Source organism: Solea solea, chromosome 11, assembly GCF_958295425.1.
Source record: "Solea solea chromosome 11, fSolSol10.1, whole genome shotgun sequence".
Lineage (NCBI taxonomy): Eukaryota > Metazoa > Chordata > Actinopteri > Pleuronectiformes > Soleidae > Solea > Solea solea.
In genome coordinates, this window is record NC_081144.1 from 2,808,522 (window position 1) to 2,936,238 (window position 127,717).

A 127,717-nucleotide genomic window follows, 5' to 3' on the forward strand; every position below is an offset into this window, starting at 1 on the left:
ACTGAAATATAAAAAAAAAATCAAAGGAGCGATCAATTAGAAGGCGGGGCTAATGACATAAGTGAAGGAATAATGGGAAAAAATAGTAAAGGGTGATTTGATTATTACATTCATAAAAACGATGTTTTTTTAATGTTATATTTCACTTCAGTCTGCTCAAAGTGATCAAAGACTCAGACTGTTTAGTCAAGTACAATAATACTAAAAGTGAAATATTTACACATCAAAGTAATCTTAAGAGAGTAAAAATAGACGAAAAGGCAAGAAAAGAAATATACAATCAAAACAACATACATCAAAAGTAGTGGATGATTAAATCCAGAAGGAGGCGATATTGCGGTAACTGCCAGCAAGCACCAGGACTGGCCGCTAGGGGGGAGTGACGCGACACAAAACTGCACAGCTGTTGTAAAAAAAAGATCTCAGAAGAAGAAGTCGACCGTGCCAGAAGCAAAGGAGGAAGGAAGGGGAACACTGATACTAGGCCGCGACCTGACACTGCCGAAAGAAACGTTACATAACTTCGACTTTTTTATTTATTTAATCCTAGGATTGTTCAATCTTCTGACACGACTACGCTGAAAAGAGTCTCCGCGGCGCCTCCTCGGTGGTATTTTGACTAGGGAACGGGATTTCATCCATTTCACACGGTAACTACGATGTTTGCTAATGTTGCTAGCTCGTTGCCGCCATATTGGCACTTAGCTGTTAGATTAGCACCCGTTTGCCAAGTCAACGCTGTTTATGTTTGTGTACACGATTGTGGATGAATTTTGGTTACATTAACGGTTCCCTGGTTTACAGGTGTATTAGTTGTTGTATTGTGAATTGAGTCAAATGCGGTAGTTGAGGAGTGCGATGAGTCAATGCTGTAAGCTAACGGTGAAATGACCGTATTTAGCTATTAGCCGAGCGTCGAGTGCAACGCATGTTTACCCCATTTATACACCGTACGACAATAACGCGATGGACTTTAAAGTCGGTTTAAATTGTTATATTATGTTAATTATTTACATTTTTTACACTTGGTGATTTTGATGTGTTCAGGTTGATTTTAAACCACTCAATTTTTTTTTTTACCAAGGAAGTTATTTACATGAGTTCCATGTGGTTCGAACGACGGCACTGTACTCTATATTAAGAACACCCTACTGACCCTACTGGTCAGTAGTTAATCATTAAACGTTAAATACATAACACATGTTATTTAAACGTCTAGATGAAGCACATTTTTTAATTGTTTCTGCGTCAGATATATGCACAACATATGTAAATGTCGAGTAAGGATGTACCCAGGAAGTCGAATTAAAATGAGAAGCTGGGACGTTTTCCAAGTATGTAAAATGTATAATTAATCGACACATTATTAAAAATAACAGGGCTGTAACTTTATCCAAATGACTCAATAACAATGTGCTGGTGATGTATTGTCATTACTTTGAGGCTCTGTAATTTAACCTTTTCTCTTGGGAACAGAGCCAGTGATGGCGTTTTGACTTAAATATTTGCCGTGCCTGGATCTTGTACTTCGGCTCCAGTGTGTTCTAGTACTAACCATCTGAATCCTTTGTAGTACACTACATTAAATGGCTGCACATATTTGACTATACATTAACAGATAATACGTTGCAACTCTAGCCTATGTTTTAATTTTATGAGTTGTACAAACTACCTCATATTCATGCTGTTATTGCTTGAAGATGTAGGTAACTCCCGAATGGTTTTGCAGTCAACACTCTTGTTTTATCCATCGGGTTAAATGCTTTTAAATATATTTTAATTTTTCCAGGTTACTCGTTAACTCTGAACTAATCTTGTCAAGCCTTTACGTTAATGGATGCAATTTCCCTTGTATGTTAATTTTGATAATGCAGGAAGTGCAAAATATGTCAATTCATAACTAACAAGTATTAGCTAGTACTCGTTTGGTCTGTAACATGTCAGAAAATGTTGATAAAAGTTGTTCAGTGTTTACCAAACCTGGAAATAATGATATTCTAAAATGTCTTTTCTCCGCAGTTCAAAATTGTTCAGTTGTAATGATTTCTTTGTTATATCAAGAAACCAGAATCAGAAGCTGAATAATCAGAACACTTGTTTTCATTATTGAAAACTGATTGAAAGATTCTCAAAATAGTTGAAGATTAATCAAGTAGTTATTGTAATCACAACGTCCTTAATTCAAACACCCGTTTACACAAATGCAATTTTATGTAATGAACTCATTAATTAGCAAGAGTAGATGGTAACATGTGAAAGAAAGCATGTGACCAGCTCCATTTAAGCTCATTATCCATTTTCTCGCTTCAGTGGGATTACTTGCCTTTCTTGTATGGTAATCACTGTTGCCTCCTTTTCACAGGGTCATCATGGCTGATGATTTTGACGTTGAGGCCATGCTGGAGGCTCCATACAGAAAGGTGGGTTCAGCATTACAGAGATGAGGCCTGTTTCACTGTTATGCTTTACTCTTTGAGTCCTATTTAATAGTTGCTACTGTGTCAAAGTTTACTTGAATGTTGTGTGGTGTGTGATTGAGTTTTTAAAACGCAATACAGAATTATAAATAAATCCACATCTATCTCTCTTTATAGACTTCCCTAATGATATCTCACCTCTACTCCCATGAATTCATCTTTGATTCCACTGTGAACTGTGAAAAAAAGGAAGGTAGTTATTGTGCATATACTGATGTACTGTGGTTCACCTTAGGACTAAAAGAGATTCAACCTAGAACATCCAGCCCCTATTCGGTTGCAAAAAGGTGAATGCCAGTGGTTGATAAGCCCATCCTTACCTGTCCAGCAAAGGAGGCGGTATTCAAATTTACAATGTGCATGATTTTTTCACTGTCTCTTCATGTGCAGTTATTTACAGGTTTAAAAGTTTGCTCAAAAAAAACAACTGGTTGTTCTGTGACCTTCAAAGAATTCAACTCTAAATCTTGCTCTAAAAAGTTTACTGTATTGCGTTTGTCAGACTGATGCTGTTTTAATTTTCAAAAGCAGTAGTTTGACAATAATATGTTTGACAATGTAGATTAATGCTGATTTTTCTCTAATCGTGTATTCAAGGCATGTTATGATTTGGTGGCTAAAACAGGTAAATAATATTCCCTTGCTTGTAAATATGAATACTGCCTCTTTGCCTTAGCCAACTGTAATGTAAATCAGCATCTTGATTATTATTTTGCATGCTACACAACACCACAGTTATTGATATATTACTAGAATTACTTTAAAATAGAAGTATCTTAACATTGTATTATTAAGTCAGTAACATTTCAGTAGTTAATAACTCTTAAGTCACAAGGTTATTATTTGATGATTCAAACAAAGTATAATGGTAGTTTAACAAGTGGCTGAATTTATGGATTTTTATTCTTTTTTTTTTATTTATTCATTTATTTTCTTGGGCGTCAATATTACTAAGAAGTGTGAATCCCTGTTTGCTTCAGGGCAAGATGTGTGACAGAGGTGGCATCGAGCTCTTACAGTCCAAGAACGAAAATGGGTGAAGATCACTGGACTGACATCAACCTCACAGGAACTCTTTTAGTGGCCGTGGGCCATACGTGGTCACGTGATTAGGCAAATAGTGGCATTGGTACAGTCTACGAGAAGGGGCATGGTGGAGATGACCTGACAATTGTCAAAGCTTCCTGAACTCAGCTAAAATGTTGGACACCCTCCCTTATCTTTTCTTTGTTGCATAAAGTGCTAAGCAGCCTTGTTTAGAAAAAAACAGGACTGGGATGGGAAGATAATGGGGTGGTGGAAGGACACTGTCCAGAAATGACAGTAAGAAGTTTGAAGTATTATTATTATTAATTAAATATATTCTGCATTTTCTCTTGTCTCACCCCACCCCCTTTACCTTGACGACTTGAAATGTTTCATCTACGTCCTCATGATGTTCTTCTATCAACCTTGCTTAGGATGAGAACAAGTCCTCTCATGCTAATGGACATGAAGACCAGAACAAGAAGTAAGTTTTGCACACGTGTTGTGCTCATTTTGTTTCACAGACACACTCAAATATCCATTTGATGTAAATGTGTTTGCGTGCACCACGGTTGCATGTTTTAAACGTGTTTGTTTTAAAGGAAAAGGAGGAGTCGAAGCAAGAGCCGGAGCCCTGGCTCAAAGAAGAGAAGAAGCAGAAGCAAAGACAAAAAGAAGGGCAAGAAGAGGAGTAGGAGCCGGGAAAAAAAACGAAGCCGCAGCAGAGAGCGCCATCGCAGCCGCTCCCGCAGCAAGGAGAGATCTGGGCGGTACAGAGCCCGAAAAAGCCCGGTGTATGTGCGCTTTTCAACTCGATAGTGACAGTCTAGTGTCGTGCTTATCAGGACAGTCTGTAAACTCTAACACAGTCCGTTTAAACTTCTAAACAAATAATTATATAAATAAATATAAATAATTTGACAGCATTTTCAGACCCATGCATAAACTGTTACAGCTATTGGAATGCTGTCTTGACATTAACACCACTGAAAATCAGCAAGTAGAGTCTAAAAATAGAGCATCTTAGAACATCTCGTCACCTGAGCTGACATAAGTTCTGGATAGAACGATGAATAGATGATCAGATGCAAATAATTTAAGGTTTCAGATGTTTGAAAAGGTCACATGTACCATTTTCTGTGTGCTGCAGTGATTTTTATTAACTACTTTTCTCCTTTACAAAATCAAGAAACTGTCTAATAAGTCCATGTAAAAGTAAGTTTCCACAGCAGCGTGGAATTTCTTTATAATAAATGGCCAAGAACGATTAACTTGGATCACTCTTGTATATAAATAGATTAGTTAAATAAACTTTTCGGTGGAGCCAGTTTTATCTTTCGCAGTTAATCCTGTTGCAGTACACGTCAGAGTTTAATTGGATTAAGTTAATTCATTTTTTTGTTGCACGTTGGTCACAGAAATCATTTTTCTGCTTTCTTCTTTCAGCCGGAAACGTTCCAAAAGTCGGAGTCCCTTCAAAGGAAAGGAGAGGAGTCCCATCAGGTTGGTTTTTACGAGCGCATGATGTTTTCAAATACTTTCAAATCAGATTGACACAGCAAAGATTCCTCTTTGTTAAATATGATAAGGAAACAAACTGAAGCAAATATTCATTGTTTGCTTCATTATATTCTTGTAATATATGTAATATGTTCTATAGCGTCTGTTTGCTATGTTTTATTTCACACGTGTAGTTTGCTTTTCTTATATTTAAGTTTTATAAAGGGTAAATGCTAAATGCCAGAAACCATGCAGTTGATACACAATTTCCCACATCTATCTATTTTAGGGTTTTACTTAACAGCAGTCATGTGGTGCAATATGAGGATGCTGTTTGTCACCGGGTGTGCCAGCAAAGCTTCTTGAAACATTGTTTGCGTTGGTGCAGTTAGAACTTTATAAACGACTGTTGACATGTAGCATGTTCAAACTCATTGTGACGAGCAACAGACGTGTTTACAAATGAGGGCGCTTATGTTGTGACGACAGCGCACCAAGATGGAAAATAAAAGTCAACTGTTTCAGATGCAGCGAGCGCTATTTTAGGGGCGATTTTGAGGCAGGTCGTTGTACACTTGAGGTAATGTTTTTGAGTATATCAAACTGGCCCACTCAAGTCAACATTGAATCTTCCATCATCCTGACAGTGTTATTTTATTCAGTGAGGCAGCTGTAGCTTCAGTCTTATGTTCCACATTTTCAAGATAATCAAAGCACAGATGGCAGTTTGTGCTATTTAATGTTTTAGAAGCCTTGTTTTATTTATAACGAGTTGTGTTTTGGGTTTTTTTTTTTTTTTTTTTTTTAGACAACCAATTGACAATCTAACCCCAGAGGAGAGGGATGCCCGCACAGTCTTCTGCATGCAGCTTGCTGCCAGAATCAGAGCTCGGGACCTGGAAGATTTCTTCTCAGCTGTTGGAAAGGTCCGTTAATATCCTTGTTGATATTTTTATTTCATATCATGTTGAAATTCTATTTTAAATAATCACTGTGTGTCTCTGAAGGTCAGAGACGTGAGAATCATCTCAGACAGAAACTCGAGGAGGTCAAAAGGTATCGCTTACATCGAGTTTGTGGAGGCGTCCTCTGTGCCGCTGGCGATTGGCCTGACGGGCCAGAGGCTTTTAGGCGTCCCCATCATCGTCCAGGCCTCTCAGGTCAGTGTCTTCACCTCGATTGTTGGCATAATCACAAAAATATGAAATGGTAGATATACTGAATTAACACACACTGTGTTTTCTAACTCCAGGCTGAGAAAAACAGAGCTGCAGCTGCTGCTAATAATCTACAGAAGGGCAGCTCGGGTCCGATGCGACTATACGTGGGCTCACTACATTTCAACATTACTGAGGAAATGCTTCGTGGGATCTTTGAGCCTTTTGGAAAGGTTTGAAAGAGTTTTACTAATGATGTGAATTTGATCTTTTTGTACAGACACATTGATAAACATCTTAAACTACTGCTTGTTTTTCACAGATTGAGGGAATCCAGCTGATGATGGACAGTGAGACCGGCCGATCCAAAGGATACGGCTTCATTTCGGTAACCAAAGCCTCAACGATGTCTTGAAAGTGTTGTCGTGTTTGAAGGTCGTTTGATCCTAAACATTTTTTCCCCACCATTGAAGTTTGCAGATGCAGAATGTGCAAAGAAGGCCTTGGAGCAACTGAACGGCTTTGAGTTGGCCGGACGTCCGATGAAGGTCGGTCATGTGACGGAGCGCTCGGACTCGTCAACGGCCAGCTCGTTTCTGGACAACGACGAGTTGGAGCGGACCGGCATCGACCTCGGAACCACGGGCCGCTTACAGCTCATGGCTCGACTAGCTGAAGGTTTGTCGTGACGCATGTTTTTAACGTAATTTACTTTAAACTGAGTGAACACATAGACACTTAAACTTCACTGTTAGATATTCAAAGCTTGCTTCTCACTACTCTGTTCACTAACACCTTTGGTGAGGTGGTTGCTGTTATTCATCAACAAACAGCCTGAGCTCAAAAGCAACAAGGACTGCCTCTTTGTGGAGTTCTGGCTCCTGATTTGATAAAGTGTTGAGATGCTGGAAAAGTTTCTCCTAAATTGACTATAAAAGAGACTCATGACACGTATTTCACCAGACTTTGCTTCCGTAGACTGAAGCCAACTGAATGTTTGTTTGTTGTGAATTTAGATACAGGTGCGATTCGACCAAATTGTCATTTTACACAAGATAATTATCTTTGCTGATATCTTTTCATGGTAAGTGTAGTAGTTTTTATTCAATTAGATCCAAGATCTTTAAATGTTTCTGGGCACAGCAGCCATTTCGACACGTTTAAGGCTCGGTTCAGTTCTTGGTTAGTCAGGAAAGTGAAAGACCACACACCATGACACTGAGGAAGTTTAATGGAACTAATCAAATCAATGATGACTGACTGGGACCTGTCAAAAAGGCCCATTCACTAAACTAAATTAATGGGACTTTGTTTATTAAAATGCAAATTATGTACATGACATTTATACACAGTATTATACAAGGCAATCGTGTTCATTCTCGATTTCTTTGTAAAATAGCTACACAAACTCCTTGCACAGAGGCTATCATTATTATTATTATTATTATTATTATTATTATTATTATTAGGGTTGTGTTTTGTAAAATCAAGTTTTCTCTTCTGTGTGACCACAGGAACTGGTCTGAAGATTCCTCCTGCTGCTCAGCAGGCGCTGCAGATGACCGGCTCCATACCTTTTGGAAACATCTCTGCTCCACCATGTAAGCGTTTGAAGACCGGGGGAAACCTACTTTACATGTTCCTTTGTCTTTTAATTGGAGAAATCTAGAGACAAACAATTCCTCTTTGTTTTTCAGCTGTTTCAACTCCAGCTCCAAGCCAAGCCTTGAACCTCCCATCACAGCCTCTGGCCACACACTGTCTGCAGCTGTCCAACCTGTTCAATCCACAAGCGTAAGGACGTTATTGTGATTTACATGTGCTTGTCTTTTCTTTTTAATGCATAATGTAGGTCTGCAACTAATGATGGTCTTTATTATCAATTATGTTGTTTGATACAAAGTTTTTCAGTTTACGGCCACAGGAACTGAATTGATTTTGAAAATTATAGTATTCAGTCAAATGTTGGAGACAAAAACTTGATTTAAGCTTCAAAAGTAATTTAAACCTCAACGTCTTTGTCTTACTATATTAAAAAAAAAAAGAAGAGTCAGTTTAAACCTTGCTTTTGAAATTCATCCCCTTTGTTTCAGGAATCATAAGTGAATAGTTATTGGTTGTCAGTGGCAACAGGGTCAATGACATGACTTTGTCTTGCAGGGAAAATGATCCGAGCTGGGCCATTGAGATCCAAGATGATGTGATCGAGGAGTGCAACAAACACGGAGGAATAGTTCACATTTACGTGGATAAGAACTCTGCTCAAGTAAGTTTGAAATTGAAATCACAAAAACAAGGTCCACGTCATTTTAAGTGTCCCAGTGTTTGAAACACCGTAAATAAGTTAATAATCATGAGGCCGCATGGCATCTTACATTAGTGCGTTAGTAGCAAATCTGTATTCCTTCATAAGCATCAGATTCTTCGTAAGTGAATTAAAGACTTTACAGAGGGAGAACAGGGCTGTTATTTTGCATCAACAATCGTCTTAAAAGTAAAGCTACAAATCACTGTGTGAATGTTAAACTTGTTAAAAATGTTCTTCAGTGTTAGAACATTCATCAAACTTGTTTTGTTCGTTCAGCTGTTGAAGTTATACTTCTCCAGTACAAATGATTTGACTGAAACACTTAAAAAATTACCTTTTTATGTAACATCTGTTTTCATGTGAACTGTGTTTGTTCCTACATTAGGCCTTGTGGTTTTTTTGTCTAGTTCTGAAATGATTCATAATTCTGGTCTTATGAATTTGAAGTGAAATAGATTAAATTCTATTTTTGATTTGATTCAAATTAATATTTATTTTTGTGTTTGATTATGAAAGATTTTTACTGAAGTAATGCTCTAAATTGTCCAATATTTGGCTCTCTAATCCATGCATTAATGTTAATCATACACGTGAATGAACACAGTTACTGCAAATATCCTGCCCATAAACAGACATTTTAAAGTAACTACTTTGTCCAGCAGGGGGTGTTGTGAGCACAGCTTGGCCTGCATGTCTGTCCTCTTTACTCCTCAGAAGACCGATAAGTTATTTTGAGATGAAAAACTAAATCGTCCTCCCAAGTGGACAATCACAACACCAAGTCTCGTAATATTTGTGCAGAGGATACAAGAAATAGCATAAATCATTTTAATGAATCGAAATTGGATCTTAGAAGTGAATCTGAGTTTGAAAATCTTTGTTTGTAACCATGGCGATCTCTTGTTCACACAGGGTAATGTTTATGTGAAGTGTCCCTCTATACCTGCAGCCATGGCTACTGTCAATGCACTTCATGGACGCTGGTTTGCAGGTAGGTGACGACGCCATCCATGTGGTTTTGAATCCAACATAAAATAATCAAAATCTGTTATAAAGCGTGTGTGTGTGTCCTTGTTTCCTGACAGGCAAAATGATAACCGCTGCCTACGTTCCCTTACCCACCTACCACAACCTTTTCCCCGACTCCGTTACAGCGAAGCAACTTCTAATGCCGGCGCGTCGATAGTGAGACGTGACGTGATGGAAGGTGGTGTAAATACATTGGTTTGCATTCATGGAGCTGTCATTGAAAACAGACACATTAAAATTAGTTGGCTGTGCGTTATTATAAAACCTCACAAGTTCAACAGTGAAAAAATTAGCAAGGATTCTTTTGTTTTTTTCTTTTTAGTTGCTCTTCAAAGTTTGTGGGTTTGTGTTGTAAACTATCACAGCAGTAATCTGCAGGTATCTATTGGTCTGTATGTTTTTAAATATTACTGTCATCTGCTTGTTTAAATCCAGTTTTAGATTTAAAAATTGCAGAGTCTCATGTGTTGGGTTAAATAGGCCTTAAATGCCAAAAGTATATTGTCAACAATAATCCTTTGTACCTTTTTACAGCCATTATTTCATTTTTTGTATGAAGGCTCCCAATAAACTTTGGCAAATTTGACGTTTCATTCTACATTTGTGTCCTTTTTTTGAGAGTTTGTCAATCGCAAGGTCAAATAAAAACTTTGATTAAAAAAGACATTTTTTGCAATAAATGTCTGTTAAAACAAGGCAATCGGAGATGGCCGACTTCACCCCTTTCACGCAAAAAGTATGTCTGGCTCCAGATCAGAAGGTTGTGTTTCAAATTTTAACAATCTTGTAGGGACACAGAAGCTGCTGCCTCATTAGGTACATTTCTGGAACAAAGGGTAATACTGTCAAAAGACAGCAGTGTATCAAAAATCCTTGTTAGTGAAGTAAAATCGTTGATTTTCTCTATGGAGAAAGTCTACTTGACCGGTGAGAAAAAGGCACATAACATACTGTAGACTTTGGCCAAAGACTAACTTAATGTCATCTATACCTGTAACTTGTGTTTTTAATTCGGTCCCTGCTGGCAGCCATATTCTCCATGAGAGCGAAGCATTGCCAATTCTGTCCGTACCTCATAAAACCAGTTTAGAGTACAGTGGGTTGCATAAATATCTGCACCCCTTTAACTTTTCAACATTTTGCCATGCTAGGACCAGAAACAAATGTATTCAATTGAAATTTTATGTGAAAGACACACACGGTAACAATCGTGAAGTGAAATTAAATTTATTCATTTATTAATTTTTTTTTAAGAATGGCTTTCTTCCAGCCACTCTTCCATAAATGCCAGATTTGTGCAGTGTATGACCAATAGTTGACCTGTGGACAGGTTCCCCCACCTGAGCTGTGGCTCTCTGCAGTTCATCCAAGGTCATCATGGGCTTCTTGGTTACAGCTCTGATCAGTCCTCTCCTTGTTCAGCCAGTATGTTTAGTAGGACAGCCCTCTCTTGGTAGGTTTGCAGTGATGCCATACTCTTTCCATTTCCAAGCTTTGGAAATCTTATAGCCTAAACCAGCTTTATACTTATCCCGGACCTGTCTGGTGTGTTCGTTGGACTTCATGATGCTGTCTGCTCCCCAATATTCTCTTAACAGACCTCTGAGAGTCATTAGGTCAACATGCGATCATTCAGAAATCATCAGGCAACTTCTGAAGGCAATTGGTTGCACAGAGGAAAGGGGGTAGATACTTTTGCAAACCCCACTTTTCAGTTTTTTATTCATAGAAAAAGTTCAAAATCATGTATCAATTTCATTTCACTTCATGATGGTGTGTTCCTTAATGTGTGTCTTTCACATGAAATTTCAATTAAATATATTTATGTTTGTGGTCCCAGCATGGCAAAATGTCAAAAAGTTGAAGGGGTGCAGATATTTACGGAACCCACTGTAGATGTCAACATGTGTTTAACAAAATGACAAAAAAAGACGGATTTAATGCATATACTGTAGACTTTTATCTGCTAACAAAAGATATAGCAACAACAAAATGTAATAATTTCACAAATCTCTTCAGCCTTAATTTAAGTCACACATCACATTTCTCTTCTTAACTTTTTTGTTCCTCAGAGTTGTTTAAATCTGGAAAAAAAAATGACATGGGTTAAGTGACATTTTACCCTCCTGCGACACAATAGAACAATAGAATTGAGCGCTCAAAAGGTAATGAATAGAGCTGTCAATCTTTTAGTAATATTTTCTCGTGCAAAATGTTGACTTATTATGGCTGTATTTCAACAGAACATGTGCAGCTGCTCTGCTTTTAGGTCAGCGACTACACTGAGGAAGCAGCTCTATCGTAGTTACCCTCTGTAAGTCTGTCACTTAGTTTTCACATGTCTCATTTTGCCCACAAAAATGACTAGCCTTCAGTGATTACTTTTTGTTACACACAGCAAAGATAATATTCACATTTTCAGAAGCTAGAAAAATCTAATAAATTATCAAAATAGTTGACAATGGTGAGGGTAATTGTCTCAAACCATGTTGTCCAAAATTTGACAAGAAAGTCATACATCACTGTCGTCCAAAATGTGACAAAAAAGTCATACTTGAGTATGTCGTCCAAAATCTGACAAAAAAGTCATACTTTACTATGTCGTCCACAATTTGACAAAAAGTCATACTTTAGTATGTTATCCAAAATGTGACAAAAAAGTCATAGTATAATATGTCGTCCAAAATTTGACAAAAACGTCATAGTTTAGTATGTCTTCCAAAATTTGACAAAAAAAGTCATAGTATAGTATGTCGTCCGAATTTGACTAAAAGTCATACTTTGCTATGTCGTCCAAAATTTGACAAAAAAGTCATAGTATGGTATGTAGTCCAAAATTTGACAAAAAAGTCATAGTATAGTATGTCCTCCAAAATTTGACTAAAAGTCATACTTTGTCGTCCAAAATTTGGCAAAAACGTCATAGTTAAGTATGTCGTCCAAAATTTGACCTCAAAATCATACATTACTATGTCGTCCAAAATTTGACAAGTCATAGTATGTCGTCCAAAATTTGACAAAAGTCATACTTTACTATGTCGTCCAAAATTTGACAAAAAAAGTCATAGTATAGTATGTCGTCCAAATTTGACTAAAAGTCATAGTATAGTATGTCGTCCAAAATTTGACAAAAAAGTCATAGTATAGTATGTCGTCCAAAATTTGACAAAAAGTCATACTTTACTATGTCGTCAAAAAATGCACAAAAAGTCATAGTATAGTATGTCGTCCGAAATTTGAATAAAAAGTCATACTTAACTGTCTTCCAAAATTTGACAAAAGTCATAGTATAGTATGTCGTCCAAAATTTGACAAAAAAGTCATACTTTGCTTTGTCGCCCAAAATTTGACTAAAAGTCATACATTTCTGTCGTCAAAAATTTGACAAAAACGTCATAGTATGTTGTCCAAAATTTGACTAAGTCATACTTTACTATGTCGTCCAGAATTTGACAAAAACGTCATAGTTTAGTATGTCGTCCAAAATTTGACAAAAAAGTCATACTTTACTATGTCGTCAAAAATTGCACAAAAAGTCATAGTATAGTATGTCGTCCAAAATTTGACAAAAAAAGTCATAGTATAGTATGTCGTCCAAATTTGACTAAAAGTCATAGTATAGTATGTCGTCCAAAATTTGACAAAAAAGTCATAGTATAGTATGTCGTCCAAAATTTGACAAAAAGTCATACTTTACTATGTCGTCAAAAATTGCACAAAAAGTCATAGTATAGTATGTCGTCCGAAATTTGAATAAAAAGTCATACTTAACTGTCTTCCAAAATTTGACAAAAGTCTTAGTATAGTATGTCGTCCAAAATTTGACAAAAAAGTCATAGTATAGTATGTCGTCCAAAATTTGACAAAAAAGTCATAGTATATTATGTCGTCCAAAATTTGACAAAAAAGTCATAGTATAGTATGTCGTCCAAAATTTGGCAAAAACGTCATAGTTTAGTATGTTGTCCAAAATTTGACCTCAAAATCATACTTTACTATGTCGTCAAAAATTGCACAAAAAGTCATAGTATGTCGTCCGAAATTTGAATAAAGTCATACTTTACTATGTCGTCCAAAATTTGACAAAAACGTCATAGTATAGTATGTCGTCCAAAATTTGACTAAAAGTCATACTTTACTATGTCGTCCAAAATTTGACAAAAAAAGTCATACTTTACTGTCGTCAAAAATTGCACAAAAAGTCATAGTATAGCATGTCGTCCAAAATTTGACTAAAAGTCATACTTTACTATGTCGTCCAAAATTTGACAGAAAGTCATACTTTACTATGTCGTCCAAAATTTGACAAAAAAGTCATAGTATAGTATGTCGTCCAAAATTTGACTAAAAGTCATACTTTACTATGTCGTCCAAAATTTGACAAAAAAAGTCATACTTTACTATGTCGTCAAAAATTGCACAAAAAGTCATAGTATAGCATGTCGTCCGAAATTTGAATAAAAAGTCATACTTAACTGACGTCCAAAATTTGACAAAAGTCATAGTATAGTATGTCGTCCAAAATTTGACAAAAAAGTCATACTTTGCTTTGTCGCCCAAAATTTGACAAAAAAGTCATACTTTACTATGTCGTCCAAAATTTGACAAAAACGTCATACTTTACTATGTCGTCCAAAATTTGACAAAAACGTCATAGTATAGTATGACGTTTTTGTCAAGTCATAGTATAGTATGTCGTCCAAAATTTGACTAAAAGTCATACTTTACTATGTCGTCCAAAATTTGACAAAAAGTCATAGTATAGTATGTCGTCCAAAATTTGACTAAAAGTCATACTTTACTATGTCGTCCAAAATTTGACAAAAAAAGTCATACTTTACTATGTCGTCAAAAATTGCACAAAAAGTCATAGTATAGCATGTCGTCCGAAATTTGAATAAAAAGTCATACTTAACTGTCGTCCAAAATTTGACAAAAAAGTCAAAGTATAGTGTGTCCTCCAAAATTTGACTAAAAGTCATACTTTACTATGTCGTCCAAAATTTGACAAAAACGTCATAGTATAGTATGTCGTCCAAAATTTGGCAAAAACGTCATAGTATAGTATGTCGTCCAAAATTTGACAAAAAAATCATAGTATAGTATGTCGTCCAAAATTTGGCAAAAACGTCATAGTTTAGTATGGCGTCCAAAATTTGACCTCAAAATCATACTTTACTATGTCGTCAAAAATTGCACAAAAAGTCATAGTATAGTATGTCGTCCGAAATTTGGATAAAAAGTCATACTTTACTATGTCGTCCAAAATTTTACAAAAACGTCATAGTTTAGTATGTCGTCCAAAATTTGACAAAAAAGTCATAGTATAGTATGTTGTCCAAAATTTGACTAAAAGTCATAATTTAGTATGTCGTCCAAAATTTGACAAAAAAGTCATAGTATAGTATGTCGTCCAAAATTTGACAAAAAAGTCATAGTATATTATGTCGTCCAAAATTTGACAAAAAAGTCATAGTATAGTATGTCGTCCAAAATTTGGCAAAAACGTCATAGTTTAGTATGTTGTCCAAAATTTGACCTCAAAATCATACTTTACTATGTCGTCAAAAATTGCACAAAAAGTCATAGTATGTCGTCCGAAATTTGAATAAAAAGTCATACTTTACTATGTCGTCCAAAATTTGACAAAAACGTCATAGTATAGTATGTCGTCCAAAATTTGACTAAAAGTCATACTTTACTATGTCGTCCAAAATTTGACAAAAAAAGTCATACTTTACTATGTCGTCAAAAATTGCACAAAAAGTCATAGTATAGCATGTCGTCCAAAATATGACTAAAAGTCATACTTTACTATGTCGTCCAAAATTTGACAAAAAGTCATAGTATAGTATGTCGTCCAAAATTTGACTAAAAGTCATACTTTACTATGTCGTCAAAAATTGCACAAAAAGTCATAGTATAGCATGTCGTCCGAAATTTGAATAAAAAGTCATACTTAACTGTCGTCCAAAATTTGACAAAAAAGTCAAAGTATAGTGTGTCCTCCAAAATTTGACTAAAAGTCATACTTTACTATGTCGTCCAAAATTTGACAAAAACGTCATAGTATAGTATGTCGTCCAAAATTTGACAAAAAAGTCATAGTATAGTATGTCGTCCAAAATTTGGCAAAAACGTCATAGTTTAGTATGTCGTCCAAAATTTGACCTCAAAATCATACTTTACTATGTCGTCAAAAATTGCACAAAAAGTCATAGTATAGTATGTCGTCCGAAATTTGGATAAAAAGTCATACTTTACTATGTCGTCCAAAATTTTACAAAAACGTCATAGTTTAGTATGTCGTCCAAAATTTGACAAAAAAGTCATAGTATAGTATGTTGTCCAAAATTTGACTAAAAGTCATAATTTAGTATGTCGTCCAAAATTTGACAAAAAAGTCATAGTATAGTATGTCGTCCAAAATTTGACAAAAAAGTCATAGTATATTATGTCGTCCAAAATTTGACAAAAAAGTCATAGTATAGTATGTCGTCCAAAATTTGGCAAAAACGTCATAGTTTAGTATGTTGTCCAAAATTTGACCTCAAAATCATACTTTACTATGTCGTCAAAAATTGCACAAAAAGTCATAGTATGTCGTCCGAAATTTGAATAAAAAGTCATACTTTACTATGTCGTCCAAAATTTGACAAAAACGTCATAGTATAGTATGTCGTCCAAAATTTGACAAAAAAAGTCATACTTTACTATGTCGTCAAAAATTGCACAAAAAGTCATAGTATAGCATGTCGTCCAAAATATGACTAAAAGTCATACTTTACTATGTCGTCCAAAATTTGACAAAAAGTCATAGTATAGTATGTCGTCCAAAATTTGACTAAAAGTCATACTTTACTATGTCGTCCAAAATTTGACAAAAAAGTCATAGTATAGTATGTCGTCCAAAATTTGACTAAAAGTCATACTTTACTATGTCGTCCAAAATTTGACGAAAAAGTCATACTTTACTATGTCGTCAAAAAGTCATAGTATAGCATGTCGTCCGAAATTTGAATAAAAAGTCATACTTAACTGACGTCCAAAATTTGACAAAAGTCATACTTTACTATGTCGTCCAAAATTTGACAGAAACGTCATAGTATAGTATGTCGTCCAAAATTTGGCAAAAACGTCATAGTATAGTATGTCGTCCAAAATTTGACAAAAAAATCATAGTATAGTATGTCGTCCAAAATTTGGCAAAACGTCATAGTTTAGTATGTCGTCCAAAATTTGACTAAAAGTCATAATTTAGTATGTCGTCCAAAATTGCACAAAAAGTCATAGTATAGTATGTCGTCCAAAATTTTACAAAAACGTCATAGTTTAGTATGTCGTCCAAAATTTGACAAAAAAGTCATAGTATAGTATGTCGTCCAAAATTTGACTAAAAGTCATAATTTAGTATGTCGTCCAAAATTTGACAAAAAAGTCATAGTATAGTATGTCGTCCAAAATTTGACAAAAAAGTCATAGTATAGTATGTCCTCCAAAATTTGACAAAAAAGTCATACTTTGCTTTGTCGCCCAAAAATTGCACAAAAAGTCATAGTATAGCATGTCGTCCGAAATTTGAATAAAAAGTCATACTTAACTGTCGTCCAAAATTTGACAAAAGTCATAGTATAGTATGTTGTCCAAAATTTGACAAAAAAGTCATACTTTGCTTTGTCGCCCAAAATTTGACAAAAAAGTCATAGTATAGTATGTCGTCCAAAATTTGGCAAAAAGTCATAGTTTAGTATGTCGTCCAAAATTTGACCTCAAAATCATACTTTACTATGTCGTCAAAAATTGCACAAAAAGTCATAGTATGTCGTCCGAAATTTGAATAAAAAGTCATACTTTACTATGTCGTCCAAAATTTGACAAAAACGTCATAGTATAGTATGTCGTCCAAAATTTGACAAAAACGTCATAGTATAGTATGTCGTCCAAAATTTGACTAAAAGTCATAGTTTAGTATGTCGTCCAAAATTTGACAAAAAAGTCATAGTATAGTATGTCATCCAAAATTTGACTAAAAGTCATAGTTTAGTATGTCGTCCAAAATTTGACAAAAAAGTCATAGTATAGTATGTCGTCCAAAATTTGACTAAAAGTCATACTTTACTATGTCGTCAAAAATTGCACAAAAAGTCATAGTATAGTATGTTGTCCAAAATTTGACTAAAAGTCATACTTTACTATGTCGTCCAAAATTTGACAAAAAAGTCATAGTATAGTATGTCGTCCAAAATTTGACTAAAAGTCATACTTTACTATGTCGTCCAAAATTTGACAAAAAAGTCATACTTTACTATGTCGTCAAAAATTGCACAAAAAGTCATAGTATAGTATGTCGTCCGAAATTTGAATAAAAAGTCATACTTAACTGACGTCCAAAATTTGACAAAAGTCATAGTATAGTATGTCGTCCAAAATTTGACAAAAAAGTCATACTTTGCTTTGTCGCCCAAAATTTGACAAAAAAGTCATAGTATAGTATGTCCTCCAAAATTTGACTAAAAGTCATACTTTACTATGTCGTCCAAAATTTGACAAAAACGTCATAGTATAGTATGTCGTCCAAAATTTGGCAAAAACGTCATAGTATAGTATGTCGTCCAAAATTTGACAAAAAAATCATAGTATAGTATGTCGTCCAAAATTTGGCAAAAACGTCATAGTTTAGTATGTCGTCCAAAATTTGACCTCAAAATCATACTTTACTATGTCGTCAAAAATTGCACAAAAAATCATAGTATAGTATGTCGTCCAAAATTTTACAAAAACGTCATAGTTTAGTATGTCGTCCAAAATTTGACAAAAAAGTCATAGTATAGTATGTCGTCCAAAATTTGACTAAAAGTCATAATTTAGTATGTCGTCCAAAATTTGACAAAAAAGTCATAGTATAGTATGTCGTCCAAAATTTGACAAAAAAGTCATAGTATAGTATGTCCTCCAAAATTTGACAAAAAAGTCATACTTTGCTTTGTCGCCCAAAATTTGACAAAAACGTCATAGTATATTATGTCGTCCAAAATTTGACAAAAAAATCATAGTATAGTATGTCATCCAAAATTTGGCAAAAACGTCATAGTTTAGTATGTCGTCCAAAATTTGACCTCAAAATCATACTTTACTATGTCGTCAAAAATTGCACAAAAAGTCATAGTATAGTATGTCGTCCGAAATTTGACTAAAAGTCATAGTTTAGTATGTCGTCCAAAATTTGACAAAAAAGTCATAGTATAGTATGTCGTCCAAAATTTGACTAAAAGTCATACTTTACTATGTCGTCCAAAATTTGACAAAAAAAGTCATACTTTACTATGTCGTCAAAAATTGCACAAAAAGTCATAGTATAGCATGTCGTCCGAAATTTGAATAAAAAGTCATACTTAACTGTCGTCCAAAATTTGACAAAAGTCATAGTATAGTATGTCGTCCAAAATTTGACAAAAAAGTCATACTTTGCTTTGTCGCCCAAAATTTGACAAAAAAGTCATAGTATAGTATGTCGTCCAAAATTTGGTAAAAAAAATCATAGTATAGTTTGTCGTCCAAAATTTGGCAAAAACGTCATAGTATATTTTGTCGTCCAAAATTTGACAAAAAAGTCATAGTATAGTATGTCGTCCAAAATTTGGCAAAAACGTCATAGTTTAGTATGTCGTCCAAAATTTGACCTCAAAATCATACTTTACTATGTCGTCAAAAATTGCACAAAAAGTCATAGTATGTCGTCCGAAATTTGAATAAAAAGTCATACTTTACTATGTCGTCCAAAATTTGACAAAAACGTCATAGTATAGTATGTCGTCCAAAATTTGACAAAAACGTCATAGTATAGTATGTCGTCCAAAATTTGACTAAAAGTCATAGTTTAGTATGTCGTCCAAAATTTGACAAAAAAGTCATAGTATAGTATGTCATCCAAAATTTGACTAAAAGTCATAGTTTAGTATGTCGTCCAAAATTTGACAAAAAAGTCATAGTATAGTATGTCGTCCAAAATTTGACTAAAAGTCATACTTTACTATGTCGTCAAAAATTGCACAAAAAGTCATAGTATAGTATGTCGTCCAAAATTTGACAAAAAAGTCATACTTTGCTTTGTCGCCCAAAATTTGACAAAAAAGTCATAGTATAGTATGTCGTCCAAAATTTGACTAAAAGTCATACTTTACTATGTCGTCCAAAATTTGACAAGTCATAGTATGTCGTCCAAAATTTGACAAATGTCATAATTTAGTATGTCGTCCAAAATTTGACAAACAAAGTCATAGTATAGTATGTCGTCCAAAATTTGACTAAAAGTCATACTTTACTATGTCGTCCAAAATTTGACAAAAAAAGTCATACTTTACTATGTCGTCAAAAATTGCACAAAAAGTCATAGTATAGCATGTCGTCCGAAATTTGAATAAAAAGTCATACTTAACTGTCGTCCAAAATTTGACAAAAGTCATAGTATAGTATGTCGTCCAAAATTTGACAAAAAAGTCATACTTTGCTTTGTCGCCCAAAATTTGACAAAAAAGTCATAGTATAGTATGTCGTCCAAAATTTGGTAAAAAAAATCATAGTATAGTTTGTCGTCCAAAATTTGGCAAAAACGTCATAGTATATTTTGTCGTCCAAAATTTGACAAAAAAGTCATAGTATAGTATGTCGTCCAAAATTTGGCAAAAACGTCATAGTTTAGTATGTCGTCCAAAATTTGACCTCAAAATCATACTTTACTATGTCGTCAAAAATTGCACAAAAAGTCATAGTATGTCGTCCGAAATTTGAATAAAAAGTCATACTTTACTATGTCGTCCAAAATTTGACAAAAACGTCATAGTATAGTATGTCGTCCAAAATTTGACAAAAACGTCATAGTATAGTATGTCGTCCAAAATTTGACTAAAAGTCATAGTTTAGTATGTCGTCCAAAATTTGACAAAAAAGTCATAGTATAGTATGTCATCCAAAATTTGACTAAAAGTCATAGTTTAGTATGTCGTCCAAAATTTGACAAAAAAGTCATAGTATAGTATGTCGTCCAAAATTTGACTAAAAGTCATACTTTACTATGTCGTCAAAAATTGCACAAAAAGTCATAGTATAGTATGTCGTCCAAAATTTGACAAAAAAGTCATACTTTGCTTTGTCGCCCAAAATTTGACAAAAAAGTCATAGTATAGTATGTCGTCCAAAATTTGACTAAAAGTCATACTTTACTATGTCGTCCAAAATTTGACAAAAAAGTCATAGTATGGTATGTAGTCCAAAATTTGACAAAAAAGTCATACTTTACTATGTCGTCCAAAATTTGACAAGTCATAGTATGTCGTCCAAAATTTGACAAATGTCATAATTTAGTATGTCGTCCAAAATTTGACAAACAAAGTCATAGTATAGTATGTCGTCCAAATTTGACTAAAAGTCATAGTTTAGTATGTCGTCCAAAATTTGACAAAAAAGTCATAGTATAGTATGTCGTCCAAAATTTGACTAAAAGTCAAAGTTTAGTATGTTGTCCAAAATTTGACAAAAAAGTCATAGTATAGTATGTCCTCCAAAATTTGACTAAAAGTCATAGTTTAGTATGTCGTCAAAAATTTGACAAAAAAGTCATAGTATAGTATGTCGTCCAAAATTTGACTAAAAGTCATAGTATAGTATGTCGTCCAAAATTTGACAAAAAAGTCATAGTATAGTATGTCGTCCAAAATTTGACAAAAAGTCATACTTTACTATGTCGTCAAAAATTGCACAAAAGTCATAGTATAGTATGTCGTCCAAAATTTGACAAAAAAGTCATACTTTGCTTTGTCGCCCAAAATTTGACAAAAAAGTCATAGTATAGTATGTCGTCCAAAATTTGACAAAAACGTCATAGTATAGTATGTCGTCCAAAATTTGACAAAAAAGTCATAGTATGTCGTCCAAAATTTGACTAAAAGTCATACTTTACTATGTCGTCCAAAATTTGACAAAAAAGTCATAGTATAGTATGTCGTCCAAAATTTGACTAAAAGTCATACTTTACTATGTCGTCCAAAATTTGACAAAAACGTCATAGTATAGTATGTCGTCCAAAATTTGATAAAAAAGTCATAGTATGTCGTCTGAAATTTGACTAAGTCATACTTTACTATGTCGTCCAAAATTTGACAAACACGTCATAGTTTAGTATGTCGTCCAAAATTTGACAAAAAAGTCATACTTTACTATGTCGTCAAAAATTGCACAAAAAGTCATAGTATAGTATGTTGTCCGAAGTTTGAATAAAAAGTCATACTTAACTGTCGTCCAAAATTTGACAAAAGTCATAGTATAGCATGTCGTCCGAAATTTGAATAAAAAGTCATACTTAACTGTCGTCCAAAATTTGACAAAAGTCATAGTATAGTATGTCGTCCAAAATTTGACAAAAAAGTCATACTTTGCTTTGTCGCCCAAAATTTGACAAAAAAGTCATAGTATAGTATGTCGTCCAAAATTTGGTAAAAAAAATCATAGTATAGTTTGTCGTCCAAAATTTGGCAAAAACGTCATAGTATATTTTGTCGTCCAAAATTTGACAAAAAAGTCATAGTATAGTATGTCGTCCAAAATTTGGCAAAAACGTCATAGTTTAGTATGTCGTCCAAAATTTGACCTCAAAATCATACTTTACTATGTCGTCAAAAATTGCACAAAAAGTCATAGTATGTCGTCCGAAATTTGAATAAAAAGTCATACTTTACTATGTCGTCCAAAATTTGACAAAAACGTCATAGTATAGTATGTCGTCCAAAATTTGACAAAAACGTCATAGTATAGTATGTCGTCCAAAATTTGACTAAAAGTCATAGTTTAGTATGTCGTCCAAAATTTGACAAAAAAGTCATAGTATAGTATGTCATCCAAAATTTGACTAAAAGTCATAGTTTAGTATGTCGTCCAAAATTTGACAAAAAAGTCATAGTATAGTATGTCGTCCAAAATTTGACTAAAAGTCATACTTTACTATGTCGTCAAAAATTGCACAAAAAGTCATAGTATAGTATGTCGTCCAAAATTTGACAAAAAAGTCATACTTTGCTTTGTCGCCCAAAATTTGACAAAAAAGTCATAGTATAGTATGTCGTCCAAAATTTGACTAAAAGTCATACTTTACTATGTCGTCCAAAATTTGACAAAAAAGTCATAGTATGGTATGTAGTCCAAAATTTGACAAAAAAGTCATACTTTACTATGTCGTCCAAAATTTGACAAGTCATAGTATGTCGTCCAAAATTTGACAAATGTCATAATTTAGTATGTCGTCCAAAATTTGACAAACAAAGTCATAGTATAGTATGTCGTCCAAATTTGACTAAAAGTCATAGTTTAGTATGTCGTCCAAAATTTGACAAAAAAGTCATAGTATAGTATGTCGTCCAAAATTTGACTAAAAGTCATAGTTTAGTATGTCGTCCAAAATTTGACAAAAAAGTCATAGTATAGTATGTCCTCCAAAATTTGACTAAAAGTCATAGTTTAGTATGTCGTCAAAAATTTGACAAAAAAGTCATAGTATAGTATGTCGTCCAAAATTTGACTAAAAGTCATAGTATAGTATGTCGTCCAAAATTTGACAAAAGTCATAGTATAGTATGTCGTCCAAAATTTGACAAAAAGTCATACTTTACTATGTCGTCAAAAATTGCACAAAAGTCATAGTATAGTATGTCGTCCAAAATTTGACAAAAAAGTCATACTTTGCTTTGTCGCCCAAAATTTGACAAAAAAGTCATAGTATAGTATGTCGTCCAAAATTTGACAAAAACGTCATAGTATAGTATGTCGTCCAAAATTTGACAAAAAAGTCATAGTATGTCGTCCAAAATTTGACTAAAAGTCATACTTTACTATGTCGTCCAAAATTTGACAAAAAAGTCATAGTATAGTATGTCGTCCAAAATTTGACTAAAAGTCATACTTTACTATGTCGTCCAAAATTTGACAAAAACGTCATAGTATAGTATGTCGTCCAAAATTTGACAAAAAAGTCATAGTATGTCGTCTGAAATTTGACTAAAAGTCATACTTTACTATGTCCTCCAAAATTTGACAAACACGTCATAGTTTAGTATGTCGTCCAAAATTTGACAAAAAAGTCATACTTTGCTTTGTCGCCCAAAATTTGACAAAAAAGTCATAGTATAGTATGTCGTCCAAAATTTGACAAAAACGTCATAGTATAGTATGTCGTCCAAAATTTGACAAAAAAGTCATAGTATGTCGTCCAAAATTTGACTAAAAGTCATACTTTACTATGTCGTCCAAAATTTGACAAAAAAGTCATAGTATAGTATGTCGTCCAAAATTTGACTAAAAGTCATACTTTACTATGTCGTCCAAAATTTGACAAAAACGTCATAGTATAGTATGTCGTCCAAAATTTGACAAAAAAGTCATAGTATGTCGTCTGAAATTTGACTAAAAGTCATACTTTACTATGTCCTCCAAAATTTGACAAACACGTCATAGTTTAGTATGTCGTCCAAAATTTGACAAAAAAGTCATACTTTACTATGTCGTCAAAAATTGCACAAAAAGTCATAGTATAGTATGTCGTCCGAAGTTTGAATAAAAAGTCATACTTAACTGTCGTCCAAAATTTGACAAAAGTCATAGTATAGTATGTCGTCCAAAATTTGACAAAAAAGTCATATATTAGTATGTCGTCCAAAATTTGACTAAAAAGTCATACTTTAGTATGTCGTCCAAAATTTGACTAAAAAGTCATACTTTAGTATGTCGTCCATCATTACTTGGTGGAACATTCCTTGGCCTGGTGAGCCTGCAGGACCGCGATCGCTTCGTCCACCTGAACAAATAGACAAACATGATGGAGATAAAAATATATTTTAATGATCTGAATCAGGGACGTCAAACTCAATCACAACACACGATAAAAACCAGGTCAGACTGGCTCAAGCGGTTTAAAGATGAAATAACAAAGAAACTAATTTTTAGTTCATTATGCTGAGATATCACTAACACAGGGAATACTTTTCATGAAATGAAATGTATTTAACCATAAAATAGTCTAATTACCAACATTAGACTCATTCATTTAAACTTATGAATGATTTTCAAGCAAAATAAGCAGTACAGAAACACGTTTTCCATCTCTGTCCCGATGTTTTTCTGAACATCACAGGCCTATAATCACGAGTTTCAGCAGAAATATGAAGTGAACAGACAGAGGTTTAAGTATATATGATTCCCAGTCCATCAACACAACTCTGATTTCTGAGCCCTTTCACTCTCTGCTGAATTTAGAATGCAATGTATGTATATATACACACACACACACACACACATATGTTTTTTTATATATATATATATATATATATATATATATATATATATATATATATATATATATATATATATATATATATATATATATATACACACATACATACATACATACATACACACACACACACACACACATATACATATACACACACACACACACACACATATATATATACACACATATATATATATACACACATATATATATATACACATATATATATACACACATACACATATATATACACACACACACACACACACACGTATATACACACACACATATATACACCCACACGCGCAGAACAACCACAAACGCACCTTCGAGTGCAGAGACTCGGGCGTTTCCAGCATGTGCAGCAGCTCCGAGTTGTCGATCTCCAGAAGCATCCCAGTGATTTTTCCAGCCAGGTTTGGGTGCAGAGCGTGGATCAGTGGGTACAGTCGCTCACCTGTCCGTGCGTCACAGCAAAGAACCAGAGCTGAGCAGTAACCTAAACACACATTATTTAAATCTATATATAAAAGTTAATTGATTAATCCCTCACCAAGCAGTTGTTTCTGGTCCATGAGAGGAGCAGCAGCCAGCATCGAGGCAGTGAGAGGCTCCTGGACTGGAACGTGCACCGGCTGCTCCATCACTGCAGCTGAAACCACCTGAAGAATCACATGACGACAATACCTCAGCAGTCGCGATCCGAAGCTAACAAGTCGCATCGGATTAATTTAGGCGCCCATTTGATCTTTGCTTACTGTTGAATATCTGCGGATATCTACAGAAGAGTATTAGGGCCACATGTAAAAAGGTTTATTTATTTTTTATTTTTTTTTTAAATAAAACAGCATGAATTCTGAGATTAATGTCAGAATTATGACTTTTTTCTCAGAATTATTACTTTAATCTCAGAATTATGATTTTTTTTTTTCAGTACTTCAGAATTATGACTGTAATCCCTTCAGTCTAATTTCTTGTAGACAGTTATATTTGATTCAGGGATGGTTGTTTATGTGTCCTTATGTGTTATAACAATATAGCATATTTTGCGGCGCTTATACTTAATACTTATGACCTTTTTGAATCTTGTACCTGGCAAATACTCCATATTACAAAAACTAAAACTAATAAAAACTCAACCAAAACTGGCAAACCCACTCTAAAAACTAATTAAAATGAACTAAAACAAAGTCAAAACTAAAGCTAATGAAAAATCCAAAACTATTATAACCTTGCTGTGAATCAATTTGTGTTCAAGACCCAAGACTGCGAATCCTCCTGAATCTGAGGACTCCAGGTCGATGCCCCCTACCAACATTTAACCATCACAATGACTCCAAAACTGTTCACATAAGGAAAAAATCCTGCATAGTTCTGCTTTAAGTTTAGAGAAAAGGGAAGAACAACTGTGACCTGCGGCCTTTATGTGTTGCAGAAGTAAATATTCTCTAGTTAGTTATTTTTTTCACTACTCACCTGCAGTCTTGTGATAGGCGCAGGAACAGTAATGACCTGCTGCGGGTTCCTCACTGCAGGCGAGTACTTATACTGGTTGCTCCTGATCAGACCGGGCATGTCAGTGCGACCTCCGACAGTCTGGGTCCCAATGTTATCTGCACACAAACATTACACGTTACACACCAAATAACTGGCACATAAAGCCACTGTCGTTTTTGGGTGCTTACTCGTCTTCTGTGAAGAACTGACCACACGTGGAGCCTGAGTGGAAGCCTGTCTGACTGTAGCAATGGTCGGGGATCCACGTCGAGCCACAAAGTTACCTACAACCTGGGTTGAGTGGGGGCCTAAATAATTGGCACAGCATTTTTTAAACTCACTGCTAACAGACATGTATCCACCTGAAAACTGTATTCCACATTTCACCTGGTGGTCTCGGTGGTTGTCCTGTCCAGTGAGGAGCTGGCCTCATGTTGCTGACCGCATTGTGGTTGTAGTAGGAGCGACTGTGATGCTACAAGGGAAAGTGTGAATTCAAATTTACGGGTCATTCGTCTACACAGCGCATGACAACCAAGATTCAGATTACACATTTGGTTTGTGCATTATGTTTTCTGTTGTTTTTAAAAAGGAATAGTTCAGGGGATTCACATCCAGTACATTTATATGCAGTTTAAATCGAGCTAAGGCCGTAGACTGACTAAGAAAGGATTTCTTAGGATCACAAAATAACACATTTGAATATACTCATGGAGGCAGCAACTCCTGTATGCTGCGGAAAATAACGATGGTATATAGAATGATTTACCCCAATGCACTTTGCTTTCAAAGCAACACAATCTTCAGTTTCCAGTCAAAAAAAGACTGACTAATGGAAAGAAAAACATTTTCTTCAGATGTTATAGACTTAAAGAGGCTTAGATTTGATTAGCTTGGCCTTCAATTGGTTAAAACCTGTTTTTCCTCATGTCACCGTTGGCAGCCATGAGAGCAGGGGTATGTGTTTTCTTTGATTTATGGCAGTTGACATCAGTTGACTGCACAGGACTGGCAGCTCACACAATGTTCTCCTCTTCGGTCCCAGTTTAAACAAACATACCTGTGGCACAGTCATGTAGTATCCGGCCTGATGGAACGAGTCGATGACCGTATTTGGCATGGACCTCAGGGAGGCAAGTCTCTGCATGTACTTGTTGGTGAGGATGGCTTTACGCTCCTCCCTCCGCTGAGCCAGCGCCACATACAACGGCTTGGTCGCAACAATTCTCCCATTCATCTCGGTCACTGCTTTTGTCGCCTCCTCGGGTGAAGAGAAGCAGACAAAGCCGAAGCCCTTGCTCTGAGAGCCGTCTGTCATCACCTACAGGACGCCAAGAAACCAAAGTTCTGAAATGTTCCACAGGATTTTATTCAATTAAGAAAGAAAAGGCATTTTTTTATACATTTTGGAAAATATCCTCCCAAAAAACACCCTTGTGTTTTCATGTATACAACCAATATGCTAATGTAGTTTTCCAACAAAAACAAACTTTTGTTTTCAGGGCTTAGAATTCTGAGAACAAAATGAGAATTCTGAGAATAAAAAGACAGAATTGAAAAAAGCGAGAATTCTGATTAAAAAGTGAGAATTATGAAAAAAGAATTAGAATTGAAAAATTCCAGAGTTATGAGGTAAAAGTCAGAATTCTGAGAAAAAGACAGAATAGAAAAAAGTCAGAATTCTGAGGAGAACGTGAGAATTGGTTGGAAAAAAGACAAAATTGAAAAGTCAGAATTATGAGAAAAGACAAATGAAAAAAATGACAATCCTGAGAATAAAAAGACAGAATTGAAAAAAGTGAGAAGTTATGAGGAAAAAGTGAGAATTGGTTGGAAAAAAGACAAAATTGAAAAAAGTCAGAATTATGAAAATTCAGAGAGAGAAAAGACAGAATTGAAAAGGCTAAATTCTGACTTTTTTCAATTCTGACTTATCTCCATTTTCTTTTTTCCAAGTTATTCTTACATTTGGCCCTAATCCTCTTCCGTATGACCCACCACCAAATGGAAGCAACATATATCATACAGTGGTTAGAGATATTCTCTCAACTGTCACACACTTAAAACACTGTATCTAAAATACCTTGGCACTGGTGATGGTGCCGTAAGGTGCAAACTCCTTCCGGAGTCTCTCGTCATCTATGGTATCATCCAAGTTCTTCACATAGAGATTCACCCCCTGGAAACAAGACAATGAAGAACAACGATAACTACCTGTTTAAAGACATAAAAAATGAATCATGAAAGTCACTCCAGAGTCTTCAGAGGTGTAATAAGCAGCTGAACCTGGTAGCGCTGGATGCGGTCCTGTTTGATCTGGTCAAACTTGCGTTTGAGTTCTCCCTGACGTTCCAGACGTTTCTGAGCCCGACCCACATAGAGGATTTTCCCATTGATCTCCTTCCCATTCATTTCATCAACTGCCTGGAAAAACATGAGCATCAATACATTTGTTGATAGATTTTAGCTACGCTCTATTCTGTTCTGTAAATCACTTTCCTTTTTCAAAAGAGAAACAAACCCTGAGGAAAGGGCAACAAAACCATTATGGGAACATAATTAAGTGAAGATTATAACTACTATGAAACACTTGTGCATATTAAAATGCATGTTATGACTCGTGATAGAGCAGCAGGTAACTAGAAAAATTTGAGTTAAGAGTGAATTCTGATTCAGCTGCATTGATTGATTTTACTTTCTGTAACCTTCTAGTGACAAATCTGACAATATTGGCATAAGATTATAATGTCCTGTTGAGGTTTTCAAAGCCCTGGACATATCACAGACAAGTCAACATTAAAAGGGAATATGAGTGGATTATTATTATATTAGCAGCTCATGTAAACATAATAGACTGCTACTGTTGCAGGGATCTAGTTGAGGACAGTCCTTCCAGGAATTTGTGGCTGTTTTTGCGATTGTTGCAACCAAATGTGCTTGATTTCACGGCATGTTTCCGATGATTTTATGCATTACATTTGCAAAAAATAGTTGAGGTTTTTTGTTTTATAAAACAAACTAAAAAGCCCGTCCTGCGCAAAATACAATATCTACATATCTGCAACTTCATCACGACTACACCTTCATTTTCAGTTTCAACATGTTAAGGATATGCTCAATAAAAAAAATATCTTACAAGTCAAAATAAAAGCACAGCCAGTTAAAACAATGTTGATTGTGAGTGTACAGTTATCATAGTCCTGACCTGAGAGTTACAGCCTCACAACAGTCTCTCAGAGCAGAAGCTGCATCTGTTTGTGCACTTCATGTATGTATTTACATTAAACCAGCACATTTTTTTTATTTAAATCATTACCCACTATAGAGCAGCAACTAACGATTATTTTCATAATCGATTAATCTGTTGATTATTTTCTCGATTAACCGTTTGGGCCATAAAATATCAGAAAAGCTTAAAAAAATGTTGGTCGGTGTTTGTCAAACCTGGAAATGATGATGTTCTCAAATGTCTTGTTTTGTCCACAAACCAAAATGATTCACTTTTAATGATTTCTTTGTTATATGGAGCAAAAGCTTCTTAAATGTGAGTATTTCCTACTCACATTTAAGAAGCTGAAACAATCAGAAATCTTGTTTTAAACATGAAAAAAGCTTCGAACCGATTCATTGATAATCAAAATAGTTGTCGATTAATATAGTAATTTCAGCTCTAACCCACGATGTCTGATTCGCTGCTCTGGGTTCATTCTCTGAACAGTAGCAGCATGGCCTCGGAGTTTCAGTTGCAAAGGTAAAAAAGACCAAGTTATAACATGTAAGTGTTTTCAGTGAATACAAGCACTGGATTTCTGCCCAGAAGTGGAGGCGGAGCCTCACAGTAAAATCCCTGGTTGGGACGAGTATGTCCTGCAGCTCACTGCGTCTGTGGAGACGAGAGGAGTGCAACACATATCAGTGTAAACACTAGTGTGCAGGTTTGGTCCTGACCAAACCATCTGAGAAAAACTGATCTATGCTAATTGATGAAACGTCCTCTGTCACTGTGATCAACTGGTGAGCAATTTGTTGAATTTGCGTTAATGGTTGCGATCGCAACATCGCAAATTCCTGGAGGGACTGCAGAGAAGACCGAGAAGAAACTTGGCACACTACACCTTCTGCGCATCCTCATGGTTAACATAGTTAACAAAGCCAAATCCTCGTGAACGCCCACTCTCGTCCTTCATCACCCGTACACTCAGAGTCCTTCCTGAGGGTGAAATGTTTTTAACAACAAGAGGAAAAACTAAATCAGTTTAGCAAGATGATGCCACTGGCAGAGTAAATAATAGGATCTCTTACCAAATGGTGAAAAGATTGTCTTGAGCTTCTCATCAGTGCAGTCTTCACCAAAGTTTTTAATATAGACGTTGGTGAACTTCATTGCCTTGGAGCCAAACTCCACCTCTCTTTCCTTTCGAGACTTGAAATGACCAACAAAACTGCAGACAGAAGCAGGAGACAAGCAGCAAATAAAAGATAAAACAAAGTTAGGAGGAAAACGAACTGAGCATGTGCTTAAATCAACCAGGTTTTTAATTGTCTGAGGAATTTCTGGTCTCAATTCACACCATTTTGTGAATTACGGTCCAGTTGATAAACAAACAAATGAAAAAGCGAGGTGCGTTTTAGGGCATCGCTATAGTGTCACTGACAGCAAATGTCACACTCAATGAACCTGCCAGGCCTCACACTCTCATTGACATTCACTCCTCACTTCTTTCCCCACACTCTCATTTAAATATTGACTCTGTTTTGCTTTCAAAAAACACAAGATGGTGCAGGCCAAAACAGCAGTTGACAAACCAATGAGACAACAACAGAAGTTCCAAAAACCGATCCAAAGATTCAGATGTCCAAAGTAAAACAACTGTAACTAACAAATACATACATATGATATCCAAGATAAATATAATAACATTAATGAGAAAAACAATAAAAACACTTAAATCAGCAAATTAAAAATAGCTGAAGAGGAGCCAAGTCTTCAAAAAAAAGATTTCAAATTGGTGGAGTGTCTGTGCAGCCATCTCCACTGTTTTGTAGCCAGTATCTTGGCACAAACAAGTGCAACTGGTCACAGCTGAGGTGACCTCAGAGCTCTACTAGGAGTGTGCAGCTGCAAGAGCTCCAGCAGGCAAGCTGGTGCCATGCCATTAAGACGGCATTTAAAAACAAATAAACACATTTTTAATTAATCCTAAAATAGACAGACAGGGAGCCAGTGTAAAGAAGCCAGTACAGGAGTCATCTGCTCTCTGTGTTTTGTCAGAAGGCGGGCAGCAACATGTTGGACAGAGAAATGACTGATTCACACCAATGTAACAGAGAATCACTGTGGACCAAGCAAGAGGTAACGAAAAACATTAACTTTCATTAGCAGTTCAGATAGTTTACATGCATACATGCACGTCTGTCCATCCTAGGAGAGGATGTGATATGAGGGTCTAAGAACAAAGGGTGTCACTTGCTGTACAGACTGTAAAGCCCTCCGAGGCTATATAAACAAAATTGACCCGACTTGACAGGCCCAACATCTAACATTTCATAAAGTCAATTTATTGTCTACTCACACTTTCCTATCATTCAGCAACATCCCATTCATGGTTTCGATGGCACGATTTGCAGCCTGCTGAGTCTCAAAGTGAACAAAGCCGTAGCCTTTGGATCCTTTGTCGTCACAGACGACCTGCAAAGACAAAATAATGATACTAAAGCCTCAACTTACTTACATTTGCTCCTTACATCCTCAGTGGAAAATTATGCTATTATTTCACAAATTTCTGACATCCAAATTAAATATTACAATCAAACCATAACCCAGGGAACTTACCTTGCAGGACAAAATATTGCCGAAGGCCGAGAAGGTATCGTACAGTGCCTTGTTGTCAATTGACTCGTCTATGTTCTTGATGAAGATGTTGCCCACTCCAGACTTCCTGAGTCCCGGGTCACGCTGAGACCACATTATTCTAATTGGCCGACCCTTGATAACATCATAATTCATTGTATCCAGAGCGCACTCCGCTAAGAAAGCAATGACACCATAAAAATGATCAGAACTTCTTCATATTTCATCACCACAGAGGATTGAATTTATGAAATATTTAAAGTTGCTCCTCCTTAGTGATATTAACATAGATGTAGTGGAGTCACAAAAACTACTAGTTACTGTTATAAGGCATCTTATAATGCCATTTTAAGGCCATGGTCAAAATATTGTGACTTATTTGTCAACTGTTCTGCAAAGGTGTAAAGACAGAAGAATTAGTTCTTATCCATTGTACTGTTGCTTTCTTCCTGTATCATCTGTATCTCCTCCTCATGATGTCTGAGTGGAAGTCTGCCGTTCTGGTCTGTTGGTCACTCGTGTAAATAATGCGAGAGTGGTGTTGCTAAGCAACAACGGCACGGCTCAATGATGGCGTTCAAAAAATTAAGCTGGATGATGAAAGAAGTTGGATTCAGCAGAGAGGCTACAGTATCTCAGACCGCCACTCTTAGCAAAAGATCACCTCACAATTTTAAAAACACATTGTACCACGAGGTTGAAAAAAACCCTGCTGCGTTTCATTCTGCTGAGGCAGAACACCTCTCATGGGATCAGAATTTGGCGTCAACTGCAAGACTCCAGTCCAGGTTGGTACTGGTGGTGTATTTGAGTTGGGAATATGGGCAGACTCAAATTTTTCTGTCTCAGACCTGATCAAGCCCAAGGATAATATTGACTAAACTGGCCTGAACTCGACACAGTAGACCGACTACTACTCTGACTGTCACGGTGGTTGTAACCTTTAATTATGATTACGGCAAACAATTTAATGTTATCCTTCACTCCGGGAAGAAGCAACAACTATGAACACCACACAATTAAGTTATCACCAGCACTTCTGGGCATAATACAAATTCAGATTCACTATGAATGACCACCAGTGCTTCTGTATTACTTATAGATAATCCAACCATCGTGGTGTCATTTGATATGTACGTCAAAAAAACAACTACCTTTTTATGTGGATTAGGATTAAATGGTTACTGTACCATCAGCTGGCTGCTGGAAGTTTATGTACGCGTATCCTAGAGATCTGCGGGTGATGATGTCTCGGCACACGCGGATCGACATGATGGGTCCAGCAGCACAAAATTTTTGGTAGAGCATGGCCTCTGTGACATCAGGGTGCAAGTCCCCCACATACAGGGAGGCGAGGGGATAGGCCGGTCCACTGCTGTTCATCTTGGGTGACAGCTAGAGAGACGAGAGATGCATTGAGTTAGTTTCAGTTTTTTGTTTTGTTCCTGTTTGTAGATGTGGCTGGGCCATGGCATTTAAACTTTACCATTGAAATACAACTTTTGGTGCTACGAAATCTCAAGTACTCAAGTCAAGTAGTTGAACCCACACATTATTTTTTTAATGACACTGTTGACTGTAATGATGCTTTGTGTGGACAAGTGTGTTTGTTGTATCGAGGTGTTCGAAATTACATATTTACATTACAATCTTCTATATTGGGTTTTAACAATAAGTGTATAAACTACTAGAGGTGGCACAAAAAATTGTATTTCAATGGCCACAGCCACCAGCATAAACATGTATGGTTAAATATGGTGATTATTGTAAAAAAAATATGTTTTAATAAAATATTTGTATTATTCCTAGACATAATTGGGCAGTGTTTCTCCACATATCATATGTAAGCTTTACTTTATCATCATCTGTATTTGAGAGCACTTTCTGAAGAGGAAACAACGTTGGTTGTAATGTTACAAAAACATGTTAAAAAGGTCACATATTTTTAGAGAAAAAAGTATGACCCCCACCCCCCCAGGTAAGATCGCTATACAAATCATGATCAAAATAAATAACTAGGATGGTCACAATAATTTTTTGATTTCTCAGCCTCTTAAAAGTTTGAATATTTGCTGGTTTCTTTGCTCCATATAAATAAGAAATAATTCAAAACTGAATCATTTTGGTTTGTGGACAAAATAAGACATTTGAGAACATCATTTCCACGTTTCATAAACACAGGTCAACATGTTTCAACAAATTCTGATACGTTATGTTCTAATCAAGGTAATAATCGACCGATTCATCGATTGTTAGCTACTTTTTACGAGGCTAATAAAATCGTATATTGTCCCCATTAGCTCGTCCATGTTGACATTGGACTGTTGATTTGGCTAAATTAGAGTTCGCGGTCAATTATTTGCACCATTAAATTAGTTTAGCAGTTATTTTTAATCAATCGTTTTGTGAGCTGACTTTCAAATACTGAAAATGCACAAATTATTTTTAGATTTCAGAGATCCATGGCGGACTTTATGATCAAAATGTATTAATGTGCTTCACGTTTAATGATGAAGTGAAAAGCCATACGTGAATTAAACAACATACAAGATTTATAACTAAGTTAATTAGGATTAATTTAACACATTTTAACAAACTGAAGACATCCATTAGATCGATGATAGTTCGCTTAACTCGGTTCAATCTCGATCACCATTTCTTGGTGGGAAACAGCGAATCAAAACGGTTAATAATTGTTCCAAGTGAAGCAGCTAAACTCCTCCAACCGACACCAAGTGTGAATGTAAACCCTGTTCAACGTAACTTACGATTTTTAAATTGCCGAGGCGTCGACGTTTGAAGTTAAATTCTGAGTGAAGCGTGTACACTTTCCGCATGGACGTAGGTTTCCCTCTAATTACCACCGTGGAACACCTGCACCTCCAGTCCGCGCAGTCATTTCAATTAAGCCGTGAGCGCAGAGTCGTTTACGTAACAGTCCGCGACGGAACCTAGTTCTCAAGGAACAATGGCTAACTCGTAAACTTTTTTAGGCCACTTCTTTGAAAGTAAATAAACAGTTATTATTTGCTATATTTATGAGTGAAAATACTTAGTTAAGACAAAAAAAATTGGAGCTGCAACTTTCCCATTACCTTAAACGAAACTTTATTTCACTGGTCTTTGACACTTTCCTATTTCTTACATGTAGAGTGAAACTAGAATGGTTTTAAAGATACATAAACACAAAGCTAGAATAACACCAACCATTGTTTATCTCCACTTCTTCATTGCTTTTCAGTACTAATCTAAATTTTCACAACCACGTGTGTGCACTGGGTAATAGACTGTTACAGAAGCAAATTTTTAGCCATAAGACTTGTCAGTAAAAACAAAGCAAGTAGATACCTGATATACAGACAGGCTTCGTTCCACATTCACTAACTGCGTTTTCATCAAGCATAATAATAAACTGACATGACTTTTTTTTATTATTTTTCTTTTTTAAACAGAAGTTCCTTTCAAATCATTGGAGCATTGTAAAGAGACTGTCAGCTATAATGTGGAATGGTGTCTTCAACTACAATACGTGGAATGTAGTGGTGATACATGGTATTGTGACACTGAGCTTCTTTCCCAAACTGCACCTTCAAAATGTGAAACCTGATTTTTGAGGTGATCGTTCACACCGACAACCGTACAAACAGCAGAGTCATGCACCTGGGTTAAAATAAAAAGGATGAGGTCAACATTTACCAGTTTTCCGTTTGTCTAGCCTAACTAATTTTCTTTTGACAATTCTAAAAGCAACAAGCAGATGCCGCCACCTAATGAAAACAGAGGCTGGAAGAGAAAGCCAGGCACAACTTTTTTTTTCTTTCCTTTTTTTGGGATAAAACAACTGCTTTAAGAGGAATATTTTGCAAGCAGGATTGATACAGTGTGGTGAGACATTTTCAATTAACATCAATAAAAAGGGTTCTTAAGGTTTTACATACAGATGATAGTCAATCTTGCAAAATACATGGAACCACATTAATGCACATACAACCGTCATTGTATTAAAATCAAGCAGCACCTGAACAGTAAGTAAAACTACAACGACAATCAATAATTAGTTTAAAAAATAATAAAAAACACAAAAGGAGCACTGCCTTTTTTTTTAGAAGCCTAATAATATGGAATGTCTTGCCTGAACAAATCTAACATGATTATTTGAGGGCCCTTGGAACTTTCAAACTGGGAATTTTGTGAATGTGATCAAGAAGCAATACACCAAGATGTCAGTGTCACAATACAGCCTGCCTCCTTTCTGTATGAGCACACAGCAGAATTGCAGTTAGCTGAATACGGGATTGTACGCGTGTCTTGGAAATTCAAACGTAAAAACCGTGGTTTTTTTTGGGGTCGTGAAGCAAATGGAACGCCTACCATCACAGTGTTTGGTGGAAATCAACTGCCAGTTCAATTACCAATACAATAAAACCTGTAAATATCATGAGGAATCACAAATAAGAAAAGTAACAAAAAAAATGGGATGGGGAAAATGCACAACAAAGGAATTTGGAAGGACGATTAAAATTCACAACACCCCTTCCCACCCCCCCAAGACCATACGCACAAACTTTCACGTCCTTTCACACTCAGTCACACTATACACAGGCTGACGCACTAAGCCGACAAACACAACAGCAACGTGGACTCACTAATCAATACGGCATGTTTCCACAAAGTGACTGAATCTGCTAACAACTGAAATTTACCCTGTCATCTCGCAGTGAACTGAGAGGATTAAACTACTTTGTCAGGAGCAATTCAGGCTGCTTGTCATACAGAAGTGGGAGGGGCTGATGGAGTGGAGGGGGATGTATATAAGCTGTCTGTGTTTAAGATAAAAGTGTGGGTGGATTAACAGTGCAATTCCATTAGTTTTCCCCATCTCCGGTTTCTGGCTCATCTGCCTGGTTTTCTGATGTCCACAGCTGGGGACAGAAAAAGGCACAATGTTACGACTGGCAGTGAAAAAACATCACACATCGCGATCAAGCTATATAAAAAAAAAAACAGCATTAAAAGTTTGAAACTCACAGTCAGGTTGTCCCTTAGTAGTTGCATGATCAGGGTGCTGTCTTTGTAGGAATCCTCATTCAAAGTGTCAAGTTCAGCGATGGCTTCATCAAATGCCTGAAATTCAGATGTTGGATTTGTTATTAAATATGTTTATTATCAAGCAGCATCCTTGTAAGGCTAGACTAAATAAAACTGAGTATTCTCTTTCAATCACTTAGCACTGTAAACTCAAATTCAGGCCATACCGTCTTAGCCAAGGTGCAGGCCTTGTCTGGGTTGTTGAGGATTTCATAGTAGAAGACTGAGAAGTTGAGGGCCAGACCAAGCCTTATGGGGTGTGTTGGCTGCATCTCCCCCTTGCTAATTTCAAATGCTTCCTGGTAGGCCTTCTGGGAATTATCCACCGTATCTTAATGAGGCAAAGGTTAACAAAAGAAACGCGAGTGTAAAAATTCAAAATAAATAACAACAGCAACAATGACAAAGAAGATGTTAAGAAACTACTGCACGCAATTTCAAATGAATGATGCATGTGTTCACTTACCCTTCTTGCTGTCCCCAGATGCAACCTCAGACAGGTATCTATAATAGTCGCCTTTCATTTTCAGGTAGAACACCTTGCTTTCAGGAGCGATTGCATTGGCGATGAGAAAGTTGTCCAGTAAGTTCTGAAAACAGTAGTTTGTTAATGATTTTGTAATAACACAAAAGCGCTTCAATCATATTTTTTTTATAAAGGAAACCCTTACAAGCACATCATTGCAGATTTCCTGCAGCTCAGTCTCAATCTTCTCCCGGTATTCACGTGCCATCTGCGTTTTTTTGTCATTGCCTTCAGCCTTCTGCTCAATGCTGGAGATGACGCGCCAGGATGAGCGGCGTGCCCCTACCACATTCTTGTAGGCAACCGAGAGAAGGTTGCGATCCTCATTTGACAGATCCCCGCTTTGCTCGGTCACCGACTTCATGGCTGCGGCCATGTCATCGTAGCGTTCGGCCTGCTCAGCAAGCTTGGCCTTCTGTACCAGGTCATTCTTGTCCATTTTCTAGACTGAGAGAGGGGAAAATAGAATATTGGAAGATTTTGTGAATATACAAAAGACAGTGATGGGTAATTCACAAGGTTAACAGGTCCTTACATATAATGTTTTACCATATTTTATGGCTGCAACTAACAATTCTATTCATAATCGATTCTTTGTTGATTATTTTCTCAATTAAACGAATACTTGTTTGGGCAAAGAAACAATAAAATATTCACATATAAGCAGTTGAAAATTCAAAAAAAAAAATCACTCAAAATTAAGTTTAACACATGAATTGATTAACAATCGATTAATCAAGTAATTGTTTCATCCCTAATATATTAATATCTGACCTGATCTCTTATATTAAATGCAATATTAATTTGTGTAAAACCACAAGATTCAATTAGGGATGTATTGATAAAGAATGTTATAACACATTTACTGCAATGTAAACTGGAGCAATTAATATGCATTTACTCGATTGACAACACTTTTTCAATCCCCTCATTTCATATAGCTTGTTACAAACACATCGCATTAATTGTATGTATACAATTGTAAATTTAATATTGGTCTTTGTGAGATGTGGTAATTTTAATCACAATGATAATATTTAACAGTAGTTTAGATATGCCCCCCCAAAAAATATGTATCTCGCCTGCTAGCGATAAAGACCATATGTCTAACCACAATGAAAGACAAATCTATATTATGATCATTTTAATAAAAAAAAACTTAAAAAAATTGTCGCAGAGATATGACCCATTACAATTATTTTTAACCGAAATAATCGTGAAATGTTCATATCGTCCCATCCCTTGAGGGAGTGAGACACAGCGAACTGGGCCCACAGGCAAGTGGGTCAACCATTCGCATCACTTGCTAATGCTAGCTGCTAGCAAGATCAGGTCCGCCAATCATGTCTATTTCCATGTAAATTTAATCTGAATATGAGAATATCTGATTCGTCTAATACGCTTTATAATTATTTAAGTGTAAAATTGACTACTGGCTCTTCCGCCGTTCATTCAACCGACCCTTTGCGGTAGCAGGCGAAGCCTTCCCGGGTCAGTTTGTAATGCCCTCCCCCGATGCTAGGGTGACATTTCGCTCGCCGATGTGAGCATTAGTTCACCGAATACGACGGATACAAGCGGTGGCTGGTTTTGCCTCATTTATGTCAGCGACTAAACTGGAAGATATCATGTTATTTTAGGCAAATCTGTCCCGTTGTTAACACAATAGCGCACAGCGAAGCAGCTACAGGCTATGTAGCTCCTGTCGTCAAATGTATGGTTACCGCTACATAACGGTTCGAACATAGGCCAGCGAAGAGCTACGGCGGCCTTTCAGCGTAAAAACGCACGTTTGAGTAAAGGCCTACTATGTTAGTCGATCGCATGACACACACGAGAAAGGAAATATTATATTTTGGAGTGTGAATTTTGCGTTTAACTCGTTTTAGGCAGCTGTATCGCGGCCCACCCAGACTGCCGATCCCGACAGAACAAAGTGTCATGGAATCCGACCGTCGGATAGCTCGCTAGCAGCTAACGCTAGCCAGCTAACCTGCTCCGCGAACATGATAGCTTCTCAACGGGATCCCAGCGGACACGGTGCAACGGGCGTTTCAAAATTCAAACACGAATGGAGTATCTCGTGTTATAACGGGCTTTTCGTGACCGCGGCACGACCATACTCACAATATGGGTGACTTTTAGTCCTGCTTTTATCGCTCTCTCTCTGGACGATTGAGCCTCCGTCCTCCGTTAGGTCAGCGTATCGCTCAGGGCAGTACCACTTCCGCTACACTGGCACTTCTGTTTCCTCTTCTCTCACCGCACACATCTGCCTCACCTAATGCAGCTACTATTCACATGCTAAATAACAGCTGAGCAAAGGAAACGCCATTGTTATCATTGTTATCATTGTTATGTGCTCTTTTTTTAACATATTAACGGGGATTTTTTTAGAGACGTAGTGTAAACGACCATGTTCACAATAACGCGGTTTTTTTATCAGTCTCTGCACTGCAGCAGCACAGAAGAGGAAATGGTGTACACTAACATTTTTATTTAATTTGCGTATCTCGAACGGCAAATTATTCATATATATTCTTCAAATTCTTAAAAAAAAATGTATGTGTATATATGTACGTATATATGTATATATACAATACGTATATATTATATATGAACATATACACGCATATATACATACACATTTGTACACACACATATACATATATACACATACATACATATTATATCTAACTAAATCTAAAAGTAACAACTGTATTTTTAAGTATCCAACTCAGATAGCAAAAATAGCTACAATACAGAATTGTCTTTATTTTGGACTCACTTTGTTACAGTATATTTACAATGTATTATCACTGTCCTGTGAGAAGGGAAGCCCAAATCTCTGTGTCCCAATTTATGAGATGTACAGTATGTTGATATAAAGCTGGACAGACAGAGGCCATTTCTCTGAGCTCATGAAAAGTTTTCTTTTTCGAGATATTAAAAGAAGTCATATTGGACACGCGTGTGTACTCTCACACACCATTTGGGGGAAATATCAGGATTGCGATTGTGATTTGCTTTGTTATTTCATATATAAGTCAATCTTAATTTGGACATTCATGTTCTAATAGAGTGAAACCAGATTGAATTTAAGGTATAATTTGACACCACAGAGAGAGTACAGAATAAACCTTGGGTCAGAAATGCTGCATACTGCATTTATCCTAAATTGAAGCCTTTGCGAATCACAGTTGTGCCACTTTGGCTGTTGAAACATTCCACTTGTTGGAGACATCTGTGCCTATATACAGCATTCTGAAATTCCTGTTTTCTGCAAAGGTCCCCGCCCCCCCTTGTGGGTAAACAACTTTTAACTTCTCAGCTTTAACATTATCACAACACTGTTCAAATATATAGTAAATAATTGGGACAATCAAATTGGGCAGAGGTGTGTGCATTGTAGGCAAGTTGACGTCATAATATGGCAAGGTCAAAGGTCAATGTCACTGACATGTCAATGACACTGTCCCTTTGTATATGTATATACTGTCCCTCTATATAATGTATCATCTAATGCCCTGTGCACCTAATTAAAAATATTGTAATGTTATGTTTTAGTTGATTTTAGAATTGGACACAAATGTATAGTGTGTATAAAAGTGTTTAAAATCTTCTACTATGTAATATTCAGCGTGTTTGTGAAATGAAACAGAAATTATGAGGATTTTCTATCTCTTTTTAAGAAAAATGCACGACAGTAGACAATGATGAACAAACTGTCGTGAGGATTTATTGTGGTTTTTGGATATTTAGTGTGTGAAGGGTAGGGGCATAGGGCCTGTATAAAGAGTGTGTCGTAGGAGGAAGTAGGTTGGTTGGTTGCAGTGAAAGAAACAGCTCTGGTGGCGAAATGGAAGAGTAAATGCAGTACTATTGTTTTTCTGTAATTTTCGGTAAATGGATTTTTGTGTATATAGATTTTGTTTTTTGGAGAAGAGTGAAGAAGAGTTGGTAATGGTCTATATTTATAGATTTTTGTAGTTTTTCATTACAGTTTTGGCATTCACCCATTCTCACGCTGCAACATGGGGTTAAGTGTATTACTCAAGGACACATATAGACTAGCAGATCCAGGAATTAAACCCACAACCTTCCAGTTGAATGACAACTTGTCACTTTTTTTTAATACTTACATTTTATATCAGAAAATCACTGTTGATACTTAAGTACAGTTAATATCATATACTTTAAGACTTTTACTTAAGTAATATTAGGAAAAAGGGGACTGTAACTTCTACCAAAGTCCTTTTCTGGTAACATCACTTTTAGGTACTTTATATAAGACACTAATTTAATTGCAGGTCAAAAACTGCACATTATCATCGTGCTCAAATCGTATGTCTGGCACCTTTAGGAGATAAGGTAAGGTGACAGAACAAGCAGCTTGTGTGATGGTGGAATATGCATTTATTTATCAATGCTGGGCCTTGAACTAAAACAAAGAAATGCAAACCCCCTTACAGCTGTCACAAGCCAGAAAGAAAAAAGAGCACTTTTGCTTCAAACAGGACTAAAAGCACTCAGAAAATCATCAGGAACGTTGCTACTTGATCTTTTTATAATCAATCAACAAAACCCAAGTGATAGATCATTTCAGCACATTGAAATGGTCGAGTAGCCTTTGATGCTTCTTATTTGGATGCAAAGGAGCTGTAATGGTCTGCGGTGGTGGAGCTAATGTGTTTTCCAAGTAAGATGTTGATTCACGTCCAATTGAGGAGAAAAGGCACTTGTGCTAATTTGACTAAGAGAGCGGCTTCAAAAATGGAAAAATGCTTGACATGCCGTGTATATTCTTGAAAAACAAATCTTTCAAAAAAATTCAGCCTTCTGTTATGAAGTTATGTAAAGTGAAGTTTTAAGGCTGAAAAATGAAAGTTTTCTTTCTCCAGGCGAGTTCAATGCTTGCTTTGGCAGCTCATTTAATGAATAAGTCAATTGTTCACCATCAGTTACAGGAACCTGAGACCACTCTGTTTTTCCAGTGAAACATTCTTTTATGGGACAAAGTAAAAAAAAAAAAAAAATGTTGAGAGCAACATTCCTTAAATTCACTCAATCAATATTTAAAATCATACCTAACCATATGAGTTCCACATGTTCTCCTCTATGTGCACTACACAGTGAAGTGTTTGTTGAAACGAAAACAATAATAATTGCTTGTATTAAAGAGTCATCATGAGAGTGAGAGAAGGACAGCATGTATTGAGTTAAAGTCTGTTTCCCCGTCTTACCCAGCGGTATACTGGCAGCTGAATAAAAACTGGATGGAAAAATTTTTCCTCCTCACATTTACCTCAGATCCCAGTCTCGCAGACAGCTCCCTCTCCTTCCTCTCTCTCCAAGACACCATGATACAATTAAGGACTTTAATTTTCACATTCGTCGTGCTCCTGTGGACACTATGTTCTGCAGCAAAGGTCGAATACATGGAAGCAAGAAAACTCAAGGTAAGACATTATTCACTGCACCGGAGGACATGTAGAACAGTGTTGATGAGGATTTTTATTGAAGATTTTATGTATTTCCTTTATTTGCAGAGAGACATTGTAAACCTTGCGGACTATGGCTTCCAACAAGACAAAGACTCTGACTCGGCATCTCCAGCAACCGCCGGTAAGGTTCCTTTTAAAAGTTTAATAGTGGTTCAAAGCAGATTATGCAACAGTTGTCAGGGCATCCTTCCACATTTTTGTGAATGTACTTACAGTCCGTATTATGTAATAACTCAGGGCCGATCAAGTGTCTCCAGCCACACTGCCGTGACCAATTGATTCAGAAGTACCGCAAGCGCTTGAAAAAAAGGGAAAAAAAGGGAAAAGAAAAGTAAAATCAAGAGTGATTTGTTTTCCAGAGTTACCCACATGTCTCCTGTGCGTTTGCCTGACTGGATCAGTTTATTGTGAGGAGGTTTCCCCTGAAATGTCATCAGTTCCAGCGCTGCCAAAGGAAACGGCGTACCTCTACGCTCGCTTCAACAAAATCACAAGAATACGCAATAAAGACTTTGCAGATATGGGTAAATAAAAGTTGTCCACATGTTAAATAAAACTCTGTGCCTCTTGCAAACGCTCTCCTTTTTCCTTTTTTTTTTACTTTTTCCAGCCACATTAAGGAGAATCGACCTAACTGGGAATCTCATCACCGAGATAGAAGACGGCGCCTTTTCCAGACTTCCTAATCTGGAGGAGCTCACCCTCGCGGATAACAGACTGACCAAACTCCCAATGCTTCCCAACGGTCTGGTCACATTCAATGCCAATTTCAACAGGCTTAAAACGCAGGGTGTAAAGGCAAACGCTTTCAAAGTAAGTGCTTTTTTGTTTACTCATTCTATGCTGAATTCTGTGCGGTGGATGTGTGTTTGAGGACAGTGGCACCTTTTTGTTGTTGTTGCAGAAACTCACCAGACTGGCTTATCTTTACCTGGGAAACAATGAACTGACAGGAGTGCCACACCTCCCAGAGTCTCTGCACGTCGTGCACCTGCATGTAAGTTCAACTGTAAATCACTGGTGTCCCGACAGAGATGCTCTGTAGAAGCGATTAGGTTTTTTTTACTGCCTGTGGAGGGAGCCAGTAGCAGTTATGTGACCATCCAACTTTGTGTCCTTAACCCCCGCAGAACAACAAGATCTCCACAATAACAGATGAGACGTTCTGCAAAGGTAACACCAGTTACTACATCCGGAGCAACATGGACCAGGTGAGGCTGGACGGGAACCCGGTGAAGCTGTCGCAGCACCCCAACAGCTTTGTGTGTCTGCAGACTCTTCCTGTCGGATGGTACAACTGAGAGATCACTCAAGCATCCGTTAGACAGACGTAAACCTAGGGCTGGATGTTCTGTGTTAACTGAAGGGTGCAAAAAGGAAAAGAAAAATACCATTTAGAAAATGCGGTTTTCAACTTATCTTTTATATATTTAAATCTAACAGTAACAGTACAGTTCAACACAGTGTGGCCGAGACGGAAAATAAAAAAATATGATAAAAAGATCCAGTGTGTAACATTTAGGAGGCAGAGATTGAATATATCATCCACAATGGGCTGTTCACATGCAACACATGCAACATCGCTTTGTTGTGTGCACAAATACATTCTTTTTGAATGCAGCGAGTGCTTTCAGGACATCTTTAGATACAAGGACTTTTGTAAAACTCTGAAATAATCTTTAAACCTCTCATTATCCTGATAAGAAGCAGCTGAACGACATCCACAACACCACATTTTCATTTAAAGCATAATTGAACACCAGAGGTTGTAGCTCAGTTTCAGAGGTGATTTGTCAGTACACGTTAAATCACATATCACACATCATGTGTCATGTGCAGGGCCGGTGTAAACAGGAAGCTGGTGGTCAGAGAGTATAACTAACAAGTAACAACAATGGTATTTAAACCACTGATGAAGTGAAAGTAGCATGGTAACGTGGGAACTTTTTGTTCACACCTGATAGTGGCGCAGCTGAGGAAGTGAATGTGTGTGTGCAACGGTCATGATTTTTATTTCTTTTTAAAGGTCTCTGTTTTGCCTGTCCACACTAAAACACAGCGCCAGGGTTTTCTAATGATCACAGAGCCAGCAGCATTCTTACACTTTAGAACATGTGCATTTTTTAAAGGAAAATGTTGTAGTATGGATGTAGGCTATGATTCTGTCTTTATTTTATGTCTTTATTAATTAATTCACTGAAGCTGCAGCAACCGCGGTCATTTTAAAAAACAAATCGGCTTTTTTGACATTGCATGTGAAAGGCCACCCCATGTGCTTTTGTACAATTGCTTAAAAAAAGAGTTTGGTTTTCCGTGCCTTAGAATAAGAAGAAGTTAAATATGTACTCAAGCAACAGTCTCAAGGTCTATCAGAAGAAACACGCCCATGTGAAGACGCGAAAACGCACCCACTGGATGCTGATTTTTTCAGACTCAGGTTGTGACTGCAAATATTGCTTTTCCATTATACAGTTCTACCTCGACTCGTCTTTTCCATTAGCGATAGTACCTGGTACTTTTTTTTAGTACCTGCTCTGGCGAGGTTCTAAGCGAGCCGAGTCAATACTAAAATGTGACGTCGACAGACTGCCGCCCACCAATTGGTCAGAGAGTGTCGTCACTGGAAGAGTCACGAGCGCGATGTCCGAACAATGCCGAACTGTAGATCAGTGAAAGACTTGAAAGATCCTGAAAACATGTGTTAATCTCCAACATTTAGCAAGAAAACGTCTAAAATCTTAACGACAGCACTGACAAAAGACTGGATCGTAAACCAAATCACTACCCGTTCACACGTACTTTAGTTCAGTCTGTGCTCCGGTCATGCAGGAAGTACTGAACTAATCTTTTTGATTCTAATGATTCTAATGATTCAATTTCACCGAAAACAACTGCTTTGCCCGTCACAAGTTTGTGTGTTTGCGTCGCGTATAATCGCAGCAGTTTCACACAGACGAGCTACGACGACCCCGCCCACGTGGAGGAGGTACTATGAAGAGAGTCGAGCTGAGCCAAGCCGTGCTTGAGCTGTATAGTGGAAAAGCGCCAATAGACTCTTCTAAGGTCTTCCAAAATCAGCCTGAATGGACAAACCTGACAGTGAGTAGGTTTCACGTTTAGAAGAGGAACATCTTTTCTGGTATGTGAAGGCCACCGTAGTTCCCCGGAGTCCATTATCTGTCACTAATTCTTACACACTAGACCTTTAAGGGGCGGGTCAGCTTGTGTTTTTTTAGTTTTTTTATTGTCGTTTTATCGCTTCCCGTCGGTTTTATCCGCGAGTGCGAGACAAATCGTCAAGATGTCGATGAACACAAAGGCTCTTTTTGTATTTCCATGAGTAACAAATACAGCTGAGACTGTTTTTACTTGGCAGGTGCTGTGGATTTTTTAAACATAATGGATTTTCTGTGAAAGCAATGGTTACTATGAACATATGAGATGTTTTGTCGCACTCTTTGTTTTCATCTCTCACAGAGTCATATTAAAGCTGCTGAGTTGCTGTTTTTTTTTTTTTTTTTTTTTAAACCAAAGACCATATAAACAATAAAAACCTGCATGTTGGAAGAGAGTTCTCCGTCATCACTGCGTGCTGATTACTGTGCTAATGTTGTTGTTGTTGAACCAGTGGCATGTTTTTTAGATTAGGCGAGAGTCTATGATTTGTCCTTCGTCGACACATGTTGAGTCCACATCAGATGGGACAGCTGTTCACTTGGCTGCAGGCTCGTCCAGAACGACGGGTCCATCTGCTATCCTGCGCTGGTACTCCCGTTCCGATTGTTTCCTCCGGTACACGTCATCTGGGGAAAGAGGTGGAAAAATAATATGCTCAGATGAGATGCAGATAATACAGACAGCTTTGGATGCAGGTGAAGGTGCACTGAGGTTTCCCCCCACTGGTGACACATGCATTAATATACTTATTATCAAATGATCATATTATACTGTACTTTTCTTTCTTGTTTTTATAAGTTTTCAAAAGTCAAATAGAACTGCACAATTAATTGCAAAGTAATCACAATGTAAACCAGTGCAATATCCAATATCTATGATTGAAAGGCAATGCCATTTATTTGATTGCTGCGATGATTAGTCCACAGATTCTCTGCTGTTAATTAGAGGTCGACCATTATGGGTCTTTTCTATGGTTGATACCAATTTTTAAGAAATCTGGGCATACGAGAAGCATATTTTCTTTTTTTGACACAATAGAACCATTTAGTGAAGACAAATAATACAAAAAAAAATGTTAACTTCAGTCACCAGTTATTGAACAACACTACTAGTCTGTCTCTTCACTTATGGAGTGTCTTCCTGTATCACCATTTGTCCAATGACATGTTGATGTTTTGCAAATAGAAATTCGCAGATGAAAATTAGCTCTTTTAGCAACTAAAACTTTTAGCAAAATTGCCCCTGGTGGCTTTTCACAACATTTTATTTCCTAATTGGAAAATAAGCATCTCAGTCTGATTTTGTAATATACGAACATATGAAAGGTGTTGCAACAGAGAGAAAAAAAGTATGGGAGCATTTCTTGAGCCATTTTGCACAACAGAGCAGTTTTCCACTGTTTGTTTTAATAGGAGCAGAACCAGTGTAATTAAAAACCCTCATGTTTGTCAGTAAGTTCCAAGCTTACTTGACATTAAATGGCCCTAAGCCACCATTGGTGAAATTTTCACCTGTCGTCTGTGCTTTCCATCATCTGACAAATCCATGAAAAAGGTTTGGAGCAGTTCTGAAACTGACCAGACTGAAATTTCTTAAATCCATGTGTTGTTTTTAATGTCAGACATCAAATAAATGCCTTGTTCCTTCACTGTTACTGAGGACTTTTATAAACCCTGGAAAGACACATCATAAACAATCAACTTCCATCCAGAAAAATGAAACAAGCAGAGGAGAAAAAATATTCTCAGAGTACAAGTGGATAAAAATGTGCAGGATTGCAGTTTTTTTTTCCCCTTCTTTTTATAACAGAAGGGCTTTGAGCCTTCGCTTCTTCTGAAGTGGCACATTTGAGCACATCTGGAAAAATGTAATATGGCTTCAATGAGAGCAGAAAAACACTTTAGAGACTTGTGAGTGGAACTGATGTATATCTACTCTGTACAGGTACAACTAATTACATTCTCTAGTTCAAATCTCTCAAATGTCAAGATTCCTTGCTTTGATTATTACTGAAAATAAGGATTTTCAAGATTTCAATTATTTGTTGGACCAAAAAAAAGTAATTTAAGTTCTTATTTTGAACTTTGGGACAGATAAAATAAGCAGTTTTCACCATGTAATAATTTATTCATTCAAATTTTAAGAATATGGGTATTATACGTATATCACCTCTTCAATTCAAGACTATTTGGGACTTTGCATTGTCATAAAAACAAATTATGAATAATAACAGTTTTTTAGTACTTCCCATCATTTTTTTATACTTAACTTTGAGGAAAAATAGAGAACGAGATAAACAGATGGTCTGATAAATCAATTTCTAATCTTGAAATGTCCCATAAAGGTTTTTTAATGGTTGAGGAGGTGGAAAAACTGGCACATCAGATAAATCGAATAAAGGATGATGTGAAGAAATGAAAACGACTGAACCATCACTCTTCTTCATTTCTCTGCACTGGAACAGATGGTGGAAATGGCAGAGGAGAGGAGGTATGTGTGGACTGAAGAATGAAGAAACCACCACATTCCCTGATTTATTGCAAAAAAGCAAATACTACTACAATAATGGATGGGAAGCATCAGTGGTGCTGATTTAAGTGGTGGACAGCACACACATAATTGCACTTTTTTTATGATTTATTGACAATTAGGCCAAGATTTATAATAAAACTGCACAAATTGTCATCACTGACTAACACGATACAATTGTCGTATATCTGCTCCTGGTCTCTCTCTTCTGTCTCTACCTCATCTCCCTCTAATCCTTTCTCTCCCCCCTATCAGTCCCCCACCTCTCTTCTGTCCCCCATTTTTCCTTTCACCCCAACTAGTCGAGGCAGATGCTGCACATCTTTGAGTCTGGTTCTGTCAGAGATTTCTACTTCTGTTAAAAGGGAGTTTTTTTCTCTCCACTGATGCCTAGTGTTTGCTCATGTGTGAATTGTTGGGTTTCACTGCTTTCAATGATGTTGTCTTCGTACAGTGCCTTGAGATAATGTATGTTATGATTTGGCACGATACAAATAAAATTGAATTGAATATTATCCTGAAAAATGCAAGTGTCTGAATAATTACCAAGCGGCCACAGTGCTCTACATGGTATTTTGCACACTCATTCATGTACATAGCATGTTAAAAGTCCAATTATGGTCAGACTAAGACAATACTTTCAGTTTTTCCTAATATCATGTAAACATGTTAGTCCGACTAAAACCGAGCTAGTCTTAGTCGGACTAACACACCTGGATAATGTGATTCATAGTCCGATTACTCCTCTATTGGCTGATTGGGACTTGGTTTGCTGCACATGCACCAAAATTTCCTCTTCAGACTTAGACCCAGAAGAAGAAGGAGACAATGTATAAACTGCAGTAATGTTGCTGAAAATCATATGGCGGCTTTGTCTTTCTCCGGATAAAACAGCAAAAACAAGAGCCATGTGCAATCTAATTTGTGTACGGAACATACAGAACCACAGCATGATCCATCTCATTCAATACGCACTAGCTTATGGAGAGATACAGGGTTAAGATTGCTTGTCTTAGTCGGACTACGGCCTTAGCTCGATTAAACTGTGCATGTATAAACGTACTGATGGTAGCAACAGGTCTATAGTTAAACATTACACTACACTACACTACAAGTGAAATTGACAGTAAAGTAGCAGTGTTTGCTGGCAGCCAATTTGGAATCCCATGAGTTGGAAATCCGAGTCCAGGACACATTCGTTACCGAGAAACCTCAGAAATTCTGAGTACAAATGGAACGTACCATGAAGGTTAGGTTAGAGAGGTGGGGCTATGACATCAAAGTTGCATTTTGTTTATATACACAATATACAACCAATAGGGGTGACGCCATCTTGATTGTAAATTGAATATTGATTGAATAGTCATCACGATCTCGACCTTTAAAAGCAAAAGGTAGAATTGAGGATTTAACCACGTTGTTTTGTCAACAACTCGCTTTGTCGCCAAGAAAACCACAATATTTAAGCTATGTTGCGCGTGTAGCATAGCACAGGACATCTTCACATGCATCATAAGGACGTAGATGTAACAGGCAACTCTAAGCATTTACAATTACAATTACATTTGACAATAAGGCCTTAGTGTGGTACATTGCAAAAAAGAGATGGGCATTACATCACTCATGACATCACTAATAACGTAATAAAGTGTGTTTTAAGATTTTTTTTACCCCATTTTCCCAAAAAATTGTGTTTTAGAGCTCACACAACACCTATTCCATGTAGATAAGAAGCAGATGTCATACAACACTTTGGTGGGTTCTCTTTAACTCGTTCTGTGTACGAGTTCTCCAAGGCCAGTGTGGCATGGACATACATGGCTATGGGGGGGTCATTAGGTTCCCAGGAACAAGCGTTTGCCCCAGAGATTCATCCGCCCATGGCAGTAGACTCACAGTATTGTATATTGTACACAGCAGTAGTACGTACACGTACGTACACACACACACACACACACTGTATTATTGTATTATTATTGTACCTTTACCGTTTTAATGTGTACATTAAACAGGTGAGATCAGGTGAGTTTGTCTCCAGCTGATAAGAAGAGACAGTGGACGGGTAGTTACTGAAGCTAACAGGCGAACAACAGACATCACGACAGCTGCACAATTCTACGTTTTACATTTTAACAGACGCTCCGTCTGTCGTTGTTTACTCACAGAAAGTCTCTTTTCCGATCCTCACGTTGATCATGATCCACTCCATGACTCCTCCGATGCAAAAGAAGATGGGGAGAAACCTGTACGTCCCTAGTGTACGTTTACCCGGGACAAGGCTCAGGAAATATCGAATGTTTTGACTGCGTCGAAACATCCTCGCTAAATGACACCGAAAAACATACACAAGGGCAGTGAGAACAGCGTGGGTCCCCAACGTGTCCTTTACCAATGTTACGAGAGGGACTGACGTGCCGGGCGTGCTCGTTTGGTTCCGTGGCATAAAGCAAACGGGCGGTGAGAGCAAGAAAGCAGAAGCGAACCTTTGGCGTCTCCGTTAACGGAAGACGAAACAAACGCACCCAGGAAGAGCCGCGATGTTGCGTTCAAGTGCTATCGTTTTGGTTGGGAGAAAAGAAAACGTTTTGGTCAGCGTATGCGCGCGTGTAACGAATCGACGACGTCTTCTACTTGACAGTGTTATGTGCAGATAAGTTCAAAGTCAGTGCCATTTTGTCCTAAATGTTATACATAGATTTGTTTTCATGTAGCGACGTGTTACACGTTTGTGACTTCGGCGGTTTATCTAAGTGTCTACACGGTTAGCATAGCTAACTACCTTCATGAGGGAAAGGGGCGTTGTCTTTCCAACTCTGCCGACAGTCCATGAATGCAGCACCAAGGTTTACCAGACTTTACTTGTGTGATGACATCGATTTAAGATTTTTCATCTATGCGATATTTTTTTCATCATTATAGTTTCAAGGTCACACAAACTCAAGTTGTTCTGTTCTTACAACTTTAATCCATCCACAAAACAGCAACACGTTTGTATTTTAATGTATATAAAAGCTGTTTTTCTCAGGTACTTTTGTACATTTCTTACATTATCGCAAATTATATTATAATACCGCTGCCCACAGTACTGCACTGCCCCCAAAATATTTAGCACTGATGCTATACCATTACTTACTCTCACACAGGACTGTGAAACTACCTCACAGAGGTGACATTTTAACAGGTTAGTGCTATTTGCACCATGGCCTTCTCTGTTGTGCCATGCAATTAGGCATTTTATTTTCTGTATTCCAAAGAAAAGTTGTTGTCAGACCAAAAAATACTGTACATCTCCTACTCCTATTGGATTATATCAGCCGTCTATCACAAGCCGACTGCAGTGCAGAACAAGATTGTTCTGGATTCAGGGGCAAAGCCAAAAAGGGAAACAAAATTTAATGACTGACCAGAACAAAAATGTATTTATTTTGACTGAAACGACCACACACATCAATCACAGAAAATACATTTACGTACACGAGACAGACACATGCAACAACTATAGGTCGTCAGACACTGTACTGTACTCTTAATAAAAGCTAAAGGACTAAGTTTAAGACCTACTGTAAACGCTCCAGTAAGAAACTGGCCTAAAGATAATCATTTTTATTATGTAAAAAAAATAAAACAAACAAAAAGACTCTTTTCCATTTTCTTTTTGACAAAGACAAACTTGTTCACATCACATATTCACTGAGTGGGTTTTTAAAAAAATGCAGTTGTTTGAACCACATTAACGTAAAACTATTGACATTAAAAATGATGTACGCACTTTCTTGCATCAATGAGGCACAGTATGATTTCCCTAAATTTTAAAAAAATGTATTCAAAGGCTTTGTTTTGTAACCTCAAAAAAGTGTTGTGTGAAAATGTAGTGGCACATGAAATAAACAATAAGTGTCTTGTGATTTAAAAGAAAGTGAATAAAACAATAACTTAAATTTTTACCATTTCTTCACCTTTTAGCTTTGTGTACTGTAGCATGTTGCTCTAAATTAGCATTGTAACAATATCAAAATATCACAAAAAAAGATAATACCACGGTAAAAAAAGTCCACGGTGCGATCTTTATTGCGATATTGTGAGTATCCACAATTTGAAAATCTGTCTCTCACACCCTCCTACATCCATGCTACATTCTTCTAACACCTCTGAAAGCACCACGGATGATGTAGTTCTCACTTTACTTTGCTCTATGGAAACAAAATTACACTTCTTGATCTGTCAATTGAGAAAAAAAACTACAGATTAGATCAAGCCCTGGTCTGACGCGAAAAAGTTTTTCAAATTAAAGGTATATCGAGACACTTTTGTTCTCGCGACATTGTGAAATTGACAATACCATTACATCACTACTGTAAATTTAAAAAATATATATTAGCGACAAATGAATTATGGAATAAAAAAAAGACAGACGTCACCCACGACTCAGTCTTCAACTTTGTGAGCTGGTCTGCAGAAAGTCCAGTGATGCTCCACTGTGTTCTCGTTCGCACGCTCACTCATGTGGTGCACACGCGTGTTCCTGATGGTGAAGCCTTGTTTCATAATGTAGTCCATGAGGTGAACCCGTAAGGACACCTCCTGATGATAGTCACATGGTCCGAAAGTGAAGGACACTTGACAGTCTCTGGTGTCCATCATGTGTTTGTTCCACTTGGTGAAGTTGTTGGAGATGCCTTCCAGCAGGGAGTGGACCTTCGTCGTTATAGTCAACTGTGTAATGATAACAGCGACGGGGTTCGAGTATTTCGACAGTTTCCGCGTGCTGGAGAGCTCCACGACCTCCTCGAAGATGTCGGGAGGGTACAGCGGCTTGGGGTCGCTAAGGCACTGAATCAAAGGCTGGATCTGATAGAAGTCCGCCTCCTTCCTCAGAAGATCCGTCTCTGTGAAATCCACGGGCAGGGTGAGCTCGGATGTCCGCAGGAAGTTCAGGATGTACCGGAAAAGCGTTCCGTCGCGATCAATGAAATAATTCCCCTTGGAATCACGGGTTGTGGGGAAATCTCCCCTGAACATGGCGCCCAGCATGGAGTCTGGGTAGCGCTGCAGGGTGGATAAACTGGTGGTGTACAGGTTGCCTCCCACATTCAGAGTAACAGGACTAGTCATCTACAGGGAAAAGGAGCCAAGAACAAGTTAAAGAATCATGAGAAGTTAAAGCAGACTCACACATACACGTCCTTCTAATCTTTGATGGCGAGTGGGCCTGACGCTGGTGACCATCATGAGTCTGTCATGTCAATATTTCTACACTTCTGCAGCACGCAAAACAAGCATTATACCTTGTCCTAAAATCCAAGATTGACTCTTACTGTGCATGTTACTGTAACCTGCTTTTCCACAGTTAGTGATGGAACGACTCCAGACAGCAATACTGACTCAACGGTGCATTATTCTCAGGCAATGCAAGAAAAACATAAATCAGCCAAGCCCTCCTGTTTCCATTTTGGGAAATGGGCCACATTGTTTTTGTGATTCATAATACTGATACATTTAAAGTCAACCACAATTATTAGCAGAAATACTCAATTTTACTTTATTATTCTCACAAAGCCAGGATTTATTTGTGTAGTGTTGAAATAGACTGCATTAGGTTTAGCCTGGTTTGACCATAACTGACAAATGAGTGAATTTAACATTAAAATTTCATCACCAGAAACACCTGAAATGAATCTGATTGACTTCTCTCCATTTCTTACCCTATGGCCCCAGTCTCCATTATCCATTTGTAGAACAATACCCACTTGGTCAGAGCCAAATAGAGAGGGAACAGTTATGGTTTGGATTACTTCAAATTCACCTGTGAAGAAAATCACTCACATAAACATTCACTGTAGCAGCAGAGTCATGTGTTTACGGTACAGGTAAGATCTTCTCGTTTCTCTGCATTTACTTAAAGGGCAACACTGTGATTACGTAAACATACTTCAATAATCAACCATTTGCACTTAATGTTATTCTCTGCTGAATAATGCGAGTTTGATCATTTGCGAACCCAAACTGTGTCTTTCTCACATAACTTATCTCTGTGTTTGTAGATGATGCAGTAGTTTGTATATGAATGCACAATCTTACCATAAAATTAATTAGGAGCTTGGTGTGAGTTTGTGTGTGTGTGTAAGCTGGACATCTCTTATTGTTATTAACTCATTTTTTTATTTGCTTTGGATCCTCTAGTGCAGTGGTTCTCAAACTTTTTATACCAAGTACCACCTGAGAAAATACTGAACTTCAAGACCTTCAAATTTGATTACACGTTCAAAATACACTTTACATGTGAACTAATCTGTAAAAAAGTCTTTAAAGGGGACATATTATGCAAAATCAACTTTATAACCATTTCAATACTTATATTGGGCGGGTTTATGGTGCTTCATCCTTATGGTATTTTGACCAAAGCATGTCACAGACGTGTTCATTAGGACACCAGGGAACTATTTTAACTTGGGAAATAGGGTATAATATGTCTCCTTTAAAGGTAAACATTAGGCAGAAGTTACCTGCTTATCTTCTTCTACCAGAACAATGACAAACTATATCAGGTGTTACGTGTAAAGTTGCTAAATTACACTCAACTATGACCTTTCACGTGTCTGAGCGACCACGTACACAGACTCTGGAATGTGACGTAGAAATGATAAAACACTAGTTCTTCAGTGAAAGTGAACGTTGGGCTGTGAGGCTACACAGCAGCTGTGAAACTCATCTATCCACTCTACGCTAATGAAAGCAGCTAATGTTTATAAAATTTCATAGACGCGACCAGCGAAGTGAACAAAGACAGAGTTTATGATTAATTTAAATAAACACATGCTAGCTGGATGGATGCGGAACTATGAGGAACCGCTGAAAACAACTGGGAGCAACACAAACGCTAGCTGACTGCTAACTAGCATGCTAATGTGGCTAGCAGTCTGAGCCGTGTTCCTGCTCCGAATGTTAACGCTGGGCTCTGCATTGAGATTATGTGAACGTAAAGTGAGACTTTAAATGAAAAACATACAAAATAAGCCTCACCTGCTTAATTTGGTGAAGACACGACTTGTCTATTTATCTTGTAACAGCGACAAACAGTTAGCGTTCAACGGTACACGCACACAAGCCACTGATGTTGCACCGTGCAGCTGTGTGTGTGTGTGTTCGGATCCAGGCTGCAGCAAAACTGCGCAATCGTGCACGTACAGAGAGAAGAGGAGGAGAAAAGGAGGAGAAGAGGAGGAGAAGAGGAGGTCCTGCTGCAACCATAGACACCTCCGCATGAATACACCCATTCACACATGTGCACACACCCAAGAGCCTTTATTACCCACATACAGTTTACACTGAGCTGCCATAACATTGTTACATTTCCTTTTAACCCACTGCACCTTATGTAAATATACTGTGTTTGTGCTACTTTATACATTTTTTTACATCTTAGGTTTTTATTTTATTTTATTCTATTTAAATGCACCAAAGCACCAAGTCATATTGAAGAAGATAGCTTTATTTATCTCACAGTGGAGAGAAAACGGCGTTACAGCAGCTCAACAATAGATAAAAAACAAACAAACAATATACAAGTAAGTAATACAAGTAGGAAATTCCTTGTATGTGTACGACTACAAACATTGCCTACTACATTCATTTCAAGTGTGGACATCTGTGTATTCATGCATAAAATAAGTCTTTTGCTCAGGAAGATTTCTTTGTGCAGCCTCTAGCGTCTTGCTGCAAAATGATGAACTGCAGGATGAGCTTGGCGGTGCGACACGGCCTCTCCATCACCACTGAGTGACCGCAGTTCTCCAGCAGGTCCACTCTGCAACCAGGCAATGCTTCTGCAATAACTGAGGCCCCAGAGACATCCACCACCTGCACATGTGTGGAATAATTGTCACGTATGTTTCTCCATTCAAACAATACGAAAGACAATGATATTCTGTCCCCCATTTTTCCCTTTCACCCCAACCTGTCGAGGCAGATGGCCGCACATCTTTGATGTCTGGTTCTGTCAGAGATTGATTCTTGTCTCGATAATGTTGTAACAGTTTCTGCCTTACTATGTACAGTGCCTTTAGATAATGAATGTTTTGATTTGGCGCTATACAAATAAATTGAATTAAACTAATTTTAAAGACCAATTTTTCTTTTTTTCTTTTTTAAAAAGCATAAAAAAATACCCTTTTGTAACCATGTTTCTCATAGCTTGTGCACAGGGGTACAGGTGTATTATGTTACCTTGTTGATTCAGCACAGGTTCAACAGTAGGTGCGATAAGTTTCAAAGAAAAGGAGAAGCCTTCAGGCTGCAGATTCTTCTACGATATCACTTCATCGTCATAGTTACCTGGTCTTGTTTGCCCCATATAACTTGAACGGGTGCAGTGATCAGATGTAAATGATCCTGTAAGGCATATCTTGACTCCTCACCAATGATCTCCATAAATACTAATGAGTAAAAAAAGACATATTAATTACTGATAGACCACGTGAACGGCACATGGGAAATGGACGTGAACTAACCTTCTTGATAAAATGTGTTGTGAGGTTGTCGAACATCTACCAGTCCTTGGAGAATCTAAACGATAAAGAAAAAAAGGGACGTAGAAACCTGAACACACAATGTAATCACTCACTCACTCAGAAAATTCATAAAGCTGTTTTCAGTTTTGATGTGACCTGCTGAGGGATTCTGAAGCGAACATGGGAACAAAGTCTGAACATGTCCTCCATCTCTTCAGGTGTTGTGGGGATCAGAGGAATGTTTAATGAATAGTTGCTGTGCTCCAGATCCTGCAGGTGATTGTCAAATTTGGTCTCGCACGGGTGTCTGATGCCTGCAGGGTGAAATAAAACCAGCATTTTCTAATGATGCACTGTTATATAAATCATTTAAAGAAGCTTGCAAGTTCTTACACCTTCAGTTCATATGCAAAACCTGCCGCTAGAAAAGCCTGTTATATCATAAAAGTACCATAAAATACTGAGCACCTCTGCAGTTTAATATTACAGGATTATAAACAGCGAGGTGAGAGGTGTTTCTGTTGGAAATCATTCCAAAAGGTGAATTCTTTGACAACATAATGAGGTGGGGTGGATCGCACACCTGGACCTTTGTTCATTACATACCACATCTTCAACTTGTATGACAGATATTTCACTCTGAGATCATTTAGATCCATGGTTCTCAAACTGTGGTACGTGTACCACCACTGGTACGCAAGCATCTTCTGGTGGTACCTTGAGGAAAATCAGATGTACTGTTCTACTGTATATACCAGGATATGTGGTCAGAGTGGAGCTGAGGAAGTTTGAGTACGTAGAAAATCAAACAATCTGGCTCCTGTGAAAAGTCTGTAGCTGAACCACTGGTTTAGACGACATCACTATGAAATAATTGGACTTATTTTCCAACAGATTGTTATATCAACAGTAGAAATAAGAATTATATCGTGCTTACACACTCTTACAAACACACACAGATTCACTGACCGTCTGGACAAATGAGCGTCACACTACAGATTTCTGACGGATAAGACGCTGCGTAAACCCCGGCTACGCTTCCCCCCATGGAGGTTCCCACCAGATGGAAAGGTTTCCGGTTCAAGCGAACGGTTTCCACAAACTGAAACACATTTTCAGTGGAATAATTCAGCGCTCCTGAGAAATACTCGTTTTCACATAATATTGTCAATCTGCACCTGTCTCCTCAGATTACCTGACGGATCCTCCTGACTTGCCCCTGAATGGAATAATCCTCTGTGTTGGTGCGTGTGGTTCCCTCGTGGCCGGGCATGTCCACACACACAAGATGCAGATGTTTTGGTAGATACTGGAGCAATAGAAGAGAGACAAAAAGTGTAGTTCAAAACTGTGATAGTGATATTTGTATATATGTATGTATGCATATATATATATATATATATATATATATATATATGTACACACTGGATATGGGAGGTGGAGCCTCTACTGCACACTCCCCTTTATCTCTGATTTTGGTCTCAGGATTAAACACAAGCCTCTTTTTTTTAAAGGTGAATTTAGCTGTGTGTAGTAATAACGTGAGATCACTATAATCTAAACTGTAATAATGTCTCCTGACCTTAATAAGAGTGAGCCATGTGTCTTTGTGAGCGGAGAAGCCGTGCAGCATTAAGATGGACGGTCTCATCCCGGGTTTTCCTCTGTACGAGAAGCAGAAGCGATATCCACCACCACCACATTCTGCGTAGCGTACCTGCAGACCCAGAGTCCTCCTCCAGTACCTGAGGAGGAACACACAAGGCTTTTCGGGTCTCACAGCAGGAGGCTCCTTTTCTTTCTGTTTGTCTCTTCTTTTCTACTTCATTTCCTCATCTTTAACAATTTTAGAGCTGTTCCGTGTGTTTGTGCATCAAGGTAAGACACATTTTCATGAAAAAGACAGTAGCAGATGGGCAACAGGACCTTAAAATTATAATGCAATACAGATATTCATGATGATATTTCACTGAATTCCAAAGTAAAAGTGTTTGTTTTGATATGGAACGATGTATATTTCACAGTAAAAACATATTTATGATGCAAAATGAGAAGTAAATCTAAATGATACTGTGGAATACTACAATTAAAACACCAAACAAGCTTATACATATATGTGTATGTATATATGTATGTATATATGTATATACAATGCTTAACATAAAATCAAAAATGTCTTAATGATGTTTCAATGGTAGATATTTCACATCATTTCAAATTAAAAGAGTCTGTGTTAATATGGGATGATATGTAATTCACAATAGAAATCTATTCATGATGTAAAATTAATCTTTTCACAATTTTTCTTTTTAAATAATCAAGTTTGAGACCTCTGGTGTAAACAATGTGGGACAAAATCCAGTCCTTGACCACGTGACCTTGTAAACTAGGACTGGACGACACACGAATGCACCTTACCAGTAATAAACTTTAATGAGAGCGGAGGGCCAGAGCAGGAAGGAAGCAGCAAAGGCCAGAATGGGAACAGCTAGTGTTGCTCCAGCAATGACAAACAGGTTCACCACATCTAAATCTGCCGCCATGGCGACAACACCTACAAATAAACATTAACACACATATGACACACATGCAGCATCATTGGGGGGAGGGGCCAAGTCAGTGTCAGACATCCATTCAATGATATGATGACAATGCCAAGCTTTTTAAAAAATAAAAAACAGGTGATTCTTTATTCTGTATGTCACGTTAAAAATATGCACATTTAATGAAATGTAATCAAACCATTTTATTCTTATTTCTTTAAAAAAAAAGAATGTAATAACTTACTCATCAGATGGTTTTATTTTCCCCCTCCTCGTTTCTTCAGTCACAGATAAACATGTGACCATGAGAGTGTGAGAAAGCAGAGTTGCTGTAGTCTAACAGTTCATGTGCATCTTTCTGAAATTTGAAATAAAATAACGGACCCTGTGAACTAGTGCAGTTGGTCACAGCAGATTATGTTTGCTCTGGATAAACCCATTGATTATTACTGATCACTGGGGGAAACGGGGCCATCGGAGTATTCAGTCAATCTTTTAAAGAGAACGCACACAAAACAAAAAATAGACAATTAAAGTTAATGTAGTGGCTCCAATATTATGACACTTTTCACAGCAGCTTCTGTAAGTGTGTTTTACTTTACTTTTCTTTATAAAATTATTATATTATATTATATTTTTACATCTTTTATTAAGGAAGTTAATTAAGGAACCTACTAAACTACCGTTTGAGTTTATCACCTTATCATAAGCACCATTTTAAAAACACAATAATAATCCAACAGTGTGACAGCTATTCTGCTTCCAAAGACAAAATTAGTTAAGTTAAAATGTTCTTGTTGATTATCCCTAATTGTGAATCCCTAGTTATGATAGATAGATAGATAGATAGATAGATAGACAGACAGACAGACAGACAGATAATTTTATTTAAAACAGTCAGCCATCTTCCCCTGTGTTGTGTATAAAGAGGTGTATCATAGTGTGGCTGTAAACCCAATTTGGCTAATCTCAGACTGGATTAAGACCTGGATAATTCTATTTTTTTAAGATGATTTTCGGCACATAAATCTATAGATAAAACTTACTATTATGGGGGAACATGTCAGTCACTTGCAATAAACATTTTCCATAAAAAGATTTCTTGTAAAGCACTTTGTGCAAACACACACACACACATACACGTGTTTATTTAAGTCACCACTGGGTGTCATGATGGAGGCAGAGTGATGGAGAGAGTGAGTGTCCCTGTTTCACTGCTGTCAGTGGTGATGATGACCCCGAGGGCTTCCTTTCCTGCACAGACCACGGGGAGCCATGACGTGACACAAGGAAGCTTTAGGGGCCTCGAGACGTTGACCTTTGCCTCGGTCAATCACCAGAAGCACTTTGAGTGTGTTTAGAGGAGAGGGGAGGAAACTGAGCTGATGAACTAGAATATTATAAATATACTGCCCACCCGAGGTTACAGTGACTCAGCGCATCCCTTGACAATGACTCGCTGTATATTAAAATAACTGTTGGTTTTGCACATGCTGGTCTAAGTATTTGACATTTGAAGACATTTATTCATGAATCATATACAGTAAAAGATTAAAATGATTCAACTGTATCACAAAAAGCACACAAATAGTGAGACTGCCTCTGTTTATTAAGGGTTTTCGTCACATGATTCAAAAGATCTGAGCTGTTCACTGTGCCCTTATCTGGTATTGAACAACAAGGACTATAATAATCAGAATGTAAATGAGCGACATACAAACAGTATGTAAATACGGCCTAATGAGCTGCCACTCTGCTGCATTTGTGCTCTACGACCATTGACCTACATGTAAAGTAGAGCAGAACAAATACAGCAGCTCTGCAGAGAGGCTCGCCTTGCTTTGGAAAGATCCTCCTCTGAAGATTTATATAGAGTCTGTCCTCAATCAGCTCACATGTCTCTCTCTCTCTCTCTAACCCTCTCTCTAATACACACAAACTTGTTTTTATCTACAGTATCTTAGGTAGGACACATCATAGACATAATGCAGCCCCTTACCCTAAACTTAACCATCACAACTAACCACCTAACCCTAAACTTAACCATCACAACTAACCACCTAACCCTAAACTTAACCATCACAACTAACCACCTAACCGTAAAATTAACCCTCAAACCAGGTCTTATCCCGAAAAGGCCCAAATGTAAGCCCTTAACTTAAACTAGTTTTGATTTGCCTCATTAGGACCAGGTTTTGGTCTCCATGAGGACTACTAGACCTGACAAGGTCAGTGTTTTTGGCAGAAAAGGTCCTTAAGAAGTAAAAAAGTACACAAACACACACATTCTCAGGCAGCATTCTTATTGAGGGCACCTATAGCTATAATATATTCCCAAACCCCTTATCCTAACCTTAACCATCTCAACTAAGTAAATCTAACCCTTAACTTGAACCTTAACAAAACCTTATACTAACCTTAATCCAAAAATATAAAATACACCCAAAAGGCCATTTAAAGTTGTGCGGACCGGACAAAATGTCCTCAATCTGTATGGTTTATATACGTTTTCGGGTCCTCACATACACACACACACACACACACACACACACAGAGTTTAATCCCTTCATCATGTGAGTGAGAACATCATGTCACATGAGCAGCATCATCATCATCCTGGTCCTTTCTTGGAGAGAACCATGACGTGGCAAAGAAGCAAAAAAAACACAGAGAAGTGAACGTGAACGACTCATCCACTTCCTCTGGAGCTACACCAACCACATGAACACGTTTTGAAACACACTCATCCTGTTGTGAAATGAATCCTCACCATCGTCCGTGTGGTCAGTCACTTTAAAGGGTGTAACTATAAAGGCTGAGATATTTAGTATTTGTACCATTTGTTAGTATCTAGTACCGTGGTGGAGTGCAGTTCAAGAGTTCAGTATTTTCTCAGCTTGTACTTGGTGTAAGAACCACTAATGTAGTACAATAACCATTAAATATGACTTTAACGTTATGTCCAATAACCTCTCTCACCTGCTGATTCAATTCTTACTCTTTTACATATTGTTATATTCTGAAATTCCAAGAAATGGAACACATCAATAACATCAGTGTTCTTCTTCTTCTGCCTAGCAAAGAGGAGCTTTAAAAGGTCTGAAGTGTATGTAGGCTGGATAATATAATGTTAATAGTTTAATGAATTATTGTACTGGTTATAATGTTGCATTGTTACAGAGTACAGTGAATCTTATTACCTTCAACTGTACTGTAAGAGTTACACTGTGGGCTCATATTAAATGCAACTATTGCAACTAAATTTTATGGAAACTGAAATGAATTAAATCAAAAAATGGAATCAAATTGATTCAGGGAATCAGCAGCAACACCCAGCTCTGATGGATGTCATCATTGAACCCTGAGAACAGAGCATTTCAGCTCCTTTTTCTATTACTATATTTAAACATACAGTTTGAATGTTTATTCTTATATCCTTTTTTCAGCACAACCTAGACAATCTGATGAAAAAAATCTTCATTTTCACCAACTATATAAACACACCGGAGCAGAAAGTACTCAAAATGTTTGAAATCGGATTGAATTTGCGAAATTTGGAAATATGTCACAGTTCAAAGTTCACTTGGCTGGTTTTTATGAACAAAAAGAAAAGAAAAACACGTCTATTTTGTGACTTCTGCACAATTATTGGTACTTAAAAATGTGATATAAAATGAATCATAACTTTGACTCAACAACATGGCCTGAATATGTAACCTACAAACACACACCCAGGATGTCCATATAAGGAGTTGTGTATTATTCCCACGGCAATTTACCATGGGTGTACCTGTGGCACAGATGAGCACTAAGGGTTAACTGCTTTATTATTGTCATTATTACAAGTTCAAGCCCAAAAACATTAAATGAAAAGTGGTCGACAAGGAGAAGAGGATCTTTGTGAGATGAGGGACAAAGTCAGATTGAATGATTAAATCCAAAAGAAGGCCGTAAAGTGATATAAATCCTGAATTAAATCATGTTGATGAGGGAATTTGCTGTGAATGTGACAGCTGTGGTTTGTGTATTCTCACGTACAGTAACTATAGTATAAAAGGACATTCATATTCATAATGTACTCGAATGAGAGCTGGATTATTGTGATAAATATTTATTATTTTGACAATTACACAGATGGATGTGTTACATTTAGGGGGGGAGGGGGTTCAAACCCAAAAATATGACCATATGTTTTTAGAATTAAGTCTTACATTCATTAATGGATTATCCAACCAGTCAAACAGACCTAAACCAACTGAAGTGTCTTCAAATATCAAACAAACTGCATGTAAAAGTGGCATTTTTTCTTATTAACATCTCTGCTACCTAAAATAGAACATCTTACAAGTCAAACAGTGTTAACTACGAGGCCCCCTCCTAATGAACAGTGCAGATATGATAAGAGAAGGGCAAGTTTTTCAGGTTTAGTGCAGGAAAAAGAAACGATGTGGATTTGCTCGTGCGTTGCTTGAGTTGCCTTCAGGTCAGCTTCTTAAGCTGCACAGCAGCAGCGGTTAGAGCCACAGCGATCACAGGCCCCCAGATCATCCACGGATTCTGAAACGAGTGGCGACACACAAACGAGGGAAACATGAGCAGAGTTTACACCACGACGACGACGTCGCCGACCGAGGATCGCCAAAGCTTCGACAGAGGAGACGGATGCACAGTAACACACGCTTAAAAAACAGCTCTTTCAGATGAAGTGAAGCCAATCCAAGCCGACTGAGACAGAGAGACAGTGGTTAGGCATTAGACCAGAGGTTCTCAAACAACGGCGAGGTAAAGGCTACATCCACACTACTAGAAACGGGGCTTTTTTTTTTATTATTTAAAAAACAAAAATAAAAGGCAATCGGTCAAGTTTTCAGCTCTGTATCAAACAGATTTTGTGTAAATATCTATTTTCTCTCATCTTTAAAATGATTACTGTGTGATATTTGAGCAGATCTGTGAGAAACAAGACAATTATTCATCTAAAAATGATATTAAATAACATAACAATACCAATAAACATTGCGCCTCCTCCTGCAATTTCAAAATTGCAGCATCATGACCACTGAGGACGTGGGTGCAAACAGGAAGCTGACACTCTATTCTGTGAAAAGTAAAATACAAATGATAATAAGTAAGAATGGTGAAAAGTAAGAGCATGAAATTCTGTTATTAGACAGACTGGAGGTGAAACGGAAAGTAGGTTTTAAGTCCTCTGGGGTCAAACATGACCACGCCATGTTTGCATTACAGTATAAATTGTCAATCAATTCTGTGTCACAACACCTTAAGTCTTTCTTCAGTTCAACCCACTAACACACATTTTTCCCCTTTGTTTGGGAACTTTAGGGCAAATAGACCTTGTTTATAAAACTACACTTGTTTTTGAGTTAAAACAAAATGAAACTAAAATGGACAGTTCTAGAAAATGACACATTTTTACTTAGATAAGACTTAATGCGTAGTTTGAATGAACGTATGTATAAATGTGATGTGTGTCTTTTCAAGAGCTCCCAAATAAAAATAAAATGAAAAAATTTAATTAAATAAACAAACCGAAACAATGAATTATTTGGACTATATGACTTATCAGAGTGGTGATAAATGTCAAAGTTGAGTGAGTATTTTGTTGTTTTAAATGGCAGCACATGGTCTGGTTTGACTGTTTTTATCACGCATAAAGTATAAATTATCACCGACCTCTGCGTCTCATCTTTTTTAGTCAACTTTATTCCAAGAGAGCTTTTCATTCACGTCTGATAGCCAAGTTGTCACTGAATTAGTGCAACTGCATCGCAGTCAAACTGAAGACACTCTATTCATTCTATTCTTCTGGTTCTTCTGGTTCTTCTGAGGAAGCTGAACATCGGATAGCCAACATCTGCTAGACTGTGTTTGACTGTGGGCTTCTCCTTCTCACTTCATTTATAACAGAAGTATTTTCCTGGAGAGTTAAATGATCTTAATCGCTAGTGTCAGGTCTTCTATAAAAGAGAACATGGTGTCAGTTTTGTAAATTAAAAAACAGAGGATAAGGAACTGCACGTGTGAGTGGACACCAGTGTGATTGACAGCTGGTTATCGTCCAATAGGAGCCTGGTTGCAGCAGGTGATGTTCAGATTCTGATGTGTGATGTCATGACCGGTTGCCACTTGTAGAACAAACTAAAAACACAGCTTTTCAAAGTTCTCTGTTTTCAGGGCTGTAATAATGCCGGGTTAATGTGGACTGCAGGCGTATCCAGAGCAGAATTTATGCTTCTTTTTCCTTTTTTAAAAAAAAGACATGAGTAATGTGGATGTAGCCAAGAAAATTAATCATTCTGGGGACCCCTTGATGTAATTCCTTAATGAAAGTAATTTGACTGTAGGAAGTAGTCGATAAACAGATTACAAAATGAAAATGATTAGTAAAAATACACTGAAAGAAAATGGTGGGACAAACTTTATTATGTTATATAATCTTCTTAAAGTTAAATGCAACACAATTTGATATGAATTATATGGAAACTTTAGCTTGAATTAACTTAATACATTTGTATTTTAAACAAGCAGGTAAAAAAAAATACGTTTGTCTAACCATTTTCTATTTTTTGTTAATCATGTTATTTCAATAAAAACTTTTGAATGGAGCCCCTGACAGTGTGCAGTGTTTCCCCAACATTCAAAATCATCCACATGTGTTTCTTCGTTAATATTAATGATAAAAACAAACAAACAAAAACAACTAAAAAGTCTATTTAGCCATTTAAAAAAAAAAAAAAAAAATTGTCTTTGTGCCATCCTAATGGACTACTGCTGAAAAAAAAATCTTTCTTGGAGGGAAACACTGGCGTGTCATGGACCCCGAGGAGTCCCCGAACCTCCATTTGAGAACCCCTGTATTAGACACTCAAGACAGGACACACAGATGTCAGATGCTGCTACTGTATGATTAGAGAGGTTAGATTTTTCTCAGACGTTCTTTTTTTTTTTTTTCTCCCCAAGAGGAAGGAGGCATTCTGGGAAATGAGGGGGAAAAGGGTGATTAAGTCATGCAATGATCTTCAAAAAAAGAAAGAAAAAAGACATGGATGAGAATGACAGATGGAGACCGACTCAACAGGAGTAACATGTACCTTCTACCACAATGCGCCGAAGCACCAGAACAGCAAAGCCAGGACAAGGCCGATGACTATGGCTTGAACAGGCAGCAATAGGGTCGTCTACAGGAAGGGAAGGGATATTATTGTAAAAATGCAACGGGACATACTCTGGTCGGGCGCGGCTTTATTAATAAACCCCTGAGTCAGTCAGTCCGTCTGCGTCCGTGGCGTTCAGACGTTTAGACGTTTAGACATTTAGACTACCGCGCTCTAAAAGCAACAGTCGGAGACAGTGGATGAGTAGAAGGGAGCAGGTGTGTGTTTGTTGAGGTTAAAAATAAAACCTATTGTGAATCATCACACTAACGGTTCACCTCGTATGCCCCGGGAGACATTTCACAAAATAATACAAAAAAACATCTTCATGTCATGTAAATTTAAAGCTCATGCTCCCAACGCCAATCCAAAATGCAAGGTGTTTGCTTATAACTACATTTTACTCTACAGCCCTTCATATACACACATACATTATATATATATATATATATATATATATATATATATATATATATATCTCATTTAGTCAAACATTAATGTGATATTGTTAAGACAAATAAAAACAAAAAAGACTCCCGGCACTCTCACCTTGGTTCCTCTCTCCTGTATTTCCTTCATGTTAGCTTTGCATCCATCAAGCTCATCTGTCAGCGACTGCTTTTCCTGCTCCATCTTCTCATATTTATCCTTCGCGTCCAACAGCTCTGCCTTCGCCTCCTCAGCCTGCATAAAGAAACAGATAAAAACAACAAAAGTAAAAACAGTATTCGTGATTTTGACCTCAATACACAAGACATCAAAAATAGCTCTCTTGCAACAGGTTGATTGGAATCATTCATGGCTTTATTTCACTGTCAGTATCTGTGACAGACACGGGCTCACGCAGCCGTGCACTGCTGGATTCTGTATATGTTTAGTTTATCAGACCAACTATTTGCCCTTTATAAAGACAACTGTTAGAGCGCAATGACAGAAGAGCCACAACACATGAAGGGGAGTGGACATGTGGCCACAGCAGTTGTCCAACTTCACACATCAACTGTGGCAATCTTTGTGTTTATTGGCGCTTTTCCACGCTACGGTTCCAGCACGACTCGTTTTCCATTACTCCATAATGTTTTATTATAAGACACAAACACACAAACTAGTGACGAGTAATAAAATGTTATGTAACTGAATCATTAGAATAAGTTCTTTAAAAAAAGATTAATTCAGTACTTTCATTGTTTGTGGCAAATTAATGAAATTAAAAGTAACGCACTGTGAAATGAATAAAGCAATATTAGGATCTTGTGTAGTCCTGTACACATTACACTTCATTTAAAAAGGGCCACTTCACCCAAAAATATACAGGTTTTCCACTAATTTCCATAGATAGTCGAGATTGAAAAAAATAAAATAAAGTAAAGACTCTTTACTGTGTGTCTGTCAAGTTTTATGAGTAAAATTAAAAGTCAGTCATCAGTCAGTCATCATCTAAAAATAAAAATAAAAAATAAATAAAAACTGGTCAAATTTGGCCAAATTAAAACAAACACAGCACCGTCATAATGATTTTAAGTTTATTTTTCATTTGACCAAGTGGGAAAAAAACGGTTGAAACTGCCCTTTAAGTGTTTGACGCACAAAATATGAAACACTTTTATTTATCACCATGATCTCTAAATAAGAGGTGTTGAATAATAAAATCTACAAGGAGCTAATGCAGAGGAGCTGAAGGCTGCAGACCCCTGTGTTAGATGTTTGACAGATAAAGGGGCCATTTCACTCAGGTTATTTCATTTTCAGAGCATACCTCTCTCTGAAGAGCCTCGCTGCGACTCTCTGCCTCCTCCAGCTTGGTTTGCCACTCGGTGTTGTCGTGCTGCTGCTGGAGCTGCAGGTCTGCCAGTCTCTTCTCCAGCTCCTGCTGGGACCTCTCCAGGCCTTTGAGGCTCCTGCTCTGTTCAGCATTCTGCGCACGTGAACTATGAGAAACACAAAACAACCCCTGAGCTCAGTAGGTGCAGGATCGACGGTGAATGTGTGTATTTGCTGCTGCTCACTGACCTGGTGAGCTCCGTCTCCAGTTGCTGCCACTTCTGCAGCGCGACCTTGTTCTCAGAGTGCAGCGCTGCACACTCGCTCTGCAGGTTGTCCTTGTCCTTCAGGTGAGTCTTGGTGATGTCCTCCTTCTCAGCCGAGAGGGCTTCGCAGTAACTCTGCAGGCTGCTCTTTTCAACCTGGTGTTCGTTCAGGATGTCCTGCTTCTCGGAGCGCAGGACGGAGCATTCCATCTGTAGGCCTTTACACTCCACCTGCAGGGACCGCATCTCATCGGCTGTGAATAACAAGAGCATGTTATGTTACGATTCAGGGTTTGAGCAGATAAAACAAATCTCAGAGCTTCACAGGCTTAAACTTTCCCTAAACTATCTTTTTATCAAGTTTCCCTGCAAATACACGATTGTTTCAAGAAATGTCTGCACAAAAATCCCCAATTTGACTCTAAACGTTGTAGTATAATATGCCAGGCTTGTATGTGGCGCTGTAAAAGTTCCATATTGGTTGTCTGGAAGTTCTGTGTGGATAAAAAGCAGATAAGATACAAAACCCTTTGATTCTCATACACTCATTCTCACATGTACAGACCTTAAAGTTATGAGTATCTTCATGAAAATGACACAACATATAACTTATATAACATAGACAGACAACGAGTCAAGACAGTATTAGTATCAGACTGGATTTTGTGGTGTCTTTTACCCCCGTCGTACCTTGTATCTGTGCAGTTTTCTGCCACTGCTCGCTCTGCTGCTGAAGGTCCTGCTGTAGGTTTTCAATCTCATTCTCGTATTTGTGGGCAGTCTCGCGCCACTTGTCCAGCTCCTTTGAGACGGTGGCCAGGTTCGCCTGGACGGCGCCAATGTCACGGTCTCGCTGTGCACTGCCTGCCTCCAGGTCACGTTTCAGCGACTTCACCTGATCACGTGCACTCTGCAGCTCGCCGCGTGCAATCTGCAGCTCGTCGCGTGCACTGGCGGAGTCGTCAATCTGCTCCCTGAGACTTGTCACTTCATCCTGGAGCTGGTGCAGCTGGCCTGAGCGAAACCAGGGTCAAGAACTTTTATCTTCATCATCAGCCTGCGGTTCATTTTCTTTTCTCTTTGTCCCAAACATTTACAAACTATAATAGCATTTATTTTATGAAGGGAACGTTCTTATACTATATATACTTATGATAACTTTTAAAAACACAGGTTTACAAAGTGGTTTGAACAAAGAAACAAAGAAAACAGGATATTCAGGGACAGAAACACTATAAAAACAAGACATCACACCTTCTCTTGCCATCAGACAGCCTTTTCCAACAGGACACTGACGTTTGTCAACCACTCATTCTCACACACCAAATTCCAGAGAGTTGATCCACTTCTGCCTTCATCAAAACCAATTCAACTATGTTACGTTGTGACTTCTGTGTTTGAAATAATTCTTACAGTTTTAACTCATTGACACATATTTACCAAACATGGCAGCAGTCGACCAGCAGCCACTGTGTGTGAGAGAGTGAGTGATGTGCAAACTTCAGTTTCCAGTTGGAAAAAGCTGCCTTGTCTCTTTGGAAGGTACTATATAAATAAAAGTATTATTCAACATATTCTTAAGATACCATAGACTTAACCTGGAGTCTTTTGTTAAGAGGCTAAAATCTGTATTTCCTTGTGCCTTTCAATGGCAGCCATGTCTCAGTCTGGGTAACGGCACCGGGTTGCACTGGGTGAAGTCAGCTATGTGTTGGAACCTCATACAACTACACATGAAAACCCTGAACTGTCACTTTAGGTGTGTGTAAAGGTTTTGAATTTTACCTTGTAGCTCCGAGCATTTGTGTTTCTCTGTGTTAGCAAGGTCTTGGGCTTCTCGAAGTTCATCGTTCAAGCGCTGGATCATTTTTTCCGAGTCGCCGGATGACCCTATGTTTGACCTGGTCACGTCATCTGTGGAAGAAAGCACAAGACAATGACCCAAGATCCATTCTTCTGACACAGTACTATGTACATTCCCCCCCTTTCTGCACAAACAAAAACTTAACCGTAATATATAACAAGTGATAATGATGGCAATTTAACTTTATAAAAATAGAAGGACATCTCAGTCTGAAATATTCTACATGATTTCCCATGATATTAAAAAGAAGCTATGACATGGACTAATTGCAAACCCAGAAATAGACACAATTACATTATCCGAATCTTTTTATCCCAGCTTTTACTCAAAAATCACGCATGTACAGCTACATTGCTTTGCAGTAAGTTGCCGCAACAATACACAAAGAGAATAGAGTGGCCGTGTTTACCAGCGGCCTGCTGCGTTTCCAAGAGGAGGAAACAAACCACAAATACTTTGGCTTTGCAAATACCCTGTAGATTGATCCCCTAATCTACCATGGCTAGGAAAAAGAGATGATCTCATCCCATACCAAGCATTTGGCAGAGGCAGGGAAAGAAAGAAAGAAAAAGAGGTCAATCAAGCATGTGCACCATAAAAGGACAAGAGCCGTGAGTCTGCTGTCTGCTACTTTTGAAAACTGTGATTTCATTGTCTCATCACACTTTTACGTGCGCATTACGTGGCAAATAGCACTAAAATGAATGGGCCTGCATGCAGGCAGCGACTGCTGGAGGCTGGTGGCACCCTCAGACTCAGGCACATGACCAGTGACCACCACCATCCCGCCGTGTCCCGGACAAAGGATGGGAGAGGGCAGTGCCGTGTCCTGCATGCGTGTATGAGGTTGTGTGTCCCTGCATGCATGCATATGTATGAGAGTGTCAGATGAATGTGAGTGGGCTCCCTGTGAGATCACAAGGGATAAAGAGAATCTCACTCACACACACACACGAGGGACTTTAACTTGTTATCTTTAGCAACAGTTATCGTAGCCATTTTGTCTTTCGTGTCACAGAATGACACCTGACAAAGCAATAATGGGATTAATCTTAGGGTAAAAATATCCTTCTGTGACTAGTTGGCAACGGGGAACATCACGTTGCCTGAAGTGACGAGAGAGAGAAAAAAAAGAGTCTTTATTTAGCCCAACTGCTGAAGGCTAAAGGCGTCAGAGTCCATTTTTCCACTGCTGTCGGCCTCCTTTCCAATGAATGTGAGGGCATTCTCTAACAGAATCAGAGGGTTCGCGTTATAGCTGCTGTTCAAAGTAATGTACTCAATGAAAGTATTCAGTGACTCCATCAAGCTGTACACCCAAAACTGCCCAGAGGGCGACGATCACTTCGAGCTACGAAAAATGGTAAATAACCGTCGTGCTGTTGTTTTAAAACACAGCTGCGCGTTGTTGTGAGGCCACTTTTGTTACGTGTACCGAGCAGTGCAGCATTACAAATTCATCCATCATGCAAAATTGATTCATTCCCCCTAACATGCCTGCAGATATGGTCCTCAGTCATAAACTGGCGATGCTATTTGGTTCTCCGTGAGGCACTTATGTCATTAGGATGCTCTCTTTAAGTCACTCTACAGAGGCATTAGTCAGATGATGAAGGCTCCATCTTCTGATGAGCTGTTGACACGGGACAAATCAGCCTCTAAAACAAGGACATCGGCAGCACTGCAGCCTCTGAAAAAGGCCTTAACAACTGTCCTTGTATGTCCACACACACACATTATAACCTTGACTCATGCCTTTTTCTGTTTGTTTGTTTGTTTGTTTGTTTTTCATCTCCTAAAACCTTCATAAGCTTCATGGTCCTGACCAAGACAGACAAAAATAACAATGTGCAGAAATAATATTCATAAAATGTTTATCGAAAAACAACATTAAAGTACAGAGTTATAGGTGAGATCAAAACAGTGCCAAGTCATGCTACACCAGTTCTGTCTGAACATATTTAAAAGAACAAATATTAATTCCATAATAAATAATAAAAGTGGATTACCTTTAATCAGTGACACGTTATTCAGGGGATCACTCAACTCCATTTGCTTGAACTGTAAAAGCAAACCAACAAAAACAAAACAAAGGACGTGTGAAAAACAAACATTTCAGGAGCTAAACAACAGCTAGCCTAAGATTTCATACGTAAAAGAAATCTTAAATAAAACGACAGAGAAGTTTTCAAAAAGGTAAACACAAAACTGCACATTCATCTCCGAGGACATGCGCGTGCACGGCTGCATCTCACGAGGAATACATGAAAGAAAACTACGTGCTACGACAACATGTTCAAATAAAAACATAAGAGAGAATGAATATTACCTTCTGTGGTCCACGAGCTACAGTACAGTCTACAGCAGTCAGTGTCTCTGTCTGACATGAACAACTCTCCACTAACTATCAGATTTTTTTCAGATGTGAGATGGAACAGTCCAACGCAGTGACAGAGAGAGGGGGGTGTGGGTGGGTGGGCGCACAGACACATGAGGGGGGTGACAAACACACTGAACATGACCTCACTGTTACTGCTGCACTCACACCAGTCAACACAAAAGCACGGGTTGACGTAAACAGACAAATATTTGGAGGGTGGTTAAAATCATACAGTTGGGGGGTAAATCAGAACATGCCCCCCGCGCCCCCCCGCTCTGTGGCTGAAGTCCACTGCTCCTCCACACGAGGTCACGCATCAGAGTGGAGCATCACAGGAGCTGCAGCTGCACACTGACACAGAGGGGGTTTGTTCAGGGAGCTGAGCTGAGCTTTGGCCAGTTGGTACTGATGTAAAAACAAGAAAAGAAAAAACTACAGTGCTGCTTCCCACAGTGTCTTTGAGTCAAAGTCCACTAGTGGATCTGGGAGGTACTGCAGGTGGACCTAGACTGCAAGTCACCAAATTCACAGACACATTCTGTTCTGGGGAAATTGTTTTTAAATAAATGTTATATAATAAAGAGTATTGGCCAAAAAGATGATCACAATCACGCTCAATTTTGTTGACTGAAATCATGATGATTTATGATTATTTGACGGTGACAAAACATTTTAATGTCATCCGTGAACCTCAGTGTTACCTTGAGTGTAGAGCTGAAACAATTACTCGATTTGTAATTGATCACTAAATTAATCCTCAACTATTTTGATAATCGATTAATCGGTTTGAAGCTTTTTTCATGATTAAAACAAGATTTTCTTATTGTTTCAGCTTCTTAAATGTGAATATTTCCCATTTTCTTTGCTCCACATAACAAAGAAATCATTAAAACTGAATCATTTGAAGACATTTGAGAACATCATCATTTCCAGGTTTGACAAACACTGATTAACATTTTTCAACATTTTATGGACCAACAGATTAAACGAGAGACGAATTGATTATCATATCAAAATAATCATTAGTTGCAGCAATACTTGAATGTGGGTCTGAAAAGTTTTGAATTTTCAACTAGTAAAAAAAAATAAGATCTCTGGTTTTGTCCCACATGTCCAAAAACCATGCAGAGGTTACACTCAAATTGACCACAGGTGTGAAAGTGGATGGTTGTTTGTCTGTCTGTTATGGACTGGGATTGGCACCAGCACCCCCCACGACCCTCATGTGGAGGATACAGCAGTAGATGATGAATGAATGAATGAATGGATGGATATTTAAAAGGCACCTGTACCTGTTCCCTTGCTATTTCTTATCCAAACAAAGTCAGAGTTGACACTGCACACACATACACTGTGGTTTGTTCTTTTAACAAAGAATATTCAAGTGTGTCATTTACTACAGTGGTTGCCACAGTAACCCGCACACAGATCAAAGGAAGGTGAGGGGGGGGGGGCATCTGACTTCATTCATGTCTCCATGCAGGACGAGGTGACTGCAGCTTGCTTTTCGCAATATCTCTTTGGCAATTCTACAGCTATCTCTCGTATTTCTACAGAAATGTTTATCATTTCCTGACCAAACACTGCCAAAGTCAACACTACACATTCACTCGTGCCCTTGTTAAGTCATCTGCCAAGAACCGTTGGACAGTTGTGGGATTAATAAACAGATGGACATGATCTGGGAGAAATGAAGAAGCCTTTTGGATGAGAGGTGAAGCGTCTTCAAGAACTTAACAGAAGTCCAGTTGCCTTTGTTTTTAGTACTTAAAGGACTACTGATATCTCTCGTATTTCCCGATCTAACACTGCACATACTGGTGCCCTTATGCATTCAACAATCAGATGGACATTATCTGGGTTTGAGCCTTTTAACGAACATTTATGGGCTTCAAACCTGGGAAGCTCTGAGGGACTGCTGATGGAGCGTTGCTGGCTAGGCCTCTTCATTTTCGCCTTAAAATAAAGAATTACTGGCCTTGAGGGTCAGTTTTTACCAGTCTGTAAAAACTAGTTAGGCAGAAATGAAAGATAAAACAATTATACTGCAAGTGTTTGTGTCAAGCAGCTGAATATCCCTCACCGCACCCTTTCCTTCCAAGTGTGTTGGAGAACCTGTAGATGACCAGGCTCCTGATATAAATATAAAAGGCTCAGTCTGGACTTAAACTAAAACTATTCGTACAATCAGGTGATTGTACACTTATAAAAATGTACATGCTAAATGCACCTACATTTAACACACTGGACCTACATACATAAATTCCATAAAATCAGTTTGGAGGATGTAACATGAACTGGACTCGTGACTTTTGTAATGTTAATATTATTATTTATCAGCTTACTGGGCTGCAATGCTCACATGCTGACAAGCTGTGAACTGTGAGGCAACATCAGGGCTGACTGCCAACTCTCATAAAATTGACACACATCTCCCACTTACACACACACTAATTTTTTCATCGAGGTTAATCTGGTGCAAGATTTATTATTCTATTATTTGATTAAAAAAAAAAAAAAAACTGCAGCCTACGTGACATAGAGCGTCATGGCTTTTGAGGTTGAGGAACTAAACCACTTATTGCAAAATAGCAAAACTTTTCAAGTTGCTTTTGTTTTGTTTGAGAGGGAAAACACTCATGCAAAAGTTGTTTCCTTTGGATTAATCCATAAGAAATTAGTATATCTTAAGGAGTCTGGATTTTGCCTGACCTGTTGAATCCTGCCTGAGACTTTAACCTTGGGCGAGCAAGTTAGTGATGAGGTGCTGGTGTTAGATATAAAGCTGCAAATCATTGACATACTGCCAGTCAATAAACAACCATTCTAACCTTCTACTTAATGAATGCACAAACATCTTTAAAATTTGACTTAACTCTAAACACCAGAACCGACCTAAAAGCACACAAAGAGCATTCTCTCTACTAAGTGTAAAACCATGTAAACTCATTCAGAAGTCGAATTATAGAGATTACAACAAAATAAAAATATGATCTAATGCAGCAGTCCTGCAAACCATATCATCAAGGTTATTACTTCCAACAAGCATTTGTCTGCATGTCTGTGAACGGCATAAAAATAAAGGATTCATTTAGATAAAAAATGTCTCGGGATGTAGTTTATGGTTTCCGAGGGTTAGATTTCTTTTAAACCCATGGTTCTCAAACTGTGGTAGGTGTACTACCAGTGGTGCGCGAGCTTCCTCTGGTGGCACTTGAAGGAAAATCAGAAATACTCTTGTATTGTATTAAAGCAGGATATGAGTACAGAAAATGAAACTATCGTATTGGCAATAAATCTGCCTCCTATGAAAATCTGTAGCTAACTTTGTATTTTAACTACAATTCATACTAGTCACAATTCATATTTTCTCAGGTTGTACTTGGTGTAACAAGGTCTGAGAACCATTGTTTTAAACTATTGTTAATCTTACAAGACAGTTTAGCGGGACAGGACGTCTTCCAAACAGAATTTCAGGGTTCAATCCCCATCTCTAACTGTCTGAAAGAACTTTTTATCAACTCAAGTTAGCTAGTTAGCTTGTCCGAGCGGTAATTTTATTTAGCTTTATTACTTATTGTGAATATATATATATATTTTTTTAAGTTATTTAATATAGTCTTGAAGTGTATTTAAAAGTGAGATACAAAGCCGAATGTGAATAGAAACGTTAGAAAAGCATCTCTTCTGCTGTAACTTGTTATGCTAGCCATGCTAGTATTATGCTAGTCTCTTAAAGGCACTTTGTTTTTAGGAAGCAACAGTGTGTGTTGATACTTGAAGTTAAAAGAGGTCACATTAAGTTGCCTAATCAGTGTGGTGTGGGTGGCTGTCACTTCTGTCAGCTAAGTAAGTGGCTTGATAAGTTAAATGAAGTCTTGTTGAGTTAACAAGAGGACAAAGACAAACACTCAGTTAACATGTGTTAGAGAAGTAAACTCTCTTTCCTTAGCTTTGGATTTACCTGTTTGTTTTTTCTTTGTCTTTTCCTATTTTTCTTCTGAGATCCAGTGGTTTCTGCTACCTCGATGAAATCCTCTAATTTAGCCTGGTTTTGGAGCGAGAAGTTCTGGTCTCTTGAAAACATTTTATGGGCAAACCTGGAGTGGGGGAAAACGGAGAGATTTGTCATTGAGAGTTTATGTCTTTGGTAGTTCACTGACATACTTAGTAAAGGAAAGGGGGTTTAAAGTCCTCTGTTTGTTGCAATCTTCAGCATTCATCATTGTCACTACTTTTTACACACTGGACCTTTAAACTGCATTAGTTTCAGCTGTATGTCGCTCATTAAACTGGGCACAAACATTGTGACCTTATTGTTCTTATTGTTGTATCTGTGTGCTCTGCTGCCTATTTGTATTCTTGCGTTGAATTCAGCCCGGTTCTTGTTTTGTTTTTTGTCTTGTTTATTGTTTTTGCTGTTTGGTTTGACCTTTTTTTTGTTTAACTCTCTGTACCTGTGCCTTAATGCTGGTAAAGGAGGGAGCAGGCCACTGTTTAAGCACTGTTGTTGTGGACTGGGCTTTGTTGGATGAACAAGGATGTTGTTCCTTACCTCACATATATGATTGCAGAGTGTTCAATGTCATTGATGTATGTATTTTTGTGTAACTGTGAAGAAGGTTCAATGCAAAAAAATGATATACATTTGGGTCAGTGGTTTCCATGGTGGCCCCACCTGTGTCCATGTTACTGTAACCATAGTACAGGTAATTTGCTCACTTCATGCCCCATATACCCACTTAGTACTCACTTCGTACCCAGGTAGCCTGGAGAGGGTATGAAGTGGGCTTGAAGTGGGTGACGACACCATGAAAACCACAGACAAACCCGCTTGGGACCAATATTGTCAGCCCTTATATGACCCTGATGCGACTAAATTTCAATGTCAATACACTCAGAAGGTGATCCATGCCGTAGTGCTCACAGACAGGCAGTCAGACAGACAGATAAGAGTTTCACAGTGTCAATACACCCCTATCTAATGTGTAAGCAGTTGTGGCATCTAAGAGTGCAGATTGTTCACTCCTACTCCCTTTGCTAAGCGTGTCAGGCAAATGTAGTAGCCCCAGAAAGGATGTTGTTGTTGTACATTTGCATAAGTTTGTTTCACTTCACATTATAAACGTGTCAATTGGCTGTAAGGGCTAACTAGCCATTGTATAGTTAAAAGTGCAGGTGTCAGATAGCACATATTAGCTGCACTTTGACCTTGCTCGTTGCTTTTTGGAAGCAGCGGTGTGTTAATATAGGAACCATAAAGTTGCCCAATCACTGTGGTGGGTTTTTACTAGTCAAAATGATGTCACATTTGAAATTCATGTGTATTGGGTTATCGGTAACTGAATTGTAGATATGGAACTTCAAGATATCTTTAATTATCCTCATTTGACGATATCTACACTGTCCTTTTTAGATATCTTGAAGAAGATATCTCAAACTTGAATTGTGACTAGCCACAGTAGTGTTGTAGATATCTGAAGTTGTGGATCTTGTGGATATAGTATGTTTAATGACAAACCCCATACACATAAATGGTAAAAGTGATGTCATTCTGACTAGTAAAAAAGGAATTGCTGAAATCTGAGAGTTTTGACTAGTAAGAATGACGTCTACAACTACAATTCATACTAGTCACAATGAAATCACGACGAGTCACAAAGACATCACAGATATCAGTAATGGTCATTTCCAGTCAAACTGCGATTAAATGTTAAAAAAAGCTTGCCATAACACACCCACTGCTCTTGTCACTTTCCTTCACTTTCAAACTAAGAATGACGCTAAAGTAACAGGTAATGTTTCTGTCTGCAGTTCAAAAGTCTTACAGTTGGAAGGTACTTACCACAGTTTGAAGTTCTTGTTCCACAGTTCGAAATGCTTCTTCTTCTTCTTCCTTACTCAGTTCACTTTGCCTTTTATAGTCTAATTTTAATTGTCTTTGATCCATCTTCTGTCTGTCATCTAGTGTTCCCTCATTTGATGATGGCATTTTCTGACACAGTTGCGTCATTTTTTTTTGGCTCAGGTTGGCCTGTATTCAATGTATGTATGAAATGTGCAACATACATAGAGTTTTATTAATTTGACCAAACACATTTTTTCATATCTGTTTACTTCTGGAAAATAAACAGAAAATATTAAATGAAATTGTACCATTTACTTTGACATTGTGTTGACAGATAATAATTTAAAAGTTTTAACCCCCCTCCCCCAAAAAATTGTTTTAATTGTGTATAAACTGAACATAGTTGTACACTGAACAGTATTTTTATACTCATATTTTTTATCTAACAAATGTTTTGAACCTCCAAAGAATTATGTATTTTTTTCTTTTGCATATAGACCCAAATGTCATAAAAATGTAATTAATAAATATTAAATGCACGTCTGTCTAATGTTTAATCTTACACTGCACAGCATGTTATATATTTGTGTAGAGATACAAATGTCTTAAATTTCCAAAAGAGTTTCATTTTGAGGGCTTAGTAAATAACTGGAAGTTTGGAGTGGCATTGCGGTGTGGACGTTTATTTTTTTTTTTTTTTTAATATATGTTTATTAGTTTTTCAACAGGTAAGACAAGAACACTAAACAAAACAGTCAAACAAACAAACATCTGGCTCACTTACATATTCAAATCCAAGTTCAAATTCATACAGGCAGAAGATTCAGGGGTCACATCTTATACAAAGGAGAAAACATTCAAAACAAATAAGTAAAATAAAAGGAATACAGAAATAAAAGTGTCCCTTTTGAGGTAGAGCATTCAGAGCTATGATACAAGCCCTCTTGTGAGAATAGTGGAAATATTCAAACCAAAATGCGACAAAAAGGGTTCCCATGTTTTACGAAAAGCATCATCATTACTGTGAAGTTTACATGTCAAAAAGTCCAACACAACATATTCAAATACAACCCTTTGCCACTGAGTCTTAGACGGAACTTTATCTGTGATCCAATTCAAAAGAATGCTCTTTCTAGCACAGAAAGCAAGTGTCTGAAAAAGTTTTCTTCTAAATTTGTCAGTGATGGACATGTCAGATATACCGAGTAGCAGGTATAAAGGGTTATTATTACTATTAGTAGACAGAATCTTATTAATTTCCTGCCCTATAATCTGCCAAAACGTCTGTATCTCTCTACAATACCATAAACAATGTGTCAGACTACCAGTTTCTGTCTTACACTTGGGGCACAGTGGAGATGTATTAGGGCTGTATTTGTGGCGCTGAGAGGGAGATATATGAACCCTGTGTAGGAGCTTTAGCTGCATAGCTCTCACTCGGTTACAGACATTCAGTGTTTTTGCATTTTTCCAAGCGTCATTCCAGTCATCATCTGTTATCTTAACATTAAGCTCTCTTTCCCATAAGCCCTTCAGAGAGGAGGTGTTTGCGATGTTATACTCTTTAAGAATATTATAAAACAGGCTAATAGAACCGCCAGACTTTAGCCAAAAGAGCTGTCTCTCTAGGTGTGAGACATCCTGACACTGAAGGATTGAGGTATCCCTAGTGATAAAATTTCTCACTTGCAAATACCGAAAGAAGTCTTGTTGTTGGATATCATATTTCCCCTTCAGCTGACTAAAAGACATCATGGTGGGGCCTTCCAGTAGGTTGCGTAAAGTAGATATTCCTTTGTTTACCCAAATCTGGAAGTTATTGTCCATTAGCCCAGGGAGGAAGTCAGGATTGTCGCATATCGGAGTGAATACAGACGTGAATCGAGATCTGCCCTCTAATTTTCTGATGGCATGCCATGCCTTAACTGTGGAGATCGTAATAGGGTTAGTACAAGCAGATTTCAAAGATGTATTTTTTCTAATAAACAGAAGATTATCCAAAGGATATTTAGACATTGAACTTTCTACATCCATCCAGAGAGACGTGGATTTATTATGCACCCAGTCAGCTATGGTACGCAAATGAACACTGAGCTGAAATTTTCTAATGTCCGGGAGGTCGAGACCCCCCTCTGAGGATGGAAGACATAGCGTAGCTATTTTCAGGCGTGGTCTCCTCTTAGACCATATAAAGGAGCTAAACCAACTATTTAACTGTTTAATAGTCTTATGGAGGAACACGACTGGGATCATTTGTATGGGGTAAAGTAGCCTAGGGAGAATGTTCATTTTTAGGAGTGCGACACGACCTAACCAGGAAATTGGAAGAGTATTCCATCTCTCTAGGTCTAGTCTTATACGCTCAAATATGGGTGGGAAATTTGCTTTGTAAAGCTGATCAAACGAGGGTGTTACACGTATTCCCAAATAGACAAAACCTTCTGGGGACCATTTAAACGGGAAGGGGGATGGGGTTTTAGGTATCTGTTTCAGGCAACCTAATGGCATCACTTCCGATTTACTATAATTTATTCTGTAACCAGAGAAAATACTGAACTCATTAATGGTCTCAATAAGGGCTGGGATAGATACCTCAGGTTCAGTCACAACAATCAAGACATCGTCAGCATAAAGAGTAATCTTGTGTAGTCTAGTGGCCATAGTGAGACCATGTATGTTTTCATTAGTCCTAATAGCTTCAGCAAGTGGCTCAATTGCCAAGGCGAAGAGCAGGGGCGATAGAGGACACCCTTGCCTTGTACCTCTAAAAATTTCAAAGTTAGAAGATTGCAACCCATTTGTAAGCACTGCTGACAGGGGATTTGTATAAAGTAGTTTAATCCAGGTTATAAAATTTTCACTTAGGCCAAATTTGTAAAGTGTAAAAAACAGGTATGGCATCTCTACACGGTCAAACGCCTTCTCGGCATCCAGAGAAAGCACCAGACCATTCAAAGACTGCTGTTGAAAAACCTGAATTGTGTTCAGTAATCTGCGCATATTATTGTATGAATTACGACCCTTAATGAATCCAGTTTGGTCGGCATTTATAAGAACAGGGAGTACGCCTTCCAGTCTTGTTGCTAATATTTTGGAGAGAAGTTTTAGATCAGCATTCAATAAGGAGATAGGCCTGTATGATGCACAATCTTCAGGGATTTTCCCTTTTTTTAAAATGAGAGAGATGTGCGCTTCTCTCAAAGACTGTGGTAAAACACCTTTCTTAAAAGAGTCATTAAACATGTCTAGAAGTGGGTCGGCCAGTAAATCACAGAACTCTTTGTAGAATTCGCTACTGAATCCATCTGGACCTGGCGCTTTACCAGATTGTAACCCTTTAATAGCATTGAGCAACTCTGTCTTAGATATGGGAGCTTCAAGACATGCTTTCTGGGCATCAGATAAGCTAGGAAGGTTAAGAGAGGAGAAAAAATTGTTCATTTTGTCAGTTGTATCATTATATAGTTCAGATTTATACAAGTTTTCATAGTAGGTTTTAAAAGCCTTATTAATGGCCACAGTATTAAAAGTCTGTTTACCCTGACTGTCTATGACTGAAGAGATAATTCGTGAATCAGCCTTTTTCTTCGTCAAATATGATAGATATCTCCCAGCTTTATCTCCATGTTCGTACATTTTTTGTTTGGCAAGTCTGATTTTACCTTCCGCATCCTTAGTCCATAACAGATTTAAAGCGCACCTAATTGCAGAGATCTCTTTAAGTTTCTGTACAGACGAGTTTTTTACATATTCTTTCTCTGCATACTTCAGTTTAGATTCTAAAATTTTCCTTTGTCCATCCTGTCTTCGCCTCTTAGTGGACATATAAGAAATAATAATACCTCTGGAGAAGGCTTTAGACGTTTCCCATAATAATGAAGAATCACTGGTGGAGGCTGAATTAACAGATAAAAACGAGTGAAATTCTTCTCTAAAGTAAGATAAAAAATTGTTGTCAGTTAGGATAGAAGGGTTGAATTTCCAGTGTTTGGTTTGGTTGACTGGGTTCCCTAAATCATATTGTATGAACACAGCAGCATGATCAGAAATAATTATATTTCCTATAGCACTGGATATAACTGACGACAGTAGGGTTCTCGGGAGAAAGAAATAATCAATCCTGGTATAGGATTTGTAAACATTTGAGAAAAAGGTATATTCTCTCTCAGCTACATGTTGGGCTCTCCACACATCTGTATAGTCTAGGTCTTCACAGAGTGCTGTGACCCTTTTAGCTTGGGGTGAAAGTGATAATTTACCAGGTGGAGATTTGTCTACAATAGGATTTAAATGGCAGTTAAAGTCTCCTCCAATAAAAGTGTTTCTGACATTAAGACCTATCACCTTAGAGAAAGAAGTAGTGAGGAGGTCGCTTGGATATCCAGGTGGGTTGTAAATATTCATTATAGCAATTTCTTCCCCATAAAGTATGCCTCTCACAATCACATAACAACCTGCTCTGTCTTTTGTACAGTCTAGAAGTTTGAATGGTACATTTCTCTTAATTAGAATGGCCACACCTCTACTCCTTGAAGTAAAAGATGAAAAATAAACCTGTCCAAAACCTCCTTGTTGTAATTTCAAATGTTCACTGTCGTTTAGATGTGTCTCTTGCAATAGTGCTATGTCAACGCATTCCTTCTTAAGATAAGTTAAAATCTTTTTCCGTTTGACAGGCGTATGAACACCATTTACGTTCCAGGTGCATAGCTTCAAGGCTGACATGATCATGGGTTCTGAACTAAAATATTACCTGAACACATTGCCTGTAATGAAATCCCTAACAAAGTGAGCCAAATAAAACAAAACAGAAACAGAACATTATGAAGGTCATAACAAAAAACAGTGCGTCTAACGCACCCTCTGCCAAACACTGGCATAAAATATACACTGTCCTTCTCCTAAACTTGGAGGAGCTCGAGTGAAAGGTTTCTCCAGCAACAAAAGAAAGATATCTATCCGAGAAATCCGGAGGCATTGCTTATAATGATCCTACAAAGGTAACAGACAGAAATCAAGTGTAATGCTTAATGCTTATACATTATATGACAGCAAAACCTACTAAGAGTCTACTAAAAGTCCGACAGACTTACAGATTAATGCTCACACATCATCATTATCATCACGAGGGGCATCCTTCAGTGACTGGACGTATTTCTCAACCGTGGCTGGGTCGTGGAACATCTTGGTGGATCCGCGACAGGTGACTCTCAGTGATGCGGGGTAGACTTGCCTGTAGTCGGCCCCGAGCGCTCTCAGCTGTTTCTTCACTCCGTCATAACCCCTTCTCCTGCGGAGAACGGATGCTGAAAAGTCCTGAAATATCATCACCGTCGCGTCCACGTATTTCAACGCTTCATTTTTCCTTCCCATCTCCCACGCCGCATTCATCACACGTTGTTTATCTTGATAATTGTGGAACCTGACCAGCACCGAGCGCGGTCTCTGGGTGGAGGGGGGCATTGCGGCCAGTAAGCGGTGCGCTCTCTCCAACTTTATGCGACCAGACTTCGTTGCGATGCGAAGAATTTTAGGGAGCCAAGCCTCAAAGAACTGAGTCGGGTCGTCTCCTTCAGCCTTCTCTGGGAGTCCGACGATACGGATATTTTTACGTCGTCCTCTGTTTTCCAGGTCGTCGGACCGCTCACGTAATTCACACACCATCTTTTCCAGCGCCTCCAACTTTCTGTCGACCGGGTCTGCGGCATCCTCCAGCGCTGAGATCCTCTGTTCGGCCTCCGTTATTCGCTTCCCGTGACTGTCAAGTTCTTCTCTGTGTATTTTCAAGAGCTCTGACAGTGGGCCTAGTTTGTCGTCAATAACTTTAGATATGTTAGCTGTAATTTCGCCCACCGCTTCCCGAAGTGCCCTTAAACTAGTTTCAGCTGTGGTGTCGGCTATGATGCTAGCTCCTGCTTGGGCTTCGCTCGCCCGTTGGTTGTGCTCAACGTCATCGGGAGCTTGATTTTTCTTACGTGGCATGCTGTCGGATTGTTTCAGAAAGTAGCTGTCAATGTTCATGTTAGGCTAATAAACCATTGGGAGTTTGAAATGTAATTTTTGTAGGATTAAGTGAATAAATCAGCTAATAAGCGCAACAGCTCTCTCGAACGCGACCTTCCCTCACGCCGCCATCTTGAAAAACCGGACGTTTATTTTGAAGGCTGAGACCAAGAGAAGGTTTGGCGTGGGTATACTTTTTTTTCACTTTTATTAGACAAATGAGTATAAAGAGAGTACTTCGAGTAATAAAACACCGTGTTCAAAGATACACATGTCATAAAAAGTGAGTTTAATTTGTAAGGCTGGAAATGAACTGATAATGAGGAGCGGCCTGAAGGTGTAGACTTTTATTTTAAAGGCGAAATAAATGAGGTGTGCTGAGAGCGGTGGGAGTGTCGTGAGCATGAGGGCGCGAGGGGGGGTGGAACTATAGTTTGTCAAGTTGTCCAAAAATACACGAGAATCACACGAGGAAGCAAAATGAAATTAAAAAAAGCGGATAATTATCACGTGATAAGAGTTATGTTTAAGGTTTGGTCACGGTTACGCAAACTGCAAAAGTGGGCGGATCTCTTTAAGTAGTCCTACTCACTTACAGTTACGCCCCCTTGTCACGCACTCTGCGCACACACCGCTCTACGTATCAAGCTAGCGGTCTATCCTGTTAAGTTAGCTCGGAGAGAGGAGTTAACCAGAAGTGATGCTGTAATGTCGTAGAGAGGAGGAGGTGGCGACACACCGCTTTCACCACTGTCACGGCGAACACTTTAGTTAACTTAGTAAAATCCTCCTCCATTTGTTTTTTTGGATTTACCTGTTGCTTTTTTCCCCCCCGTCTTCTTTCCCCCGCTTCTTCTGAGCCCCCGTGTTGTCCCGCTGTCCCCCCGATGACTTCCTCTTTCTCGGCCTGGTTTTGGAGCGATAGGTTCTGGCTTCCCGAAAACGTTTCATGGGTGGACCTGGAGCATCCACCACCTGGTGTGGAGTACCCACGAGTGGGAGATGTTCTTTACGCTTTGCCCCTGTCTGTGGCAGTTTTTCTTCTGAGACTGTTGTTTGAAAGGTAAAACTTAACTTGGTTTGTGAAGTCAATGCAGTTTATCCGACGTGTGTGTGTGTGTGTGTGCAAAGCTCAGAGGCTCATGTCCTGTGTGTATAAACCAAGGGAAAGAAACTCGAACACAAACGTAAATATTTCCAGGAATCTTCTCATATGTGCATTTATGAGGCCACCGTTTCAAATAATCTAGTAATCTTGTTGGATATGTTCAATCTTTGACCCAGCTCTGTGGGCTTGTTTTGCATAATGTTACTCAAAGAAAATCCCCCATTTGCTATTTCTGGAGATGACAATTTAGTTGTAATATAATTAGGCATATGCCCTCTTAAATTGTGGGATTAATTGTCATCTCTTTTACCTGAGAAAGTAGGTCTTCACGGTCAGTGAGGGATGGGCCCATACACGCATTGTGATTTAAATAAACATCCTCACAATAACTTGATTGTAGGGAATTTTCCACTGTGGAAAAAAATGAAAATGTCTAGCACACCAACATACAGTCCTGGGGATTTATTTTTAAGTGCCACTAGGGGGAGTCTGCATTTTGTTTATAGTCATTTCAGGACACTGGGATTTATAATCCAAATTACGAATTTTGTTTTTCCCTTTGCAAACATTTCTTTACCTTTTTAAAAAGTTAGCAATGCTTTTTGTAACATCAGTAACATTAGTTTTCTCTGTATATTCTAAAAGCGTATGGATACAAAAACCAAATGAAGGTAGAGTGTAGATTGTTTCCGTTTATGACACTAAAATAATGTACAGTACTGTGCAAAAGTCTATTGATCTGTTGTTTTAATGCCACAATGAACATAGAGTATAATTATGTCTCAATCACATCATTGGAAATGACAGGACAGGAAACACAGGAAACATCTCTGCAGGAAGAAACAGAAAAACAGCTTCTACAGGTTTGAAGTGTCTAAAAGTATTTGGCGTGACCTGACCTGACACTTTAACAATAGCACAAGCCTGGTTTTGTTAAACCTGAAGTGAAAGCCTAATTAACATTACAGGTAAATCCTGTATTTGTCACATGTATCTGCTGTGAACAAATACAGGAAAAAAATGTCTTTTAAACCGGGTTTATTCAAGACATGCTTGAGTATTACATACAAATGATGTAGTTAAACTCACCGTCACATCATTCCAATCCAAATGTCAATGATCACAGAATTTAACAGACATAACAACAACAACAAAGCTGGTGGTGCCCTGAGACCTTTGCACAACTGTATATATTAAACATTTTCACAATTATCTTGGTCATGATAGTCATAGCAGGAAACTTTGATATAGTCCCATGGCTACAACAACATTCCTTTTAGCTGATGATATGGAAATGACCACTGGTTTAAGGCATGTGTTTACCCTCTTCATCTGTGGTTGTTTTTGAGTGGAAACATAATTATTGTGCAGTCTAATTCCTCATATCATCTGTGGGCTGAGTAAAGGTCTCAGCGGCAATGTCCTGATCTAATATCAGTCAAGTAATTGTTCCCAGCTCTCTGACTGAGGACAGCTTCGTGTACATGTAGACAGAAATCGTCAGGTCTGTGCCTCGACTCATTCGGTCTCATTTTCCATGTTGTGGAAGATAAGTGGGGGTGTTGTTAGGTGGAGATGTAATGAACGGTTCTGGGTTTTTGAGCGTGAACACTGGTCAGCGCTCCCAGACGATCTTGTGACACACATCACTGTTTTGGTTAGAGGCAGCAGCCCTGCCATCGCCCGTCTCCCATATACTCACATGACGGTTCATCATGCTGTGTTTAGACTAGGTGCTACATTCCCCATGATTCCTTCTTTCTAACGCTCGCGTGTGTCTCTGCTGCAGCCTCTGGTATCCGTCCTTATAAGATACACACGAGCGAGCGCACGCACACACACACAAATCATGTCTGTTTAAGAATCTCTTGGCAAATCTTGGCTCATAGTCCATTTGTTGCTGTAGCCTGTACAACCTTTTTAACTTCTCTCTCTCTCTGTGTCTCTCCTTCTTCTCTAAATATCTTTGTACCACACCATCTCTCTGTCCCCTCCCTCTTTTTTCTCTCTGTTTTTTTGCCTCTCTCTGTGTGTTTACAGGCTGGTGGCCAAGCCCTGTGCCCACATACTTCAGATTCAGGCGGGAGTGCCTCGGCAAGCTCAGCCCAATGCTGTCCTGGAGAAGCTGTACCAGTCCAAAACGGTACATAAGGCCCCTGCTTGTTCTGTAGTGCATTAAATGTTCCCCCTGCACACTGATGCTGTTGCTGTGGAATATGTCACCACAGGCATAATGACATGTTCAGTAAATATCTCCTTGGAGGGCGACTGGATTACGTACTTGGATTCTGGTTTAACGAGTCAGATAATGGAAAGTAAGTCATTTTGTATTTGTCATGTGTCGTCCTCCTTTAGAGTCCAGACACGAGGCAACTGGATGGACTCTCCAAACAGCTGGACTGGGATGTACGGAAAATACAGAGATGGTTTCGTGTCCGTCGGAACCAGGACAGGCCCAGTCCGCAGACCAAGTTCTGTGAGAGCATGTAGGTTCTTGCTTCACTGCTGTGTTGTGAATCCTGTTAAAGCTGCTGCTTGTGCAATATTTCAGTTAAAATATGCATTTAGTTCCTTTTATAATGAGACAACTATAACTATAAGAGTGTTTGGGTCTGTATACCACAACACTATAGCACTGTGCAAACGTCTTAGGCCACCATTATGTGGTTTTAAGAATGTCGATTAGTGTTCACTAAACCTGGGAATGATGATGTTCTCGAATGTCTTGTTTTGTCCACAAACCAAAATGATTCAGTTTGTTAATGGAACGATCGTTGCAGTCCAATTTATTTGTATAGCACCGATTCATAACATGAACATATCTCAACAAGCGCTTTACATAGTAAGGTCAAGACGTTACAGTTATTTTAAAGAGAACAAACGGGAACGCAGTGAGCAAGCACTTGGCGACTGTGGAGGAAGAAGAACTGCCTTTAAATCTCCGACAGAACCAAGACTCTTAAGTGTACGTCGAGTACGGGTGGGTGGGAGATGGAGGAAGAAAGGGAGGTAGTGAAGGACAGGAGAAAAGAAGATAGAGGAGACGTAGAGACCAGGAGCGGTTGTGTAACGCATGTATTTGAGAATGGGCCCAGGATGTAACACGCCTCTCGCCACAAACTAGTTTGTACAGGTTAAAGTGTCGGGTATTTAGCCAGACCTACCCTCTCAGGGTAGGTGGCACGACCCTGACTCTCTCAAACCTGGAGTGGAACCCTAACTAACCCTAAACTACAGGTAAAACCTGTGTTTGTCCTACTCTTTCACCTCGACAAATGGCTGCTGTGAAAAGGGTGCGTTACAGCTTTACATACACATGATGCACGAGTGAAACTCATCGATAACAACCAAACTGCTGCTGCCCTAAGACTTTTGCACAGCATACTGTACATACTGTACTACTGCATTGTCATTTCAATCTAATTTGGAGTTTCAGCTCTAAATCCATACTGAAACGTATATTACATGACCATTCATTGTAAACAGGAAGTCAACTCTCTTTAGTGTTTAACTTTGTTTCAGAATGAGGGAAAAAAAGTATTTATGAAGATGAGACGTGACGAGGTGAAACTGAGAGGAAGTGATAAAGGAGCTTTTCGTTTTACATGCATGTTAAAAGTCCGGACTAAGGCAATCATTTGGTTTTCTTAATGTCATGTAAACACGTTAGTCTGACTAAAATCAAACTAACCTTAGTCGGACTAACATACCTGGATAATGCGATCCATAGTCCGATTACTCCTGTATGTGTAAGCTCAGACTTGGCGTTCTACACATGCAACACAGAAGGAAACGACATAAAAATCCATCTCACCGTTCACTGTTTTTCTGTGACATTAAGGTCAACAGGAAACTGATTCAATACAAACTAGCTTATAGAGGGATACAGTGCTACCCTCGGAGGCGGAGTCAGGCGTGTACGGCCAATAAATATTATTTTTTCCTCTGGCTCATGAAGTTGTCTGATTCCCTGTTTTAGTCGGACTACGGCCTAAGCTGGATTAAACTGTGCTTGTAAATGTACTGTGTCGTTGTGTTTTCAAAAGGTCTCTGTATTTGATCATCCAGACACAGACCAAAGTGTTGGTTCTCTCTGCTCGTGAGGTTAAGATGAATAAATGCCTCCTCACCAAAGGCATTTATTAAACAACCAAACAAACTCACTTACAGCATTTTTCCAACCTTTCACTCAAGATGTATGTGTTTTAAATAACATGCAAGTTTAAATTCATTCACCAAACAATGGAAAGGAAATTATTCTTTTACCAATTGACGATAGTAGGTGTTGCAGATGATGCACGGGGGAGGGTGGTGAATGTAAATGACAGCTGCAGACAGGAAGTCAAATGAAGAAGCTATTTCGGGTTAACCAATTCTGTTTTCTTGTTTCATTTCAGGTGGCGGTTTACGTTTTACTTGGGGATTTTTATCTATGCCATTCAACATTTGTGGGTGGTGAGTTTACAATGACAAACCTCTCTCTGTACAATATGCACACACACGACACGACCAACAGGTGAACATGTATGTTACACTCCTGTAGAGCTGCAGCTAGAATTTTTTTCAATTAATTGAGTAATCGTTTGGTCCATAAAATGTCAGTAAATGACAGAATAATATTGATCTGTGTTTGTCAAACCTGGAAATGATGATGTTCTCAAATGTCTTGTTTTGTCCACAAACGATTCTTACTTGTCTGGTGTGATGTGCTCGTTGATGGGCGCCAGTGTGAGCGGGCTGTTGGAAAATGATTCAGTTTGAATGATTTCTTTGTTATACGGAGCAAAGAAACCAGAGAATATTCACATTTTAGAAGCTAAAACGACCAGAAATCTTGTTTTAATAATGAAGAAACCCTTAAAACCGATTATCAAAATAGTTGTAATCGATTAATAATCGATTATTCAAGTAATTGTTTCAGCCCTACACTCACGCATGTGTGTGATATATATCCTAGAGCAAATGACATGGGGACCACATGAGCTTCAACTCTGGTTGGGAGGTGGACACTCAAGTTAAGTCAAAAAAGTCCAACTGTGTGGGGAAAAACTACTTCAGTAGGGGTGGACGATACAAGCTTAAAATGATATCACAATATTCCATTATGACAGAGAAATAACAACATCTGTGGCGATATTTGACATCATTTCCAAAATAAATGGGGTTGTTTTGATATGTAACGACATAATTCACAATAAAAAAAAAAAGCTATGATGCAAAAACAATCCACAAATATTATATATTTTAAATATAACAAACATTTAAGTGGCGGGCTGCATGACCTCGATTGAATGGTCTGTCCTGGAGTCATCACACACACTGAAATGTCTCAATATTTAAGGTCAACAGGGCGTGAGTATGACGGCGGCGTATTAAAATATGTAAACAACCTATTTTGAATATGGCATAGTTATGAACGGGGTCTAGCGTTTCCTGAAGCACTTCAATGCAAATATTGGTGGTAAAACAAAAGCACACAGAGAAGATATATGTACGTACTTAGTGTTTTGTTTCCGGACATCTCGTGATGCAGGATGTCGTGTGTCGCACCTTTTTTTTTTTTTAAGCAAATATAAGGCTTCACCTAGACCCATGGTTCTCAAACTGTGGTACTGAGGAGGACGATGAGAGAGTAAATGATCTTATTGAGAATAAATCTGCCTCTTCTGAAAAGTCTGCAGCTCGACCTATTTACACCACTGTATTTAAAGTTGGTGATAATGGTGATACTTCAAGAGCTCAGTATTTTCCTTAGGTGGTACTTGGTATAAAAAGTTTGACAACTACTGATCTGGACAAAGGTAAATTGTCTAAGTTTGGAGAAAATGAAGGATCCATGCTTTTACAAGGCTTCAAATAGTGTAAAACATTTGTTCAAAACATGTTTTTGGCTCTCACGTCATTAATTAATGACGGTTAATATAACTATATACTAAGGATGGGGTTAGTATATCTATATATTATATATGTAGTAATACACACTCTCATTTAAGAACCACTGACCTACACTCGGTCAAGCAGAAACGACAGATTTACCTTTTTAACCGTGCACATTTGTGCTTGCCCTCAGTCACCTTGGACGTGGAACACCAGACTGTGTTGGCACAAATATCCATTCCAGGTTTGTTTCTTTTTTATTTTGAAGTGGATAAACAGGATAATTAGCTGCCCGTATTGTTGTTTCTATGAATCTGACCTATTCAGTCATTTGTCAAAGGTGTTTTTTTTTGCCTCTGCCTCTGCCTCACAAAGCCTCTGAGCCCTGGACAGTACAACCACTATGTCGCAGAGCTGGCTTTCTATTGGGCGCTGATGTTTTCCCAGTTCACAGACATTAAACGTAAGGTGAGTCAACATCAATTCATCCTCTTCCAGTCAGAGCCGTTTTTCCAGTTTTCTTTGATGCTTTTATTGACTCAGTTTTAAATCCTCTCTTTTCTTATCATGTTTGTGTTCACGATGTTTTACGATGTGCTCTGGAAGTACAGGTTAGACCGAAAACCGCCGCAGGGCATTTTCCACGGAAATGTACAGCACTCCTATGTGACAGAAAGTGCAACACCTATTTGTCGTCTCACTATTGACACAATCTCACAGTGATGGTCGTGCTGAAAGGACACAGATTAGACAGATGCTTTTTTGTTCATTTCCAGTGGCTGATTTGAGTCACTTCAGCGTCCTTTCTCCTTCTGTCATTCCTTCCTCATTTCACTGATGACAGGACTTCTTCATCATGCTTGTCCACCACCTGGCCACCATCATCCTCATCACATTCTCCTATGCCAACAACATGCTACGAGCCGGTACTTTGGTCATGTGCGTGCACGATGCAGCAGACATCTTCCTCGAGGTAAAGAATACAAAACGAATAACCTTGACACGTGTGAAATAAACGATATCGCAGTTCCTCACCTCACCAACACCTCACCCGCTGACCTGAGTGTGACATGATGTCGATACCGATAACTATTATCACTGTCAATCATTAATGTCTTATTTATTTCCCCAGGCAGCCAAGCTGGCCAACTATGCCAAGTACCAAAGGCTGTGTGATGGGCTGTTTGTGGTGTTCAGCATATGCTTCTTTATCACTCGACTCGTCATCTATCCTTTCTGGTGAGAAGATCACTTTTTTATATAAACACAAAATAGGTTTCTCCCGGTTCTCCAGGTTCCTCCCACAGTCCAAAAACATGCAATATGGGGACTCGGCATATTGCATGTTAAGTTTCTTAATCTGTTATCAAAGAGCCCTAAATTACCCAATAAGGTTATAGGTCTTTCAATGCTTTGATTTTCATATTAATCTCTTTTAATAATGGGGGAAAAAAATATGTCTGGGTTTTTTTTGCCATGCCATTTTTCTGGGGGCTTAGTTACTCACACATTGTGAGCACTCACTTGGCCGAGCGCTCCGTCATCGCTGCCCGAGACACAGACGATCGCTCTCAGTGAAAACACGGCTGCCAGTAGTGACATGAGGAAAAACAGATTTTTGTGAAATTTAATAAAAGGTTTTCCTCCGTCTTTCTGTTTGATGGCCTTTCCTGATTAGAAGCTGAAGTGTTGTAAACCGCTCACTTTCCCGGCACCAAAGTCCACGGAGAAAATGTGTCTTTTGAGTGTACAGGGACACGGGAGCTGCTGTTGTTTTTGGTGCCTCATTTAGTTAGTTTGAGTTATTGAGGTCATTCCATACAAATGATTTTAGCACATTAATTGCAATTAATAAGTGTTAACCCTTGTTTTTTTGTAGTGGTTGGAGCGGCTCTAGTCTGAGAGAGAGAGAGAGGGAGGGAGACACTCAGTTTCGCAATTTTAAGATTTGAAGATTGTGTGACATGGAAGTACAAACTGATAAGTAATTGACTTAACAGAGTGTCTCTGATAAGCAGCGGGGTTTACGATTTAAGGCGTCACACTGAACGCAACACACAGGCTATTGAAGGCATCCATGGTGGACGTGGTCTCCTTCTCCTGCACAAAATAATCCAGCAGTCATCAGAGGTCCCAGTTGAACAAGAGAAACTGGTTGTCTGAACTTCTACTCATCAGTGCTGGTGATTCTAACTGATAAGGTGTGTGATGATTTGTGTCGCTGCTTCCTCCTGGATGTAACAATAACTTTTGTTGTTGACTGAAACCACAAATAAAGGCTGCAAGCACCGTGACAGCCAGATTGTACCTTCAGTGTTTCAGTGTCTAAGCGTGTTTAGCGGGTTCAGTCAGTGTTATCAGGCTCGATCGCTTTCAGACTCTGGGCTCTGACTCTAATGTTTGGACTGTGGGAGAAAGTACCTGCAGGAAAATAAGTAGTGCTACTGACGCCGTTTATGTCCTCCAGGTGGAACAGTGTGTTATAATGACTTAGAATGAATAATAACCATACATTTCTTCCCCTCATAGGATTGTTTACAGTGTTCTGATCGAGAGCTGGGAGATCGTGGGGCCGTACCAGGCCTGGTGGCTGTTCAATGGGCTGCTGTTGGTCCTGCAGACTCTTCACATCATCTGGTTCTACCTCATCGCTCGTATTGCTATTAAAGCCATATTCAAGGGAAAGGTTAGTCCGCTCATTTCATCCATACTGTACAGTGTGAACCCTTCTGTTACCACCCTGACAGGGTGTGGCTTGTGTTCTTCTCAGTCATTACACCAACTCAAATTCAAAAACTATGGACTGGCGATCTGTCCAGGGTGTGACCACTGCCTTTCGCCCTATGTCACCTCACGCGACCCTCATGTGGAGGATAAAGTGCTAGAAGACGGATCAATAGCAGAGAAATAGAGCTTTGCACCCATATACTTATGCGTCACACGTTTCTCAGTTCTGCAATTCCTAAACTGTTGAACAACTGCCACATTTTTTGACTATTTTACAGCCATAAAATCAAAATAAATCCAGGCGGCCTGATTATCATGATGGTCATAAGAGGGTTACCGCATGCCTGATAGCTTTTGTGTATGGCTGTGGCATTTGTCATTAAACCCGAGTCTGAGTTGAGTCTAATCGAAGTGTCCAATCACAAAATAGTCCGATCAACGGCTTGAAACAAAAGCTTTTTAGTTTAACTTCCTTGCTCACTTCCTTCCTTGCTCTCTCCTTCATACATAGGACGACTGGCCTCCATTCCCGATACAACATCAGGGATATTTCAACTATGAGTTTGTGCCTCTGAATACTTTAGAATTCACGTCTTTGCATAAAGTTTATCAACTCTCCTGAGTGGACACAGTGTGGACACAGCTCCAAGTTCCTGACTCGGTGCTCTACTTAGAGCTGACATTCAAATAACAGGGGACATATCTGCTCCTCCTCCCTCCTCCTCCTCCTCCCCCCTCCTCCCCCGAGTGCGTCAAGGAACTATGGTGGCCTTTGCATACCAGAGATGATGTAAACACTCATTCACAACTCTCTCTCTACTACTTCCATTTTCTTCCATGGTGGTTAAAGCAAAAGGTTTATGCGGGCGGTGAGGAGTAACAGGTTTGTCCTTTTGGGCTGCCGTAGAAACATTGCAGGCACAAGATGGTCGCCAGATAAAAGGGCTTTGTTTCTAGGCAATGAAAACAAAACTTAGAGGAAAGTATAATACATATCTGCCAATGAACGCTCCCTAAATGTTACCCACTGAGCCTTTAATCTCTTCCCCTGAATCGACGGAGCAATAAAAAAACACCCTAAACTGAAAACATACCCATGTGCACAGATGTTTTCAATTCCTGTAATGAAACCGACACCGTAGCTATTTTTAGAAACGGTGGTTAGCATTATCGCCCCACCCTACTGGAGCTAAAACACGACACTAAGATGACTGTGATAAATATTACCTGCCTCGCGGAGCTGCTAGTACAGTTGTACACCTTGTATTTGCATTGTTAGTTTGTAGTCAGTCCAATTATCGTGTGTTTTCTTTTGTTTTACAGGTGGCGAAAGATGACCGCAGTGACGTCGATAGCAGCTCGGACGAAGAGATTAATAACTCCAGCGGTGGTAAAAATCCCAGTCAGAGTCTGACCCCAAAGAGCACTGGTAATCTTAATGGAGAAACTCACGACCACTGAGCACCAACATGAGGATATGTACTCCCACTGTGGCTGTCGCTCACCGCCCGTGTGCCTGTGGGGCCCCCTCGTCGTCACCCGGCTGCCTGAATAGGTGATTTTTTTTGTTTTTCCAGAGAGGAGAGAGGAACTGGATGCAGCTCCGTGTGTGGGATACAGACGTAGCACTGTGTTACTGAGTCAGGTTTACACCGTGTGACGTTTACCCCTGCGTTGTGCTTACACAAGCAGACTTGTGTGCACCCGCGTGCTCTGTGTGTTTCCTCACAGCTGCAGCAAAGCGTGACCCAGTGCGTGTCTACAGACATGGATATTTTACTAGTGAATTTGATTTAAAATTAAATAATAAAAAAAAAAAAGACTGCCCGGCCCAAAAAAAGTGACATTCTCTGTTGTTTGATTACAGAATCACTTCTATAAGCGATTATTATATCTATTACTATTTACGACGGGAGAGTTGGACTTGCTGCGTTCAAGTCTCCTCCAGCACATTCTCCGTGGAGATAAGGTCTGGACTCTGTGGTGGCTCATCCAAGTGTGAAAACAATGACTCACGCTGCCTGAACCACTCTTTCACAATTGGAGCTCGCTGAATGGTGGCATTGTCACGTTGGAATTGTCATGAAAAACCTGATCATTCAGTACATTTCGGCCGTCAGGTGAACCTGAAGCAACCTAAGCAAACTAGGATCATAACACTGCCCCCACAGGGTTACAGAGTAAGCACAAATATTTTACAGCTGTTAAACAATTCACCCAGTCATGCATCTGCCTCACTCTGCTGTAAGCCAAGAAATTCCAAAGACCTCTTATGTCTCTTTATAGAATTCCAAAGATTTCTTAATAAAAAAAAGATCTGCATCAAATCCACCGCTGCGTGTGTTGAAGACGTTGAATTATGTTTGCTCTCCGCCTGTTTGTCGCATTTCTGTGAACATTGTATCTCAAGAATGCCTCGAGGACTTGACTTTCTTTTATATTTGGCACAAATATTTACTGGGACTAAAGTAATTTTATTTTTGTGGGCCTAACAAAACACGTTTGCTTTTTTTTTAACAATGAAATCCTTTAAAAACACAAACAAAAAAACACTCCAGTGTGTAAGATTTAGGTTTAATTATTTTTAATTGGGCAGAAATGGAACATAAACCTGACAACTCTGCATTTATGTTGGACCACCTTGTTTTTAAAGCACAAACTAAACACTTTTAGACTTTGAATAATAACTCAAAGCTACCACAGATTCCCCTGCATGCTTAGAGATGTGATCTTTAATAAACAAGCAAATTCATTGAGTCTGGAAAAGGCAAACTACCACTTATGTTTATAGAATTATTAATTATTGTACAATGTGTTGATTATTTAATCATTTGAGTGATGAAATATTAGAACAGAAATCACATGATTTTATAATAACAAATCACAAACTGTCTCCCCCAGTACCTCAGCTGTTCCCTGTGCAGATCCAGCATCACTGTGAGATGAGATTTCATCAGTATCTTATTCTATCGCACTCGTCCAGTATTTCGAAAACGTCCTCTGAGAAGTCATTGTAGCGGAGGCTGAAAGAATTTGATACAAAACCAGTACTTGAGATTCTTCTCGTACTTCTTATAATGCTTAAACTAGTTTATGATGAACCGGAGTGAATCAGACTTACTTCATCTCCAGCATGCTGTCGCTGTCCTCCATGACTCGGACGAGGGCCGGGACTGAAGCGTCGGTCAGGGAGTTGTTCCTCAGTTCCAGGTTCTTCAGGGTCTTACTGGCTCGTATGGCGGCACACAGGTCCTCCACGCAGGCGTCTGTCAAGTCGGTCATTTCAACGCTGGGACAGAGAAGGAGACAGATGTGATGGGTTGCAGGTGGTGCATGCTAAAATGAGGAGTTAAAAGGAAACCAAGACTAGGGTGTGGATGCTCGCAGTCGGTGCAAGGACACAAGACTTAAGCCACTTAATAAAAGGCTGACCTAATAAAAATGTCCATCTGCTTGATCATTTTAAGAATATGTTTGCTATTTGACAGCCTTTTTGCCTCAGTTTGTAAACTGCTCACTCTCCTGCACCTAAGTCCATAGAGAAAAGCGGCGTTTTTAGCTCTACTGCTGCCTTGTTTGTTGAAAGAAGGTGAGATACAGCGGCTAACACATACTTTAATATGTCACAGGAGTAGATTTTATTACATGGGTCTTCAAATAAGTGGTTACAATTGCCCATCAACTCACTCTAGGTCCTCCAGCAGACACTTTGGATCTTTAACAGCATCCAAAATGTGTTTGACCCCTCGATCTCCGACTTTGTTCAATCCCACAAGCAAGGACTTGATTCGAGACGTGCCACTTCTCAGCAAAGTGCCCAGCTGCACAAAGACAGGGTGGGTCAACTCGCATCGTGTCAACCTGCAGGGTGACACAAACAAAACAAAACACACACAAGTGCTCTTATCTGAATTTCACCAAATGTTTGTGAAAGGTTGCTACTCTGCTGGACAGATCCAAATATCAATGGGAAGTCAAATAAAGTGTGTGCCTCTACCCTAGTTTTTCCACTGGGCATTCAGGACGACTGAGGGCTTGGCAGAGCAGCAGCGCCCCCTCCTGGCCCAAATCATTCACTGAGAGGTCCAGCTCTGACAGAGAGCAGTGCTCCGACACCAGGCTCTCCATCAAACCAGGGCAGCACTTGCCTGTCAGCTCACTGTCAAAGAGACTGGACACGGAAATGAAGAGAAGTCAATTAGAAAACCCTCTCTCATTGTCAGTGCATCGATAGCCCTGAACTTCATGAACTCAAACATACTATCACACTTTTGCTGCTATAAAGGTTTGTCAATAATTCACCCTGCAAGGTTTAACCGTTGAGCCTTTTAAGTCAGAGGTTTGTGATTTATGTTATTCTCCGTAAATCTGTAAATCGTTCACATACTGTATATTCCTCACAAGTTATGAAAATGATGTCACAGATGTCACGGTTGCAGTTGGATTATTGTTTCTGATAAAATGTGACCTCCATGGAAGTCTCTCAGAGCTCTGTTTGAAAGAACCTTGAACTTAAAGGGAGTTCAATCATTTCAAAAACTCATTTGTGCTATTTTTCCGTTGACCTTTATGTTTTATTCTAAACATTTTGCCATTTTTAGCTCATTATTCTATTCATTTAATCATTAGCTGCAATACGTGTAGTTCTTATTTCTTAACCATAATGTATGCAGTGTCATTTAACCTAAAATGAATTTGCCAATAAAGACTGTACATTTGTAGGTTATTGTGGGTTTCATTCCCGGCTGTAAATGCGCTATATAAATACAGAACATTCATCACATATACTGTATATCAAAAATGTACATAGTCTAGAGCTGCAACTAACGATTATTTTCATAATCGATAAATATATCGATTACTTTCTCGATTAATCGTTTGGTCCTTAAAATGTTAGAAACCATAAAAAATGTTGATCGGTGTTCGTCAAACCTGGAAACGATGATGTTCTCAAATGTCTTGTTTTGTCCACAAACCAAAATGATTCACTTTTAATGATTTCTTTGTTATCCAGAGCAAAGAAATTAAGAAAACATTCACATTTAAGAAGCGTAAACAATCGGAAATCTTGTTTTAATCATGAAAAAAGCTTAGAACCGATTAATCAATTATCAAAATAGTTGTCGATTAATTTAGTAATCGATTAATTTTTTAAGTCTTCCAGATGTGAAAATATAGTGAACAGCCACTAGGGGGAGACTCAAGCGGTTGCAAATATAACACCCTTAGAATGGAAGTTTATGGTAAAATGTGTCAGTAAACACTTTCCTGAAGAGTTATTGGTCTCCATAGCTAGTTTCAGGTCTTCTTATTAACACACAAAGTAAAGTGTGGCACATATGAGTGGACACCAGTGTGATTGACAGCTGGTGTCGTCAACATGTCACAAGTCGAATTGCAAATCTCGAGGCTTCAGAAGTGTGTGGTTAGCTGAGAAACAAAGACAGGACACGGACGGCAGTTCATCGCTCTGAGTCACAGACTTACTTGAGGCTCTGGAGTTTACACAGAGGGTGTTTCAGGGCGTTGCACAAAGCCTCCACTCCACTGTCACCAATCACGTTCCCTGTCAGGTTCACTTTTCTCAGCTCTGAGTTTCCAGAACACAGAGCTGCAGATAAAGCGTCCATGGACAGTGCAGTCAAATCACTTCTTTGAAGCCTTACAATAAAAAAAAGTTATTTTTCAAACCTTTAGATCATTGACAAACTAAGACTCGTATTGTAATACTCCACTTGTTGATCATACTTACTGGAGCTCCTGTAGTTTGCATTGAGGACTACATAATGCTCTGCACAGCGTCATCAAGCCCTGGTCTCCGATGTGATTGGCGCTGATTTTTAACACACACACCCGAGAGTTGCCTGAGGTCAGCGCAGACACCAGGTCTTCACAGCTCGCCGCAGTCAGTCCGCATAATCGAACACTGGGTCAATTACACGGAGCAGAAAGTCAATAGACCATTTTCTTTCTTGTTTAAAGTTAAATCAGGAGCTAACCTCACCTTATATTGAGCAGTTTGCAGTCTCTGAGTCCGTTGCAGAGAACCTTAAGCTTTTCATCTCCGAGCTGCGAGTTAGAGAGATCCAGCTCTTCTGTGATTCCTCTGCTGAGCGCTGAAGCCAGGTGAACGACAGCTTCAGCGCTCAAGGAGCTGTCTGACAAGCTGTAAGACACAGGGTAGCAGAAGCACTCAGGGATTCAATAACGGTAATTATGTCAACATAACTTTCTTCAATAGCAATAAAAGAAAAGTTTACTTCACTCACACCAAAGTCCATAGAGAACATCTGTGATTTTATATTGCACCACACTCCATCATCAAGTTCAAATGTCTTTTGTTTAGATTACCCTCAGTGACACAAACGAACGAACAAACGAGTAGACCAGCAGCTCCTGTGTCTCCACGAGCTAAAAACACTGATTTTCTCTAGGGACTTTTCTGTGGGAAAATCTTATAGATTTTATTAGGTAAGCCTTTTTTTAAGTGGCTAAAATCTCCCTGCTGAGAGTGACCGTCCACATTTTGGAAAGTTCTGATAAGAGACAAGCATTTTACATACAAATACATGAACTAAATGATGCAATAAGACCTTTTTTTTTTTTCTTACAGTATCTTGTGTGATGCTTTCATAACTGAAGCCAGGACTTCTGCTTTCTCCTCTGTCATGTTCCTCATCCTGTACAGATTCAACAACTCCATCTCCCCGAGGCACGAGAAGACAAAGTTCAGAGCCACGCAGTCCTGAAGGCTCAGGCCGCCGTAGCTGATGCCTATGCGTGCTGAAGGGGTGACGATCTCCTTCACCAAACTCTCACTCTGAGCTTGATGAAGAAGATGGAAGCAACGGTAGTGCTCTTCTTTGCGACACCCCTTGAGTGTTTCCACTGAGCTGCTTTTAAACCAACGTTTGAAATCCGCGATGTGATCCGAGTCTAGCGCCCCCAGCAGGGTCTCGAGCGGTTTGCGCTGAATTGGCTCGGAGAGTCCGGACAAAAAGAGATCCAGAAACTTTGCGTGAACTCTGTGCTTTTCCAGCACCTCAGCCACACCCTCAGATGGCGACTTGCCCAAAAAGAGAGACACAGCCAGGAGGAACTCCAGCATCGGCTGGGAAGTGAAGGAGAAACCACACGTATCTGAATCCAGGTCGCCGTCTACTTGCAAGAATGCACTTGCTGAGCTGAGAAATGGTTGAAAACCAAAGTGACCGAGTTCCTCTTTGGTGCAGCTTGAATGTTGGTCAAGAGAACAATGAGAGGCCATCCTGCCGAGGGCCAGCACTAGTTCTCTGTTGCAGGCCTCGTTCAGTGAGACCACCTTCAGCAGGTGAACCAGGATATGTACAAAGAGCTCAGATAATGTTTCTGGAAGTGTTGCTCCAGCATCCATGAGAGTTCTGTAAACAGAGCAAACTGTCCAACAGAATCTAGGTGAGCTGCAAAAATCATAAAAACCCAGAGTCTTTTCCATGTGCACATGCGCCTTATGAGCAACAGATGGGTCAGTGAAGAAAGCATTAAAGTAAGCCTCTCTTTGGGGCTTCAGAAAACCCTGAACCTCCATCCTGGTGCCACTCAGAAACTTCAGATGTTCTGACGGCCTGGTTGTCACCACGAAGGCGGCTCCTTTTAGCAACGATCCATGAAGCAGACTGGATATCAAGCAGGACACTGACACCGCCTGGCCGGGGTCAGAGCAGAGGATGTGGGCCGAGGGGTCCAGGGAAAGACCGCATCGATCCAGATCATCAAAAACAAACAGCACATCTTCTGGCTTCTGCAGAAACAGGTGCATGGACTGTGGAGGAATACGACTGAGATGGTGTTGCGTTATCAAATTCTCCAAGGACAGTGGGTCTTTGAGAGAATTGATCTCCTCCAGGCGAAAGTAAAAAACACAAGAGAAGTGTTGAAGGTGTTCTTCTTCTTCTTTCGCCCAGTCTAGCACAAGCTTCTCCAGTGTCGTGGTCTTGCCGGACCCTTCTCGACCCACCAGGATCACATTTCTGACTTCACCAGACAGAACAGTGTGGATGGCATGATCCAGGGTGGACGTCGACTCGTCGCCTTCATTTCCTTCTGTCTGTGGCTGAGCTGCAGGACCTGTCTGGTGAATGTACCTGCTGCTGTTTATCACACTGAGAGGCAGCTCTCCTCCCAGAAGTGTCGGCGCGGTGCCCCTTGGCCTCTGGACGTAAGTCAACACAGCGTCTTTGTCCATTGTGCAATTAAATCACTGTGGAGAGTGAGAAAAAAAGTATTAAATGGGACATAGGACAATGTGCTAGAGACATTTCTTCAGATTGTTTAATTAACTGCACTTTTCTACATTTTCTCACAACACACACACACACAATGCAAGTTTACACAACACTGGAGTGGACGGTGCCGTTACCTTAAGACGTATCGCTGCCGTAAACCAAGAAAGGGACTTTTTAAAAGAGTTGAGAAAGCAGAGTGACTTATCTTTTAAGTTACACCCACAGTGTGATAAGGATCAACAGTGTGCCAACAGTAGTGATTTGTCACAGGATGTAAGGTGTGTATTTTAGCCCAGAGAGAAGACTTACAGGCAGTACACAGACTGCACAGAAAGCCACAAATCAATAAATGATGTAATTTAGTCGATGGCGACAAGTCATGCAAACTGGTTGAAAAAACAAACAAGAAGCACTAGGAATCGGATTCTGATTGCCGTCACTTTTCCATTCATCTTGAACGGGATGGTAGCAGTTTATAAGGTGTGTTTGTGTGCCGAGCATTCCACCATTTTTAAGAGCCCAGCCCTGAAGCCAGACACTCGCTCTCAGTGACAACATGGCTGCTGTACGGGACACAATGAAAAACTGAAGAAACTGGCTGAAAACTGAAATTTATAAACCACACACATATTAGTTTTTGTGACTCGGGTGTTTGAAATTCCTTGTTTGGTCTTAATTGTGTGACACAAACGTACAAAATGATGCAGCAGTAGATCAGTGAAACCACTGTTCATTGTGTACAGTAAAGACTACACTTCAAAAACCCTGAATCATCCCTTTTACGCTTTTGTCCCAATCTCTTGGTGGCTTTATTTGGCATAATCCCAGAATATATCAAATTGACAGTTTTTCGTTTGTTATTTTCTCTCAAAAATGCTTAATTGAAACTATGTGAATACAGACTAACAAAATAAAGCATACACAAAAATAGTCTATAATTCTATACGTAATAAAAGATGCAGTACGCCAGGGGGAAGAAGTATTTTATTTTTTAAGGAAAATACTAAATTTAAATCAAAATCTTATAATGTTCACAAAGGTTATAGGTTTTGACAACTTTTTTTGTACAGTCAAAAACTGAAAAGACATATTGTTTTAAAAACCCTTAAAACAATATAAAATTTGGTTAGTATAATAGATAAATTGATCAAATAGATTTGTGTATTAACCTTTCTTTCAGTGAATCCAAACAATACATCACTCCAACATCGAGAATTGGGGGTAAATAAGCCTTTTGTACTAACTTCCTCTCCTAGCTCGATGACTTATTGCTGTATTATAATTTGGACACTCAGTTATAATAATCATGGTTTTTTTTGGTTTTGTTTGGAAAGGAACAGGTAGGACAACATCTTATCTAACCTTGCTATTACTCGTTACATTCTTTTAACTTTTTTAACTTGTGAAACTGTTATATCACTGTTCAAATGTACTCATATTTATTACATTAGTCAACAAACTGTGTTTATATTCATGGTATAACCCGGGTCACACACACTTACTTACTGCGTTCATACAGGAGAGAGCCGTTTCGTTTTCTGCATCCGGGAACTAAACCCGCGCTTCCGTTTACACGTAAAAGAATCTATCGTTCCGCGCATGCGTACTCACAACCTCGCGTTTTAATGGTTAACACGGCACTGACTGCTTTGAATGGAGGTAAGTACGTGCGGAAACAAAACGTGACAACGTGCTGTAAAGGGGAAATGCGTGTTAACAGCAGACATGTCTCTGTTTTCACGGGTGGGGTTTACGCCCACAGTCTGTGGAAGCCTTTAACACGAGTCTGAACATTCTCCACGCGTGATTCATAACAGGAAGTAGGAAGTGAATTCAAGCCCCGAGACTTGACTTACAGGCGGGAACCAGTTTGGAACCAGTCCAGACCAGCTGCATATCGTGCTGCAAACTAATTAAAAATAAATAAATAAATACAAACGTATGAGTCACTAGAGCTTTAATATGGTTAGGTAAAGTTACAGGTACTTTAATTTCCTTAAGTTGTATGTTTTGTGATTAATTAAGTCGTTTTTTTGGCATTTTATTCTTTCACCCCACTTCCTACCACTATTTTGTTATTTCTAGATTTCAAAAATATAGTTAATGTGTTTGTATTTTGTTTTCCCACATTTTTCAGTAATTATATATGTATAATTATACACAGATATCAAACAGTAACAAGTATATAAAAAACCACACATAACCCCTTCATTTATTTAGGGTTCGAGCAACAAGGTTGCAAGAACCCTATTGAAATGCAAAAGATTATTATTATTATTATTATTATTATTATTCCTAAAAGTAAATCGCATTTTTGAGGCCTTTCCCATACCCCAAAACTCACAGATTTTTGTGACCGCATCAATCCTGGTGTAAATTTACGTCTGAAAGTCGTTCGGGGAAAATGCGTGGAAAATTGGAAGTGGGAGGGGCTAAAAAGTCACGCAAAAAACTTCTATTAGGTCAACTCATGTCGGGTTTAACGTATGTGAACGAAACTTGGTACACACGTTCATTAGGTGGGGACGGTCAAAAAAGTCGATGACGACTTTCCCGTGAAACCTACAGGAAATCCGCCATCTTGGGTTGATTGGCGATTTTTGGGCGATTTTGGCGAATTCGCAGCAATGGTATTTGAACTAACTCCTCCTAGAGTTTTCGTGCGATCACCTTCAAACTTGGTGAGGTCCATGTGGACCAGTTGAGGAGCTCACGGTATCAAAAGTTTTTTCAAATGTCGCACGGCGCACGAGATAGGGGGCGGCAAAGTTCGTGATGATTCTGATGTTTCGCATCAGAAAAACAAAACTCTTATAACTTTGCGATGGAAGGTCCGATCCGAACCAAACTTGCTATGATTGATGATGGGCCATGGCTGAAGACGTCTATGAAAAAACGGTGAAGTTTGAAAACAGCGCCTCCTTGTGGTGGAAGAAAATACACCAAAAAAAAGTTTTTTTACGATTTCGGGAATAACTTTTACACAGATAATCGTACCGCACTCAAAATTGGTGACAACAGTCAAAACACATGGTAGATGATGCGTGATCAATATGACGACAAATCGTTTAACGGTGTTGCCATGGCAACGACGCAAAGTCGGATTTTTGGGACAAAAAATCAAACTGCTACAACTTCGCGAATCCTGGTCCGATCTGAACCAAACTTGCTAGGATTGATGACAGTCCGGCCCTAAAGACGTCTATATGAAAATATTCAATTTCGAAAACAGCGCCCCCTGGTGACAGCAGACAATATGACAGCTTGTATTTCAATTATCTCCTCCTAGAGCTTTTGTGCGATCACCTTCAAACTTGGTGAGATCAATGTGGACGAGTTGAGCATCAAAAGTTATCAAAAGCTTTTTAAAATATTGTATGGCGTACGAGATAGGGGGCGCCAAAATTGGAGATAATAATAATTTTTCACAACAGACAATGAAACTCTTATAACTTTGCGATGGAAGGTCTGATCCCAACCAAACTTGCTATAGTTGATGATGGTTAGTTGCTGAAGACGACTATGTTGCTGAAACGGTACATTTTCAAAACAGCGCCTCCTGGTGGTGGTAGAAAATTCTAAAAAAAGAAACTGTTACAACTTTGCCAATCCTGGTCCGATCTGAACCAAACTTGCAAGGATTGATGACAGTCCTGTCCTGAACAAGTCTATATGAAAATATTCATTTTCAAATACAGCGCCCCCTGGTGACAGCAGACAGAATTACATTTATAGTTTTTGATGCTGCTCCAACAGGGATTGTTGTATCCACTTGAAACTTAGTATGTGGGACCCCAGACCCTTCCTCAACATGTCCGTAAAAGGTCACCTACCTACAGGAAGTGGAACACCCGAAACAGGAAGTAAAGTCTTACATTGTCCGATTGACACAAAACTAGATATGTGAGTTACGGGACCTTCCCTGAACATGTTTCCACAGACGAACAGGAAGTTGGCCATTTTAAACAGGAAGTGCCCTCTAACTTTGCCGTACGTTGTCCGATTTGCACGAAACCTTATATGTGACACCAGGGACCTGTCCTGAGCATGTCTGCAAAAGATGACCTCCCAACAGGAAGTGGAATGCCCGAAACAGGAAGTAAACTCTAAGATTGTCCGATCTGAACAAAACTTGATGTTAGACAAGGGAACTTCCCTGAACACGTTTACGGACGCGCATTTGACCGAACAGGAAGTCGGCCATTTTAAACAGGAAGTGCCCTATAACTTTGCCATACGTTGCACGATCCCCCTCGAAATTTGGAACGACATGCGCGGGGACGCCGCTGAAAATAACTAGTACTGAAAATAACTAGTATCGCGCGCGGTGAATGAACGGGTGAGAGCGCGAGGCACGCGGGGAGCCGTGGCACACGGCGACCCGCGTGGGTCGGCTCGAACCCGTTCAGAACCGCGCGCGATACTAGTTATTTTTATGGGTTGCTTTCCAGTTGCTTTTATATAGAATTTTGTTTATTAGGGTTCGAGCAACAAGGTTGCAAGAAACCTATTGAAACTGGAAGGATTATTATTAGGGTTCGAGCAACAAGGTTGCAAGAAACCTATTGAAACTGGAAGGATTATTATTATTAGGGTTCGAGCAACAAGGTTGCAAGAAACCTATTGAAACTGGAAGGATTATTATTATTATTCTTATTATTCCTTAAAGTAAATCGCGTTTTTGAGGCCTTTCCCATACCCCAAAACTCACAGATTTTTGTGACCGCATCAATCCTGGTGTAAATTTACGTCTGAAAGTCGTTCGGGGAAAATGCGTGGAAAATTGAATGTGGGAGGGGCCAAAACGTGCGAAGCGACCTGTCAAAATTCACCATGACCAACACAATTATCGCACATGCACGAAAATCGGTACACATGTGTAGTTGGTCAGGATGAAGAAAAAATTACATTATGACCATGATCCAAACCCAACAGGAAATCCGCCATCTTGGGTTGATTGGCCATTTTTTGGCGATTTTGGCGAATTCGCAGCAATGGTATTTGAACTAACTCCTCCTAGAGTTTTCGTGCGATCACCTTCAAACTTGGTGAGGTCCCTGTGGACCAGTTGAGGAGCTCACGGTATCAAAAGTTCTTTCAAATGTCGCACGGCGCACGAGATAGGGGGCGGCAAAGTTCGTGATGATTCTGATGTTTCGCATCAGAAAAACAAAACTCTTATAACTTTGCGATGGAAGGTCCGATCCGAACCAAACTTGCTATGATTGATGATGGGCCATGGCTGAAGACGTCTATGAAAAAACGGTGAAGTTTGAAAACAGCGCCTCCTTGTGGTGAAAGAAAATACACCAAAAAAAAGTTTTTTTACGATTTCGGGAATAACTTTTACACAGATAATCGTACTGCACTCAAAATTGGTGACAACAGTCAAAACACATGGTAGATGATGCGTGATCAATATGACGACAAATCGTTTAACGGTGTTGCCATGGCAACGACGCAAAGTCGGATTTTTGGGACAAAAAATCAAACTGCTACAACTTCATGAATCCTGGTCCGATCTGAACCAAACTTGCTAGGATTGATGATAGTCCGGCCCTTAAGACGTCTATATGAAAATATTAAATTTCGAAAACAGCGCCTCCTGGTGACAGCAGACAATATGACAGCTTGTATTTCAATTATCTCCTCCTAGAGCTTTTGTGCGATCACCTTCAAACTTGGTGAGATCAATGTGGACGAGTTGAGCATCAAAAGTTATCGAAAGCTTTTTAAAATATTGTATGGCGTACGAGATAGGGGGCGCCAAAATTGGAGATAATAATCATTTTTCATAACAGACAATGAAACTCTTATAACTTCGCGATGGAAGGTCTGATCCCAACCAAACTTGCTATAGTTGATGATGGTTAGTTGCTGAAGACGACTATGTTGCTGAAACGGTACATTTTGAAAACAGCGCCTCCTGGTGGTGGTAGAAAATTCTAAAAAAACAAACTGTTACAACTTTGCCAATCCTGGTCCGATCTGAACCAAACTTGCAAGGATTGATGACAGTCCGGCCCTGAACACGTCTATATGAAAATATTCATTTTCAAATACAGCGCCCCCTGGTGACAGCAGACAGAATTACGTTTATAGTTTTTGATGCTGCTCCAACAGGGATTGTTGTATCCACTTGAAACTTAGTATGTGGGACCCCAGACCCTTCTGGAACATGTCCGTAAAAGGTCACCTCCCTACAGGAAGTGGAACGCCCGAAACAGGAAGTAAAGTCTTACATTGTCCGATTGACACGAAACTAGATATGTGAGTTACCGGACCTTCCCTGAACATGTTTACGGAGACGCCGTTGACCGAACAGGAAGTCGGCCATTTTAAACAGGAAGTGCCTTCTAACTTTGCCGTACATTGTCTGATCTGCACAAAACCTTATATGTGACACCAGGGACCTGTCCTGAGCATGTCCGTAAAAGGTCACCTCCCTACAGGAAGTGGAACACCCGAAACAGGAAGTAAAGTCTTACATTGTCCGATTGACACAAAACTAGATATGTGAGTTACGGGACCTTTCCTGAACATGTTTCCAGAGACGAACAGGAAGTTGGCCATTTTAAACAGGAAGTGCCCTCTAACTTTGCCGTACGTTGTCCGATTTGCACGAAACCTTTTATGTGACACCAGGGACCTGTCCTGAGCATGTCTGCAAGAGATGACCTCCTAACAGGAAGTGGAATGTCCGAAACAGGAAGTAAACTCTAAGATTATCCGATCTGCACAAAACTTGATATGTAAGACAAGGGAAGTTCCCTGAACTCGTTCACGGACACGCACTTGACCGAACAGGAAGTCAGCCATTTTAAACAGGAAGTGCCCTATAACTTTGCCATACGTTGCCCGATCCCACCGAAATTTGGATCGACATGTGCGGGGACGCCGCTGAAAATAACTAGTACTGAAAATAACTAGTACCGCGCGCGGTGAATGAACGGGTGAGAGCGCGAGGCACGCGGGGAGCCGTGGCACACGGCGACCCGCGTGGGTCGGCTCGAACCCGTTCAGAACCGCGCGCGGTACTAGTTACCTTTATAACCAAGGCCTTATCCGCACACAACAGAATGTATCTTTGTTTTTTTCTTCTGTTCACATGGCTTCGTAATGCTGCTGTATGAATTACACCAAAAATGGGGAAGCACATGTGCAGAAAGTGCACTGTGTATAAAATGCTAAAAACAAATAGATGAATGATGGTATGACAGAATAATTTTTTTGTGTATTGGTTATATACACAAAAACACATGGTTAGCATTTTGAATTTTAGGGCTTCAGTTCCATGTGAATATAATGCAGATACAATACAAAACTCATATATTTTGGTTCTTTGCCTTGTTCTTGTAGTATCATCCCGCTACAATCTTTTCAATCTTGTATGCAAAATTATGAATGTCTATTATTTAAAAGACAAACTACTTGTGTCACTACATGTATTGGGAAAATATATTTAAATATTGAAAATACTAAGCTAAAGAAAAGTACTTAGACTGATTACGAATAATTAAATACAACCACAATTGACCATTGACAACTTATTTCTTTTATTTGTGAGAGAGAGGGGAGATGGTTTTTCCAAAAGTTAACATAGCAACATCTGTGTGTCCATATTTTCAATTTTATTTTGCAATTATTGTTTGAAATACAAAGGTGTTAGTTGAATTTCTGCCAACATACATTAGGAAGCTGCTCCTCGAGTTATTCACAATGTCACAAAACATTTAGTGTCACATGATTATTTATTTTTTTCACAGATGTGCACAGTGAGATTAACAGGCAACAAAAGACAATTCTGTCTTTGGAGAGGAATATGAACAGAGAGAGAGAGACAGAAAAACACAATCAGGTTTGTGTCTGGACAGACGTAGCAGCACAGAGTCGTAATACTTGCTGGTAATCATGTAGTGTAGTTATGTGTAAAATGCTGATGTGACCTAAGAAATTAGTCATTTCATTTTTGTACATTGACTCAGTGAACTCTCTGTGCCTTATTTGTTGACTTAAACGGTCCAGTGTGCAACTTGTAGGCGGGAAATTGAAAATAGTATCAGTAACTATGTTTGTGTAATGTATAAATGCTTTAAAATTAGTTTTTTGTAGCCTTACAATAAGTCTTTAATATGTACTTTAGGCTTTTATATTTATTTTTTTCAGGTTTCTACAGCAGCCCAAATAGACAAACCAGCTGAAGCATGTGTTTTGCATTTTTGCAGGTGGAAGCTAATATGCAAACTATGGACAACATTCTTTCTGGTATGCGAGGGCCACCATAGTTCCCAATTAGAAAGGGAGTGGCGATGGTGCATTCCATGTACATCAAAAGTAGGAATTAGGAGTTGAAAGGTTGGGGAAAAAAAATCATGGATGCAAACATCTTGGGCCATTAGCAATAACTCTTATAACAACGCTCCACATGACAACATTACTGAGTTGATGTAAAACAGATAAGACAGAAATGCAATTAACAGTAAAATTAGCTTTACTGTTTCTACCAGTGATAGCCATTTTGTGAGTTTGCTCTAACTTTGGGTTAAAACCTCCAACTCAGAAATTCCAACTTCCAACTACAACTAAAACACATCATGAGTCCACTGTTTGTTATAATCTCGCCATTAGATGTCACTAATTCTTACTCACTGTACCTTTAAATGTTGCCTTCCATTCATCTATGGCTATTAGGAACAGGGTAAGTGCTGGAGAAAGCTTCTGAGATGAGACACTTGAATAGTTAACATGCTCTACACACAGATCTTAGCCAATAGCAGAGTACAAGTGCAACGTGTTAAAGATTCTATCAATTTGTTGGAATTTATATAAAAAAACAAAAGCAGGACAAGTTGTCCACTGGCTCTAAACACAGACCCAGTATCAAACATAACCTCAGTCAGATCAGTAGTGCCATCACAACCAGCTGGGGTCGCACAGTAGGAGCTGAAAGCCTTTTTCTTCTACGTGGCTCACTGTGACAAATAAGCCATTTCTAAAACTAAAAATCTAAAATGCTACAAAAAGGAAGCCAATCTTGACATCAACCAAAAGTTATTGATCAATTTATTCTGCTAGATCCTGGAACCATGCAGAGCAAGAGCAGGTCAACGTGTTCATTTGAATTCTGTTTTACACAACAACTACATCTAATTTCACTGAAACCGAAATTACGTTAGATATCGTACAGCAACTATATCCGTAGTTATTAACAGTGTGAATAATGATTAACAACTTTTCCTTACGATCATATTAATCAACATAAGTGACAAAAAGGAAATTAATTTTGCGTTATGTACTTTTAATTCCCCCCACAAATCTATGAGAAGAGCCACAGGTGTCAATTTTGGCGATTTGGGTAGGCCTGATTAGATATTGATATTTGACAATATTTTAATTGTCAGGTTCCTTCAAATGCAAAACAGTTTCAAAAGTCAAATTTGTTCCTGGATAATTAAAAAGGACATTTGATCCGATATACAACAGGTCAAGACCCAGATGAAAGATATTTGGTTCTTTGGCAATAATTAGAGCAGGAATTTAAATAACAGATTAAACTAAAGTCATAGGTGCAGCAACATGATACTGTGAACTTCACAGATTCCACGTATCAACATTATTAAGAGTGCGAGTATGTTGCACACTGACTCCAAAGAAAAATCTGAATTTTTTGAGCGATGAGATTTAAAACTACAAAGTTACTTGTCTGTGGAGTTAGAAAGAAGTGAGCTCCCAGATTTCTGCAGCATGACCTAACTTTGTTCGAGGCTACTTAAGCCACTACTAATACAACACAGCCAAATCTCCACCAGACATGTATGGAGTCGCGTTGCATTGTGGTTAATGTAGGCATGATGTTTTGACAAACTAGAAGAGTATGTGGAATACAAATGACATCCAATATTCCAATGCATCGATTGTTAACCGGGGATTTTGTGCATTTATCAATGGCTGCTTTGTTCAACCTTTGCCATGGCAACATGTTCCGTCTTCATTCATCGCTTTGGGCCGAGAGCTAAATGACACATTTTGACTTCTAAAAGACCACAGCCAGACACCACTCACAGGACGAGTCGAAAAACACATTACAAAAATTCGTAAACGTGGCATTCCTCTGTCTTCCATTGTTCATGATACTGACACAAGAGCAAGTAAAAATTGATTTTTACTCGTGGTGCTTAAAAACTGTGCATGCTGGGACAGGTTCCAGCTCTCTGTGACCCTGTGCAGGATAAGTGGTTTAGAAAGGTGTTAGGAACTCAATGAAGTCATTCCGGAGCACTGATTTTTAGTACATTCCATTTTGGGGCGAACCTCTTGTTTCTGTGCTGCAGTAGACTTCACCCAAACTAAAATCAGTGGGCTCATCAGTCATTTAAAGTGAGCTAGCCTTGCAGGACTAAGTAGCAGGTGATCAGGGAGGAAATTTGAAGTGAAGGCATCAGCGCTTCTTTTTCTTTTGTTCCTGTAGGGTGACCTGTAGCTCTCTCAGGTTCTCCGACAGCAGCTCCACTTCGTCCAGTCGGCTGCTAAGCTTGGCATCGAAAATGTAGGCTCTAATGTTGTCGATCTGCTGCAGCAGCAGTTCTTCTTCAATCATGTCCAAATCGGGCAAAGCCTCGCTGTCATCATCCCCTTCAAAGGGATTGGTGGAGACTCCCGGAGAATTCCCAGAGGCCTCCTTGAAAGAATTACCGGCTACTGTGTTGTCATCCTCTTCAAACGGGTTGCCTGGTACGTTCTCTGCCTGGTTGTCCTCCTTGACATCTTCATCAAAGGGGTTATATTCTTTCTTTCCGTTGGTTACTTCTCTGTGCTCCCTCTTAATGTCCTCAGAGAAAGGATTGGATGGATCCTCCTCAACAGGAGTCGAGTCATCCTCATCAAAGGGGTTGTAGGAAGAGCCGTGCTGTCCTTCACCACCAGGAGGGGTTATGTGTCCTCCCAAACTCCTCAGCCTAGGCGGCGACTCCTCCTGACTTGTGAGAGCAGGGAACGCTCTTACAGATGACGGGCTCCTCTCAGCTTTGGGAGTCAGCTCCTCTGCTTCAGTGTCTTGCTCGTCTTGAAAACCTCCTACTGGGCTGATATCCAACGGCCGCTCCCTGGTGAAGGAAGACTGGGTCACGGGTCCCCAGCGCTCCTGTCTTTCCCACACCTCCAGACGTTTGAACTCCCCCTCCTGCAAGCTCTCCTCCTCAGCCAGCTTCTGGGAGAGAGCAATGGCCAGGCTGGTCTGCTGTTGGTCATATTCGTCCTGGAGCTGACGCAGGTTCTCCTCCAACATAGCAACCTCGTCTGTTCGCTGAGCCTCTCGGGCTTGACGGAGGAACGACTGAATGTTCTTGATCTGCTGGAGGAGAGGGTCCTCCAGCTCGCTCTGTGCGTGACCAGAGTCTGCCGAGGGCAGCCAGCCGCCAGCCTTGGTCATGCGTGGTGCTCGAGGGGCTTGCGGCAACTCTCCATTGGTGCTTACAGGTGGACGGTTTCTCTCTGACTCCTGCCTTCTCTTCAGGGTCTCCTGTGTTGCCTGTTGAACAGGGAACACGTGAAGTACATACATTCAATGACTGTTTGACCAATGACAAATAATGAGAAAGGTGTCAGTGCACAGTCTCACCAGTCTCTCTTGCTGGAGTCTCTTCTCTTGTTCTTGTTTCCTCTTTTCTTTTAGCTCTTCATATTTGTCCTTGGTGGGTAATGACATGAGACCTAACAGCTTCTCCTGAAACACAGCAAAACCAAAATAAGTGAATTCAGTGAATGAAAAGATCAATGCAGAAAGACATTTCTAACAAAAATACTGTATACATGGAAAATAAGGTTAGGGATCACAGTATTAAAAAAGCATTATCAACTTTTTAGAGGGAAAAGGTTAACCTATTATGATGACAGGGAAACATCTTTGTTGACCTAGTAGGTGTAATATTTAGATTGTATGATTCAACCCATGTACTTTGTAAACATGGTCTTACCTGAACAAATAGTGTGGCTGTATATCGGATCATCCTCTGCAGTTGGAGCACCTTTGGATGGGGTGGTGGATCATCCTTAGTTCCCAGTGTTAAAATCCTCTTACTAACAAAAAAACAAAACACAGAAGACCAGTTTTAATTGTTAAAATTACTTTTACTCAATTTAGAAACATTCATTCAGGACTGAAGTTTACCTTAAAGCGTCGATTAGCTCATAGTATTTCTGTACTTCCAGTCTGAGTCCACCCGCTGTGTCAAGATTGTAGGTGGTTTCTCCAGCACTGTTGGAGCAAACAGTCATGGCAGTGAGACATTTAACAGTCACTAGTGTCAAATGTAATTTCTTAAATTTGTAAACTACTTTTTTATTTGAGGCTTACTTGAGAGACTCAGCCATTCGAATGTATTCTGGAGCCCTTTCATCCACTTTCTCCATGCACATCCTCAGCCTCTATCAGGAAGACACGTTTTGATCAGGTGAACAACAGGAAACCACAAAGGAAAAAAGATGACAATAGCTTTTGCTGGCGGGACCAGGACAGCTTGAGTCCAACTAGAAATTTGATTTTAAAAGTCTGGTCGGAATAACACCATCGTGTAAAGATACTTGGGCTGGGTCCTACTTTTCTTTGAAGATGTGTGCGCAGAGGTACATTTTGTAAACTGCCTATCTCCTGCACATAGCTCTAGTTCTAATGCAGAACACGGTATCTTTCATTTACCAACCTCATAAAGTTTCACTATATCAGGCATGTGGTCCTTCTCTTCCAACTTCTGCTGCCTCTTCATCAGTTTGTCCATGCAGTGGTGGCAGCAGCGGATCCTCTCGTCGTCTTTTTCCTCCAGCATGGAGGTCACACTGCTCAGGCTGCTGATACTTCCTCTCCTGGAGCCCATGCCACCGCCACTGCTGCCCCCTCCAGCAGGGGGAGACTGGGAGTGGCTGGGACTTCCATATACACACAGAGCTTCTTGTGTCCCGTTAATCAGCTTCTCTACAAAAAACAAAAAATTACAATCTAAATTTGACCTTGACACAGTGATAACTTTTTGGTTTTAGTAGAATTTTGTTCATACGTACGGGCCAAAGGTAACGGAACAAAGTCCATGCACTTTCTACACATGATGGAGCCACAGAGACGACAGTGGTGGCGTCTGTTCCGAATGTTGAATTTGTTTCCACAGTCAGGACAGAACGGGACATCGGAGTCATTCACCCATGGAACTACAGACTTCTCAATGGCTGTAAAAGGGAGATGAACACTCATTAATTTCCAATATTTAATGACCGATATGTACATACATACACTCATAGGACTTAGAAACATGTAAAGACAAACCTCTGATTTTGGCAGCATCTGAAGTCGTCCTGTCGAACGATGTCAACTGCAAAGACAGTTTTCATGGTAAATGAAGTTGCACAGTTAAGCTTTTCTGAAGCGTCTAAGTGTTTTAAGAAAGACCGCAACAATTAATGTAATAGTAATCAATTACTAAAACAATGACTGATTATGAATGAATGAATTATTAAGATAATCAGCTTGAGTCTTATTTATAAACAATGAAAACAAGTACTGTGATTTCAGCTTTCTGGTTTCTGGACCAAACAAGATATTTAACAATCTTGTCATTTTGAGGTTTTGGAACACAGATCAATATTTTTCACCATTTTCTGGAGAAAATAACCAATCAAATAATTGAAAAAATAATTGACAGATTAATCAATAATAACAATCTTTAGTTTGCAGGCAGCCCTAAAAATAAAGCTCCTTGATCCTTGAATTTAAGACCATATCCACACGGAAACAGAGCATTACATAGACAATCTTTCAATGTTTTCTGTAAACACTGCCTTATTTCTAGAAACATCCTCACACACAGAACCCCCAAAACAACATGTAGTGCTGTAATGCTGCCACAGAAATACATCAGAAATGGAGATAATATGGAGTTGTGGATTGGTTGTGTACACAAAAACGCAAGGGTGGTGTTATCAGTGATGTCAGCCTTTGGCTAACTTCCTGTACTTTGCTGTCATTAGCATTTCCTTCCCTCTTTCCTATATCCCTGACAGTAAGGCTCTGTTTAAACAGTCTGACATCACAAACTGAGAGGTTTGTCTCTTTGTAGAGTTTGGATGAAGTGTTGTGGGGAACTTTTCTGTCGAAGCCCTGAAACTGCAGTCAGAATATAGAGCTTTTTAACACATGCTGTAACTTAAGGATTTGACTGATGACATCTTTAAATAGCTGAGCTGCAATTTGCTAATATAAATACAGACCTTTTCCAGTCTGATGATGAGCTTGTTGACCTCAATGACATAATGATCGATCCTCGCTGCCCGGTGTTTCTTGAAAAGGTCCAGGTGACTTCTCGTTGCTCCTGAAAAGAAAAGAGAAACATTCATGAGGGTTAGTTGAACCGTTTGAAAAAGCTACTAAAACTGTAATTTTCCTTTTATTATCGTCTCACCCAGTTCCTGAGGCTCCCACATATATGGGTCCACTCCACCGTAATAGAAGGACTCATAACTGCCAGTATCTGCTCTGTCATCTCCATCCCTCTTTAAGAGCTTGTCTTTGGCTTTCTTTGCCTTTTGAACCAAATCTGCGTCAAAAGGAAATTGACAGACAACGGATTCATCATATTGATAACACAGAAATAAGATTTTGTGGTATACTACATTAATTTACTAGTGGGACAGACAGAGCAAAGATAGTTGACTCACTTTTGAGCTGTCCCCTAACATGGCGGTCATCCCCTGAGTGCTCCTCTTCGTAGTGGTCCTGAAGTTGATAGAAGGACTGAAGGTCTTTCAGGCACAGAGGGCAAAGAAAGCCCTCCTTCACTTCACCTGTGCCCTCAAAGGGGGGAGGGTAGCTGGAGGCCATGACAGCAGGCGGCTGTGTTGATCGAGAGGAGCTGCAAGCTGGAAGGGTCCTGCTTCAGTCTCCATGTCACAGGGTGTGCAACCCACCCCATATTAGCTCCATCATAACAGAGAAAGTCCGTGGACACTAAGCAGAAGAACCAAACAAATTTAGGCAACAGAAACAAAACAATGGACAAGAATTACATTATGTCTCACACATTTAATACTTTTGCTGTTGTCCTCTAGATGGAAGTGTATTTCAACATTTCTTCGTCTTTAGTGTTTTATTGCAGTTGCCGTCCATAATATAACACAACTGACTCCTTTAACCTTTGCCTCCCTTTCCTTTGCATATTGTTTTAAATTTTGTGCACGAATGCATCCTTCCCTGCAAATTATTCACTGTTGCCTTTGATCAGTGTGCAATGTGCCTTGCACAAATCAAAGGCAGATTTTAATTCCCTTCCTCTGTTTCCACAGTAATACAAATATGAAAGGCAAATGAGGACACCATTAACTTCTCAATTGGGATAAATACAAGAGCTGAGTATTTCGAAATCTGTGTGTCATTATAAAAAGCTGTATAAACAGTAAATGCTCTGCATTGGTATAGCACTTTTTTTTGCCATTTCACACTCATTTAATCACACATGAACTCACAACCTTCACACTTTTTTTCTCTCTAGACTGGCCCCCCCCTTGACCAGACTTGATGCTCATCTAGGCCACTTGACTTTGAAACCCCTGATCTAACTGATTAATTGGTCTACCTCTAATCGTAATTTTTGCCATATCAACCTGACTAATAAATCAATTTGGTGATATATTGTTGTCCCTCCTCGTGCAATAATAATAATAATCGATACTCCATGGCAAATATTGATATTTCAATATTAAGGTGCTCTAAAGTAAACAGTCCCTGCCAGTTTCACTCGCCGGGCGTGGCTGCTTCATATCTCCTCATGTTGGTGCTGCTCCAATGAATGAAAGAGGGAAATTGAAGAAGAGGGTGTTTACAGTGAGATAATGGTGAATGATGATGCTATGTTAAGAGATGCCCCAATCCATAGACCTTATGCACTTTGTCTCTATGTTTTGAATAAAAAGAGAAATCCTGCACTTTTTAATTTTTGTTTTCTTCAATTAGACAAATGTGGTGACGTATCGCTGATTATATACTGATTATCACCGAATAGTTGCATTGTGGTATTATTGGTATTATTTACCTGTTCAGATTCTACTGAGAATCATCACGTTCACAATTAATTTAGTTCCCTCATAGGAATCTTTTTTTAAATTTTGATATCAAAGCTACTTTAGACAAATATTAAAACTCTTCTACAGTGACTGACGTTGAAGTTTTCATGATTACATTGGGTTTTAAGGCGGCTAACGTTTACCACGCATTCTTACATCACAAGGGATTCGTTTTATTAGCCCAAACTAAACTAAACGAGCAGCTTTAGAGGCCACTGTTTTTATTTTAGTGGATAATGTGTGTATATAAGCGTACATAGTCCCATATTTGAGTCACATTGGCCACGGTGACTCTCAACAATAACGCTATGTTAGCTGCACCGTGCTAGCAGCAGCAGCTCTACGCTGTTGCTTTAGCCATCGTTTACCACAACGTTGTCGTTCGAAACGCGCGAACAAACAACTTATCGCGTCACATGTCAAACACTCGCAGACTTATCAACACGACCGGGGACTATACTTACAAATGAGTCCAGCAATGAGTGTGTTGTTGACAGTTTATGTCCCTGTGACAGCTCGACAACAGCAGCTGCAGCTGCAGCAGCAGGAGGAGCAGACGCCTGGTCATGTGATCATCGCCCAGACTGTACAGGAAGCGAAGAGGGACACAAAGCAGAAAAAACGCACAAGGCAAGGAAGGCTTTATCGCGACAACACTGAATACATATATATATATATATATATATATATATATATATGGCAAACAAGTTATTTGTCTGGATGTGGATAAATCTTAAATTTGTTAATGTAATATGAATATATTATTATTTATTATTTATATATTATTATATATTACTACAAACAGCCAGTCTTGTATAAAGTACCTTTAGGTATCTTGCCAGAAGATTACTTTGGTAGAAGTTGAAGTCACGTTTTATAATGCTACTTTAGTAAAATATGAAATTTACTATATCAAAAGTAATTTTCTGATATAAATTGTACTGTAAAGCAGCTCATCAAGACTAGAAAAGGGCTATATAAATATAAACCATCACCAACTCTTCTTCTGATTTTATTTGGTGGTAATGAGTAACAAAGATAGTTAAATAGAGGAAATGTACACAATTTATTAAAGAAATGTAGTGGAGTAAATGTTGCTAGAAAAAAATAATTTTAGTATTTGTACTTTGTTACATTACAACACTGCAAACGTATAACAAGAACACAGAGAAAACCTACACACACACGGGAAGAACATGCAAACTCCATGCATTAAGACCAAAATGATATGTAGTGAACCTGGATTGTTTTGTTTCAGTTGCAATCCCAGAGCTGTCAATGTTTTTTAAGCTTCTTCAGGAGAACACTGGCTTTAAATGATTCAGACTTTCAGCCTCTTTAAGACACAAACCTGAGCAGATTGTGCTCCAGGAAAGTTTGGCAGGACTAACGGGGTGTGTTTGCTATGAGCTCATATGTTGGAAAGTGTGAGGTCTGTGTGGGAAACTGCCTTGAGGCCTCAGACATGCTGCATGTTGACTGTATCTCGTTTGTTTGAGACTTATTTGTTTGTATTGGAGCTGTAAGAGCCATTTGTGTTGTTTTTGTTTTTGGAACCTCCCACCACTTAGCAGGAGGACATGCTCTCCATTAGGCAAAGGTGAGGTACCTTAGGTTAATGGGAACGTAGGATGTTGCTCAATCAGGAGGAGAAGCATACAGTTTTTGACCAAATTTAATGGTTTGTGATATTTGGACGGAATAATTGTTTTGAGTTTGATTAAATGGAATTGTTCAAGTACAGGAATGGAAGGAATAAACGCGCAACACTTTAATTTTGGAACCTTGGAGAATATTTTTTACACTCGTCAGAAACTGTCAGCAGCAACCAGTGTGGCCTTTTTTGGATCGGCAAAAAAGACACTACAGAAGCTTTACAATATAAGCTGCAAGAGCATCCAGGTGCAAACACAATTATTCCTACACTGAGGCCTGTGCCACAATCTAATTTTAAGATTTTCTGCGAGGTTTACAGTTTATTAACTTTCGAGAGAGAGAATTTTTTTTTTTTTTTTATTTCCCTGTGCATTAAATTTAATGGGCACAGAGCAATAATCAACACATAGACAATGTCCAATACCATAAAAGAGGAAGAAGAGAATCTCAATGAAGTAAATGTAAGGGATCAAAAGTAATTTGTGCAGTGAAGCCCCCTAGTGGGTTGTTCCAACCATGGGCAAATTAAAGTATAGATGGTCGGATCGTCTTCAGTCAGGGATCAGGGCCATAAAACCGAGGTGTTGGAGACACGTAAAGGTTGAGAAAAAGGTCCTTTTATATAATGCATTTGAGGAACACCAGCGTCTGGACGGGTAGATTTCAAGGAATCTTCTCATATTGGATTTGCCTTCTTGTTCAGTTGCTAATGATTCTCTGACATTTGGAGAATTTTTCACAGAGCATTTCTTACAGAATTAGTCATTTGTGCACATACACCAATTAGTGATAGTGAATATGACCTCTGCATTTGACTCATCCTTATTACACACCAGAAATGAACCCACAGGAGCAGTGCTCATGGGCACCCCAGCCCTTGGGCCCATACCAGGATTGATCCGGTTATGAGGCCAATTCCTTTCTTCTTGGCCACGGGCTGCCCATGCACATTTTGAGGCCTCTAAAACAAATTGAAAGTAAAATTCGCCTGCATAAAACTCACTGAAACCAAAACCTAAGACATAGGGTCACAAATGTAAACCGTATCAGAGGCTCATAAAAACATCTGACTGGGTGGTGTATTGTGTATTTTTTAATATATACTTTATTATATAAACAAATAAAAAAAAAGGCACGAATGATTCATATCTAAGTATCTTTTTGCTCTGTGCCCGAAATATACCTCACCTGAGACAGTTTGCGCCGTATATTACCTCATGGGCATTCTAACGGTCTGTCAACCGCGGAGCACTTATACTGGACATTTAGTGACACATCTCTACCATCAGATCTCCATGAATAATTAGCATATTGATCAGCCAGTGGACAGGACAGCTGCTCCCTATGGGGCTGGAATGGAACGAGCCCAATTAAAGAGACGAGAAGAAGAAGTAGAAGAAGAAGATACCTGGCACTCTCTGTACTCGGCTGCATTAAATCACAGGATACACCTCAGGGCCACTATTGCATGGACTGCTGGACTACAAACTAATTGGAATTAGTTGGGCTGAATCAGCAGTTTTAAAGGACTTTACTGTGGCTATAAAGCAAACAGTATATTTTTAACAGTGCTCTTTATTGTCCAGTGAATTAACATTGGCAGAGTAATTCTAATCCATACTCACATGCAAAAACAGACCCCAAGTGCATGTTTAATCACCTGTTTCTTTTATAAAGATGTTTCTAGTTTTGCATTTTTTTATTTGGTTTTTAGTATAAATCTCAATTAAATATGTGTAATAATAATAATAATAATAATACTACCCCAAAATTGTATTTCAGTTGTAATCGTTTAAGATTATACAGTAATTTGTAAGTTGTCGAGTGTGCCTATTACATCTGCATGAGTGTATTGTTATTGAATTACAGTTACTTTGTTTCCAATTAATACTACTACTACTAAAAATAAAGGGGAATCTGGACTTTTTGTTCACTCCCTGCATGCCACTGCCAATGTGTAGAAAAATCCATGACACAATTGATTTGCTGCTGTGGGATTCATTACATATATTTGCAAACAGTACTAATTAGAAAAGAATGAAAACACAGATCAGTCAGTGAAGTAGGGTTTTTTATGCACAAGTGTAAACGCAGCCACTTTCACTGGATTCACTGACAAGCATGTGTCTCCTCACAGAGGCGACATCGCAAAAGCCAGCAGACTAATCCTTTAATCCTAGACTTGGTTTCAACTGAATAATACTGGATGGTGCTAATAAATAATAATACAATTAAAACACAGTCTTATAAGAACCTTATTTACATGGATGAGGTCAGTTTGGAGGACATTTTACGCACAGACTCTCGTGATAAACTAACAGCAGATTCATGTTTTGCAGTGGTGATACAGCAACGGTTTGCCAAAGGGACAACAACAGTGGTACAGAAGGTTAAATGTTGTAGTTTTATCAGTTTTAATAATCCACTATGGTTACTTAATTTACACATTGTTTACAATACAGTAGTACACGCACACCAGAGGCTGTTTTCGCTAAATCTACTCCCCGTCTTTGACTAAATTCTCCTCCGGTGCAAACCTTTTGCCCGGGTGTTGTCTCTTCTCCTCGGCGTGGCTCTTGTTAATGTTGTCTAAAAAGTCGAGCAGCAGGCTGGCTTTGCTGCAGCTCGTAGGGTCCAAAACGTCACACGGACTGTTCGTGCCCAAATCCGGACTCGAGTTATCCCAAAGCCTCTTTCCTGGGTGCTGACGCTTTTCCAACTCCACGAGGTCTTCGTCTCCATCCGCGCCCGCATCCCAGTCCCCATCCTCCGCGTCCTCGTCCTCGCTGCTTTGGCGCTTACCTGGGTGCTGGCGTTTGGTCTGCAGCACCAGGAAGCGCTTGCCAGGGTGCTGGCGTTTCGAAAGTTCACTCACGACTATAAGGGGCTCGCCAGAAACGCGCGCCGCCATGGAGCGCTTTCCCGGGTGCTGCCTTTTCTGGATCTCCGTGAACGAGTGCATTTCATCTTCGCGTTTTCCCGGGTGTTGTCTCCTCTGAACATCCAAGTACTGCTCATCCTCGTCCTCTAAGTCTAACTCTCTCCTTCCCGGGTGCTGCCGCTTCTCCAAACTGTCGCTGTACCGTTTGCCCGGATGCTGTCGTTTTGTCACCCATTCTGGCTGAGAGGAAAATCCTTCTGGAAGAAGAAGAAAATAATGCATGAGCTACTGTAAACAGCCCTCAAGACCTAATGCATCCATCTTTCTGCACAAATGGTTTCCATTACGCACGAACATTGCGCACAGCACAGTGCAGTTGATTGTGCGTGCCCCACGAACATTTTCTAACTGGTGATTATTTCTCCATTTTTGGTTTTAAACACAATTTCCAACATATATCATAATCTTTATTTCTAATTATTTGAAATGGAAAACACGCAGAGGCGCGCGTAAAGCGCAGAGCTGACCAGTGTTTGGTTTAAGATCCTCAAACCGACACATGTATTAAAATGACGAATATATATATATATCAATATATCAAATAATAATCAAACATTTACATGACACCACTTATTATCATATTACCCTCTAACCCGAAACACACACGCTGTATTTTTACGCACCGTCTCTGTCGTCCTCGTCCTGCATCTTCCTGAGAATGGAGCGCAGCAGGACACTCTCCGCTCTCTGCAGTAGGATGTCGTCTATGGTTCTTCGGTCCGTGTCATCATCAGCAGGGAGGCCTTGTCCTCCACACAGCGCCAAGTTGCAGAGCACGAGGGAAGCCAAGATGAGAAGGCATATCGACTTCATTGTAGTTATTGAGTCGTCTGTTGAAAATATGCAAGGAGCAGAATTCAATTAATTTGAGTAACACAAACCAGAAGTTTTCTCTCCAGAGTGATTGCATTCAACTTGTACTCCTAAAATCATGTAGAATATGCAAATAACTTTCTCTTGTTGTGTGCAGATTATCTAACAAGAGAAGATCATGAGGATCAAAACACTTTAGAAATACATTTGAATCCTAAAGATTAAAGGAAAGAAAACGCAGAAGCATGAATTTTCTTGGTTAGTCTGCCGTGCGCGCGCCAGACTCACCAGAAGTATCCAAACTGTGTTCGTTCGTCCACTGATGATCGTCGCACTCTCTCTCAGCTCCTCGCAGTTGCTGGTGACCCGTGAAGGCCGAGTCTGAAGGTATGAGCTGACAACTTTGCATCGGGAGCTTTTATACTCACCGGTCGCTGTCGTCACACCGACGCTGGAGTCATTTTTCAGGATCCCTCGTCCCCCATTGATGTCACTGAGTCGTGCGCAACTGAATGAGCCTCCTATAGGAGCCGCTGCCCAATCTGTCATTTTGAAAAACAAATAAAGGGCTGAGTCTGATGAAGACAGCAGGCTGTAGCACACCTGACTGAATAAGATGGATCCATACATGGGAATATGTGAAGTTTAAGGCTGCCACATTACTCTATGTATCCGCATTAGGTTTCCCTACATGCCAGATACAATGTAATGCATTCATATTTTAAAAATTCTGCATTTGTCCTTTTAAAAAGGTTATGTTTTTACTCAGATGACATTTGAATGTCACTGCTCCAATGAGAAGACATGACCACAGAACATGCGTCTCTTCACTGGCTTCCTTTAAGTCCAGGAAGGATCCAGTAAATTTTGTGTGTTTTTGGTCTTTGGTCTTTGTACACCACGAAGGATGTCATTTCTTTTTGTTTGTGTCGTAAACTTTTGCTTCAGAATTAAAGAAGAACAAAGTTTGTGTAAAAAATCCTGGCGTCACAAGATGGTGGCCTCATAAGGGCTACTATTGCCTAAAGTGCGTAATAATAGACTTATTCTAAAACCAAATGGTTCTTATTTTAAAGCGATTACACACATAATTATGGTTATTATTATTATTGTTGTTGTTGTGTATAACCCCACCAAAATTATCCAAACCTTTAAATCCAACGTCTTTGCACTGGCTTTTAATCCCAGATGAGTTTGAGTTATTTATATTTTCATTTATTTAATTAGGGTGTGCGTATGTTCCTCTTTTTATTTGCTATTATTGCCTTTTCACCTATTAGAGACTTTAAATTAAAGGTGTAGTGCAGGACTATTCAATTACAAACTCAGTTACAGAATACAAAAACTAGAAGACTATCAATGCTATCAAACCTATCAGACTACTGTAGGAATCTTTAAAGGGACAGTGAAAAGTGTTTCTGTAGTTATTTCTCAGTGTTTCTGGTGGAACCACAGGCTGGACCACTATGAAGTTGGCTATGGGCCGCATGTGGCGCACCTGGGTGTAGTGCATAAATGTCTGTCAAATGAGCCTAACAGCTAAACGTGACTCTTTAGAGAACTTTCATGTTGTCCAACTTTAGGCTTCATCCACATGACTCCATTTTAGTTTTAAAAGAATTGCATAAGTCTGTGTTGCAACAGATGACAAATGGCTGACTTTTATTTGACCTTTATTTCATAGGAAGTCACACTACAGATTATAATCTCTTTTACCTCATGTCAAAAAACTGTGACTGATCAACACTACAGATTACAGTGTTTAGATCTTGTGTCTTGCGGTGACATGCTCTGCACACAGGACGTCATTTGTTTCATTTCAAAAAAAGATAGAGGCAACATTGTGCTATAGTTATAGGTGAGGTAAACAGGGAATTGTTGTCCCCGTTGTAAACCCTAACCCCGCCTGTTCTCACATGTACTGTAGCTTTAAACACTTATTTATTTTTATATGAACACATGCATAAAATGAAATAGTGATTTTAACTATTGGAAATAAGATTAGGTCGTCAAAACCCTCAAAAACTTTGCTTTATGCACATATTGGCTATTTTATTTTGCGAATGAAAACACACTCATCAGTCTAATTTAAAAGTGAGTTCCCGTGTAAAAAGTCTGGGAGATGCTGGCTTTATTATTATTATTATTATTATTATTATTATTATTATAATGTATCAGAGGCTTTTTGAGTTTGACTTCAGACAAACTAATCAAGCCAAATCATGCAGAGTGTATTCAAGTCTGGACCAGTTTTACTATTTAAACTTCCTGAGATAAATATTCTAACTCAGCTTTAGTTGGGTTTTTTGGGGCGCACAAAAGCAACAAATAAGTGAGTCCAGATTTATTGTACCCTGATTTATTCCCATTTCACATTTGGACATTTTTATAATCCACCACATGAATCTTTAGACACCTTGGTGTTTGCTTGTTTGCAACGACTGACCCAGGGATGGTTGAATGGAGTTTATTAAGTTAGTATAATTCATAAAATAAATTTATTTGGATTGTTACCACATGCGTCGTCCTGGGGAAGAAAGATTGGTGTGATATAATATTCATTTCAGACCCACTGAATACAGATACTGTTGCTCTGATCTGATTCACCGGAGTCTTAAAGCATCTAAACAGGATCTTCTCTCACCTCAGCATTTTATCAACTGTCTACTTCCACACAGAGTTCCCACACCTTGGTTGTATTTCCCAGGCATCATGTCGTCATTTGCTCTCTCTTGCTTAACTTTACTCGCTCATTGTTCTGCATGGAACCTCACATCAATGATGGAGAGAGGGACAGAGGACAGTGTCCACAACACCGCTAGTAATTATGACTGGATGTTTGGAATTCTTCCTTGCACAAAATTCAAGCATTTTCAAAAA

At 38.9% G+C, this 127,717-nt stretch overlaps 12 protein-coding genes across 22 annotated transcripts; 3 read left to right on the plus strand and 9 right to left on the minus strand.

The window, feature by feature from the left end:
- Positions 1 to 426: 426 nt before the first annotated feature.
- Positions 427 to 10,083, plus strand: rbm39b (RNA binding motif protein 39b). Of its 4 annotated transcripts, XM_058643382.1 has the most exons (17): positions 428 to 650; positions 2,363 to 2,420; positions 2,595 to 2,670; positions 3,458 to 3,800; positions 3,938 to 3,987; positions 4,106 to 4,297; positions 4,950 to 5,006; positions 5,812 to 5,929; positions 6,011 to 6,163; positions 6,256 to 6,393; positions 6,483 to 6,548; positions 6,634 to 6,838; positions 7,675 to 7,761; positions 7,858 to 7,954; positions 8,321 to 8,426; positions 9,381 to 9,459; positions 9,554 to 10,083. In XM_058643382.1, exons 4-17 carry the CDS (start codon positions 3,795 to 3,797, stop codon positions 9,652 to 9,654), a joined length of 1,455 nt encoding a protein of 484 aa, XP_058499365.1. In that variant the 5' UTR covers positions 428 to 650; positions 2,363 to 2,420; positions 2,595 to 2,670; positions 3,458 to 3,794; the 3' UTR covers positions 9,655 to 10,083. The 4 variants fall into 4 exon arrangements, with proteins under 4 accessions (XP_058499363.1, XP_058499365.1, XP_058499367.1 ...); XM_058643380.1 differs by lacking the exons at positions 2,595 to 2,670; positions 3,458 to 3,800 and having other exon boundaries at positions 427 to 650; XM_058643384.1 differs by lacking the exons at positions 428 to 650; positions 2,595 to 2,670 and having other exon boundaries at positions 2,383 to 2,420.
- A 1,356-nt stretch (positions 10,084 to 11,439) lies between these two features.
- Positions 11,440 to 35,188, minus strand: LOC131468704 (embryonic polyadenylate-binding protein-like). Its single transcript, XM_058643230.1, has 16 exons — positions 34,948 to 35,188; positions 33,370 to 33,574; positions 32,162 to 32,355; positions 31,902 to 32,017; positions 30,631 to 30,770; positions 30,444 to 30,538; positions 28,615 to 28,752; positions 28,412 to 28,507; positions 27,389 to 27,649; positions 26,716 to 26,803; positions 26,517 to 26,636; positions 26,308 to 26,444; positions 25,385 to 25,493; positions 25,158 to 25,288; positions 24,258 to 24,336; positions 11,440 to 11,581 (listed from the first exon to the last, which is right to left on the minus strand). The coding sequence occupies exons 1-15, from the start codon at positions 35,014 to 35,016 to the stop codon at positions 24,277 to 24,279; spliced, it is 1,959 nt and encodes a 652-aa protein (XP_058499213.1). The 5' UTR covers positions 35,017 to 35,188; the 3' UTR covers positions 11,440 to 11,581; positions 24,258 to 24,276.
- Positions 35,189 to 35,270: 82 nt separating this feature from the next.
- Positions 35,271 to 40,076, minus strand: LOC131468705 (14-3-3 protein beta/alpha-1). Its single transcript, XM_058643231.1, has 6 exons — positions 39,921 to 40,076; positions 37,939 to 38,240; positions 37,734 to 37,857; positions 37,435 to 37,598; positions 37,208 to 37,303; positions 35,271 to 37,101 (listed from the first exon to the last, which is right to left on the minus strand). The coding sequence occupies exons 2-6, from the start codon at positions 38,230 to 38,232 to the stop codon at positions 37,045 to 37,047; spliced, it is 735 nt and encodes a 244-aa protein (XP_058499214.1). The 5' UTR covers positions 38,233 to 38,240; positions 39,921 to 40,076; the 3' UTR covers positions 35,271 to 37,044.
- Positions 40,077 to 43,057: 2,981 nt separating this feature from the next.
- LOC131468998 (mimecan-like) lies at positions 43,058 to 44,800 on the plus strand. The gene is made up of 6 exons (XM_058643774.1): positions 43,058 to 43,252; positions 43,343 to 43,418; positions 43,657 to 43,821; positions 43,908 to 44,110; positions 44,202 to 44,294; positions 44,428 to 44,800. Exons 1-6 carry the CDS (start codon positions 43,070 to 43,072, stop codon positions 44,596 to 44,598), a joined length of 891 nt encoding a protein of 296 aa, XP_058499757.1. The 5' UTR covers positions 43,058 to 43,069; the 3' UTR covers positions 44,599 to 44,800.
- Positions 43,288 to 51,485, minus strand: LOC131468999 (ubiquinol-cytochrome-c reductase complex assembly factor 5). Its single transcript, XM_058643775.1, has 3 exons — positions 51,167 to 51,485; positions 46,852 to 47,100; positions 43,288 to 44,657 (listed from the first exon to the last, which is right to left on the minus strand). The coding sequence occupies exons 1-2, from the start codon at positions 51,444 to 51,446 to the stop codon at positions 47,009 to 47,011; spliced, it is 372 nt and encodes a 123-aa protein (XP_058499758.1). The 5' UTR covers positions 51,447 to 51,485; the 3' UTR covers positions 43,288 to 44,657; positions 46,852 to 47,008.
- Positions 51,486 to 52,403: 918 nt separating this feature from the next.
- kctd6b (potassium channel tetramerization domain containing 6b) lies at positions 52,404 to 56,201 on the minus strand. Of its 2 annotated transcripts, XM_058644123.1 has the most exons (3): positions 56,024 to 56,199; positions 54,706 to 54,806; positions 52,404 to 54,115 (listed from the first exon to the last, which is right to left on the minus strand). In XM_058644123.1, the coding sequence occupies exons 2-3, from the start codon at positions 54,730 to 54,732 to the stop codon at positions 53,429 to 53,431; spliced, it is 714 nt and encodes a 237-aa protein (XP_058500106.1). In that variant the 5' UTR covers positions 54,733 to 54,806; positions 56,024 to 56,199; the 3' UTR covers positions 52,404 to 53,428. The 2 variants fall into 2 exon arrangements, with proteins under 2 accessions (XP_058500106.1, XP_058500107.1); XM_058644124.1 differs by lacking the exon at positions 54,706 to 54,806 and having other exon boundaries at positions 56,024 to 56,201.
- A 200-nt stretch (positions 56,202 to 56,401) lies between these two features.
- On the minus strand, positions 56,402 to 60,094 carry abhd6b (abhydrolase domain containing 6, acylglycerol lipase b). The gene is made up of 8 exons (XM_058644126.1): positions 59,929 to 60,094; positions 59,093 to 59,255; positions 58,706 to 58,819; positions 58,480 to 58,612; positions 57,667 to 57,824; positions 57,511 to 57,565; positions 57,335 to 57,435; positions 56,402 to 56,860 (listed from the first exon to the last, which is right to left on the minus strand). The coding sequence occupies exons 1-8, from the start codon at positions 60,051 to 60,053 to the stop codon at positions 56,681 to 56,683; spliced, it is 1,029 nt and encodes a 342-aa protein (XP_058500109.1). The 5' UTR covers positions 60,054 to 60,094; the 3' UTR covers positions 56,402 to 56,680.
- A 4,042-nt stretch (positions 60,095 to 64,136) lies between these two features.
- On the minus strand, positions 64,137 to 79,506 carry slmapb (sarcolemma associated protein b). Of its 5 annotated transcripts, XM_058644090.1 has the most exons (10): positions 79,345 to 79,433; positions 77,464 to 77,599; positions 73,129 to 73,180; positions 71,041 to 71,169; positions 69,946 to 70,269; positions 69,239 to 69,509; positions 68,985 to 69,156; positions 67,778 to 67,912; positions 67,166 to 67,252; positions 64,137 to 64,610 (listed from the first exon to the last, which is right to left on the minus strand). In XM_058644090.1, exons 2-9 carry the CDS (start codon positions 77,584 to 77,586, stop codon positions 67,169 to 67,171), a joined length of 1,290 nt encoding a protein of 429 aa, XP_058500073.1. In that variant the 5' UTR covers positions 77,587 to 77,599; positions 79,345 to 79,433; the 3' UTR covers positions 64,137 to 64,610; positions 67,166 to 67,168. The 5 variants fall into 5 exon arrangements, with proteins under 5 accessions (XP_058500073.1, XP_058500070.1, XP_058500072.1 ...); XM_058644087.1 differs by lacking the exon at positions 77,464 to 77,599 and having other exon boundaries at positions 79,345 to 79,506; XM_058644091.1 differs by lacking the exons at positions 77,464 to 77,599; positions 79,345 to 79,433 and adding an exon at positions 73,449 to 73,554 and having other exon boundaries at positions 64,139 to 64,610.
- A 6,477-nt stretch (positions 79,507 to 85,983) lies between these two features.
- On the plus strand, positions 85,984 to 97,393 carry LOC131468125 (ceramide synthase 5-like). The gene is made up of 10 exons (XM_058642045.1): positions 85,984 to 86,413; positions 88,499 to 88,601; positions 88,814 to 88,944; positions 90,856 to 90,913; positions 92,529 to 92,579; positions 92,711 to 92,803; positions 93,180 to 93,308; positions 93,468 to 93,574; positions 94,865 to 95,021; positions 96,386 to 97,393. Exons 1-10 carry the CDS (start codon positions 86,238 to 86,240, stop codon positions 96,521 to 96,523), a joined length of 1,143 nt encoding a protein of 380 aa, XP_058498028.1. The 5' UTR covers positions 85,984 to 86,237; the 3' UTR covers positions 96,524 to 97,393.
- Positions 97,394 to 97,620: 227 nt separating this feature from the next.
- Positions 97,621 to 105,128, minus strand: si:ch73-233m11.2 (NACHT, LRR and PYD domains-containing protein 3). 2 transcript variants are annotated; one of them, XM_058642043.1, is made up of 9 exons: positions 104,833 to 105,128; positions 101,674 to 103,301; positions 101,067 to 101,228; positions 100,815 to 100,988; positions 100,550 to 100,723; positions 99,060 to 99,233; positions 98,750 to 98,923; positions 98,184 to 98,351; positions 97,621 to 98,085 (listed from the first exon to the last, which is right to left on the minus strand). In XM_058642043.1, exons 2-9 carry the CDS (start codon positions 103,284 to 103,286, stop codon positions 98,016 to 98,018), a joined length of 2,709 nt encoding a protein of 902 aa, XP_058498026.1. In that variant the 5' UTR covers positions 103,287 to 103,301; positions 104,833 to 105,128; the 3' UTR covers positions 97,621 to 98,015. The 2 variants fall into 2 exon arrangements, with proteins under 2 accessions (XP_058498026.1, XP_058498027.1); XM_058642044.1 differs by lacking the exon at positions 104,833 to 105,128 and adding an exon at positions 103,461 to 103,957.
- Positions 105,129 to 110,858: 5,730 nt separating this feature from the next.
- LOC131468782 (rabenosyn-5) lies at positions 110,859 to 120,022 on the minus strand. The gene is made up of 12 exons (XM_058643370.1): positions 119,892 to 120,022; positions 118,027 to 118,315; positions 117,771 to 117,905; positions 117,580 to 117,680; positions 116,639 to 116,684; positions 116,380 to 116,541; positions 116,025 to 116,293; positions 115,679 to 115,749; positions 115,493 to 115,579; positions 115,299 to 115,401; positions 114,944 to 115,048; positions 110,859 to 114,853 (listed from the first exon to the last, which is right to left on the minus strand). The coding sequence occupies exons 2-12, from the start codon at positions 118,187 to 118,189 to the stop codon at positions 113,765 to 113,767; spliced, it is 2,331 nt and encodes a 776-aa protein (XP_058499353.1). The 5' UTR covers positions 118,190 to 118,315; positions 119,892 to 120,022; the 3' UTR covers positions 110,859 to 113,764.
- A 2,902-nt stretch (positions 120,023 to 122,924) lies between these two features.
- On the minus strand, positions 122,925 to 125,386 carry trh (thyrotropin-releasing hormone). Of its 2 annotated transcripts, none has more exons than XM_058643329.1 (3): positions 125,126 to 125,386; positions 124,648 to 124,854; positions 122,925 to 124,218 (listed from the first exon to the last, which is right to left on the minus strand). In XM_058643329.1, the coding sequence occupies exons 1-3, from the start codon at positions 125,244 to 125,246 to the stop codon at positions 123,581 to 123,583; spliced, it is 966 nt and encodes a 321-aa protein (XP_058499312.1). In that variant the 5' UTR covers positions 125,247 to 125,386; the 3' UTR covers positions 122,925 to 123,580. The 2 variants fall into 2 exon arrangements, with proteins under 2 accessions (XP_058499312.1, XP_058499311.1); XM_058643328.1 differs by having other exon boundaries at positions 122,948 to 124,221; positions 125,126 to 125,383.
- Between the last annotated feature and the right edge of the window lie 2,331 nt (positions 125,387 to 127,717).

Bases quoted from the DNA above. Each gene is read 5' to 3' on its own strand.
- rbm39b (XM_058643380.1), top strand. From the start codon at position 2,370: ATGGCTGATGATTTTGACGTTGAGGCCATGCTGGAGGCTCCATACAGA. The intron at 2,421-3,937 runs GTGGGTTCAGCA...AACCTTGCTTAG, and splicing joins TGGAGGCTCCATACAGAAAG to GATGAGAACAAGTCCTCTCA. The intron at 7,955-8,320 runs GTAAGGACGTTA...TTTGTCTTGCAG, and splicing joins AACCTGTTCAATCCACAAGC to GGAAAATGATCCGAGCTGGG.
- LOC131468704 (XM_058643230.1), bottom strand. From the start codon at position 35,016: ATGCGGAAAGTGTACACGCTTCACTCAGAATTTAACTTCAAACGTCGA. The intron at 27,650-28,411 runs GTATTTTAGATA...GGCGTCCTGTAG, and splicing joins GCACCATCACCAGTGCCAAG to GTGATGACAGACGGCTCTCA. The intron at 26,804-27,388 runs GTATGTTTGTTT...TTTCCCTTGTAG, and splicing joins ACTACATGACTGTGCCACAG to CATCACAGTCGCTCCTACTA.
- LOC131468705 (XM_058643231.1), bottom strand. From the start codon at position 38,232: ATGGACAAGAATGACCTGGTACAGAAGGCCAAGCTTGCTGAGCAGGCC. The intron at 37,858-37,938 runs GTAAGGGTTTCC...TACTGTTTTCAG, and splicing joins AAATCTGCAATGATGTGCTT to AACTTACTGGACAACTTTCT. The intron at 37,599-37,733 runs GTAAGTGAACAC...TGCCTCATTAAG, and splicing joins ATCTGGGGACAGCAAGAAGG to ATACGGTGGATAATTCCCAG.
- LOC131468998 (XM_058643774.1), top strand. From the start codon at position 43,070: ATGGAAAAATTTTTCCTCCTCACATTTACCTCAGATCCCAGTCTCGCA. The intron at 43,419-43,656 runs GTAAGGTTCCTT...TTTGTTTTCCAG, and splicing joins GGCATCTCCAGCAACCGCCG to AGTTACCCACATGTCTCCTG. The intron at 44,111-44,201 runs GTAAGTGCTTTT...TTGTTGTTGCAG, and splicing joins TAAAGGCAAACGCTTTCAAA to AAACTCACCAGACTGGCTTA.
- LOC131468999 (XM_058643775.1), bottom strand. From the start codon at position 51,446: ATGCCACGGAACCAAACGAGCACGCCCGGCACGTCAGTCCCTCTCGTA. The intron at 47,101-51,166 runs GTGAGTAAACAA...CTCTTTCCCCAG, and splicing joins GATCGGAAAAGAGACTTTCT to ATGACGTGTACCGGAGGAAA.
- kctd6b (XM_058644123.1), bottom strand. From the start codon at position 54,732: ATGGATAATGGAGACTGGGGCCATAGG. The intron at 54,116-54,705 runs GTAAGAAATGGA...TTTTCCCTGTAG, and splicing joins ATGGAGACTGGGGCCATAGG to ATGACTAGTCCTGTTACTCT.
- abhd6b (XM_058644126.1), bottom strand. From the start codon at position 60,053: ATGGCGGCAGATTTAGATGTGGTGAACCTGTTTGTCATTGCTGGAGCA. The intron at 58,820-59,092 runs GTCAGGAGACAT...CTATTGCTCCAG, and splicing joins CATGGCTCACTCTTATTAAG to TATCTACCAAAACATCTGCA. The intron at 57,436-57,510 runs GTTAGTTCACGT...TTTACTCATTAG, and splicing joins CAACACATTTTATCAAGAAG to TATTTATGGAGATCATTGGT.
- slmapb (XM_058644087.1), bottom strand. From the start codon at position 79,491: ATGCCATCATCAAATGAGGGAACACTAGATGACAGACAGAAGATGGAT. The intron at 73,181-79,344 runs GTAAGTACCTTC...TTGCTTTTACAG, and splicing joins AACAAGAACTTCAAACTGTG to TTCAAGCAAATGGAGTTGAG. The intron at 67,253-67,777 runs GTGAGAGTGCCG...CCCTTCCTGTAG, and splicing joins TACAGGAGAGAGGAACCAAG to ACGACCCTATTGCTGCCTGT.
- LOC131468125 (XM_058642045.1), top strand. From the start codon at position 86,238: ATGACTTCCTCTTTCTCGGCCTGGTTTTGGAGCGATAGGTTCTGGCTT. The intron at 92,580-92,710 runs GTTTGTTTCTTT...TGCCTCACAAAG, and splicing joins GGCACAAATATCCATTCCAG to CCTCTGAGCCCTGGACAGTA. The intron at 95,022-96,385 runs GTTAGTCCGCTC...TTTGTTTTACAG, and splicing joins AAGCCATATTCAAGGGAAAG to GTGGCGAAAGATGACCGCAG.
- si:ch73-233m11.2 (XM_058642043.1), bottom strand. From the start codon at position 103,286: ATGGACAAAGACGCTGTGTTGACTTACGTCCAGAGGCCAAGGGGCACC. The intron at 101,229-101,673 runs GTAAGAAAAAAA...TGTGTCTTACAG, and splicing joins AAAGCATCACACAAGATACT to CTTGTCAGACAGCTCCTTGA. The intron at 98,924-99,059 runs GTAGAGGCACAC...GTCACCCTGCAG, and splicing joins TGCCCAGTGGAAAAACTAGG to GTTGACACGATGCGAGTTGA.
- LOC131468782 (XM_058643370.1), bottom strand. From the start codon at position 118,189: ATGGCCTCCAGCTACCCTCCCCCCTTTGAGGGCACAGGTGAAGTGAAG. The intron at 117,681-117,770 runs GTGAGACGATAA...TTTTCTTTTCAG, and splicing joins GTGGGAGCCTCAGGAACTGG to GAGCAACGAGAAGTCACCTG. The intron at 115,750-116,024 runs GTTGGTAAATGA...TCTTCCTGATAG, and splicing joins ATATAGTGAAACTTTATGAG to AGGCTGAGGATGTGCATGGA.
- trh (XM_058643328.1), bottom strand. From the start codon at position 125,246: ATGCAAAGTTGTCAGCTCATACCTTCAGACTCGGCCTTCACGGGTCAC. The intron at 124,855-125,125 runs GTGAGTCTGGCG...TATTTTCAACAG, and splicing joins ACACAGTTTGGATACTTCTG to ACGACTCAATAACTACAATG. The intron at 124,222-124,647 runs GTGCGTAAAAAT...TTCTTCTTCCAG, and splicing joins GGACGAGGACGACAGAGACG to AAGGATTTTCCTCTCAGCCA.